This window comes from Somniosus microcephalus, chromosome 31 (assembly GCF_052327205.1).
Source record: "Somniosus microcephalus isolate GS21.2 chromosome 31, FLI_Smic_1.0, whole genome shotgun sequence".
Lineage (NCBI taxonomy): Eukaryota > Metazoa > Chordata > Chondrichthyes > Squaliformes > Somniosidae > Somniosus > Somniosus microcephalus.
In genome coordinates this window covers 30142698-30285630 of record NC_141017.1, presented here as the reverse complement: position 1 = coordinate 30285630, position 142933 = coordinate 30142698, and the positions used below count along the sequence as shown (strand labels likewise).

At 47.3% G+C, this 142933-nt stretch overlaps 4 protein-coding genes across 7 annotated transcripts; 3 read left to right on the top strand and 1 right to left on the bottom strand.

Annotated features, from left to right (window-relative positions):
* The first annotated feature begins 5349 nt into the window (after positions 1-5349).
* Positions 5350-13137, top strand: LOC147097689 (small integral membrane protein 44-like). Its single transcript, XM_085971700.1, has 2 exons — positions 5350-6042; positions 11812-13137. Exons 1-2 carry the CDS (start codon positions 5799-5801, stop codon positions 11958-11960), a joined length of 393 nt encoding a protein of 130 aa, XP_085827826.1. The 5' UTR covers positions 5350-5798; the 3' UTR covers positions 11961-13137.
* A 3785-nt stretch (positions 13138-16922) lies between these two features.
* farsa (phenylalanyl-tRNA synthetase subunit alpha) lies at positions 16923-58431 on the bottom strand. 3 transcript variants are annotated; one of them, XM_085971699.1, is made up of 14 exons: positions 58246-58316; positions 55781-55966; positions 53528-53665; positions 53229-53327; positions 48144-48262; positions 43795-43887; positions 41881-42009; positions 38908-39023; positions 35801-35885; positions 34416-34515; positions 30810-30978; positions 29612-29689; positions 28080-28194; positions 16923-18062 (listed from the first exon to the last, which is right to left on the bottom strand). In XM_085971699.1, exons 3-14 carry the CDS (start codon positions 53546-53548, stop codon positions 17957-17959), a joined length of 1230 nt encoding a protein of 409 aa, XP_085827825.1. In that variant the 5' UTR covers positions 53549-53665; positions 55781-55966; positions 58246-58316; the 3' UTR covers positions 16923-17956. The 3 variants fall into 3 exon arrangements, with proteins under 3 accessions (XP_085827825.1, XP_085827822.1, XP_085827824.1); XM_085971696.1 differs by lacking the exon at positions 55781-55966 and having other exon boundaries at positions 58246-58430; XM_085971698.1 differs by lacking the exons at positions 53229-53327; positions 55781-55966 and having other exon boundaries at positions 58246-58431.
* A 24698-nt stretch (positions 58432-83129) lies between these two features.
* Positions 83130-105700, top strand: LOC147097687 (calreticulin-like). Its single transcript, XM_085971695.1, has 9 exons — positions 83130-83362; positions 91602-91703; positions 95290-95493; positions 97213-97307; positions 98670-98879; positions 98999-99112; positions 100478-100621; positions 102467-102559; positions 103963-105700. The coding sequence occupies exons 1-9, from the start codon at positions 83275-83277 to the stop codon at positions 104170-104172; spliced, it is 1260 nt and encodes a 419-aa protein (XP_085827821.1). The 5' UTR covers positions 83130-83274; the 3' UTR covers positions 104173-105700.
* An 8036-nt stretch (positions 105701-113736) lies between these two features.
* LOC147097686 (lysine-specific demethylase RAD23A-like) lies at positions 113737-142728 on the top strand. 2 transcript variants are annotated; one of them, XM_085971693.1, is made up of 9 exons: positions 113740-114009; positions 120212-120370; positions 122522-122664; positions 125165-125322; positions 127101-127228; positions 129095-129179; positions 132479-132609; positions 136809-136964; positions 141585-142728. In XM_085971693.1, exons 1-9 carry the CDS (start codon positions 113944-113946, stop codon positions 141696-141698), a joined length of 1140 nt encoding a protein of 379 aa, XP_085827819.1. In that variant the 5' UTR covers positions 113740-113943; the 3' UTR covers positions 141699-142728. The 2 variants fall into 2 exon arrangements, with proteins under 2 accessions (XP_085827820.1, XP_085827819.1); XM_085971694.1 differs by lacking the exon at positions 136809-136964 and having other exon boundaries at positions 113737-114009.
* The last annotated feature ends 205 nt before the right edge of the window (positions 142729-142933 follow it).

Below are 142933 nucleotides of genomic sequence, written 5' to 3'. Positions count from 1 at the left end.
TAAACTTGTATAGGATCCTGATCAGGCCACAGATAAGGGTACTGTGCACAGTTCTGGTCTCCATACTATAAAAAGGACATAGAAGCACTGGAGAAAGTGCAAAAATGATTTACAAGAATGGCACCAGAACTAAGAGCTCACAGCTAATCGGGAAAGAATGAACAGGCTGGGACTTTTTTCTTTAGAAAAGAGAAGACCTGATTGAGAATTATAAAATTATGAATGGGTCGGACAGAATGCTTACACTTGTGGGAGAACCAAAACTAGTGGCCATAAATACAAGATAGTTACTAATAAATAGGAAATAAGGAGAAATGTCTTTACTCAGAGAGCGGTTGGAATGTGGAACTCGCTACCACAGGAAGTGGTTGAGGCGAATGGCATAGATTCTTTCAAAAGGAAACTAGACGAGTACATGAGAGAAAAGGGAAGAGAGAGATATGCTGAAAGGCTGAGATGAGGTAGGTGGAATGGGAGGAGACTCACGTGGAGCATAAACACCAGCACAGAATAGTTAGGCCGAATGGCCTGTTTATTCTATGGCCTCCATGATGGAGACAATTTGTGAGATGTCCTGAGCTGGACACCATGCCACACTGGGACTCATTTATCATCAACTTTGATTCCATTAGTCTGAGCTGGGCCAAGTATTGGTTTTGCTAGTATAACGTGCTAACTCACAGTACTACTGTGAGTTACAGTACACAGCCTCATTTATGATATTTGCTCTCAATTGTTCCTTTTGATTTGTGCTTCCTTATTCAGTCTGGCAACAGTAAATAACTTCAAATTGTTCTGGTCTCTATATTACAAAAAGGATAGAGAGGCGCTGGAGAAGGCGCAAAAAAATTATTTACAAGAATGATACCAGAAATGAGAGATTATACGCATCAGGAAAGACTGAACAGGCTGGGGCTCTTTTCTCCAAAAAAAAAGGCTGAGGGGTGACCTAATAGAGGTCTTTAAAATCATGAAGGCGTTCAGTAGGGTAGACGTAGAGATGTTTCCACTTGTGGGGGGAGTCCAAAACTAGGGGCCATAAACAGCTTTCCTTCTAATTTGTTTATTCCGTGCACGGTGCCTTTAAATTTGTTGTGTGGCCGCACAGGCGCGGTATCGCCCAACGACAGCAGCTGGTGAGCGGCCCGCCCGGGACCTCCCGATTGGTGCACCGCCGTGCGCCTTAGGGGGGGGAAATCGCTGGCCGTAAATATAAGATAGTCACTAATAAATCCAATAAGGAATTCAGGAGAAACTTCTTTACCCAGAGTGTTGCTAGGCGTGGAACGCGCTACCACACGGAGTGGTCGAGACGAGTGGCATAGATACGTTTAAGGGGAAGCTAGATGAACACATGAGGGGGAAGGAGATATGCTGATGAGGGTGAGAGTAGGGAGGAGTAGATGAAGTAGAATGGGAGGGGGTTCGTGTGGAGCATAAACACCGCCACAGATCTGTTGAGCCGAAAGGCCAGTTTCTGTGCTGTCAGTTCTGTGTAACATGGAAGACTATGCCCCAGAATGAGAGGAAGGAAGAAAACTCAGGTTAGAACACAGCTTATTTACTTCAGGCTGTCACTTGTTTAAAAAAGAAATCACTTACTCATCCTCCTCTTAAGCATCTAATAAATTTCACAGGGCCTCATTACCTCAGGGATTCTCTGCCAATGATTTCAGTCTCACTTTTTTTTATTTCCACTTATATGTTTCTTCGTTTCACACACCGACTCCTCGCTCTCAGCACTCATTTTCGCCTGAGTGATGGCAACTTCGCACGGCGGGAACTGCGGCGTGCATGCGGGCCCGTTGCCGCGGCAACCTCGTCAGCCAACCAGTCTTCACCGCGCTACCGATGGGAGCGCTTGAGATGCTCGCGTTCGGCGTGTCCCTCCTCTGCTGGGGTGAAGAGGCAGTGATCACCCAAGCAGTGAAGAGGAAGCCCGGTTAAGTCCCGACTCACGCAGAGATCAAGGAAGCATTTATATAGCGCCTTTCACGACCTCCGTTGGTATCACTCCCATCTCGGAGTTCCCACTCCAGTAGGAAGGCAAATGGTATGCTGGCCTTCATTACAAGAGGATTTGAGTACAGGAGTAAAGAGGTCTTACTCCAATTATATAGGGCCTTGGTGAGACCACACCTGGAGTACGGTATACAATTTTGGTCTCCTTACCTAAGGAAGGATATACTTGCCATAGAGGGAGTGCAATTAAGGTTCACGAGATTGATTCCTGGGATGGCGGGACTGTCGTATGAGAAGAGATTGAGTAAACTAGGCCTTATATTCTCTTGAATCAGAAGAATGAGAGGGGATCTCACTGAAGCATACAAAATTATTACAGGGCTTGATAGGGTGGATGCTGGGAGAATGTTTCCCTTGGCTGGGGAGTCTAGAACCAAGGGCCACAGCCTCAGGATAAAGGGTAGGCCATTCAGGACTGAGATGAGAAGAAATTTCTTCACAGAGAAGGTGGTGAATCTTTGGAATTCTCTACCCCAGAGGGCTGTGGAGGCTCAGTCATTGGGTGTATTCAAAACAGAAGTCGATAGATTTCTGACTAGTAAGGGCATCAAGGGATATGGCAACAGGGCCGGTGACTGGAGTTGAGGCAGAAGATCAGCCATGATCTCATTGAATGATGGAGCAGGCTCGAGAGGCCGAATGGCCAACTCCTGCTCCTAGTTCTTATGTTATGTACCCAAGCACATAAGCTAGGCTGATGCTTCAGTGCTGCATTGTCAGAGGTGCCACCTTTCAAGCGAGACGTTAAATTGAGAACCCGTCTACCTGTTTGTTCAGTTGGATGTCAAAAGATACCACAGCACTATTCAAATTAGGGCAGGGAGTTCTCCTGGTGTTCTGGCCAACATTTCTCCCCTCAACTAATTCCGCTGTAAACAGGTTAACCTGTCATTTATCTCATCGGTTGTGGGACCTTGCTGTGTACAAACTGGATGCCGCATTACAACAGTGACTGCAATTCAAAAATAATTAATTGGATGCGAAGTCCCGAGGATGTCATGTTCTGTGTAAATGAGTTTTTTTCTTCAGAATCCTGGATCTAACAGGTTATCAAGAGCAAATCAGCAGAGTTCCCAGTTACCATGGTGATTCCTGTATACACAGGGCCGATTACCCCACCACTGGGTCAGATCTGCAAGTGGATGTCAACATTCTGAAAAGAAAAAAAAATGAATATGCATTTATATAGCGCCTTTCACGACCTCAGGACGTTCCAAAGCGTTTTACAGCCAATGAAGTACTTTTTGAAGTGCAGTCACTGTTGTAATGTAGGAAACACGGCAGCCAATTTGTGCACAGCAAGCTCCCACTAACAGCAATGTAATAATGACCAGACAATCTGTTTGTGTGATGTTGGTTGAGGGATAAATATTGGCCAGAACTCCCCCTGTTCTTCTTCGAAATAGTATCATGGGATCTTTTGCGGGCGCAGACGGGGGGGGGGCCTCGGTTTAACGTCTCATCCGAAAGACGGCACCTCCGACAGTGCAGCGCTCCCTCAGTACTGCACTGGGAATGTCAGTATAGATTATATTCTGCAGATGGCATGTGGCCTGGACAGATGGGGATTTTCAGAACAAGTTAACCGAACAATAATGAGCTACGAGACAGATGGTATTTATTTATTATGTAACAAAGCAGCACCAGATTTGCAAAGTTTCTGTACTTTAACTTAAGAAGGAATTTGCATTTATACAACATTTCATCATATCCCAAAGAGCTTTACAACCAATGAATTATGTTTAAAGTGCTGCCGCTGTTATGTAGCAGGCACTTTGCTTACAGCAAGGATCCACAAACAGCAATCAGCTGCACGTTCAGTTAATCCGTTTTGCTTTTCGGTTGAATGCTAAATGCTGGCCAGGACACCAGTGGAACTCCCTGCTCTTGGAATTGTACTGCGGGACCGGTTACATCCGTCTTGGGCACAGAGCGCCTCGGTTTAACGTCTCATCCGAAAGACGGCACCTCCAACAATGCAGCGCTCCCTCAGCACTGGCGCCGGAGAGAATCAGCTGTAGTGAGGCTTAGAACACACGGCCCCCTTCTGCATCCGAGGCAAGAGCACTGCTGGTTGAGTCAAGCTGACACTTGCAGCTAGTTTAAAGTTGCTTTTAATCTTCAATTTTTTTAAAACGCTATGTCTTAAACACACATTTTAATGGAAGATTGGAAGCCCTGCTGTGTTCCATTAATCTGCTCGAACGACGAAGAGGGTTAATAAAGAGAATCGGTGCGTCAATGAGACTTTGAATTGGATTGCAATTCGAATGGATTTGCTAGATGCATTGGCAGGACACCTTGTGAGGGTAAATAGCTCAATGGGTAGATGCACCATGTAGTGGGGTACTGAGCTGTACCAATCGGGAATGCCCCCAGATGTGATCTCTCCCTGTGGCATTAGATGAACTCAGTCAGAGCAGTGGTAGAAAACACAACTAGCCTCAACTGACATAACAACAACAGATGATCTGGTCATCACATTGCCGTTTGTGGGAGCTTGCTGTGCGCAAATTGGCTGCCGCATTTCCCACATTACAACAGCGACTCCACTTTATTAAAAAAGTACATCATTGGCTGTAAAGCGCTTTGAGACGTCCGGTGGTCATGAAAGGCGCTGTAGAAATGCAAGTCTTTCTTTTAGCGCCCCTGGGGTAGCAAGGGATGTCTCCCCGTCTTCATTATCCAGCGACCAGTACTGGAAGGGTCAGGTGTGTGGACATTAGGTCAGGATTGGATTGGATTGGAGTGGATTGGGTGTGTGCCCTACCCCACCCCACCCCACCCCAGGTCTAGCCCTCCCTGGCCAAATATCCCAATGCCACTCTCCATCAGAGCGCACACATGAAGAATGGACACTTGGGGAAGGCACCACAGGGCAGGAATTACTGACAGACACGAGTCGCAGGAGAAAAACTGGAGAAGGATAGAAGAAACACCTTTCTTGCTTCAAATAAATGTGTTTCATTTACTTTCCTTTATGTAGCTTCTTTCTGATTATTTTGTTCCACCGCCGTCTCCTCTTTCTGTCTCTTTTTCTATTTCACTTTCCCTGCTTTCTCACTATCTCTCTTGCTTTCTGTTTCTTATTACGTGCAATTATCCTCTTTTTTTTCCCCCCCTCTCCACTTAATCCCTCATTTTCTGTTCAATGTTTCTAATTTCTGGTCTTATTTCTTTATCTCCCTTTCTATTTGTCTTTCTTTTTTCTCCCTCCCTCCCTCTTTCCATACAATCCAAAAAGGATAAAAAGGGAACCATCCTTGATCGAGGTGATTAGCTGGTAAACAGCCAATGGCAACCTCAGCAAGGGGGGGGGGGGGGGGGGGCACCTAGCCTTGGCAAGCATTAATAAGCTCCTGAGTTCTTAAATCCCTTTCACTGGGAGGGACCTGGGGAAATCATCAGCTCCAGCTATCAGAGGACAGCCAGTCATTACACAGCCTGCAAGAGTCAGAGGAATGCTCCTGAACAGCAGACCGCTCAGAACACAGACTCGTCATTGAGCATCTGAGAGGACTTGCTTACCCAGTGGCTGAATATGCCCAGGAGGGGGACTTAGCCTTTTCATCTCGCTACCAAAAATATGAAGCAAGGCGGGATCCAAGCAAACCGCGCACAAATCTTCACCTTGTAAAACGAGCTCGGCTGCGCGCTTCGGCATCTGGGATCAGGGATCATTTTACTTCCCACATCCCACTTGCAGCATTTTGAAACCAAAACACCCGCGGCTCTCTGTTGCAAATTCAAATCGACGTCTCGACCAATTTTCAGCCATGGACCAAGAGTCGACGCTGCTGGCAGGCAACGCTACCAACTTTACAGGCGCACTGGGCCATGCGTTTCAGTACTCGCTCTCTTCCGGCAATGTGCTCTACAATGACTATAAACCCCCGCAGAGAGAGCTGATCCCTTTGCCCAAGGCGGTGCTCTACCTACTCATGGCCGCCCTGGTGGTGGTGGCTGTGGCTTATGCCATCGTGGGGCATTTCATTAAAGATCTTGCACACGACGTTGCAGGTGAGTTCCTATCAACCTTCGCCATTTAAGGTTGGGTGGGTGATGTGTTCTTTGCACTTGCAACTTTAAGTTATTAGCGGGGGTGGGGGGGCGGGGAGGAGAGTCAAGGAGACAAATGGTGAAGATGAATTTCCTTTGTAAGTTTGTTTCAGCATAGTGTAGAGTGTCTTTTAACTGAATATTAAGCATTGAATCCCCTAAAATCAACTAAGGGATTGAAGTCAAAGAGTGATCGTCAGTCTGTTTAACTCTCTCCTTTCTAATCGCTCTCCGCCACGGTCTGAGACTCCAGCGCAGGACCGAGGGACTGCTGCAGTGTCAGAGGTGGTGGATGAGGTGTTAAACTGAGGTCCCATCTGTCTGCTCAGGTAGACCTTAAAAAAAGGTCTTGCGGTACTGTTTTGAAGAGCAAGGTGGTCTTCGCTGGTGCCCTGGCTAACACTGTTCCCTCAACCACCACCAAAAACACATATTAACCTGCCCGTTATTTCATTACTGCACAAGATCACTGCCGTGTTTGCCTACAGAGGAAACAGTTCATACACCCCAAAAAAGCGAGTCACTGTATTGACATGAGGAGCTGTAAAAATCCAAGTACTTAACTATTTGTAACCCAGCGTGTGCAAGTTTGATTTCCTTGCTCGAAACCAAATCTGCTTTGTAGACTTAATCAGCCTAGTCGACTGGGGATCCCCGATTTTGCTGATGTGATCAGTAAGCCCCCCGGATTAACGGCTGTATCTGTTACTGATACAGCTCCCTCAATCTGCTGGGCTCAGTAACTCCGAGCTAGGCTCCTCACACCGTCCGGACAAAACCCAATGGACGACAGATTATAAATTAAGATGGGTCTTGTGAGGAGCTGAGAGCAGGGAGACACTTTGGGAGTAACAGGCAGAGAAAGCAAAGGGTGCCTGCTTAAGCACAATGCAGATATCACTTTCAGTTGACGTTTGGTCACTGAGGACAGAGTCAATAGAGAATGTGACTTCAATATTTGGTTCGAATTGTCTCCTGAAGGTGTGACCCTTGCTGAGGTACAGTTGCACGGGGGGGTGGGTGGGGCTAGTCTCATCCAAACTTCTAGACTTTGAATAAATCGGCAGGCTACTTGACCATGGGGACCATCACAGTTGGAGCCCGCTCCTGTTCCAACTTGCTGTCCTGACTCGAACACAACCCACTTCCCTAGCCCCAGGAGGCTGTGGCCAATGGTGCCTTACCTACCACTGCCTCAGCAGAGACCAGGCAATCGAACCAGAGGACCCCTCCCCGGTCCCTACAGCACAGAATCAGACGGGGGAACATGCATGTATCCATCAGTCCCTAAGCTAACCTTTTTTAAGACCAAGTAAATGTAAGTAGGCACATCCTGAACTCAAGTAGAGGCCTACTGCTCTGAGCAGTGCTAGGAGAGATCAGCAATGGTTGCGGTCATCTAACGCAGAAAGGACCATGGATTAACTGAACTCTTGGCGCTCCAGGCCCCTGCACTGCAACACACTGGGGTGGGGGGGGAGCGCATTTACCCAGGGGGAGGGGAGGGGGAATATTACTTTAGAAGGATGATCTGCTGAGCAGGATTATTCAGTCAACAGGCTGCTCGCTTTTAATAGCAGCATACTTATCAAGGAGCTTGGCTGACCAGTACTTAATCCATGTTCAAACTAAAAGCGTCCCAGATCACAGTCCGTTTAATAGAAGTGGGGGCTTAATCACCTCGCCGTTGGGAGCCTGTTATCATTCAGTATTACGTTTGAGCAATAAAATGACGCTCGTTGTGCAAATGTATTGTTTGCACTGCACAGGGACCACACTAAGTGATTACATACATGCACAAACACACACACACAACACTTGCTAATCCCAGTTAGCATTGATCAGAACTCAAGAGCAGTTAGTCGCTAATTGACCTTAGGATGTGCCGGTTTACATTAATCAGATGTTATGGTCTTAAAAAGGGACACCCCAATTACACACAGCGCCACCCGAGCAGCAGAATAATACATCCGTGCGTCACATGGCACAGCGCTCCAGCGGTTATAGGGCGGTGCTGCCTCAGACTTGGCCTGAGCAACTCCACGGGAGATCAGCTGCATTGAATTATTTTATCTTATAAAACCTTCGCTCCTAAATGGCCTGACAGCAGCAAAATGTGATTTATTTCAATGTGATGCGCTATTTCGGATATCTAGCTATCCAACTGCAATGCGATGGGCAAATTCTGAATCTTCAGAATTGAAAAGGAAATATACGCTGTAATTAATGTTATCCGAACTTTTAATTATCGGATGACCAGGCTCAGACTGGTCAATCTGTAAGTAAGGAAGATCCCAGCAAATTGGGATGGGGGCGATGCTGGCAAAGGCCGCATTGATTGTCCATCCTTAGTTGCCCCGAGGTGTTGGTGGGACCTCTTTGTGCACCACTGGCAGCAGAGGAGATTTACAGGAAACTCTCGATTTACTGGCACCTAAATAACCGGAAATCTCTGTTAACTGGCAAAATTCAGGAGTAGGTTCAGGTAAGTTTTACTTCATATTAGTGGCCGTTCCTGGATCTGTGGCTATGTAACTGGGGTTCGTGCACTTGTTGCTAAGCAACAGGGACGCTTGGTCTGCGGCCGGAGTTCCTGCACATGTTGCTAAGCAACAGGGAAGCCTGGATTTGTTGCTGTGTACAGGGCTCTCGTACCTTTTAACTATACCTCTCCGTAATCCGGACTTTTTGATAAACCGGCACCACGCCGGTCCCGTCGGTGCCGGATAATAAAGAGTTTTCTGTACTAGAAATGGTACCAGGGATGAGGGACTTCAGTTATGTGGAGAGACTGAAGAAACTGGGGTTGTTCTCCTTACAGCAGAGAAGGTTAAGGTGTTGAAAATTATGAAGGGTTTTGATAGTAAAAATATTTCCACTGGTAGGAGGGTCAGTAACCAGGGGACACAGGTTTAAGATAATTGGCAAAAGAACCAGAGGTGGGGTAGAAAGGAGATGAGAACATTTTTATGCAGAAAGTTGTTGTGAATACACTGCTTGAAAGGGTGGTGGAAGCAGATTCAATAGCGAATTGGATAAATACTTGAAGAGGAAAAATATGGAGGGATATGGGGAAAGGGCAGGGGAAACAGAAACATAGAAGATGGGAGCAGGAGTAGGCCATTCGGCCCCTCGGGCCTGTTCCGCCATTTAATGAGATCATGACTGATCATCCAAATTCAGTACCCTGTCCCTGCTTTCTCCCCATATCCCTTGATCCCTTTAGCCTTAAGAAATATATCTAACTCCTTCTTGAATATATTTAATGAATTGGCCTCCACTGCCTTCTCTGGTAGAGAATTCCACAGGTTCACCACTCTCTGGGTGAAGAAATTCCTCCTCATCTCAGTCCTAAATGACTTACCCCTTATCCTTAGAATGTGACCCCTGGTTCTGGACTCGCCCGCCATCGGGAACATCCTTCCTGCATCTAGTCCTGTTAGAATTTTATAAGTTTCAATGAGCTCCCCTCTCATTCTTCTAAACTCTAGCGAATATAAGCCTAATCGACCCAATCTCTCCTCATATGTCATTCCTGCCATCCCAGCTATCAGTCTGGTGAATCTTCACTGCACTCTCTCCATGGCAAGAACATCCTTCTTCAGATAAGGTGACCAAAACTGCACACAATACTCAAGGTGTGGTCTCACCAAGGCCCTATACAACTGCAGCAAGACATCCTTGCTCCTGTACTCGAATCCTCTCGCTACGAAGGCCAACATACCATTTGCCTTCTTAACCACCTGCTGCACTTGCATGCTTACCTTCAGCGACTGGTGCACAAGGACACCCAGGTCTCATTGCACTTCCCCTTTTCCCAATCTATTGCCGTTCAGATAATAATCTGTCTTCCTGTTTTTGCCACCGAAGTGGATAACCTCGCATTTATCCACATTATACTGCATTTGCCATGCATCTGCCCAATCACCCAACCTGTCCAAATCATACTGGAGCTTCTCTACATCCTCCTCACGCCCGCCCAGCTTTGTGTCATCTGCAAATTTGGAGATATTACATCTAGTTCCCTCATCTAGATCATTTATATATATTGTGAATAGCTGGGGTCCAAGCACCGATCCCTGCGGTACCCCATTAGTCACTGCCTGCCACTCGGAAAAAAAAACGTTTATTCCAACTCTTTGTTTCCTGTCTGCCAACCAGTTCTCTATCCAAGACAGTACCTTACCCCCAATCCTGTGTGCTTTAACTTTGCATGCTAATCTCTTATGCGGGACCTTATCGAAAGCCTTCTGAAAGTCCAAATACACCACATCCACTGGTTCTCCCTCATCTATTCTACCAGTTACATCCTCAAAAAATTCCAGATTAGTCAAGCATGATTTACCTTTTGTAAATCCATGTTGACTTTGTCTGATCCTGTCACTGTTTTCCAAGTGCTCTGCTATTACATCTTTTATAATGGACTCTAGCATTTTCCCCACTACCGATGTCAGACTTACCGGTCTATAATTCCCCGTTTTCTCTCTACCACCTTGTTTAAATAGTGGGGTTACGTTAGCAATCCTCCAATCCATGGGAACTGTTCCAGAGTCTATAGAATTTGGGAAGATTACCAGCAATGCATCTACTATTTCTCGGAATGGGACTAATTGGATAGTTCTACCAAAGAGCTGTCACAGGCATGATGGGCCAATGGCCTTTATTGCAAGGGGGAGGGAGTATAAAAGCAGGGAAGTCTTGCTACAACTGTACAGGGCATTGGTGAGACCACACCAGGAGTACTGTGTACAGTTTTGGTCTCCTTATTTAAGGAAGGATATACTTGCATTGGAGGCAGTTCAGAGAAGGTTCACTAGGTTGATCCCTGAGTTGAAGGGGTTGTCTTATGAGGAATGGTTGAGCCTATACTCACTGAGTTTAGAAGAATGAGAGGTACAGGAAACTTTCGTTTAACCGGAGGTTAAATGTCCGGAAAGCTCTATCTACCGGCAAAATTCAGGAGCCGTTTCCTATAAGTTTTTTTTACTTCTCGTTGCTTTTTTTTTCCCAGTCAGGCTCTGCAAGGTCTAGCTGAAGCTGTTGCTTAGCTACAGAGACGCTTTTAAAGCTGCGGCCGACTGTTTTGAAGCTGTTGCTAAGCAACAGGGTTTGTTGATTCACACTGAGCTCAAAAGCTCCGTATGTTTTAACATTAGCGCTGGTTTCTACGGCAGTTTTGATGGTACGGCACCAGCTCGGTCCCGTCAGTGCCGGATACCAGAAAGTTTCCTGTAATCTTATTGAAACATAAGATTCTGAGGGGGCTCGACAGGGTAGATGTAGGGAGGATGTTTCACCTTGTGGGGGAATCTAGAACCAGGGGGCATAGTTTCAGAATAAAGGGTCGCCCATTTAAAACGGAGATGAGGAGGAATTTCTTCTCTCAGAGGGTCGTGAATCTTTGGAATTCTCTCCCCCAGAGAGCTGTGGAGGCGGAGTCAGTGAATATATTCAAGGCGGAGCTAGACTTGTGAAAAACAGGGTAATCAAGGGTTACGGGGAGCGAGCGGGCAGGGAAGTGGAGTTGAGGCCAAGATCAGATCAGCCATGATCTTATTGAATGACGGAGCAGGCTCGAGGGGCCGAATGGCCTACTCCTGCTCTTATTTCTTACGTTCTTAGCTATATCATTCTATAATTCCAAGTGATTCATTTGTAGAATACACATCCGCTTTAAGTAAGTTGTATTCATTTCAAATGTTTTTCCCCCCCCTGCCCCCCACCCGATAGATTGCATATTTGGCCCGAAGGAGCAGGAAAGTGGGACTGGCGGTGACCTGAAGTGCATCACACCTGCAACGCCCTTGTACCCGTTCCAGGACCAGCAGGAAGTCCACATCCCAGAAGAGGAGACTCTGCATCTACCGCAGGAGACATGACTTTAGCAACGGGAATACGGGGGATGGATTCACTGAAGGAGACGACGAACAGCAAAGGACTCATCCCATCATTAATACCAACCGAACCTATCAAACTGCAACAGCTGAGCGGTTTTATTGTAGCTGATAATTTGCCAACAAAAATTGGTCAAATTCGCTTGCAACATTTTCACTCCACGGAATATATAAATCCTTAATGCATTTCCCGAGCTAGCAGAAGCCAAATAAATAATTGAATATGTATATATAAATAAAGAGAGAGGCAGGAAATGACAGTAACCATTATACACACAACTTCTGGCCAACACACTTGTGAATAAACTGATAAGAAGTCAAGGATAAAGAAAGGCCGCTCAACAACTTGCATTGATGTCGTACAACGTCCCAAGGTGCTTCACAGGAGCATTATCGGACGAATTTACCCTCCAATACCCGTCAGGCTAGAATCCAACTGTGTTTTGAATGTCCCTACAGTCCGTGTCTCTACTTCCCTGCCTGCCCGACTATTCCAGATATTTATTACCCTTTGTATGAAGCAGTTCTTTCTACATTTATTTTTCACTAGTTTATACTTAAAACCATTGGTTCTAATATTCTGCCTTATTTAAAAGTAATATTCAGAATTTAAATAATATTTTATATACTTCAGCAAGGTTTCCCTTTGATTGCAGCCTCGAGTGAAGACAAGAGATTAGCATTAATCTTTCCTCGCAGGCTCATCCCTTTCACACTTGGGATCATTTCTCGCTGCTACTGTCTGTGCACCTACCCTCAACACTAGCACACCCCCTGAACATCTGAATTACCGGTAAATTCCGTTTGCTTCACGCAAATGTTCTAGGTTTTTGTGTTTGAAATTTGAGCCGTTTCCACGTACAGCGCGGACATTAATCGGGGAGTCTCAATGCAACTCAACCGGCGGCACTCAGTGCAGCGTGAAAAAGGCGATGATTTGTCACTGGATTATGCTGGTAAAGGGAAGCTGTACTTAAAAAACTGCTGAAACCCCTCATAAACTTGGACGCGTGATTTAGTGTGGCACAACATCCTGCGAATTCCTACTTACCGCGAGCTGCCCTTCCCGACTGTTGCGATTATGTATGGACATCCTGGAGACATCTTCCGAGATGCACTTGTTCACATTCCCAGAGATGTCCTTTATTAAACATTCTTGCTCTGCAATACTTATGCTGTATATCAGTCTGTATAGATTCAATGTCATTGAAACTTATAAAATTCAGTTGGGTGATTGGGCAGAAACATGGCAAATGCACTATAATGTGGATAAATGTGAGGTTATCCACTTTGGTGGCAAAAACAGGAAGGCAGAATATTATTTGAATGGCAATAGGTTGGGAGAAGGGGGAGTGCAACAAGACCTGGGTGTTCTTGTGCACCAGTCGCTGAAGGTAAGCATGCAGGTGCAGCAGGCGGTTAAGAAGGCAAATGGTATGTTGGCCTTCGTAGCAAGAGGGTTCGAGTACAGGCGCAAGGACGTCTTGCTGCAGAGAGACTGGGCAGATTGGGTTTGTTTTCCTTGGAGCAGAGGAGGCTGAGGGGGGACATGATTGAGGTGTACAAAATTATGAGGGGCATAGATAGGATGGATGCTGAGGAGCTTTTTCCCTTAGTAGAGGGGTCAATAACTAGGGGGCATAGATTCAAGGTAAAGGGCGGGAGGTTTAGAGGGGATTTGAGAAAGAACTTTTTCACCCAGAGGGTGGTTGGAGTCTGGAACTCACTGCCTGAAAGGGTTGTGGAGGCAGAAACCCTCACAACATTTAAGAAGCATTTGGATGAGCACTTGAAATGCCATAGCATACAAGGCTACGGACCAAATGCTGGAATATGGGATTAGATTAGACAGGGCTTGATGGCCGGCGCGGACACGATGGGCCGAAGGGCCTCTATCCGTGCTGTATTACTCTATGACTCTATGACTAGTTGTACAGGGCCTTGGTGAGACCGCACCTTGAGTATTGTGTGCAGTTTTGGTCACCTATCTGAGGAAGGATGTTCTTGCCATGGAAGGAGTGCAGCGAAGATTCACCAGGCTGATACCTGGGATGGCAGGAATGACATATGAGGAGAGATTGTATCGATTGGGCTTATACTCACTGGAATTTAGAAGATTGAGAGGGGATCTCATCGAACCCTATAAAATTCTGTTAGGCCTGGACAGACTAGATGCAGGAAGGATGTTCCCGATGGTCGGGGAGTCCAGAACCAGGGGTCACAGTCTAAGGATAAGGGGTAAGCCATTTAGGACTGAAATGAGAAATTTCTTCACCCAGAGAGTGGTGAACTTGTGGAATTCTCTACCACAGAAGGCAGTAGAGGCCATGATCGCATTGAATGGCGGAGCAGGCTCGAGGGGCCGAATGGCCTACTCCTGCTCCTATCTTCTATGTTTCTACAAAGAAAAAAACATGTACATCGATGCTCAGTCTTGAACAGTCCCAAGTGTAAAATTTTGCAGCGTGGGAGTCCTCGATTTCAGCCAACCATAGTTATTCGGATTGCAGCGCCTCCTCTTCCTACAGTGCACTCTCACCCCAGCTGGCATGGGTGGATGATTGCCAACTGTCCCAATCAATGGGAGGGTGACCATTCGAGGGCGGCCCCGCAGGTGGCAAGTTTGCTGCTCGGTCCGCTCCCATGCCTAGACCCGTGAAAGCCACACAATTAACGGGGACCTCTGCGGTAAATGGCGTCCCAAGCCGCCTGAATCGCGCCTTTGATCCTGCCCTCCGGGGGTTGGTTCCCTGGAGTGTGGAGCAGGTGGGGAGAGCAATTTCCACCCACCCCCCCCCCCCCCGCCAACAGAGGAGGTGGCCAATAGACAGCACTCTTGCTGTGAACAGAGCATCCACAGCACGTCAACCGTTAGCAAGTGTTTTGAGAACTGGTGCCTCAGCGCGAGGGCAAAGCTTGGTCGAGTGCGATAACCCATGGAATGTACGAGACTGGTCATGTAGGCACTTCACTGCAGAAAGCACATCAAAACGCGCTGGCCATTCTGGGAAACAGCAGACAATATTCACGCAACAACAACTTGTATTTCTATAGAGCCTTTAACTTGGTAAAACATCCCAGGCGCTACACAGGAGTATTTTAAGACAAAAAATTTGACACCGAGCCACATAAGGATAAATTAGGGCAGGTGACCAAAAGCTTGGTCAAAGAGGTAGATTTTAAGGAGCGTCTTAAAAGGAGGAGAGAGAGGTAGCGAGGTGGAGAGGTTTAGGCAGGGAATTCAAGAGCTGAGGGCCCAGGCAACAGAAGGCACGACCACCAATGGTGGAGTGATTATAATCAGGGATCCTCAAGAGGGCAGAATTAGAGGAGCGCAGATATCCCGGGGATTGTGGGGCTGAAGGAGATTACGGAGATAGGGAGGGGCGAGACCATGGAGGGATTTGAAAACAAGGATGAGAATTTTGAAATCGAGGCGCTGCTTAACCGGGAGCCAACGTAGGTCAGCGAGCACAGGGGAGATGGGCGGTCGGAACTTGGTGCGAGTTAGGACACGGGAAGCACAGTTTTGGATGACCTCAAGTTTACGTAGGGTGGAATGTGGGAGGCCAGCCAGGAGTGCGTTGGAATAGTCAAGTCTGGAGGTAACACAGGCATGGATGAGGGTTTCAGCATGATGGTTTCAGGTGATATCGACCCACTAGCCAGATGGAGGGAATCGTGGGGCGCACGCAACATAAAGAACTAACACCTCATCACTGACCCAGCAGCAGAGGTCCCTGGCTTCGAAGACAGTGGGCGGCGCTCAACCCAATCCGCACAGGACACGGACGATGCGGCCACCGGCTCCACCAGTGGAAGATGAGGGACGACCCGAAGTGCGACAGTGGTCAGGGGTCCCAGACCATGGAACACATCGCATCAAACTGCCCACTGAGACCTGTTGCGGGAGGCACCTCATTTCTCCACTTGGCATCTCAGCAGGCTAGCAAATGGAGAGCCAAACTAGACATCCCATTATAAGCTTTTCCCGTCATATGCAACAACAACTGCAGCAATTTCAGGCTCTAGAAGTTGGCACATTCCACCGGCATCACGCATTTGATCCTGCTCATCACTGGTGAGGTGAGCACCCCAATGGCTTAGGCGGCTGTGGTAAACCACTTTTATCGTTACACTATAGTTATCACTGTTGTATTGTTATCACCGTTATCACTGTTGTATCACGATACGAGGTCGCCTCTTGTCGCGCTGTTATACCTGGGCTGACCACCTCCGACTCCGCCCATGGCTCCACCTACCTGCCCAGGTATAAAGGTAGTCGACTGGCTGGTATTCCTCCTTGTTGGACCCGATCACCCACGAGGGTGGGCTCTGTTATTTAGTCAATAAAAACCTTTAGTTACGTTCCTAACTCGTCGCCTTTTATTGGACGAATTGATAGGTATATCAGCGGCCAAATGTGGTGCTGAGCCAGACAGACTAGACTGACGCCCGATCAACGGCGAGTTAGCTCAACTCAGCCAAGGTGACTCAGCGGGATACTATAATCGACTTCAGCAACCCCGGGCTTGGCGGGTAGGTACTGATCCCTTCTGGAAAGTGTATGCGTGGGTACACATGCGTATGCATAGCATCATGTGCAACCTCCATGGTTGGACAGTCTGCCAGCAATGTCTAGGTTTGCATGTGAATGGCCACTCAGGGCTTCCTCCTTCCTTCAGCGCCTCGCACCATTTCCCCCGCCACTCCCAAACAAATTGGCAGAGCGACAAGATTTCTGACAAGCCTGGGATACCAACAATAATCTCCCCGTGGCTATCACAGCCCCTCGAGTGGCATCGAGAGCTAGCAGACGACCAATCTGGACTGATTCCAATCACAAATGTAGATTTTGACCTTTTAAATAAAAACATTTTTTAAAATTAAAAAAAGGGATGATAGGGTGGGCTGACCGACCGAGAGGAGAAACACCATGGAATACACTTCAGTTTTACTTCATTTATTGCCTTAGATTTACAGTTCCCATTTAATTTTCTGAAATAAGACAACGGTTATAAATATACTCCTCAGGAACCAGGAGATTTTAGCATGTGACAATGAGTTGTGTGCTACAGTAACAGCCTTCCAAGATACCACTGTATAAAACACAAGACCAGGGCCATATTAATCATCAAAGAGGGTTTCCACAATGACCCAAACCACCACTTCATTTGCTTCATACTGGGTTTTATTTACTGCTAATTAGGCAGGGAGGAATTGATGGTTCCAGTACAGGAAACTTTCGATTTACCTGCACCTAAATAACCGGAAATCTCAGTTAACCGGCAAAATTCAGGAGTAGGTTCAGGTAAGTTTTACTTCATATTACTTGCCTTCCTCGATCTGTTGCTGTGCAATTGGGTGTGGCTGCAGCTGTTGCTAAGCTACAGAGACGCTTGGAACTTGTGGCCATTGTTCTGCACCTGTTGCTAAGCAACAGGGTTTGTTGCTTTATATGGAGCTCTCAGCTCCGTATCTTTTACTATAGCTCTCGGTTATCCGGATTTTTTGATGAACCGGCACCACGTCGGTCCCGTATAAAAAAAAGTTTCCTGTATTGATCCCTTTATCAGATCAGTTCAAGGAGCACCCAAAACATTACAGGGTAACATTTAGCCCCGATTAACCTGCAGTACAATTCTGGCCTCCACTTCTATTTTAAGTTGATGTCTCACAAATTTCTACAACAGCCACGTGTAAGCTTCCCAGGTTCCTGCAACATCTTAAGACACATCAACTTAAACTGGAAAACGGAATGTGAGAAAGGCTATTTTGCATGAGGAGCTCCGGAGGCAGTGAAAATGGCACGTCTCAATGATGGCAAACTACTGCCCGAGCTACAAAGCCCAAACGCTGTTTTATTCTTCCTTCCCCCAACCCCCAAACTTAAATAAAGCGAAACCTTTTTTTTCAGGCTAAAGAAGTGTCGAGCACACACTTCAGCAAGAGTCCATTTGTGCTGTATCCGTGCCGGAATGCTAGGAGTCCAGGCGGCAGACTGGGCTGTCGTACACCATCTGCAGGTTCACCCGGTGCCCCACCAGCTCGCGGATGTTGTTGATGCCGTACTTGATCATGGTCGGCCTGGGAAGCAATAAATTAAACACACGGCAAAATTAAAACCCATCTTGGATTTTGTGTTTCCTGGTCGTTTTCAATTGAGACTGGGGCAAGGGATGTGGAGGGGGCGAGAGACAAGGCAAGGGACGTGGAGGGGGCGAGAGACAAGGCAAGGGACATGGAGGCGGCGAGAGACAAGGCAAGGGACGTGGAGAGGGCGAGAGACAAAGGCAAGGGATGTGGAGGGGGCGAGAGACAAGGCAAGGGATGTGGAGGGGGCGAGAGACAAGGCAAGGGACGTGGAGGGGGCGAGAGACAAGGCAAGGGACGTGGAGAGGGCGAGAGACAAGGCAAGGGATGTGGAGGGGGCGGGAGACAAGGCAAGGGATGTGGAGGGGGCGGGAGACAAGGCAAGGGATGTGGAGGGGGCGGGAGACAAGGCAAGGGATGTGGAGGGGGCGAGAGACAAGGCAAGGGATGTGGAGGGGGCGAGAGACAAGGCAAGGGACGTGGAGGGGGCGAGAGACAAGGCAAGGGATGTGGAGGGGGCGGGACAAAGGCAAGGGACGTGGAGGGGGCGAGAGACAAGGCAAGGGACGTGGAGGGGGCGAGAGACAAGGCAAGGGACGTGGAGGGGGCGAGAGACAAGGCAAGGGATGTGGAGGGGGCGGGACAAAGGCAAGGGACGTGGAGGGGGCGAGAGACAAGGCAAGGGACGTGGAGGGGGCGAGAGACAAGGCAAGGGACGTGGAGGGGGCGGGAGACAAGGCAAGGGATGTGGAGGGGGCGGGACAAAGGCAAGGGACGTGGAGGGGGGCGAGAGACAAGGCAAGGGATGTGGAGGGGTCGAGAGACAAGGCAAGGGATGTGGAGGGGGCGAGAGACAAGGCAAGGGATGTGGAGGGGGCGAGAGACAAGGCAAGGGATGTGGAGGGGGCAGGAGACAAGGCAAGGGACGTGGAGGGGGTGAGAGACAAGGCAAGGGATGTGGAGGGGGCGAGAGACAAGGCAAGGGATGTGGAGGGGGCGAGAGACAAGGCAAGGGATGTGGAGGGGGCGGGAGACAAGGCAAGGGATGTGGAGGGGGCGAGAGACAAGGCAAGGGACGTGGAGGGGGCGGGAGACAAGGCAAGGGATGTGGAGGGGGCGGGAGACAAGGCAAGGGACGTGGAGGGGGCGAGAGACAAGGCAAGGGATGTGGAGGGGGCGGGAGACAAGGCAAGGGACGTGGAGGGGGCGAGAGACAAGGCAAGGGATGTGGAGGGGGCGGGAGACAAGGCAAGGGACGTGGAGGGGGCGGGAGACAAGGCAAGGGATGTGGAGGGGGCGGGAGACAAGGCAAGGGACGTGGAGGGGGCGAGAGACAAGGCAAGGGATGTGGAGGGGGCGGGACAAAGGCAAGGGACGTGGAGGGGGCGGGACAAAGGCAAGGGACATGGAGGGGGCGAGAGACAAGGCAAGGGATGTGAGGTGGGGGGGGTGGGGAAGGAGACAAAAGCCAGGGATGTGGGGGAGCAGAGAGGGGGTGGGGGGCGGATACAGACAAAGCAAGGGATATGGGGTGGGGGAGACGGAGAAAGGCAAGGGGGCTGGGAATTCTCTAAAGCAGAAATGTAAAATCTTGACTACACATAGCCCTGATGTCAATTGCAGATTAAATGAAACACACAACAAAGACATTCGCGCTGGTGAATCCTTCCATGTGAATACCAAGGAGTTTACCAGCAGATGGTGACCACACCAGAAGCTACCAAACTCAACACAATCTACTTGTGTGCTGTTTATGGAAACTATATTTAAAGTATATTCTGAGTCAGGGGAGCATGGTGTTGATAAAGATTAGTTCAGTGCCGCTGAAGACTGTTCAGTGAACATCATATTGTGCAAGAACAGAATGTGTCTCGAATCATGGAGTCTTGCTGCACAGGAGGGCCTTCAGCCCATCGTACCTGTACCAGCTCTTTGAACGACCTAGTTAGCCCCACTGCCTTGCCAATTCCCTTTTGAAAGTTACTATTGAATCTACTTCCACCACCCTTTCAGGCAGCGCATTCCCGATCATCATAACTTGCCCTGGCAAAAAAAATCTCATCTCCCCTGTGGCTCTTTTGCCAATGACCTCCGCTGGTGCTGTGGGTAATTTAACTCAGAACAGGTGGTGGGGGGGGGGGGGGTGAAATAGAGCTTATTAGCTTCCTGGTTTGCTAAATGCATTCGATGGGAGCATTTGTTGGTTATGCCTGGTTGAACCAAATACAGGAAACTTTCGTTTAACCGGAGGTTAAATATCCAGAATGCTCTATCCACCGGCAAAATTCAGGAGTCGGTTCAGATAAGTTTTTTTTAACTTTTCGTTGCTTTTTGTCTCCAGTCAGGCTCTGCAAGCGTCTAGCTGAAGCTGTTGCTTAGCTACAGAGACGCTTGCAAGCTGCACCGACTGTTTTGAAGCTGTTGCTAAGCAACAGGGTTTGTTGCTTCAGACGGAGCTCAGAAGCTCCGTATGTTTTAACATTCGCGCTCGTTTTTCCGGCAATGTTGATCGACCGGCACCAGCTCGGTCCCGTCAGTGCCGGATACCAGAAAGTTTCCTGTATACACTTGCACCCGAGTCAGGAAGGGGTCGAAAGGCAAGGCGTCCCAAGTGGTATTTATGCATCTTCTGAGGACTGGTTCTTTGGGAACAGCTCGTCTGCCCACCTAACCATCCAGGGGGTGGTGTGGAGATCAAGAAAGCCAGAAGAGATGGGATAGAATACATTTGATTTTAGAATGCTTCATGTGTAACTACACAGCATTTCTGTTGGGTATTCATTTTTGCTTGAAGGAGAGGGACAGTTCAGACAACACTGGCTTGTTGACAACAAGGAGTTAAGGACAAACTGCTTTTAATTCACTGTCCAAGTAAATCCTCCTGATCAGGGGACAGAAGATGATCGATTCTGGCCCATATTTGAAGCTGCTGTCAGCACTTATAAAGTTACAGGACAAAGCTGCGGTTTCTTGCCCTGTAGGAAACACAATCAGGTGAATGTATCTGCGCTATTTATACACGGAATAGAAGGGCCATTGATGTAATGCGCTTGGAGTTGAGCAGAGGACGTTCTTTAGACTTGGACCGGGTGCCCAGTGACCGCTGAAAGTGGCTGCGAGTAGTCCCCAAGGTCCTTCTCGCTCTCGGCCACTTCCTAATGTTCCTCCCTCCCCCCTCTTGGCACCAGCTCTGTTCAGGAACTGCCGATTAGTTAAAGCCAGACGGGCACTGCCTACGTCTTACTGAACAAACGGAATAGCGGCAATGAAGGGGACCTGTTTAAAAATATCTCCCCAGGATTGTCACTTGAGATGCCTCGTCTTGGCCCTTGACTGGAGGTCATTGCTCAAGCAAAAAAAAAGTTCTCGAAAAGAAAATTCCACTGCTGCACAGAGTTTGAACTGATGCGGGATTATGGCCAAGGTTCATCTGCTTGCAGTCATTTTTGATTTTAAAAAACTCTCCCCTCCCCCCAAAATTATGTCTTGCTGGGTTCGGGCACACTAGTATCACATCAAGTGGCCATTCTATGAGCAAAGCTGGGAGGGAAGGCACACTATACAAGACTTCCACCCCACTGTAGTTTTCCTTACTGACGTGAACACATTTGATGTCTCCGCAACGCTACTTTGTTCACCAGACTTCCTAAAAAGCACATCTTTCCTTGGTTTTCTTTCTTATCCTTACACGCAGGTGTCAGCTGTGGCTCAGTGGGTCACACTCTCACCTCTGAGTCAGAAGGTTGTGGGTTCAAGTCCCACTCCAGAGACTTGAGCACATAATCTCGGCCGACACTCCCAGTGGAGTGCTGCACTGTCGGAGGAGCCACCATTCACATGTGACGTTAAACCGAGGCCTCTCGGGTGGATGTAAAAGATCTGCCCTGGCCAATATTGCTCCCTCAATCAACATCACTAAAAACATTATCACATTGCTGTTTGTGGGAGCTTGCTGTGTGCAAAAATTGGCTGCCACGTTTATACATTACAAGGGCGACTACACTTCAAAAAGTACTCGGCCTCTTGCATTGTTCCACGGAAGCTCAGCGTAAGCTCGAGGAACAGCACCTCATCTTTCGATTAGGCACTTTACAGCCCTCTGGACTCAACATAGAGTTCAACAATTTCAGATCATAACCTCAGCCCCTATCACAATATACACACACATTTTTTATTATTTTTTTATCCAGTTTTGTTTGGCCTTTTTTCTTCCCTCCCACGTGGCAGCTGTCTCTCACTCTGCCAGCGCCATTCACACTTCATCCAGAGCCATCCTTTGTTCCTTAACCTGTCCCATTACCATCTCGTCTCGCCTTGACTATCTCTCAATGTCTCCTAATCTCTCCTGCTTTCTATCCTATCACTGACCTTCCCCTTTGTTCTTTCATCCTCTCCCCCTTTTCCCAGCCCCTAAACTTGCTTCACGGTCTATTCCTTTTCCTGCTTTTTCCCAGTTCTGACGAAAGATCATCGACCTGAAACGTTGACTCCGTTTCTCTCTCCACCGATGCTGCCCTGGCCTGCTGAGTTTTTCCAGCGTTTTCTGTTGTTATTTCAAAAAGTACTTCATTGGCTGTAAAACGTTTTGTGATGGCCTGAGATCATGGAAAGCACGGCGTAAATGCAAGTCTTTATAGAAACTGGGAGTTCAAACAGATACCCACCTCATACCGCCTCTCTGAGCCAGTTGCTGATCAATGCAGGCGGGACATCTCTGCTCTGTACTTTGGCAGGTGTTGCGGAACCCTACTGCCCAGAGAGAGCTGGCTGACTGACTGACTGGCTGACTTGGGGCGATTCACTTCCTCTTCCAGCGCCGCCGCCGCCCCCCCACCCCACCCCACCCCCCATAATCTTCCCACTTGGGGGGAGCACATTCACTTTCACAGAGGCTGTGCTCCGCTTGCTTTTGGTGTACTTTTTTTTAAAAGTTACTTTCTGATGACAAAATAATTGGGAAAAAGTACGAGAGGCTCGACTCCTTCGCAGCACAGATGAGATCAGTTTTCAAAGCAGTTTAAGCGTGCCAGAGAGCACCTCATCTGCCCAGGGAAATTTACACATCTCAAAAGAAAACCGGAAATTTGCTGGAGTTCTTTGCGGATGTAACGAGCAGGGTGGATAAGGGTGAGCCAGTGGATGTGGTGTATTTGGGTTTCCAGAAGGCATTCGATAAGGTGCCACATAATAAAGATAAGAGCTCACGGGGTTGGGGGTAGTATATTAGCATGGATAGAGGATTGGCTAACTAACAGAAAACAGAGAGTTGGGATAAATGGGTCATTTTCCGGTTGGTGAACGGTAACTAGTGGGGTGCCACAGGGATCGGTGCTGGGGCCTCAACTATTTACAATCTATATTAATGACTTGGATGAAGGGACCGAGTGTACTGTAGCCAAATTTGCTGATGATACAAAGATAGGTGGGAAAGCAAGTTGTGCAGAGGACACAAAGAACCTGCAAAGGGATATAGACAAGCTAAGTGAGTGGGCAAACATTTGGCAGATGGAGTATAATGTGGGAAAGTGAGAGGCTATCCACTTTGGTAAGAAAAATAAAAAAGCAAATTATTATTTAAACGGAGAGAGATTACAAAATGTTACAGTTCAGAGGGACCTGGGGGTCCTTGTGCACGAACCACAAAAAGTTAGCATGCAGGTAATCAGGAAGGCAAATGGAATGTTGGCCTTTATTGCAAGGGGGTTGGAGTATAAAAGCAGGGAAGTCCCGCTACAACTGTACAGGGTATTGGTGAGACCACACCTTGAGTACTGCGTACAGTTTTGGTCTCCTTATTTAAGGAGGGATATACTTACATTGGAGGCAGTTCAGAGACGATTCACTAGGTTGATTCCGGAGATGAGGGGGTTGACTTATGAAGAAAGGTTGAGCAGGTTGGGCCGATACTCATTGGAGTTTAGAAGAATGAGAGGTGATCTTATTGAAACATAAGATACTGAGGGGGCTCGACAGGGTAGATGCAGAGAGGACGTTTCCCCTCATGGGGGAATCTAGAACACGGGGGGCATTGTTTCGGAATAAGAGGTCGCCCATTTAAAACTGAGATGAGGAGGAATTTCTTCTCTCTGAGGGTCGTGAATCTGTGGAATTCTCTGCCCCAGAGAGCCGTGGAAGCTGGGTCATTGAGTATATTCAAGGTGGAGATACAGATTTTTGAACAATAAGGGAGTGATGGGTTATGGGGAGCGGGCAGGGAAATGGAGCTGAGCCCAAGATCAGATCAACCGTGATCTCATTAAATGGCGGCGCAGGTTCAAGGGGCCAAATGGCCGACTCCTGCTCCTATCTCTTATGTTAAAGGCAAGTGGCCTGGAAGCTTGGCATCACTGAAATGGCAACTTACCAGACACAGGTTCAAAACCAACAACTGGTTTATGTTACCTAATATATACGAATGGATTTGATAGGGTAGACGTAAAGAAGATATTTCTATTTGTGGGCATAGCAAAATTAGGAGCCATAAATATAAGATGAATCACTAATAAATCCAATAGAAAATTCAGGAGAAACTTCTTTACCCAAAGAGTGGTTAGAATGTGGAACTCGCTACAAGGAGGAGTTGAGGCGAATAGCGTAGATGTATTTAAGGGGAAGCTCGATAAACACGAGGGAGAAAGGAGCAGAATATGTTTATAGGGTGAGATGAAGAGGGGTGGGAGGAGGCTCGTGTGGAGCATTAACACCGGCATCGACCAGTTGGCCTGTTTCTGTAATTCTAAAGGCAAACGAGATTACGTGTCCAGGGACTGGTTCTTAATTAGTGCTTTATGCTCCGAAAACGACAGCAGTAAATCGCTGGGATTTAGTTGATAAATAGCCTTTAAGCCTGGTGCTACACAGTGGAATCCAGCCGAGGGCAACGCAGTAAGCGGATTAGCGGAGTGCTGAAGGTTTGCAGTACAGTCATGTGCACGATGATTAGATGCTGACAACCTCATCCAATCGCGTTTTACACAGAGGTGCTGTGTTAAGTGGGTTGTGTGTTCAAGGCGAAGGCCAACTAAATAACATGTCATGCGAAACAAGTAATGATCGGACTGAGGAGTGCAAATGGAAACTGTGTACATCAGCACCTGTGGGAGGATTCTGAGTGCTGGGTGAATGGGAATTGAACAGATCCAAACCATTTTCTGTTGACTGAGTAATAGAAACAGCAGAACAGAAGTACATTCATAAGAACAGAAGAATTGGGAGCAGGAGTCGGCCATTTGGCCCCTCGAGCCTGCTCCACCATTCAATAAGATCATGGCTGAACTTCTACCTCAGCTCCACCTTCCTGCACGATCCCCATATCCCTTGGTTCCCTTAATATCCAAAAATCTATCGATCTCTGTCTTGAATATACTCAACAACTGAGCCTCCACAGCCCTCTGGGGCGGAGAATTCCAAAGATTCACCACCCTCTGAGTGAAGAAATTTCTCCTCATCTTAGTCCTAAATGGCCGACCTCTTATTCAGAGACTGTGACCCCTGGTTCTAGACTCCCCAGCCTCATTTACATGGGGTAATTCAGGTTGTTAAAACGGTTAGAGAATTTTCTTACTGCATTTGGTACTCGAGGAGAGGCTAGCGGTGGGAATGGAACACATCCTTGTTTCAGGCATCCAACGTCAGTAGCAAGCACTCCCTAGTCGGGTGCAGCACGAGTTAGGTGCTTGGGGACCTGGGACTGCCCACACAAACACTTCCCCCCTCAGCATGGGTCACAATCAGGAACTGGAACCCAGCCCAATTTTACCATCCCTGTCCCGGGGGTGGGGGCAGAGACTAACTGTAGTGCCCCCACCACCACCACCACCACCACAATTAGGACTGTTGGACAACTGGAGAGATGCAGGCTGGTCGTCTTGGGGAGTTAAGGGTCAACAGTCAAACCGCTTGGTGTCTTGAAGCAACAGGCTTCCCAATGCAAGCCGGATTACTTTGAAGTGTCATGAGGAGAAAGCGTGGCTGATATGTAAAGTGCGTGTGTAAGGAAATAAGTGTTAGTAATGAAGTGCAACTCTAGGGTAATAAAATATGGGTAGAGAATCCATTAGCCACAGTATGAAAAGCTAACAGTTGGTGAGGCTTTTTCCTCAAAGGGTTTAGGGACTGTTACGTCAGGAAGTCTTGTTTAGAGGAAGTAGCTCTGAAGTAAACAACTGCAAACTGATTACACAAATAGTCTGTTTACATAGAAACATAGAAGATAGGAGCAGGAGTAGGCCATTCGGCCCCTCGAGCCTGTTCTGCCATTTAATGAGATCACGGCTGATCATCCAAACTCAGTACCCTGTCCCTGCTTTCTCCCCATATCCCTTTAACCTTAAGAAATATATCTAACTCCTTCTTGAATATATTTAATGAATTGGCCTCAACTGCCTTGTGGTAGAGAATTCCACAGGTTCACCACTCTCTGGGTGAAGAAATTCCTCCTCATCTCAGTCCTAAATGGCTTACCCCTTATCCTTAGACTGTGACCCCTGGTTCTGGACTCCCCCGCCATCGGGAACATCCTTCCTGCATCTAGTCTGTCTAGTCCTGTTAGAATTTTATAAGTTTCAATGAGATCCCCTCTCATTCTTCTAAACTCCAGCGAATATAAGCCCAATCGACCCAATCTCTCCTCATATGTCATTCCTGCCATCCCAGGTATCAGCCTGGTGAATCTTCGCTGCACCCCCCTCCATGGCAAGAACATCCTTCCTCAGATAAGGCGACCAAAACTGCACACAATACTCAAGGTGTGGTCTCACCAAGGCCCTGTATAACTGCAGCAAGACATCCTTGTTCCTGTACTCAAACCCTCTCGCTATGAAGGCCAACATACCATTTGCCTTCTTAATCGCCTGCTGCACCTGCATGCTTACCTTCAGCGACTGGTGCACAAGGACACCCAGGTCTCATTGCACTTTCAAAGGATTTGGGAATAGATACGTCATACAGTCTTATCTATGACATTTTCCTGTGATGTAGTCAAAATATGATGTATAAAAGGATCATGGTTTTCAACAGGGTTTCAGGGGGGCTCGAGAGATAGAGAAACCAAAAGGCCACTCTCTGTATACAGTTAAGGCTGATCGCCTGTACTGTGCATCAATAAAGTCTGTTCTGTATACTCCACTGCAAGTGTCCCGTGTTTACCGAAACGTGTTGCTGTGAACCAGAGGAGGAAGGAGGTTGACTGCTAACAATAATCGGCTAACCGGATTCCGGGCTGATCTTGTTACTCGCCGTCTTAAACAGATGGACCATCGGGAGAGTGCTGCAGATTAACAGTCAGCCGTGAAAGGCCATCATGCTGGTTCGGCTCCAACAACTTTACTACAAGTGCTAATTTGTGTCTTCAAAACAGTTTTGTGGAGTACGGAAATAAACCTGCTAAATCCCATCAGCTGGTTTCTCTCCCCAGAGTCTTTCAATACCACTTCAAAAAGTATTTCAGTGGCTGTAAACCGCTTTGGGATCATAGAATCATTAGAAAGTTACAGTACGGAAGGAGGCCATTTCAGCCCATCGTGTCCACGCTGGCCAACAAAGAGCTATCCCACCTAATCCAACTTCACAGCTCTTGGTCCGTAGCCCTGCAGGTTACAGCATCCCAAGTGCACATCCAAGTACTTTTTAAATGTGGTTAGGGTTCCTGCCTCTACCACCCCTTCAGGCAGTGAGTTCCAGACCCCCACAACCCTCTGGGTGAAGACATTTCCCCTCTAAACCTTCCTCCAATTACTTTAAATCTGTGCCCCCTGGTTTTTGACCCCTCTGCCAAGGGAAACAGGTCCTTTTCATCCACTTTATCTATGCCCCTCATAATTTTATACACCTCAATAAGGTCCTGAGGTTGTTAAAGGGGCGATAGAAATGCAAGTTCTTCCCCGTTTTCTTTTCATTCTCGGTCACCTGCTGGCTGGATAAATGCAGGAGGTGCGCTGAAAGCGGTGAACACATTCCCATTAGCGTCTACAATCAACCTCCCGGCTGTGCCAGTCCAGGGGCACCACTTACCGCTCGAGAGAGAGGCCCCAGGCGATCACGGTCACTCCTTCCGGCAGGCCCATCGGGAGCAGCATTTCAGGGCGGAAGACGCCCGAATTTCCAACTTCCACCCACTTCTCGAGTCCTGGAGAAAAGCAGAACATTTCTCTTTAAATGCAGCACGAGGATCTTTTGATCAGAGACCAGTCCCTGCGCGCAAACAGCTCAAGAGTGGTCTGCAGCCGACAATAAAAAGGACAAAATAAAAAAATAAAGGACACCACCACTTAAATCATGCTGTTCATGCCAGTTGTGGGATTTAATGCAGCACCCGATGCCGTTTGAAATGTTTCTGCAAATGTCAGTTTTTAGCTTTTAGCACAGGATTTGTGACCAACTAAGAACGTATGGAGCTGGGCAAAAGCTAATTATTAGGCGGACAACATGCCCAATTACTGTATTAGCTTGACAGGAGCTGCTTCATGCTTGACCTGGCCCTACTCAGCTTACGAAGCAGAGACACCCCAAAATCCATTTGTCATAAATTGCACAAAACATATTAGGGGGAAAAATTTGGTTGCTTTGCGCCTCCCGTGCGCTAATGGGGTGCGAAGCAACTAGCGCCCGGGCGCGGCGATGTTTGCGCCGCTCGCGCAATTGACCAGACATTTTGCGGCGGTGCCAAACACTACCGCCACGATCTCCTGCGCCCGCAGATCGTGACGTCGAGTGTGCAGATATTGAGTGGCTCCCCCTGCCTTTCCGCCTGCCGCTAGCAACGACAGGTTGAGGGGAGCGTTTTGCAGTCGGGAAGGGCCTGGGGGGGCGCTATTTAAAGGCGGCCGCTTCCTGCCTTTTTTTGTCGGCGACATTTTTGCACCACGCATTCTGAGAGAGAGAGACTTCTGGAGAGATTCAACGCTGTGTGAAGGAGTTTTGAGTACTGAGCAGCACTTTGCAGGGTCATTTTGATTTGCCCTTCCTTGCATCGATTTAGAAGAGACTGTGGGGGCTGCACTCTGAGCTCTTTCCCTGGGCCTCTCCATTGTTCTTTCCAGCACATTTGATGTACAGGTCTCGCCAGGCCGAGGTTCAAGGCTGCAATGAGCAGGGTGTGGATGGAGAGCAAGATCGACCCTCCCCTTTAAGAACTGGCCGGTGCCATTGTGTCTGTGTTTCATCGCTGACTGACATCACAAACTTCGCCAGCGCTGAGGTAATGCCTCGCTCCTCGGTGTTAGCGCCTCATTTAGCGCTCCAATCACCTCCAGGGGCGATAGAAGCCAAGTTTGCAGTCGGAGGCAATAATTAATGCCAGGCGCTAAACTTTGCGCCCGGTCGATAATTATGCCCAAACAGGGAGATACCAAATTTCTCCCCACAGACTTTGCAGTGATGGATTAGAACATTAAAACAGAGACTCTTGGATGAGACAATAAAAGGGTTATTAAAGAAAACGAGTACACCCAGGTTGGACGAGGCATTACCACCGCATGAACTTTGAACCGCTTGCGATCTACCACATCAGACTGTCAACACTTAATTCTCCATTTCATTCATACCTTCATGATAGCTGAAGATCTCCATACTCGGCTCAGTGTAGGGGTTGAAGGCTGGCTTATAACGCAGTTTGGTTATACCTGTCAACAAGAAAAAGACCCTTAAATGCGTCACTTTTTTAGATTTTAATGGGAAAATTCAAAGCCTAATGCACACTTATTAATTATTAAACCTGGATTTTCAATAGGAGGGAGGGGAAAAGGTAGTAGAGAAGATAAGATATATCGTAGAATAGTGGTTATATTACTGGACCAATAATCCAGAGAATGCGAGTTCAAAATCCCACCCTTGCAGTTTGAGAATTTAAATTCAGCTTAAAAAAAAATTGGAAATAAAAAGCTCGTAAAAGTGGCCATGTGGCACACTGGCTCATCATGTCCTTTAGAGAAGGAAACTTGCCGTCCTTACCCAACACCTCCCAAACCCGCGACCTCTATCACCTAGAAGGACAAGGGCAGCAGGCGCACGGGAACACCACCACCTCCAAGTTCCCCTCCAAGTCACACACCATCCTGACTTGGTAGTATATCGCCATTCCTTCATCGTCGCTGGGTCAAAATCCTGGAACTCCCTCCCTAACAGCACTGTGGGAGCACCTTCACCACACGGACTGCAGCGGCTCAAGGAGGCGGCTCTCCACCACCTTCTCAAGGGCAACTAGGGAATTGTGCAATATATCCCAAACTTGCCAGCGTTGCCCACACCCCAAGAATGAATTTTTTTTTTTTTTTTTTTAAAGAATCAATGATTACACTTGGAATTTAAAAGGCTGTGGATTATAGGAGCGAGGGAGATGAGTTACACAATGCTGACATTATTGAGTTGGATGGCAGGAGAGTTGAAGTAACAAGGCCAGTTGAAGCATCCAACAATGACTTATTTCTACTGATGCTAAAATTCAACGTCCTCATTTTAATCCCCACAGCTCACTGCCCCAAGCCTCATCCCAAACAAGGTCTTTAGCACCAGAACAGCAGTGGAGAATTTTTAAAAACTGGAAGCGCAAAAAAAACCAAAAATTCTTATTAAATGGGTTCATTACCTTCCAAAAAACAATAAAGGGGTTCCAGTGACAATATTATTCCTTCAATGTTTTCAAAAAGAGACACACTTCACAAAATATGGGCAGGAGCGATTATTTTCCCCGACTCTAGACAGTTCAGGAGAGAACAGAGAAGGACCACAGAGATACGGTCTCACCTAGTTTGGTAAAGAACTGCTGAAGAACCCCCATCAGGTCGCCCAGGGTCAGATCGTAGTCTGCGACCACCCCCTCAATCTGGTGAAACTCCGCCAAGTGCGTGGCGTCCAGCGTTTCGTTACGAAAGACTCGATCGATGGAGAAATACTTCACTGGTGTGAACACTTCCTGTACAGTTCGGAGGAGGAGCATTACGGAAAAGGTTAATGTATTGGAGGCAGTGCAGAGAAGGTTCACTAGGTTAATTCCTGGGATGAAGGGATTGACGTATGATGAAAAGGTTGAGCAGGTTGGGCCTATACTCCTTGGAGCTTAGAAGAACAAGAGGTGATCTTATTGAAACATAAAAGATTCTGAGGGGGATTGACAGGGTGGATGCTGAGAGGTTGTTTCCCCTCGTGGGGGAATCTAGAACTAGGGGGCATAGTTTCAGGATAAGGGGTCGCCCACTTAAGACAGAGATGAGGAGGAATTTCTTCTCTCAGAGGGTCGTGAATCTGTGGAATTCTCTACCCCAGAGAGCTGTGGAGGCGGAGTCATTGAATATATTCAAGGCGACGATTGACAGACATTTGAACTACGGGGGAGTCGGGGGTATGTGGAGAGGGCGGGAAAGTGGAGCTGAGGCCAAGATTGGATCAGCCATGATCTTATTGAATGGCGGAGCAGGCTCGAGGGGCCGATTGGCTGACTCCTGCTCCCGTTAATACATTGGGTTGGCTGGACAGGGAAACAAAAAGCAAGAACTACATTGGACATGGTGTAGAAGTTGTACCGTGTAACCTTTTTGTGTACTTATCTTTCTCTTTCGCCCCCCCACCCCCAACCCATTTCAAACTATGGCTGGCCTTCAGACCCATTCAACCAGGTCTTAACATAAGAAATAGGAGCAGGAGTCGGCCATTCGGCCCTTCGAGCCTGCTCCATCATTCAATGAGATCATGGCTGATCTTCTGCCTCAACTCCATTCACCGGCCCTGTCGCCATGTCCCTTGATACCCTCACTAGTCAGAAATCTATCGACTTCTGTTTTGAATATACCCAATGACTGAGCCTCCACAGCCCTCTGGGGTAGAGAATTCCAAAGATTCACCACCCTCTGAGTGAAGAAATTTCTTCTCCTCTCAGTCTTGAATGGTCTACCCTTTATCCTGAGGCTGTGGCCCCTGGTTTTAGACTCCCCAGCCAAGGGAAACATTCCCCACCCCATCAAGCCCTGAAATAATTTTGTAAGCTTCAATGGGAAGGCCTGCCTAAGTACACCTAGCAATTTAACATTAGGCTTGCCAACAGTTGAGAGGAGGAGGCCACAGCACCCCACTGCCCCAGCAGCTGAGAGATCCACATCAGGATCCAGGAACTCCAACACCCCACTAAACCCAGCAGCCATGAGACATCCACGTCAGGGGCCAGTGACTCCAGTACCCCACTACACCCCATATGAAAGCATCTTTATACTCCCATTTTTACTGTTTGCTAAGAGTTCCCTGACCCCACCAAATCTCTCAACACCAAAACCTAACTGGCATTCGGAAGGCAGCGAGTGGAGTGGAGCTCGGCTATACACAGAACGACATATGTGCAGGATGCCACTCTCCTTGGGCAGGGAGCGGCGCAGGAGCAGTATAACTAAGATCTGGCAGTCTCACACCAGACTCTACAGCCCAGTACATGAACATACACTTGAGGTTACAGTACGACAGTAACCCACAGTCCGAACTGCCCTCTTACATTTTTTTTATTAAACACCTGCTGGAGATTATGCAGTTCCGTCTAATTGCCCACTTGACTGAAGGGAGGATTCTCTCTCATCTTTATAGCTAGAGGGTAATAACCAGAAGGTCACTCAACACTTACTGAGCTTGCAATGCTTACAATTTTGTCTTGTATATTGCATTGGGGGGGAAAGGAGAGAAAGGCAAGAAAAAAAAAACAACATCATTTAATGGAAGTGATAATTCAGAATTTGAGTTTAGAAAATGTAATCCATTTTAATAGATTGCACTCAAAACACTATAAAAATGGTATTTCCAAATGATCACTCCTAACAATAAATATCACTCCTCCTCATTTAGAACTTTAAAAAAAAATCTATTTCACATGTGGTAGAAACATTAAGGGGGAAAAATTCCATTGGTTGCGCCTCCTGTTAGCGCCTTAAGAGGGCGCTAACGGGACGCAAACCAACTAGCACCCGGGCGCGGCACTGCCGACGCCTCCCGTCAAATTCAGCGGGAGGTTAGTGGTGGCACTAACCGGTAGTGCCCTGCGGCGCTGGCGATGACGTCATTGGCGTGCGCAGCACCCCACTCATGCCCCGGCCATGATCTTCGGGAGCGCCCCGACTTACCGCCGGACGCTATGTCCGACGGTGTCAGGGGGGCGTACCTGCGGCCGGGGAGGCGCAATTTAAAGGCGAGGTGTGGGGCGGCCATTTTTGTTGCTGGCCGCCTGCCAGCACCTGCCTGTGCTCCTGTCCCAGACCTCCTGAAATGCCCTCCCCGCGGCGTGCTGGCTGCGCTCCAAGAGCCCGGCATTTCTCTTGAGTGCCGGGCTCTTTTGCCTGCACTCCCAATCCCCGGGGGCCCAGCTGGGCCCCATGTTGCACTGCACAAGGCCCCTCCCCTTTAAGAAGGGGAGGAAGGCCTGCAATACCGCGGCGTGACGTGCCGCAGCGCGCCACAATATTGACTCTCAGCGCCCCAAGAGAGATGCAGGGTGCTTCCAGTAGCACCCTGCTTCCCTCTTGGGGCGCAACCACTCAATTTTTCCGGGGCGCTAAGTTAGCGCTACTCAATTTTTAGCCCTAATACTTTGGACACAAGAACTTCCAAGATTAAACATAGAAGCATAGAAGATAGGAGCAGGAGTAGGCCATTCGGCCCTTCGAGCCTGCTCCGCCATTCAACGAGATCATGGCTGATCATCCAAACCCTAGCACCCGGTCCCTACACCGACAGCCATCCCACCCAAGCCCTATCCCCGTAACCCCACGTATTAATCCCCCCTAACACTAAGGGTCAATTTTTTATCATGGCCAATCAACCTAACCCGCACATCTTTGGACTGTGGGAGGAAACCGGAGCACCCGGAGAAAACCCACGCAAACACGGGGAGAATGTGCAAACTCCACACAGTCACCCGAGGCCGGATTTGAACCCGGGTCCCTGGCGCTGTGAGGCAACAGTGCTAACCACTATGCCACCGTAAGGCATAATGTGTGCTGTGCTGTCCTTTGACTGCTACATCCACACACACACGTACCACCATATTAAAGGCTTATGGAGATGCTGTGCTGATGATGGTTAAAGTAGGGAGTAGCTGAACTGCACACACCCTGGGCTTGATCCCTGACCTGTGATGAGTTTGCCGTGAAGAATGTTAACAGTTTAGCAGCCCTGGGGACTGGGAGGGGAAACCAAGTGGACCTACGATTCTCCATCCCAACTATTGCTATATAAATTGCGTTCACGTGGGGCTTGGGGGGGGGGGGGCGGAAAAGGACTCACACGGGAGTAGCTGCTGCTTGGGTGATGCGCTGGAAACTGCCGACACCTGTGAAAGGGACCCAGCAGGGGAAGGGGGGAGAAAAAAAATCAACTCACCTTTTGAGCAAGTTTATACAGCATCCGTGCACTGACAGCTGTTGTGTGCGTTCGCAAGAGAATCTTTTGCGCTTCTTCAATCTTCCAGTCATATTTGTACCTGAATACATAGACAAACTGAACATTACTGACGCCACGAGGAACTGAAAAAAAAAAAGTGCAACTTTTGCACAACTTTGTGTGTGGCACGCTTCTCTAACTTGAACCAGAAACCCTTTTTAAAAAGTCCAGCCATTGGCAATACTCTTCCCCCCCCTCCAGTTTCTCTTCCCCCCCTCGAGCATTGAAACATATGAGGTTCTGAGGGGGATTGACAGGGTAGATGCTGAGAGGTTGTTTCCCCCTGGCCAGAGAGTCTAGAACTAGGGGTACACAGTCTCAGGATAAGGGGTCGGCCATTTAGGACTGAGATGAGGAGGAATTTCTTCACTGAGGGTGGTGAATCTTTGGAATTCTCTACCCCAGAGGACTGTGGAGGCTCAGTCGTTGAGTATATTCAAGGCCGAGATCGACAGATTTTTGGACTCTCAGGGAATCAAGGGATTGGGCGGGAAAGTGAAGTTGAGGTCGAAGATCAGCCATGATCCTATTGAATGGTGGAGCAGGCTCGAGAGGCCGAATGGCCGACTCCTGCTCCTAATTCTTATGGTCGTGTGTTCAACCCGAGCATCATCCAAATGCTGCTTTAAGTTGCATTTGCCAGCAAGAGGTAGAAGCAGATGAACAGTGCCCAAAGTCTAACTTGCTTTGACACCAGTATAATTTGTGCATTCTCCAGGGAATTGTTAAAATTGTATGAGCTGCACTTTTCCCTTGAAGTTAAAAGCAAACTACTGCAGATGTTGGGACTCTGAAACAAATACAGAAAATACTGGAAACACACAACAGGTCAGTCTGCATCTGTGGAGAGAACAGACAAGGTAACGTCCAGTTCCGAAAAAGGGCTGCTCCCGAAATGGAAGACTGCCTTCTCCACAAATGCGGACTGGTCTGCATTTTTCCTCAGGATGTCTCAAAGCGCTTCACAGCCAATGAATTACTTTTTGAAGTGCAGTCACTGTTGTAATGTAGGAAATGCGGCAGCCAATTTGCGCACAGCAAGCTCCCACAAGCAGCGACGTGATCAGGACCAGATCATCTGTTTTTAAGTGGTGTTGGTGGACAACTGCACAAATCCAAATGTAAAAGCTCTTCACAACATTATACAAAAGAGAGAAGTCACACAACACCAGGTTATAGTCCAACAGCTTTATTTGAAATCACAAGCTTTCGGAGCGCTGCTCCTTGTCCACCCCAGTCCAACACCGGCATCTCCACATCATTATACAAAAGACAACTTAAACACGCAACTCCTAACTTAATACAAGTAATTGGTGTAGTCTTACCCCTGCGATCCATATCCTCCCTCTGAATGGACCCTCTTTACTCTTTCCAGATAAGCCATTGGAAATTCTGTCGCAACGGCTGGCTCTGGGAGTGGTTAAAAAGGGAAAGAATGGTGATAATTAAAATCAGTAAAATTCCAAAAGACGGAACATTTCATTATTTCCTAGCCCACAGAACAGAACAGAACATGGCACGATCTAGTGACTCCTGCGCAGATGTAGGTAATATCACTCCTCCAGTAAATCACTGCAGGTTGGTTAACAGGAGTCAGGTCATTCTACAGGAAACTCTGGTATCCGGCACTGACGGGACTGGGATGGTGCCGGTTGATTAAAAATTCCGGATGACGGAGAGGGTTATCTACCGAGGCTATTTTTAACAAACAAAAATAAAAAAAATCAAGAAATGTGCAGTATACAGTAATTGGGTACTCGCCTACAGAATGTTGTGTTAAATGGATGGTGGAAGATGCTTGATTAAGTACAGTACTGCCAGTTGAGGGTAATCCATAACTCTTTAATTACTTAACAGTAAAACAAAACTTATACAGTAAACGACTGCATACAGCGCGGGAGAGTCAGACTCCTGTTATTGAGGTGTTCCGACTTCCGGCAGCGCCAAGAGGCCGAGTAGTGGCAGTTTGGAGAACTACCCCCACTGACTAACTCGGCCACCGCGGGAGACTCGGACTCGGCAACATTGCCGGTTATTGAGGTGTTGTTTTCGGAGTGTGAATTTTGTCGGTTAATGGAGAATTCCGGATTATTTAGGTGCCGTTTAAATGAGAGTTTCCTGTATATGCAGAAGGATGCAATATGGGGTTGGAACCAACAAAAAAAGGAGACTTGCATGCATTGTTCCCTCTAATTTCTTTTTTGGGTGCGCGGCCCCTTTAACGGGCTGTGCAGTCCATTCAATTTTCCGCGCAAGCCAGCAAGCGGCCTGTGCCAAGACCTCCAGGCCGCTGTACGGCCGCGATGCTCGACGGGCACGTTGCTTGCATTTAGCTAGTGCACTGCTGCATGTCTCAGACTTCTCAAAGCACTGCACATGGGTTACTTTTGAAGTGAAGTCGCCGTTAAGAAAGCAAAGGTGCAGCCACTTCCCGCACGCAAAGAGCAGCAAGACGAATCACTCGAAAATCTGTTCGTTAGTTGGAGGAACGGCGACACGCACAAGGTGAGATTGTGGGGTTACAAATTTAGAAGACCTAGGCTGCCACCGAGAGAGATGAGCACACACAGGCACAGCAGCAGAGAAAGAGGTGCTGAGATGTGTCACTCTCGAGCCTCCTAGCTGCGAATTAGAGGAACAAGACCTGGGAGCAGGTTGCCAATCAGCCCCTTGACGGGGGGGGGGGGGGGCGGGTGCATGCATGGGAAGGGGTGAAATAAAAATAATCAACCGATCAAGGCAATACAGGAAACTCTCTTTTTACCGGCACCTAAATAACCGGAAATCTCTCTTAACCGGCAAAATTCAGGAGTAGGTTCAGGTAAAGTTTTACTTCATATTGTTCTTTGTTCTTTGATGTAATGTTTTCCTGACTGACCTGTTTGGACACCATTCACACCTTTGATTGCTGTGATTATCTCTCTGCCGAGGTGTGATAAAGGGCAGTTAGAAAGATTACCTGTAATCATCTGACATTATTCTCTGACTATATAATCTGTGTCTATATGCATCTCTCCACTTCACCTGACGAAGGAGCAGCGCTCCGAAAGCTTGTAATTTCAAATAAAACTGTTGGACTATAACCTGGTGTTGTGTGACTTCTTACATTACTTCATATTGGTGGCCGTGTAACCGGGGTTCCTGGATCTGTGGCCGTGTAACCGGGGTTCCTGGATCTGTGGCCGTGTAACCGGGGTTCCTGCACCTGTTGCCATGCAACAGGGACGCCTGGATCTGTAGCCGTGTACGGGGCTCTCGTACCTTAGTAAGTATACCTCTCTGTAATCAAGACTTTTTGATCAACCAGCACCACGCCGGTCCCATCGGTGCCGGATAAAAAAGTTTCCTGTATTTGGGAACCACAGCTACTACAAGTTCTCTTTTCCCCCTTGAACCCCATACTAATTTTGCTCCCTTTCTCCTCTCACCTGGTTTCACAAGTGCAGATATGTCAAACAAATGCTCATTACCCACACGTGAGCCTAGACAAGGATCGCCAACAGGCTACCTGACCATGCTGGACAACACAACTGAGCCCAACCCCGTCCTCATCCACGCGCACGTACTTTCCAACGGGCAGCAGGCAGGCAGAGAAGCCTGGCTGATCTTTCCCCTCCCTGGCATCCTCTCAGGGATACCAAATGAACCGATCGCAGATCAGAGAACAAATCTGTTTGAGAAGCTTGGCACCATCCAGGACGCAGCAGTCCGCTTGATCGGCACCCCATCCACCACCTTAAACACTCACTCCCTCCACCACCGGCGCACCGTGGCTGCAGTGTGGACCATCTACAAGATGCACTGTGTCATGAATCTCATCATGACTCATGAAGTAACACCGGGCGGCCAGCTGGTGGCGCCATCCAGGGAGTATAAATACTCGGGCGTGGGCCCAGCTTGCTCAGGATGTTTCTGTAACCAGGAACTAGTGATGTAACTAGAATCTCATGGTTGTGAAACAGTTGATTAAAGCCTTGTTTTATACTCAAACCAAGTGCTCAGCAGTCTTTTTACATCACACTGCAGCAACTCGCCAAGGCTCCTTTGGCAGCACCTCCCAAACCCGCGATTTCTACCGCCTAGAAGGACAAGGGCAGCAGGCGCATAGGAACACCACCACCTCCAAGTTCCACTCCAAGTCGCACACCATCCTGACTTGGAAATACATTGGCCGTTCCTTCATCGTCACTGGGCCAAAATCCTGGAACTCCCTCCCTAACAGCACTGTGGGAGCACCATCACTACACGGACTGCAGCGGTTCAAGAAGGCGGCTCACCACCACCTTCTCAAGGGCAATTAGGAATGGGCAATAAATGCTGGCCTTGCCAGCGACGCCCACATCCAGTGAACGAATTTTAAAAAGAGAGATTCGGATGGTGTTTTAACACGCTGTACTACCCCAACCCCATCAAAGCGAGAAAGATTTCCTACCAGACAGGAAGAATGTGTCGTGCTGGTCTCGGGCTGGGTGTTGCTGCGGTTGGAAGAGGGAGTCAAAGTTCCAGAATGAACTCTCAATGAAGTTATTGGTCGGCATTTCTGTGAAACTTAAGATTAAGAAAAAAATTTTACAAACCACTCGAGGGATGGCAGGAATTGTTCCTCCTCATCACTATGTTGTCAAAAGTGACACTAATAAAAACACATGGACAGGGCGTAGCCACAGCCTGTTATAGCGGACTCAAAAATACATTAAAAACTCAGAGACTCACTGACACAATGCACAAAAGGTTATTTTAGTCCTCAACTAATAAGGGTTGCACGTCTTGTCTCGAATTGGCTGGAAATATTTCCAAAATAAAGAGAGAAATTGCGGATATGAAATGGCAGGTTCACCAGATTGATCCCTGGGATGGTTGTCCTATGAGGAGAGATTGAGCAGATTCTCTCTGGCGTTTAGAAGAATGAGAGGGGATCTCATTGAAACGTATAAAATTCTGACAGGACTCAACAGACTAGATGCAGGAAGGATGTTCCTGATGGTCGGGGAGTCCAGAACCAGGGGTCACAGTCTAAGGATAAGGGGTAAGCCATTTAGGACTGAGATGAGGAGGAATTTCTTCACCCAGAGAGTGGTGAACCTGTGGAATTCTCTGCCACAGAAGGCAGTTGAGGCCAATTCATTAAATATATTCAAGAAGGAGTTGGATATATTTCTTAAGGCTAAAGGGATCAAGGGGTATGGGGAGAAGGCAGGGACAGGGTACTGAATTTGGATGATAAGCCATGATCGCATTGAATGGCGGAGCAGGCTCGAGGGGCCGAATGGCCTACTCCTGCTCCTATCTTCTATGTTTCTATGTTTAAGACTGAGGTGAGGAGAAATGTCTTCACTCAGAGTGTTGTGAATCTTTGGAATTCTCTGCCCCAGAGGGCTGTGAATGCTGAGTCTTTGAGTATATTCAAGGCTGAGATCGATAGATTTTTGGACTCTCGGGGAATCAAGGGATATGGAGATCGGGCGGGAAAGTGGAGTTGAGGTGGAAGATCAGCCATGATCTTATTGAATGGCGGAGCAGGCTCGAGGGGCCGAATGGCTGACTCCTGCTCCTAATTCTCATGTTCTTGTATTTCAGTTCTGATCACTTGGGTCCTTAAAACCAGGGGAGTAGTGCACGGTCTTTTGGGTTAGATGTTAATGGGAGGCCCTGTCTGCCTGTTCAGGTGGACCGAAGAGATCCCGAGGCGTTCTCGGAAGAGTAGCAAGGAAGTCGGCCAGAGTAGTTGGAATGTGGAACTTGCTACCACATCTCCGCATTCGGTCTAACAACACCTTCGTACAATGAGTCACTACTTTTCCCCTGTAGGTAGATGGGGGCTTCCTAAAGCAGAATGGCGCCTGTCTGCCAGTCTCCTGGATGACTCAGTGAGTGAGTGTTTGGGTTGGTCCACTGTTGACGTAAATGAAGCCAGTGCTTTGATTGCAGGTGCAGGCGCACAATTCCACGTCGGGGAAGGGAGTGGCGTCGTATACAATAGGGAGTAAGTGCACCAATTACAGAGTGATCTGGACAGGCTGGGACGAGAATGGAGAGATGTAGTTTAAGGTGGAGAAATGCAATGTCAAAAGACGGAGGAGTGAAACAAAACAAAACAAAAGCAAAAAGACACGGAGAGATCGCGGGGAGGGCGGCTGTAACGGAAAACACCCTTAAACAGTCAGCACAATGTGAAACAGGAGAAAAAGGCAAAGGCCCTGGTCTTGGAGTGGATACAGGGAAGGGCAATTAAGTTCACTGTTGAACGGGGTGCAGCAACACCCGGGGGGGTGTACGCACACAAATCTTTGAAGGTGCCAGGACAAGTTGCGAAGGCTGTTTTTAAAAAAAAGCATACGGTATCCTTGGCTTTATAAACAGAGACCGAGAGTACAAAAGCCAGGAAGTTCTTGCTAAACCTTCACAAAAAAATCACTGGTTAGGCCCCAGCTGGAGTATCGTGGCCAATTCCGGGCACCGCACTTTAGGAAAGATGTCGAGGCCTTGGAGAGGGTGCAGAGGAGATTTACCAGAATGGCACCGGGGATGCTGGACTTCAGTTACGTGGCGAGACTGGAGAAGCTGGGGTTGTTCTCCTTAGAGCAGAGAAGGTTAAGGGGAGATTTGATAAAAAGGTCAAATCATGGCAGTGTTTTGATAGAGTAAATAAGGAGAAACTGTTTCCACTGGCAGGAGGGTCGGTAACCAGAGGACACAGGTTTAAGGTAATTGGCAAAAGAACCCGAGGAGATGAGGAATTATTTATTTATTTATTTATTTTTAAAACAGCGAGTTATGATCTGGAATTTACCGCCTGAAAGGGTGGTGGAAGCAGATTCAATGGTAACTTTCAAAAAGAGAAATAGATAAATAACAAAAATTTTGCATTGCTGTGGGGAAGGAGCGAAGGACTGTGACTAATTGGATAGCCCTTTCATTGGAATTTAGAAGAATGAGAGGTGATCTTATTGAAACATATAAGATACTGAGGGGCCTCGACAGGGTAGATGCAGAGAGGATGTTTCCCCTCGTGGGGAAATCTAGAACTCGGGGGCACAGTTTCAGAATAAAGGGTCGCCCTTTTAGAACTGAGATGAGGAGGAATTTCTTCTCTCAGAGGGTCGTAAATCGGTGGAATTCTCTGCCCCAAGAGAGCTGTGGAGGCTGGGTCATTAAATACATTTAAGGTGGAGATAGACAGATTTTTGCAAGATAAGGGAGTGAAGGGTTATGGGGAGCGGGCGGGGAAGTGGCTTTGAGCCCAAGATCAGCCATGATCTTATTGAATGGCGGAGCAGGCTTGAGGGGCCGAGTGGCCTACTCCTGCTCCTATTTCTTAAGTTTCAAAAAGCTGGCACAGGCTCGAGGGGCCAAATGGCCTCCTTCTGCATCACTGTAGAGGTTTAATAAATTAAACTTCACTTACCCCATTTCCAGGAATATCTGTCGGAATTGCGTTCGGACTTTCATCAAGGGGTGAAGGTGGCCACACTCCGGAATAATGCCCAGGGCGTCAAAGTTGTACGGCTTGAACTTTTTACCTTGCCATGAACCACTGTCAACAGATTCCACATCTTAAAAAGGACCTCAGCACTGCTTTCAGCAACAGTAACCCAGAGAGCGCTGATCAGGCGGGGAGACTCAAATTTAATTTAGGGAAGCATAATCAATCGTCACACTGTGTGTTTTATTATGGGTACAAAGATTAATAAATATTCTAGTTTAGAAGAGGAACGAAACTGGGTTAAGACCTGCATTTATATAGTACCTTTCACGACCACCGAACGTCTCAAAGCACTTTACAGCCAATGAAGTACTTTTTGAAGTGCAGTCGCTGTTGTCATGTGGGAAGTGCAGCAGCCAATTTGCGCCAGCAAGCTCCCAGAAACAGCAATGCAATAATGACCAGATACAGGTTGGACCCCGGTAATCCGGCACCCTCGGGACCAGGCCGGTGCTCCACCACTGAAAATTCCGAACCACTGAAGGTGTCGAAAGTCACCACAAACACCGCCGCCACCTGCTGCTCCTCTTCCTGCTACTGCCTTCCCCGTGCCGCCGCTGACCCCGCCGCCCACGGGCTGCTCGGGCTCCATCGCTCCGCCGAGCCGTCGGTGATGCTGCGCAGTCCAGGCGCCGATCCTGACCCGGCGGCGGTCCCGGGACCCGAGCCGGACCCATCCCAGGGAGGGAATGTGACAGCAGGACCTTCCTCGTGCCGGACCACTCAAGGTGCCGGACCGTCGGGTGCCGGATTACCGGGGTTCAACCTGTAATCTGTTTGAGTGATGTTGATTGAGGGATAAATATTGGCCCCAGGACACTGGGGAGAACTCCCCTGCTCTTCGAAATAGTGCCATGGAATTTTTTACGCCCACTTGAGAGAGCAGACGGGGGCCTCGGTTTAACGTCTCATCCGAAAGACGGCACCTCCGGCAGTGCAGCACTCCCTCAGTACTGACACTGGGAGTGTCAGCCTAGCTTTATGTGCTCAAGTCCCTGGGGTGGGACTGTGAACCCACAACCTTCTGACTCAGAGGCGAGTGTGCTGCCCACTGAGCCATGGCTGAGGTGGAACAGCAGTTTATGTCAAGAAAAAAGTGACAAATTCAGTCTGCTGTTTGTAAGTGTACTACGTGGTGTGGTACGGAGCCATGCAGAGCAGGACGGTACCTGCTCCAATGCCCATTTTATGCTGCTGGGCTGAGCGATCTCCCCCCAGAGCATCAGACGGACTATTATAACTGGCTTCAGCACCAAGCAGAGAGGAACAAATAAAAAAATCAACCAAGGTTTCCGCTCCCAATTACTATCCCGTGACTCTGCTACAGAGTGGGCACGAACGGCTTTCGGGCGCAACTGTGCGGCCTTTCTGCGCTTCAACAGCACGCCGCCGCTCGCCACCCAGCGAATAGCCACTTTGACCGTGTACTAAAGGCCGGCTGGCCTCCCGAGGCAGGGTCAGTGCTGCGCTTCTCAGGGGGCGGCTGAAAGAAAAAACTGAAAAAGAAACCTCTCCTATTTAAACTCAAACTAATGCTCCAGTACTGCTCACGAGTGCAAGTTTTAGAACTGCTTAGTTTGCGTCTCCTATTCGGAGGCTGCTGAGGGGGCACTGCTTCGTTGGCGTGTAGTCTGCCACAGCATGATCCCATACTGACCTACCCATTACGGCTGCCAGCTTCACGGTGTGTGCGCGCCTGGGGCACAGGCCCATCACAGAGCCTTGACCACTGCTGACGGTGTTGAATAGAAATAGGTTTCCGTTTAAGCCACAATGCCTTGGACACTTATTTACTGTGAAGTCCTTATGCCTGTTTTGACAGCTCTGAACTCTTACTTGGCTATCATCTCCGGAGTAAGGTCAGTATCCTGTTTAACCACGGTGGTGCTGAACGAGCTTCCTTTGGTGATCCAATAGGTCTTCACAGTCCTACAGAAAAGCAGAGTGCAATGGTTGGCTCACGGAAATATAGGCGACTTTCATTTTTGGACTACAGGAAACTCTCTTTTTACCGGCACCTAAATAACCGGCAATCTCTCTTAACCGGCAAAATTCAGGAGTAGGTTCAGGTAAGTTTTACTTCACATTAGTGGCAGTTCCTGGATCTGTGGCTGTGTAACTGGGGTTCGTGCACTTGTTGCTAAGCAACAGGGACGCCTGGATCTGTGGCCGTGTACGGGGCTCTCGTTCCTTGGTAAGTATAGCTCTCTGTAATCCGGACTTTTTGATCAACCGGCACCACGCCGGACCCGTCGGTGCCGGATAAAAAAAAAGTTTCCTGTACTTTTGAAGTGGTCGCTGCTGTAATGTAGGAAACGTGGCAGCCAATTTGTGCACAGCAAGCTCCCACAAACAGCAACGTGATAATGACCGGATCATCTGTCTTTAGTAATGCTGATTGAGGGATAACTATTGGCCCAGGACACCAGGGATAACTCCCCTGCTCTATTCCAAATAGCACCGTGGGATCTTTTACGTCCACCCGAGAGAGCAGACGGGACCTCGGTTTAACGTATCATCCGAAAGACGGCACCTCCGACAGTGCAGCACTCGGTACTGCACTGGGAGCGTCAGCCTAGATTTTTGTGCTCAAGTCTCTGGAGTGGGGACTTGAACCCAAAACCTTCTGACTCAGAGGCGAGGGTGCGGCCCACTGGGCCAAGGCTGACACGTATCATGTTGAGCATACATTCCCCAAAACCAAGCAGCTCAGACTTGGCAAACATGACTCTTGATGGAGTAACAAATATTAGAGAGAAAAACAGGAAAAAAATTCGGCATTTACAAATCCTGCAGAGAGACAGGACAAGGGGGTCACTGGGATGAATACAAGAAAGTGTAGAAACATGGTAACGGTGTGATCAGAGGGGCAGAGAGATCGAGAAAGAGGGATAGCAGCTTAGGCCAAGTGTAACGGTACAAAATTCTCTCAGTACCATATCGATAAGGGCAGTCAGAAATGAGGTAAAGACCATACAAGATGCAAACAGGCTTGAAACGGAGGATGAGCATAAAACAGTAAATATTCTGAATGAATACCTCCACCAAATATTCATCAACCTACAACCCTCCCAGATCTCTGCGCTCCTCCAATTCTGGCCTCTTGAGCATCCCCCGATTTTAATCGCTCCACCATGGCGGGCATGCCTTCAGCTGCCTGGTCCCCAAGCTCTGGAATTCCCTCCCGAAACCTCTCCACATTTCTCTCAAGCTTCAAGACGCTCCTTAAAACCTACTCCCTTGACCAAGCTTTTGGTCGTCTGTCATAATATCTCATGTGGCCCGGTGTCAAATTTTGTTTGATAATTGCTCCCGTGAAGCGCCTTGGGATGTTTTATTATGTTAAAAGCGTGAAATAAATACAAGTTGTTGAGGCATGAGCAACATGGCCTCTCCACAAAGTTATCCCAAGTAAAATCAGTGACTGTTATAAATAAGACAGAGGTCCTAGGGAGGCTCAGTCTATCCGGCACCAAGAAACAACGACAACAGAGCTCATCACAGGTGTGGGCGGATGTGTGTAGAGCTCCACTCTGCCCGCCCCACCCCAAGCAGGTAGGTGGTAATGTTGGGAGAGAGAGTGTATTCTTTCACAACACCCATATGAAGTTTTAAAAGCTCCCAGGTGCTTCCAACAGACCATTTAAGCATGTTAAAATGCAGCTTTTCACCAGACGAGAGTTATACCGTAGGCAGTGCGGACGCAAGAGCAGCGGGAGATGGCCGCATAGAGGCAGCCTCACACCACTTGGCTTCAGTGCAGTTGGGTCAGTTACAGATGGGAAACTTATAAGATTTTCTCTGGGCCATGGAGTTTTCTAGTTTATTTTAAAAAAAAGAAATGTTAGTTCATGGAAGGCAAGTGACGAGAGGTTGTGTGTGTGCCACCTGCTGGTCAAGCGTTGGTACAACACAGCAAAGCTACACAATACCTACTGCCATCTGCAGGAAAGAACTTGCAATTACAGCTTCCCTCTCTTTTTTCCGAGTCCCTTTATTTTTCTCTGGGGTTCCTCTGGCTTCACAGGAGCAGCAACTACCTGCAACTAACCTACTCCAATACCTCCCCCACCCCCATCAGTGCAGACTGCCTGGCATGCAATAGCATGCCAGGGAAGGACTCTGCTGCCCCTCCTGGGTGGGAGGCTCATGGTGCAGACAGACAGAATTAAGAAAATATACAGTGCCTTTCTCGACCTCAGGGACGTCTCAAAGCCAATTAAGTTATTTTTGAAGTGTAGTCACTGTTGTAATGTAGGAAACGTGGCAGCCAATGTGATAATGACCAGATAATGTTTTTAATGATGGTGATTGAGGGATAAATATTGTCCAAGACATCAGGGAGAATTCCCCTGCTCTTTAAAATAGTGACATGGGTTCTTCAACGTCCACCCGAGAGACCAGACGGGGCCCCGGTTTAACGTCTCATCAGTAAGACGGCACCTCCGACAGTGCAGCGCTCCCTCAGCACCGCACTAGGCGGGTCAGCCTGGATTGTGTGTTCAAGTCCTATTAACGCCGAGTGATGAACAGGCAGCCAGGGCGTACCAGACTGTCGGGAGTCTTGGTGCAAACAGGATTGGGAAAGCTAGAGTGGGTTTACCGTCAAACAGCGCAAGGTTAACAAGTTCGAGCAAATTGCCCATTTTCTCCGGACAATGCTGGCTGATGTTTGGCGAAAGTTTCACGAGCAGCGGCAGGCTTCGGGTACCCTGCCCAGGCGGCCATTTTCCGCGCAGGAGCCGCGGCAAGGAGCTAGTCTGACGGCACACGTACGGACTTCTGGTTAGAACTGACTGGACCCGACTCTGCTGGTTCCAGCCGCCCGTCAAAATCCAAGCGGCACAGATCCGATGTCACCAACAGGGAATTCAGGAGAAACGTCTTTACCCAGAGAGCGGTGAGAATGTGGAACTCGCCACCACAGGGAGTGGTTGGGGCGAACAGCACAGATGCATTTAAGGGGAAGCACATGAGGGAGAAAGGAATAGAGGGATATGTTGATGGGTTTAGGTGAAGTAGGGTGGGAGGAGGCTCGTGTGGAGCATAAACACCGGCACAGTCCAGCTGTGCCGAATGGCCTGTTTCTGTGCTGTAAATTCGATGTAAATTGCACTGAAGCCAAAAAGTGCCTCCTCGTACTGGTCCGAGTCCGCAGTGCCTACAGTATGACTCTCGTCTGGTGAAAAGCCGCATTTTAGAATGCTTAAGTGGTCTATTGAAGCACCTGTGAGCTTTTAAAATGTCATTGTGTGTGTGTGTTCTGAAAGAATACAGCCTCCACGCCCTCCTTCCCAACATTACCACACTTGTGAGGAGCTCTTGTTATTGCTGCTTCGCAGGCTGAGGCGAGTTTGCTCACACCATGGCTCTGATGCTTCCCATAGAAACATAGAAGATAGGAGCAGGAGTAGTCCATTCGGCCCCTTGAGCCTGCTCCGCCATTCAATGCGATCATGGCTGATCATCCAAATTCAGTACCCGGTCCCTGCTTTCTCCCCATACCCCTTGATCCCTTTAGCCTTAAGAAATATATCCAACTCCTTCTTGAATATATTTAATGAATTGGCCTCTACTGCCTTCTGTGGTAGAGAATTCCACAGGTTCACCACTCTCTGGGTAAAGAAATTCCTCCTCATTTCTGTCCTAAATGGCCTACCCCCTTATCCTTAGACTGTGACCCCTGGTTCTGGACTCCCCCGCCATCGGGAACATCCTTCCTGCATCTAGTCTGTCTAGTCCTGTTAGAATTTTATAAGTTTCAATGAGATCCCCTCTCATTCTTCTAAACTCCAGCGAGTACACGCCCAATCAACCCAATCTCTCCTCATATGTCATTCCTGCCATCCCAGGTATCAGCCTGGTGAATCTTCGCTGAACTCCCTCCATGGCAAGAACATCCTTCCTCGGATAAGGCGACCAAAACTGCACACAATACTCAAGGTGTGGTCTCACCAAGGCCCTGTACAACTGCAGCAAGACATCCTTGTTCCTGTACTCAAACCCTCTCGCTACGAAGGCCAACATACCATTTGCCTTCTTAACCGCCTGCTGCACCTGCATGGTCAAATAGCGTGTTGACACTTTGGGCAAAAGTTAAAGGGGAGGGGGTGGGGATCTAAACAACACGGGAAGGACATGAACAGAATAAAGACACAAGGCGGCAAAGCCTTTGGAAGACTTACACCTCACTGAGCAGCTTCCTCTTCTTCAGCTCGTTCTTCTCCTTGTCGCCCAGGCTGCTGTCCTTCCCTCGTTGGACCAGCAGCAACTTGGTTTTGACAGCATCTTCAATGCAATCGGTCTATCGGAGGAAGGCAAGATATACCCGAGCGTTAGATCGTAGGAAAGCAGGCAACAAACAAAGAAGAATCACTTAATTTGGACTCGCTGGACAACGAGCACACGAGAAAATTCATTCGCAGCAATTATTCCACACCGGGTACTCGATATTGGAACAGAGCATCAGAAAAACCCGTAAACGCCAGGTCAATTCACACCTTTGCAAAGGAACTAGATGAACAGCTGTGGTGAAAGGTGATCGGCGGTTATTGGAGCCAATGCTCAGAAATTTATGGCACAGGAGGAGGCCATTCAGCCCATTGTGTCTGCGCCGGCCGAAAGAGAGCCATCCCAGCCGAACCCCACTTTCCAGCTCTTGGTCCGTAGCCTTGTAGCCCACGGCACTTCAAGTAAGTTTTAAATGTGATGAGGATTTCTGCCTCTTTCATCATGGTAGATGCAGAAAAAGGTTCTCCTCAACTCCCCTCTAATCCTTCTACCAATTACTTTAAATCTATGCCCCCTAGTTATTGACCGCCTTCCTATCCGCTATCCAAACCCCTCATTACAGCTTACTGGATTGAATTGATTCACATACGGCTCAGAAAGTAAATATGGAGATCTGTTTGGTTGCAAGGGGAGAAAGACCCTGACTGAGATGATCAGGTATAGACTGCGGGGCTTGACGTCTGAATGGTCTTTTCATTGTTCCAATTTGCAATAAAGAAAAAAAAACAGGTTTGCAGGAGCGAAGCCCCCCCTCGCCTCCCTGTTTTTGAACTTGTTTGCTACCCCTCTGCCCCAACCAAGACGACAGATAAATGACTGGCTGTCAGGCTCACTATTGAGCCACCTGCTGGGAAGTCACAGAGGACCGAGAGTTGGTGCCCACTGACTGTTCCCTCCCAGCCTATGGGGGGAAAAAATGTCTGCCCTTCACTCGATTCCCCTCCAGGAGGACACAGGTAATGAGCAAGACAAGGAATTCACCACCCTGGCAATCACAGGTGCAGCTCTCGCATCTCGCCAGCTTTGCTTCGGGTTCAATCGCTATGTTTACCAAGCTATAAATCACCCAATGTGTTTCTCTACGTTCCATCATGTCTGGAGGATGAAGGAGTTGAAAGGACACTGTGACTATTAGCATCCAAACACTTAACACATTCATGTCCAACTCCTTTTAATGGAAGAGTTAATCAACACATTTTAAACAGGTTATAGTGGACAAAGGAATCGCATAAAGGCTCCTTGTGGTGTTAATATTTGCACATTGCAATGCCACAGTCCAAATTCCGGATGCCGAGATTCTCGCTTTGGAAATATCAAAACAAATACAATTACACGTATTTATATTAATTATCCTGTGAGCTAACACTGTTAAAAATCAGAGAGTGGGTGAATTTGAGCAAGACTGCAGATAACGCAATGGTTAAGTTGTTGTGTGCCCTGGACACAGACAAATAAACCGGTAAGGGCGATAGCAAAATACTGCGGATGCTGGAAATCCGAAATAACAACAGAAAATGCTGGGAAAACTCAGCAGGCCAGGCAACATCCGTGGAGAGAAAATAGAGTCAATGTTTCGGGTCGAAACCTTTTGTCAAGACTGGAAAGGCACAGGAAATGAAATAGATCGAAAGGCCAGGCTGGGAGAGAACAAAAGAGAAGTGAAGAGACATTAAGAGGTATTCAAAACCAGACGAGATGGTGATAGGACTGGTGGAGACAAAAGACGGCTCTAGATTAGGTGTGAAATGCGCTGGCAGAATGAGAGACAGTTGCCATGTGGGAGAGAGAAAAAGGGGGAAAGGCCAAAACAAAGGTGTGGATAAAAAATAAGTAAAAATATAATAGGGGCCGAGGTTATGATCTGAAATTGTTGAACTCGATGTTGAGTCCAGAAGGCTGTAAAGTGCCTAATCTGTGGAACAATGCAAGAGGCCGAGTACAGTGAGGTCTGAGTGGGAGTGGGGCGGAGGGCCCTGGTTCAATCACATATCTGCGCTGATCTTGCTTAAGGTCGCAACAGGGGCACTGCAATTGGACTCCGCACCCCGAGGTTGAGGGAAGAGAAATTAAAGCTATTCAGGGTTCCTGCTCGTGATCGCTTATCCGGTGACTCCTGCAGGCACATGACTATATGTAGACTTCAGGAGAGAGAGGGAGAGAACAAGATTACAGAAGGGGGGAGGAAGAGGGGACAGAATATCAGTATTCAGGAGTACAATGAATTTAGAGCAAAGGAAGAAAAAAAAAGAGAAAACCTATTTCTGGAACATTCACTACTACTTATTTATTATATGCTGCCTGGTGTTACGGATTCAGACTTGTATCGCAAGGTTTATCAAGCTCGGCACTGGTGTAACAAGCTCCTTATCACGGCTCTGCCATCAGGGGAAGGCACTGAGCCATGGCCGAATGCCTCTCCACAGGCAGGTACAGAGTAGTCCGATACGAGGCTCCCAAAACAAGCGCTCTACTCGGAGCTCCGGCACGGCAAGAGAGCCCCAGGTAGGCAGAGGAAACGCTTCAAGGACACCCTCAAAGCCTCCTTGAAAAAGTGCAGCATCCCCACCGACACCTGGGAATCCCTGGCCCAAGACCGCACAAAGTGGAGAAGCTTCCGGGAAGGCGCCGAACACCTCGAGTCTCTTCGCCGGGAGCAAGCGGAAGCCAAGAGCAGGCAGTGCACGTCAACACAAGCACCCCACCCACCCGCCCCCTTCAACCACCATCTGTCCCACCTGTGACAGAGACTGTAGGTCCCCCATTGGACTCATCAGTCACCTGAGAACTCATTTTTAATGTGGAAGCAAATCATCCTCGGCTCTGAGGGACTGCCTAAGGAAGAAAGAACAGAGTACAGGAAACTTTGGTTTATCCGGAGGTTGTATGTCCGGAATACTCGATCTAACGGCAAAAATCAGGAGCCGTTTTTTTTAGTTCTCGTTCTTTTTGTTTTCCCAGTCAGGCACTGCAAGGTCTGTAGCTATAGCAACAGCTTCAGCTAGAGACGCTTGCAGCTGCAGCCAACTCTTTAGAAGCTGTTGCTAAGCAACAGTGTTTGTTGTCAGATACGGAGATGAAAACCTCCGTATGCTTCAACATTAACTTTGTATGTCCGGCAGTTTTGATAGATCGGCAACACGCCGGTGCCGGATATCACAAAGTTTCCTGTAGTACCAGCAAAGGGACTGACCTGCTCAGCAGGACGAGGCGGCGTTGGCAAGAGCCCAGTGGTGCGTGGACACTGACCACAAGAACGTAAGAAACAGGAGCAGGAGGAGGCCATTCGGCCCCTCGAGCCTGCGCCGCCATTCAATAAGATCATGGCTGATCTTCTACCTCATCTCCACTTACCTGCACTATCCCCATATCCCTTGATTCCCTTAATATTCAAAAATCTATCGATCTCTGTCTTGAACATACTCAACGACTGAGCCTCCACAGCCCTCTGGGGTAGAGAATTCCAAAGATTCACCACCCTCTGAGTGAAGAAATTCCTCCTCATCTCAGTCCTAAATGGCCGACCCCTTATTCTGAGACAGTGACCCCTGGTTCTAGACTATCCAGCCAGGGGAAACATCCTCCCAGCATCTACCCTGTCAAGCCCTGTAAGAATTTTGTGTTTCAATGAGATCACCTCTCATTCTTCTAAGCTCTAGAGAGTATAGGCCTAGTCTACTCAATCTCTCCTCATAGGACAATCCCCCCATCCCAGGAACCAGTCTGGTGAACCTTCGTTGCACTCCCGCTAAGGCAAGTATATCCTTCCTTAGGTAAGGAGACCAAAACTGTACACAGTACTCCAGGTGTGGTCTCACCGGGGCCCTATACAACTGTAGCAAGACTTCCCTACTCTTAAACTCCAATCCCTTTTGGGCTTATACTCGCTGGAGTTTAGAAGAGAGGGGATCTCATTGAAACTTATAAAATTCTAACAGGACTAGACAGACTAGATGCAGGAAGGATGTTCCCGATGGCGGGGAGTCCAGAAACAGGGGTCACAGTCTAAGGATAAGGGGTAAGTCATTTAGGACAGAGATGAGGAGGAATTTCTTCACCCAGAGAGTGGTGAACCTGTGGAATTCTCTGCCACAGAAGGCAGTTGAGGCCAATTCATTAAATATATTCAAGAAGGAGTTGGATATATTTCTTAAGGCTAAAGGGATCAAGGGGTATGGGGAGAAAGCAGGGACAGGGTACTGAATTTGGATGATCAGCCATGATCTCATTAAATGCCGGAATAGGCTCGAGAGGCCGAATGGCCTACTCCTGCTCCTATCTTCTATGTTTCTATGCAAGGGTGACCCCGAGCTTCCAGTCGCCTGTCACTTTAATTCTCCGCTCCTCTCCCACGCTGATCTCTCTGTCCTCGGCCTCTTACACTGTTCCAATGAAGCTCAATGTAAGCCCGAGGAACAGCTCCTCGTCTTCCGATTAGGCACTTTACAGCTTTCTGGACTCAACACTGAGTTCAACAATCTCAGACTATAACCCCTGCCCCCATTTTTCAGGCTGTTGATGATTCTGCCACCCCCATTTGCAACATTTAATCCCTCCTGCCTCCTGCCCTCGCACAGACTGTTCCTTCAGCTCCTTCCCCCCCTCCACCCCACTTTCTCTGCCTCTGCACCTGCTTAATATCTGCTACATCTCCAGCTTTTTCCAGTTCTGATGAAGGGTCCTAGACCCGAAACGTTAAGTCTGTTCCTCTCTCCACGGATGCTGCCTGGCCTGCTGAGTGCTGCCAGCATTTCCTGTTGTTATTAACCTGACTGGTCTGTTTTCTGCTGCTGATGGCCCTACTGAGCATAGCTGGCATTTTTTGATTTCATCCCTCAACAAAGATTACAGCCCTGGGGCGGGGGGAGAAAGAGGCACAGAAAGTTGCCATCAGCTGATTAAACCTGGACAGCTGTGCATGCGTTAGAAGAGACTCAAGTTATATAGCCACCAGGGAGTCTGGGGTCAACCCATCTACCTACAGCCTTATAGATCCGAGGTCCCCCTTCAGCGTTCTTGTCTATGCGGATCCACTTGTTAGACATGGCCTTGCTGAACCCCACTTTTCCACTTGGGAGTTTCTGTGCAAAACGTCGGAAAGAAAAAAAAAGGGTTAGTTTTTTGAAAGCAGCACTTAATCCTGTGCAAGAAATGCTGTTAAACTTGGGATCTGTAGCAAATGCAGTTTAACAAGATACACAGCATTAGAGGTTGACTGGATGTCACTGAATACACGTCCAAGACTTCTTAAAATGCACAGTAACCGTTGCAATGTGCTCACCATCAGGTCACTCTGAGTCATTCCGTTTGGCGGAATGGCATCGAAGACTTGGGCTTCGTGGCTGCCTTTCTCCACTATCTCCTTCCCTTCGTCGGTCAGCTCCCAGTGCTTGCTGGAGCGCAGCTCCGCCTCAATTATCTACAGTGGGAATAAACCGCAACGTGAGCTCAGCAGGGAAACATTTATGCATTATCGCTATTCCAACGTCAAGCATCTCTCACTGGCTGCGGTTGGTAAAAGCAGCTGGTTTTGGAGGCACAAGACCAGAAGGTCCCCCCCCCCCCGGTACAAGGCTCAGTCTGTGCCGAGTTAGCCGCGCTCTGGCTGTGCCGAGTTAGCCGAGCTCTGGCTGAGCACCAGATGGGCGACAACAATTCTCCTCGGTGCCATGAGGAGTGGGAGGACAGGAGAACACAAGAAATAGGAGCAGGAGGCGGCCATTCAGCCCCTTTGAGCCTGCTCCGGACGGAGGGGAGGAGGAAATTAGGCCGGGTTCCTGTCCTAACCTATGACCCCCCCCTGTTGTGGAGTGTGCACGTATGGAGTTTGGGCAAGGTCATAGTTGGCTCCGCTGCGATGCCCTCTGCAGCTGAACAACCGGATACGAATTCAGCCGACGATTTGCCCAGAGAGAGTGCCGAGAATGTGGAACTGGCTACCACAAGGAATGGTTGAGGCGAATAGCACAGATGCATTGAAGGGGGAAGCGAGATAAACACAGGAGGGAGAAAGGAATATGCTGATGGGGTTAGATGAAGAGGCTCGTGGGGAGCATAAACACCGGCATAATCCTGTTGGGCTGTACATTCCATGTCATTTAGGAAGTGGAGAAAATCTCCAGTGGTCCACCATAGTGTGTGATGTGGAGGGGAACTTGGGAGTACAACACTTGTAATACCAGTGAGGTGCGATTGCAGCAGGGCAAGTTTACTCTGGCAGTTTTCATTCGGCAGCCTACAAGATATCCACACTGTTACACCGGAAGCTTTGGCCTGGATATCTGACTTCGATACTGACATTTGATTTGCTTTGCTACTACAGGTAGACTATCCTTTATCCGAAAACCTCGGGACCAGACGTGTTTCGGTTTTAGGAAAATTTCGGATTTCGGAAGGTGCGCGAAAACACTTCGGTTTTCAGAGTAATTCGGTTTGCGGGAGTGCTGATAAAGGATGCACTATCCCTTATCCGAAAGGGTGGGGGTCGGCGGGGGGTTGTGGTCGGGGTGGGGGTCGGCGGGGGGGTCGGGAGTCGGTGGGGGTCGGGGTCGGGTTCGGCCGGGGGGTCGGCGGGGGTCGGGGTCGTGCGCACGACTTATGCTGAGCGATTTCGGTTTTCAGAAGTCATGCTTTGCGCCACTTTCGGCTTTCAGAGGTTTTCTGGTTTCGGATGTGCGGATAAAGGCTGGTACACTTACGCTGAGCGATTTCGGTTTTCAGAAGTGTGGAAAAATGCTACACTATCCCTTATCCGGCTAGGCCTGTAAGTCGTGCGCCACTCTGGTCATGTCGTGCGCACGACTTATGCTGACCGAAAAAACCTTCGGTTTTTAGAGGGTTTCGGTTTTCGGAAGTCCGGATAAAGGGTAGTCTACCTGTACCATACAAAAGAAGAAATTACAAGTCAATTTACAACAGAAAAGAGATGACAGTAAATGCATGCAGATATAAAATCTCCAATACATTGTGGACAGAGAATTTCCTGCACCATTGTAATAGAGCACTGACATCATCGGGCCCATTTTACAGCAGAAAAATCCCAGGAAATTATGGAGCAAGTGACTCAGAAACTGTAACGTGTAAAAAGGTTCAAGCTCTACTCCTTGTTCTATTCGCATCTTAGCATTTACTTAGCTAACTGTCTGACGATAGGATCACATTATTGAGAGCCAATACTCTGGTCCAAAGCAGCAGTAGACAGCTTCATCCAGTAAGTAACGAGTAGCAGCACGTACATTGCAATGGCTTTTTGCATTGGCTGCACCGGTTTGGATTTGCTGCAGTTTTGCAGCTAATTTCGACATAAAGTCGATGCGGTTTATTATGGAGTTCGTCGGCAACATCATAGTTGCAGGAGATTCCCACCATATCGTGGCTGCAGTGTGTACCATCTACAAGATGCACTGCAGCAACTCGCCAAGGCTTCTTCGGCAGCACCTCCCAAACCCGCGACCTCTACCACCTAGAAGGACAAGGGCAGCAGGCGCATGGGACCACCACCACCTCCAAGTTCCCCTTCAAGTCACATACCAACCTGACTTGGGAATATATCGGCCGATCCTTCATCGTCGCTGGGTCAAAATCCTGGAACTCCCTCCCTAACAGCACTGTGGGAGTAGCTTCAGCACACGGACTGCAGCGGTTCAAGAAGGTGGCTCACCACCACCGTCTCGAGGTGGGCAACTGCCGACAAGCAATAAATGCCAGGGACGCCCACAACCTGGGAATGAATTAAAGCAAGATCCAATTCCCCGCCTCGTAATTACAGTACAGAATTATACAGTCAGAGGCAGACAGAGGAGGCCCCCATGTGTGTAAGAGTTGGGGGGACACTGTCTGCCCGATTGAACAGTTCGGAACTGGGACTGTTTCTCTCGCTCTCTCTTTCCCCCTCCCTCTCTTTCTCCCCCTCGCTCTGTTTGTTTCTCTTTCTCCCCATCTCTCTTCCCCTCTTTCTCTCCCTCCCCCTCCCTCGAAGACCTCATTGAGCCACCTCCCCCCAACACCCCAGTGTACTCTCTTGTTGGGGTGTTTAAACAAATGGACTGCAAACTTTAAACAAAACTTAACAAATTAAATTAAAATTTGGTTGGCCGGGATGATGATGCACTCCAGTCCCCGCGGCGCCCACCGGTCGCGGAAGGCCTCGCGCGTGCTGGCGGACACCACGTGCTCCATCTCCAGGGCCACCTGGGCGCAAACATGGCCGCAGAACAGAAGCGAGCAATCGGGCCGAACGACCACCCCCTCCCCGACCGCCCGCTGCCTGGACCAGTTGATGGCTTTTTTGGCCAGGCCCAGTCCTATGAGGAGGTCTCCCCCGACCTGCCCACTCCCCTCCGCACCGGGTGACCAAAGATCAGGAGCGTGGGATTGAAGTGCAGCCAAAAATCGAGGAGCAGCCCCTTCAAGTAATGGAAGAGGGGCTGCAACCTCTCACACTCCGTATAAACGTGGAACACAGACTCCTCCAGGCCACAGAAAAGGCAGGCGGCCTGGGAGTCCGTGAACCTGTTTAAAACCATATTGCACGGGACTGCTCCGTGCAACACCCTCCAGACCATGCTCCTGGGCCTGTCGAAGATGCCCATAAACAGGTCCAGGCAGCAGGCAGTCGAGGGGGTCGTTCGGCCCGATTGCCTGCCTCTCGTCCGCGGCCATGTTCGCGCTCGGGTGGCCCTGGAGATGGAGCACGCGGTGTCCGCCGGCACGCTCGAGCCTTCCGCGACCGGTGGGCACCGCGGGGACTGGAGTGCATCATCATCACCCCGGCCAACACAATTTTGATTTGATTTGTTAAGTTTTTATTGATTTACAGTTGATTAGATTAATCAAAAGGTTAAAAAAAGTTGACTAGTGCGATCAAAAGAAGCACCCTCCAGACCCAGTCCCCAATACAGGTGCAGCAGCCGGTTAAGAAGGCAAATGGTATGTTGGCCTTCGTAGCGAGAGGGTTTGAGTTCAGGAACAAGGATGTCTTGCTGCAGTTGTATAGGGCCTTGGTGAGACCGCACCTTGCGTATTGTGTGCAGTTTGGGTCGCCTTATCTGAGGAAGGAAATTCTTGCCATGGAGGGAATGCAGCGAAGATTCACCAGACTGATACCTGGGATGGCAGGAATGACGTATGAGGAGAGATTGGGCTTATACTCGCTGGAGTTTAGAAGAATGAGCGGGGATCTCATTGAAACTTATAAAATTCTAACAGGACTAGACAGACTAGATGCAGGAAGGATGTTCCCGATGGCAGGGGAGTCCAGAACCAGGGGTCACAGTCTAAGGATAAGGGGTAAGCCATTTAGGACTGAGATGAGGAGGAATTTCTTCACCCAGAGTGGTGAACCTGTGGAATTCTCTACCACAGAAGGCAGTTGAGGCCAATTCATTAAATGTATTCAAGGAGGAGTTAGATATATTTCTTAAGGCTAAAGGGATCAAGGGATATGGAGAGAAAGCAGGGACAGGGTACTAAATTTGGATGATCAGCCATGATCGCATTGAATGGCAGAGCAGGCTCGAGGGGCCGAATGGCCTACTCCTGCTCCTATCTTCTATGTTTCTAATAGCCCACCCCAGTGTAAACATAGAAGAAGATAGGAGGTGTAGGCCATTCGGCCCCTCGAGCCTGCTCCGCCATTCAATGCGATCATGGCTGATCATCCAAATTCAGTACCCTGTCCCTGCTTTCTCTCCATATCCCTTGATCCCTTTAGCCTTAAGAAATATGTCCAACTCCTTCTTTAATATATTTAATGAATTGGCCTCCACTGCCTTCTGTGGTAGAGAATTCCACAGGTTCACCACTTTCTGGGTGAAGAAGTTCCTCCTCATCTCAGTCCTAAATGGCTTACCCCTTATCCTTAGACTGTGACCCCTGGTTCTGGACTCCCCCGCCATCGGGAACATCCTTCCTGCATCTAGTCTGTCCAGTCAATGAATGACAAGCCGCCGCCGCCGCCGCTTCTTCCACCCCATCCCCTCTTCCCTTCGAACCACTTACATCGCCCAGCGTCTGCAGGCTCTTGACGGCGCCCACCACCTGCTGGTGGTCGAGGCCCAGGCTGGCGGCCAGCTGCCCACTGTCGGCGCCTCCTCCTCCGTCGCCCTCCGCCTCCTGGAGCCGCAGCAGCAGCGCCTCGAGTAGCGCCCGCTCCGCCATCTTGCTGCAGCCGCCTGACCTCTGACCCCCCCGACCCCTCACACCGCCCTGGGATTCACCCAGCAACAACAGTCAAATCGGCCAAATAATCATTCCTCACAGCCCCTCAATAACCATCGCTCCAACCCTTTGAAATTCTGCCCCGATAAAAGATTTAATTTCTGATTGGTTTAAATCCGATCACGTGTCATCTCTGATCACCTGCCTGGCAATTCAATAGAAGCTCATTTGCTTTATATTTTCTAATATACTTATTTTTTTATTATTTATTAATAATCATACCTTATATTGGTTTTATTCAAAAGAGCTTTCTTCCTGTATTTAATCATTGCAGTAGAATTTTCATCCCCATCAATCAATCATGAGGGGTTGCTATGCCAACCCTCCAGGATTGTCCTGGTAAAAACAACTTTAATTTAACCCCCCCAAAAAGTGTACTTTTCTTTCATTTTTCTCTCTCTCAACACTTTTCATTTATTAGTAGGCTTCTCAGCTCCGGTCGGGTGTATTCCTGGAGGTTTGGTCGCATTTCATCAGGTGTTGTCCCCACTCCATGAGTGCCGCGCTGTCGGAGGCGCTGTCTTTCGGATCAGACGTTAAACCCAGGCCCCAGGGTGTTGCACGGAGCAGTCCCGTGCAATAAAGTTTTATAAACAGGTTCACAGACTCCCAGGCCGCCTGCCTTTTCTGCGGCCTGGAGGAGTCCGTCTTCCACGTATATATAGAACTAGCAGGGGGGGCCCAGCATTGCCAGGGCAGTTTAGAGGGCCGCGCGGTTGACGGCCGGCCGCTGCCGCTCCCCCGCTCTGTGTCTCGGGCCGCGCGGTTGACGGCCGCCCGCTGCCGCTCCCCCGCTCTGTGTCTCGGGCCGAGTGGTTGTGAGGCCCGGCCCAAGTGACCCCAACTCACCTCCCGGAGGACCTCCTCGTAGGACTGCTCCAAAAAAAGCCATCAACTAACTGGTCCTGGCAGCGGGCGGTCGGGGGGGTCGTTCGGCCCGATTGCCTGCCTCTCTTCCGCGGCCATGTTCGCACCCGGGTGGCCCTGGAGATGGAGCAGGCGGTGTGCGCCGGCACGCTTGAGGCCTTCTGCGACCGGTGGGCGCCGCGGAGACTGGAGTGCATCATCACCCCCGGCCAATGAAATTTTAATTTAATTTGTTAAGGTTTATTTAAAGTTTTATCAGTTACAGTCATTTTGTTTAATCACCTACCCAAGAGTACACATATTAGTCAATCTCCCGTGACATTGACTGCCAGTGAGTCCACAGGTGGAGCAGGGTTAAGAGGGCAAGGGATAATTGACCAAGAAAGCACAGAGGTAATTCAGTCCCTATTTTAAAGTCATACATTCTGCCCTTATTTTTATATTTCTATTATATTAAATGCGTGACAATTTTACATAGGCAATCTCCATTATAAATGTGGATGTAGAAATTTATAACGGAAAAAGATGTCAGGAAATGCTGCAGAAGTAAGGATTTTAATTTGCAAATGTGCATTGTTTCAGAGTGAACACAGGAACATAAGAAATAGGAGCAGGAGTCGGCCATACAGCCCCTAGAGCCTGCTCCGCCATCCAATAAGATCATGGCTGATCTTCGACCTCAACTCCACTTTCCTGCCCGATCCCCATATCCCTCGATTCCCCTAGAATCCAAAAATCTATTGATCACAGTCTTGAAAATGCTCAACGATTCAGCGTCCACAGCCCTTTGGGGCAGAGAATTCCAAAGATTCACAAACCTCTGAGTGAAGAAATTCCTCCTCATCTTAGTCTTAAATGGCCGACCCCTTATCCCGAGACTATGCCCCCTAGTTCTAGACTCTCCAGCCAGGGGAAACAACCTCTCAGCATCTGTCAATTCCCTTCAGAATCTTATATGTTTCAATGAGATCACCTCTCATTCTCCTAAACTCCAGAGAGTATAGGCCCAACCTACTCAATCTCCCCTTATAGAACAACCCTCTCATTCCAGGGATCAAGCTAGTGAACCATTGTTGCACCACCTCCAAGACAAGAATATCCTTCCTTAGCTAAGGAGACCAAAACTGTGCACAGTTTGGTCTTTTACAAGTGTCTCTTATCTCTTTTATAATGTCAACTATTTGGGTCTGTCATAAAATATCCGTATTATACGGTTATCCGTCCTTTGTAAGTATCTGTAGGACCTGGTTTCACTGTAGAGATAGTTGATAGAGATATTTTAAAACTGTTTGTATTTAAGGGAGCCACCTATTTAACTTTTAAGCTAATGACTATTCTTTTTGCAGAATCATAGAATGATACACCACAGAAGGAGGCCATACAGCCCATTGTGCCTATACCAACTATTTGAAAGAGCTATCCAATTAGTCCCACTGCCCTGCTCTTCCCCCATAGCCCAGCAATTTTTTTCTTTTTAAGTATTTATTCTATTCCCCTTTCGAAAGTTACTATTGAATCTGCTTCCACCGCCCTTTCAGGCCGCGCATTCCAGATCATAACAACTCGCTGTGTAAACATTTTTCCTCATGGCGCCTCTGGTTGTTGTACTAATTACTTTAAATCTGTGTCCTTTGGTTACAAACCCCTCTGCAACTGAAAACAATTTCTCCTTATTTACTCTATCAAAACCCTTCAAGATTTTGAACACCTCTATCAAATCTCCCCCTAAACTTCTCTGCTCAAAGGAAAACAACCCCAATTTCTCTAGTCTTTCATCTCTGATACCAGTCTAGTAAATCCCTTCTGCACCCTCTCTAGGGCTTTGATATCTTTCCTAAAGTGTGGTGCCCAGAATTGGCCAACAATACTCCAGCTGGGGCCTAATTACTAATCTTACAAACAACCTGCATCCAGTTCCAATCATACAGGTTAAACAGCATTCCATTGGCTGGTGAGTTGTCTAGGTGCTCAATGAGTTTGTTTAATCAATTATATGGCACTCTCAATATGAGGCTCTCAATTATAAGCTTCTCTCCATAGGCTAACAAACTTTGCCATGTTTGCATTCTGGATTTCAAGTTTTGTTAATAGCAATTCAATATAGCATCCAGCTTGTTACCACATGCAAAATCCTCTGTGACGGCATTCCAATAAAAGCAGTTTACAGTTTATTAACATTAATTGTAATAAAGAAGGGTAGTTTAATATTAATGAAATTATTTGCAAATATTAGTATAAAGTGTCGCATATTTAATCACCCGCTTGGATACTGTCTAATTCCACAACCCGACATCTAATTGCCTTCACTCCCTTTTGTACTCCATTCCTCTGCTTATTCTATCTTAACATCCTTTATCCTCATTCTCTTCAGCGTCCTTTCATTATTTTCCTGTGTTCCTCCCAAATAATTGTTACCTAACATAAGAACATAAGAACATAAGAAATAGGAGCAGGAGTAGGCCAATCGGCCCCTCGGGCCTGCTCCACCATTCAATAAGATCATGGCTGATCTGATCCTAACCTCAAATCTTCTATCACTCTCCATCCCACCCGAACCCATGTGATCTCCCGGGAGAGGCGAAAAACCAGATAAAAAACCCAATGGCCAATTTGGGAGAAAAAATCTGGGAAATTCCTCTCCGACCCATCTAGGCGATCGAAACTCGTCCAGGAGATCACTCTGTCCCTATATTTTCTACAGTACTTACCTTCTGTAAAGGCGATCTCCACCCCAGCCAGGAACAGGAATAAAACCATCTCCTGATCACTCCCTCCCTTAAGCCATCCCTCAACCAGACGACGTTGTATCTGAATATTTGAAAAAGTCCCACATAAGAGACTGTTATCGAAGGTAGAAGTCCCCGGAATTGAGGGCAAATTATTTACCTGGTTCGGAAATTTGCTGAGCGGCTGGAGACAGAGTAGGGATAATGGGTAGGTATTCAAATTGGCAGGATGTGACTAGTGGTGTCCCACATGGATCTGTGTTGGGGCCTCAGCTATTCACAATGGGCCGTAATTTTGCGGCCCCTATGGGTGCGTACGAGGTGCGCATGCAGCCACAAGTTCTGGGTTTAGGCCTGTGCAGCGCACGCGCTAAAACCCAGAGCTTGCGATCTATCAAGAATTCTCCCGACAGATGATCCACATCCCTGGGAAAAGGGCATCCGCGGGCGGAGAGTTGTGCTTCTGCCCAACGAATGCCCGGTGAAATTCTTATGCCCGGTAAAAGCAGGCGTAGGGCCTGCTTTTTCCAGCGTAAGAGTTTTAAAAAACAGAAAAATAAAATGTTATCAATAATTTATACATTTAAAAACTTGTTAAATAAGGTAGGTTTATTTTTAGCCCCTTTTTAGACCCTGTTCCTGGGACTAGGGACAGGGTCACTGGCAAGGCTTGGAAGCTAAGCTTAGAGCCAGGCCTGGTTAGTACCTGGAGGGGTGACCATCAGGGTAAGACCAGGTGCAGAAGGTCACAGAAGGAGCCCTGAGGAGGGGCAGTTGGTGAGGAGGTCACAGAAGGAGCCCCGGGAGGGGTGGCTGGTGAGCAGGCCCAGGCGTTGGGCTGAAGATTGTCAGACAGGAGGAGTGGTGGAAATGGAATGGCGGCGCGCACAGACGCAGCGGCTTTGCTTCTCCCAGGACGGTGCTATTTACGTTTAATGTTAATGTTATTTGTACTGGACTCATGGGAGCTTGCAAGATCACATTTTGTTGTTCATGTACTTGTGCAATGACAATAAAAGTTGAATTATTATTATTATTATTATTTAAAACATGTAAATTTATTTTTCAAAAAATTACATTTTTGTTTTAAATATTTAATTAAATGCAATTTTAAATACGTGATTTTTTTTTAATTCATTTGATGTCTAGGTGTATTTTTTGGGGGTTATTCCCATTCATACTTATGGGGATTCTGTACACACGTGGGCCTCTACCCTGTGCGTTCCCGAGAGGCCCCAGACTGCGAGTCTCCGTGGATCCCGAGGCCCCAGGTACGCGGACATTTTATTTGCGGATTGGAGGTGTTTCCCAGTGGGAAGCCTCCAACCGCAAATTCAGGGCCTATATTTATTAACGATTTAGGTGATGCCATAGAAAGTCATATTCCAAATTTGCCGATGACACAAAGATAGGCGGCATCGTAGGCAGTGTAGATGAAAGCATAAAATTACAAAGGGATATTGATAGATTAAGTGAATGTGTAAAACTGTGGCCAATGAATTTCAATGTAAGCAAATGTGAGGTCATCCACTTTGGACCTAAAAAGGATAGAACAGGGTACTTTCTAAATGGTGAAAGGCTAAAAACAGTGGAGGTCCAAAGAGACTTGGGGGCCCAGGTACATCGATCATTAAAATGTCATGAACAGGTACATAATCAAAAAGACTAATGGGATGCTGATCTTTATATCTAGAGGACTAGAATACAAGGGGGTAGAAGTTATGCTGCAGCTGTACAAAACCCTGGTTAAACCACACCTGGAGCACTGTGAGCAGTTCTGGGCATCACACCATGTTGGCCATGGAGGGAGTGCAGCGTAGGTTTACCAGAATGATACCCAGACTCCAAGGGTTAAGTTACGAGGAGATATTACACAAATTAAGGTTATATTCCCTGGAATTTAGAAGGTTAAGGGGTGATCTGATGTAAGTTTTCAAGATATTAAGGTGAACTGATAGGGTAGATAGAGAGAAACTATTTCCGCTGGCTGGGGAGTCTAGGACTAGGGGGTAGAGTCTAAAAACCAGAGCCAGACCTTTCAGGAGTGAAATTAGGAAACACTTCTACACACAAAGGGTGGTAGAAGTCTGGAACTCACTTCCGCAAACGGCAATTGGTGCTGGATCAATTGTTCATTTTAAATCTGAGATTGATAGATTTTTTTTTTACCAAAGGTATTAAGGGATATGGGCCAAAGGCGGGTATATGGAGTTAGGTTACAGATCAGCCACGATCTCACTGAATGGTGGAACAGGCTCGAGGGGCTGAATGGCCTCCTCCTGTTCCTATGTTCCTGGTCTATTTATTACCTCTTAACAACAACAACTTGCAATTATATAGTGCCTTTAACGTAGTAAAGCGTCCCAAGCAATGTTCCCTGTAATTTTTTTTGCTGCGCGCGGGCCCTTTAACTGGCTGCGCGGCCCATTCAAATCTTCGCGCATGCGTGGTTATTCCCGTTGAAAAGCTGGTGAGCGGCCTGTGCCGGACCTCTAGACTGGCCGCACAGCTTCACGGGAACGTTGGTCCCAAGGCGCTTGGCAGGAGCGCAATCAGACCAAAAAAATTTGCCACCGAGATAAAGAAGGGGGACATTAGGACAGCTGGCCAAAAGCTTGGTCAAGCCGCATCTTAAAGCAGGAGAGAGATAGAGGCGGAGAGGCGGAAAGGTTTAGGGAGGGGATTCCAGAGATCAGGGCCTCGACGGCTGAAGACACAGCCAGGAATGGTGACGGCGAAGGACGTCGGGATGCACAAGAGACCAGAATTGGAGGAACCCAGAGTTCTCCGAGGGTTGTAGCCTTGGAGGAGGTTACAGAGATAGGGAGGAGCGAGGACCGTGGAGGGATTTGAATACACGAATGAGAATTTTACATTTGTGGTGCTGCCGGGCCAGAAACCAATGTGGGTCAGTGAGCACAGGGGCGATGGGTGAACAGAACTTCATTAAACTCACCAAGAGCAGATTTGCATCTCTGCTGGATTGACTATGGAGCGGAAAGAGAGTCTCATCGGATGAGTGCATCTCTAACTATTTTTATTTATGTTTATTAGGTGGCATAATTCCCGCCATCTCATCGGTGCTGTGAGCACAGAAAGGCTTGAAGGATTCTGGTGGAGCACCGATGGATAAGTCACAGATTTCCCACAGCCCGGTGGTGCTGGTAATATGGTCTGCGGGCCACTTAACGCTGCCCGCTCATTACCTGTGACACTCAGCAGACCTGCTGCTCAGTATGCCTCTGGTCCGGTACAGCACAGAAACAGGCCATTCGGCCCATCTGGTCTAGGCCAGTGTTTATGCTCCACACGAGCCTCCTCCCACCCGACCTCATCTCACCCCATCAGCATACCCTTCTATTCCTTTCTCCCTCATGCGCTTATCTAGCTTCCCCTTAAATGCATCTATGCTATTTGCCTCAGCTACTCCACAGGGTAGCAAGTTCCACATTCTCACCATTCTCTGTGTAATGAAGTTTTTCCTGAACTCCTTATTGGATTTATTGGTCCCTAGTTTTGAACTCCCCACAAGTGCAAACATCTTCTCTACGCCTACCCTATCAAAGCCCTTCATAATTTTAAATAACAACAGATAATGCTGGAAATACTCAGCAGGCCAGGCAGCATCCATGGAGAGAGAAACAGGGTTAATGTTTCAGGTCTGGGACCCTTCATCAGAACTGGAAAAAGCTGGAGATGTAACATATTAAGCAGGTGCAGAGACGGGGGGGGGGGGGGGGGGGGGGAGTGGTTTAGGAGGGGAGGAAGGAGTTGAAAGAACATACTGTGAAAATGTTGCAAATGGGAATGGCAAAATCATACTGCATGAAAAATGGGGGCAGGGATTATTTTCTGAAATTGTTGAACTACCCTGGTCCACTCCTCAATCACCCCCAACAGCCCTGCTCCTTCACCTGGCACCTTCCCGTGCAAGCGCAGGAGATGCAACACATGCCCTTTTACCTCCCCCCTTCCCACTGTCCAGGGCCCCAAACACCCCTTCCAGGTGAAACAGCGATTTACTTGTACTTCTTGCAATTTAATATACTGTATTCGCTGCTCACGATGCGGTCTCCTCTACATTGGGGAGACCAAACGCAGATTGGGCGACCGCTTTGCGGAACACCTCCGCTCAATCCGTAAGGGTGACCCCGAGCTTCCGGTCGCCTGTCATTTTAATTCTCCGCTCCATTCCCACTCTGATCTCTCTGTCCTCGGCCTATTACACTGTTCCACTGAAGCTCAACGTAAGCTCAAGGAACAGCACCTCATCTTTCGATTAGGCACTTTACAGCCTGCCGGACTCAACATTGAGTTCAATAATTTCAGATAATAATCCCTGCCCCCATTTTTCATGCTGTATGATTTTGCCATTCCCATTTGCAACATTTTATCTTTCCTGCCTCTTACATAAGCACAGGGTGTTCTTTCAATTCCTTCCTCCCCTCCACCCCACACCCCCCCAAGCCCCGCCCCGCCCCCCCCATGTCTCTGCACCTGCTTAATATCTGTTACATCTCCAGCTTTTTCCAGTTCTGATGAAGGGTCCCAGACCTGAAACGTTAACTCTGTTTCTCTCTCCACTGATGCTGCCTGGCCTGCTGAGTATTTCCAGCATTTTCTGTTGTTATTTCAGATTTCCAGCCTCCGCAGTATTTTGCTATCATAATTTTAAAGACCTTGTAGTGTATGTACCTTGAAGAAGGAACTATATTCTGCAGCCCCTGTATACTGCAGTACCAGTAGTGACCACCCCTGTATATAAGCCTGTGCAGTAACTTTGTATAGTAGTTCCAGTTTTGTCTCCATTCAGTAAACACCTGTTATAACCAACTTCTGCAGTCCCTGTCTCAATTACACACGGACATTACATTGGCGACGAACAGATCTGAACTTACCTACAGTTCTGCACCACCTCACGGGGATCCATCCCTGAAGCGAAGTTGTTAGAGGTCGAGGCCAGAAGGAAGAAATCCAAAAAGGAAAAAAAACAAACAGAAGAAACGGGCGTCGACCATGGGCAACCGCCCTCTGATTCATCGAATTCGAAGATTGCAGGAGAGGCTGTCGAGAGCTGGGCTTGGTTCTCCAGTCTATGGTGTTCCAGCTAATCGGGCTGGTGGCAGGTAGTACACTGATCCTTCCTGGGCTGCGGCGGGCTAGAGCTCGATCGGGTGGCTTTTCAACGGGGTCGAGCAGCGTTGTCGGGAAGAGGAGAGAGAGAGAGAGGGTGGAGCACACAGGGCGCGGCCGGTGCTACGAAGCCGGGCAGCGTACAGACCCGAGAAGAGGGAGGAAAGTGTCCCATAGGGTCTGCTCTGACGACGGGAACAGTAATTAAAATAAAAGAAATTAGAAGCGCAGAAAGCCGTGAGGAGCTGCAGTTTGCCACGGGGACCGCGGAGAGCGGCGTTGGCAGCAGCACGGGGGGAAGCGCGCGAAGACCATAGGGCATCGCCATCAAGGCATAAAAACGCCAGCAATAGCACTGGCAGCAGCGGAAAAGACAGAAAGCTCGGGAGGCGCCATCTTAATCCAGCGGGGATGAAGGCAAAGCGCGGGAGGCGCCATTTTGTTCAATCGGGGAAGAAGGCAAAGATGCCGAAGACTGGCAATATCACTGCCTTCGATAATGCAATAGAAGACTGGACCACGTATGTGGAAAGAGTCGAATTATATTGCAAGGCAAATGAAGTAGCCGATGAGAAAAAGGCATCGGTACTACTAAACTTAATGGGCGCAAGAACGTACGGCCTATTGCGGAACCTGATCACTCCAGTCAAACCGATGGAGAAGAGTTTTAACGAAATTGTTGATATCCTACAGGAACACCTAAATCCTACACCGCTGCTGATAGCAGAAAGATTTAAATTCCACAAGAGAAATCAGCATAAAGATGAGAGCAATGCTGATTACCTTACGGAACTACGCAAGCTATCAAAGCACTGCCAGTTCGGAGCAGGACTGGCAGATACCCTACGGGACAAATTTGTCTGTGGACTCCTGAGTGAAGGAACCCAGAAGAGGTTACTCTCAGAGAAAGAGCTGACGCTAGATAAGGCTTTCAGCAAGGCAGTATCGTACGAAGCAGCAGCAAGGGGAGCTGCGGAAATACAGCAAAAGCCACAGGAATACAGCACCCATCAAATGACACGGGGATTTGAAAAATGTTATCGCTGCGGCAGAACAACCCATGACCAGAAGGACTGCTGGTCCAAGGACAAAACATGCAGGCAATGCGGAAAGATGGGACACATTGCACGAGTTTGCAGGTCCGGGAAGAAGACTAACGACAACAAAAAGACTACTAAGGAAAAGTACAGGAAAGTACAAAAGATGACGGACAGTAGTTCCGAAGACCAGAAGAGCGATAGTGAATCAGGGAACAAGAGACTAAGCTGTCTCAAACTACACAACATAATCACAAAAGAGGATCACCGAACCATTTGGGTCACCCTCACGATAGCAGGGTCCCAAGTCAAAATGGAATTGAATACAGGATCAGCCCTGACCGTCCTGAATCGACGAGACTACGAGCGGCTATTCTCACACATACCCTTGAAAGACACATCCATTGTCTTGAAGACATATACGGGGCAGAAAGTATACCCCAGAGGGAAAATAAGGGTGCCTGTCGAATACAACGGCAAGGAAATACAGAAATTGTATCTGTACATACTGCAAGATGGTGGACCACCATTATTGGGACGTGAATGGATCAGAAAGATAAGTTTAGACTGGCACTCCATTCAGGCACTGACTGTGGCTGGTAAAAAGGATGACGACGTCACACCTGGACGATTGTCAAAAATCTTAGCTAACACTAAAGAGGTATTTCAACAAGAACTGGGAACTCTTAAAGGCGTAACCGCCTCGATAAAAATAGAAGAGAATGCAATTCCCAAGTTTTTCAAAGCAAGACCGGTACCGTATGCAATTCGCCCAGCCGTCGAGGCAGAGCTGGAGAATCTGGAGAATGCAGGCGTGTTAACTAAGGTAGATTGAAGCGAGTGGGCGACACCCATCGTTCCTGTCATGAAGAAAACGTTAAACAATAAGTCTGAGGAGCCAAGGAAGGTTCGCATCTGTGGGGACTTCAAGGTGACTGTGAACCCAGTCCTTCACACAGTACAGTATCCTCTTCTGAGGATAGAAGATATTTTCGCCTCACTATCTGGAGGTTGAAGAATCCTCTAGGAAATATCTGACGATAAACACTCACAAAGATCTTTACCAGTATAATCGACTGGTATTCGGAGTTGCATCAGCTCCGGCTATATGGCAAAGAGCGATGGAACAAGTCCTGCAAGGGATTCCGGGGACTCAGTGTTACTTGGACGACATCCTAGTGACAGGTGAAAATGACAGTGAACACCTTGCCAACCTAGAGCAGGTGCTCACTAGACTAAGAGAACATGGGCTACGAGCCAATCGCCCCAAGTGCGAGTTTTTTAAGAAACAAATATCGTATTGTGGCCACGTGATTGATGATGAGGGGTTACATAAGTCCCCTGACAAAATTGAAGCGGTAGTTAAGGCTCCAGCGCCTGAAAATGTGTCGCAACTGAGGTCATTCCTCGGATTGGTGAATTACTACCATAAGTTTTTGCCGAATTTGTCCACAATTCTGCACCCACTGAACGCCCTACTACAAACTGGAGTAGCATGGAAATGGAGCGATGAATGTAAGCGGGCCTTTCAGAAGTGTAAAGGCCTGATCACTTCAAGAGAAGTATTGGCTCACTACAACCCATCACTACCGATAAGGCTGGCGTGTGATGCGTCTCCCTACGGCGTTGGAGCGGTACTGTCACATAAATCCCTTGATGGTTCAGAGAGGCCGATAGCTTTTGCGTCACGCTTGTTAACTGCAACCGAGCGTAACTACGCCCAGATTGACAGAGAGGCCCTCAGCCTGGTGTGGGGGGTGAAGAAGTTCAATCACTACCTGCACGGACAGAAATTTACTCTACTAACTGATCATCAAACTCTTGTCTCCATTTTCAACCCTAAGAAGGGCGTCCCGATAATGACAGCACAACGGCTACAGAGGTGGTCCCTTTTCCTAGGGGCACACCAATATGACATTGAGTACAAAGGAACTAAACAGCATGGGAATGCTGATGGATTGTCGCGCCTACCGTTGCCGACGGTGGAAGAAGCACCTGCAGTGGATCCTGTGGAGATATTCCACTCGACCATAGTCGAATGTCTACCTGTGACGAATGCAAACATAGAAAAGGAAACACAAAATGACCCAACACTTTCCAGGGTCTATGATTTAACGGTGAAGTGATGGCCAGCACATGGCGAACCACTGTTGCCAGCATTCTCGCCGAGAAGAGAACAGCTGTCAGTGTGCCGAGGAACCTTGATGTGTGGATCCAGAGTAGTAATTCCACCCAAATTGAAGGATGGAGTGCTCAATGAGCTTCATGAGGGTCATCTGGGAGGGGTAAAAATGAAGAACTTAGCCAGAGCGTTTGTGTGGTGGCCGGGAATCGATAGAGAAATCGAAGAGATGACCAAGAGCTGTACAGGATGCCAGAAGGTCCAAAACGCCCCACCACAAGCCCCTCTACATCCATGGGAGTGGCCCTCATCTCCATGGCAAAGGGTACACATTGATTTTGCTGGTCCATTTATGGACTCGATGTTTTTAATTGCGGTGGATGCACATTCAAAGTGGCCAGAGGTAATAAAAATGTCCTCAACCACAACAGAAAAAACTATCACAGTCTTACGAACCATATTCGCCAGAAATGGGCTGCCTGAACAGATTTGCTCCGACAATGGACCACAGTTTGTGTCTGAAGAGTTCCGGAGGTTCTTAAAGAACAATGGTGTTAAGCATTACACATCCGCCCCATATCATCCAGCCACCAATGGATTGGCTGAGAGGTTCGTTCAAACATTCAAGAAGGCTATCAAGGCAATGTGTAATGAAGACATACCCCTACAACACAAGGTGGATAACTTCTTGTTTGCCTACCGGAATGCGACACATGCGGTTACCAACCAAACTCCAGCCATGATGTTCTTCAATCGAAGACTAAGATGCCGCTTGGATTTGGTTAAGCCAAACATCAGAAGAGATGTGGAGAACAGGCAGTTTCAGAATATGAATGAAAGGCCAACCAGGAGTTTCAAGATAGGTCAACCAGTTTTGGCCCGGGACTACCGCACAGAGAAATGGCAGCCAGGAACGATCTGCACACAGAAAGGACCTCTAATGTATACCGTGGACGTTGGAGAGAGCATTGTAAGACGCCATGCTGACCAGATTCTAGAGTCACTGGAAAACGTCAAATCTACACCACGATCCTATACACCTGGTGATGAAACCGAAGTACCAATTGCATCTACCTCAGAATCGGTGATATTGGAAGCAGACGAACCAAACAACGACGTTGATCCCGAATCAACTTTGCCAGAAGAACCTGATACCCCAAAGAGGCGTTATCCGGACAGAATCAGGAAGCCTCCTCAAAGACTGAATTTATAATTGATTAACTTCAGCTAATGTATATAGCAACAACTGTAATTGTAAATATGTTATTTAATTATTAATCGAATGTTATGTACTGTTTAGCTAAAAGGGGAGGAATTGTAGTGTATGTACCTTGAAGAAGGAACTATATTCTGCAGCCCCTGTATACTGCAGTACCAGTAGTGACCACCCCTGTATATAAGCCTGTGCAGTAACTTTGTATAGTAGTTCCAGTTTTGTCTCCATTCAGTAAACACCTGTTATAACCAACTTCTGCAGTCCGTGTCTCAATTACACACGGACATTACAGACCTCTATTAGGGCCTTCCCATTTCTAGAGAAAAGAGCCCCAGCCTGTTTAGTCTTTCCTGATAGTTATAACCTCTCAGTTCTGGTATCATAGAAATATAGAAAAATAGGAGCAGGAGTAGGCCGTTCGGCCCTTCGAGCCTGCTCCACCATTCAATATGATCATGGCTGATCCTCTATCTCAATACCATATTCCCGCTCTCTCCCCATACCCCTTGATGCCTTTTGTGTCTAGAAATCTATCTATCTCCTTCTTAAATATATTCAGTGACTTGGCCTCCACAGCCTTCTGTGGTAGAGAATTCCACAGGTTCACCACCCTCTGAGTGAAGAGATTCCTCCTCATCTCAGTCCTAAATGTCCTACCCCGTATCCTGAGACTGTGACCCCTCGTTCTAGGCCCCCCAGCCAGGGGAAACATCCTCCCTGTATCATTCTTGTAAATCTTTGTTTGCACCTTCTCCAGTGTCTCTAAATCCTTTTTGTTATATGGAGACCAGAAAGGTGCACCGTACTCTAAATGTGGTCTAACTGGGGTTCTATAACCTCTCTGTTTTTTCAATTCTATTCCTCTCATAATGAACTTCAGTGCTCTCTTTGCATTTTTTTATGGCAGTACTGAGCCAGCATCTCGTGAAGTGGTGCGCCGACAACAACCTGGCCCTTAACACCAAGAAAACAAAGGAAATAATCGTGGACTTCAGGAAGTCCAAAGGCGGAAGTCACACCCCCATCCACATCAATGGGGCGGAGGTGGAAAGGGTGGCCAGCTTTAAGTTCCTCGGAGTCCACATCACGGAAGACCTCTCCTGGTCCCTCAACACCTCCTCTCTGGTGAAGAAGGCCCAGCAGCGCCTATATTTCTTGAGGAGGCTGAAGGGATGTAATCTGTCACCCCTGATCCTCTCTAACTTCTACCGCTGCACTATAGAGAGCATCCTGACAAACTGTATCACGGTATGGTACGGCAGCTGTAGCTCCCATGACCGGAAAGCCCTGCAGCGGGTAGTCAAAACTGCCCAACGCATTACCGGCACCCGGCTACCGACCATAGAACATATATATCAGAAACGCTGCCTACGGAGGGCACGGTCCATCATCAAAGACCCTACCCACCCCAGCCACAGTCTGTTCGCCCTCCTACCATCTGGAAGACGCTACAGATGCATTCGCACCCGTACGACCAGATTTAGGAACAGCCTCTTTCCCAGGGCTGTCATCCTACTGAACTCCACAAATAAACACTAAAGCCTGCACATCTGCCGATGCACTTTATTATGGTCATATTTATGCTAATATATATGTACAAATGTATGTTGAAATGTTTAAGTGTCCTAATCCAAATTGTACACTCTCGGGAGCCGCAAGCCTACATTTCGTTGTACTGCACTTGTGCACTAACAATGACAATAAAAGTTGATTTGATTTGATTTGAGCCTGTGAGAGGCCTCCTGAAACAAGAAAGCTACGATTACCTTTCCAGAACCCACTGAAAAAATAGGGAAACGTTTCAATACAATGGCTTGCTCATTTACATTGTGGTCAGTAAAGTGCGATGCAAAGTGGGCTAAATGGCCTACCTTGTGAAATTTGCAAGTTGATAGGATACGCTTGACCTCTTTTCTTTTGCCTGTTTTTCTGTAGAGAGAATTTTCATCCTTGTTTTCAAATCCCTCCATGGCCTCGTCCCTCCCTATCTCTGTAATCTCCTCCAGCCCTACAATCCCCCCGAGATATCTGCGCTCCTCTAATTCTGCCCTCTTGAGCATCCCTGATTATAAATCGCTCAACCATTGGCGGCCGTGCCTTCAGCTGCCGAGGCCCGAAGCTCTGGAATTCCCTCCCTAAACCTCTCTGCCTCTCTACCCCTCTCTCCTCCTTTAAGACGCTCCTTAAAACAGTGGCATAGTGGTTAGCACTGTTGCCTCACAGCGCCAGGGACCCGGGTTCGAATCCGGCCTCGGGTGACTGTCTGTGTGGAGTTTGCACATTCTCCCCGCGTTTGTGTGGGTTTTCTCCGGGTGCTCCGGTTTCCTCCCACAGTCCAAAGATGTGCGGGTTAGGTTGATTGGCTATGATAAATTGACCATTAGTGTTAGGGGGATTAAATACGTGGGGTTACGGGGATAGGGTGGGATATGTGTCAGTGCAGGCTCGATGGGCCGAAATGGCCTCTATCTGCACTGTGGGGTTTCTGTGATTCTGTGATACCTCTTTGACCAAGCTTTTGGTCACCTGCCCTAATTTCTCCTTATGTGGCTCGGTGTCAAATTTTTGTTTGATAATCGCTCCTGTGCAGCACCTTGGGACGTGTTACTATGTTAAAGGTGCTGTACAGGAAACTCTTTTTTATCCGGGACCGGCGTGGTGCCGGTTGATCAAAAAGTCCAGATTACAGAGAGATATACTTACAAAGGTACGAGAGCCCCGTACACGGCCACAGGTGCAGGAGCCCCGGTTACACGGCACTTGTGCAGGAACCCTGGTTACACGGCCACAGATCCAGGAGTCCCTGTTGCACGGCCACTAATATATAGTAAAACTTACCTGAACCTACTCCTGAATTTTGCCGGTTAAGAGAGAGTTTCCTGTATAAATACAAGGTGTTGTTGTTGAGTTTAAATGCTGGTCAGGATATCATCACTAGAGACCCTGCTTTGCATTGCGTAACAAATAAAGTACATACAATATTTCAGCAAAGTTGTAATATCACAGGTAAGGTTATTTCTAAGTTGAAACACACACACACACACACACACACACGTGTATATCTATATTAATATATTGAAATTCTTACATATAGCTGGACTTCCAGTTTCTGTTACACATACTTCCTCACCCGGTGCGGAGGGGAGTGGGCAGGTCGGGGGGATCTCCTCGTAGGACTGCTCCTGGGCCTGGCCAAAGTGGCCATCAACTGGTCCAGGCAGCGGGCGGTCGAGGTGGGGTCGTTCGGCCCGACTGCCCGTCTCTCTTCTGCGGCCACGTTTGCACCCGGGTGGCCCTGGAGATGGAGCACGCGGTGTCCGCCGGCACGCTCGAGGCCTTCCGCGACCGGTGGGCACCGCAGGGACTGGAGTGCACCATCACCCCCAGTAACCAAATTTTAATTTAAGTTGTTAAGTTTTCTTTCATGGTTTTTTTAGTTACCGTTTATTTGTTTATAGTGTGCACCAAATTAGCACACATACTTCCTGTCACATTTGAACTATCACATTTCCGATGTCACACTTTAGTCTAGCCACTGTGAGCAACATGAGAGATCTGCTAGTAATATACGAAAAGTTTTATGTACAAAATGCATTTTCTGTAGGTTGCCACACTTACTTCCTGTAACAGTCCCAAAGCCGCGACCTCTACCACCTAGAAGGACAAGGGCAGCAGGCGCATGGGAACACCACCACCTCCAAGTCACCCACCATCCTGGCTTGGAAGTATATCGGCCGATCCTTCATCGTCGCTGGGCCAAAATCCTGGAACTCCCTCCCTAACAGCACTGTGGGAGCACCTTCACCACACGGACTGCAGCGGTTCAAGAAGGCAGCTCACCACCACCTTCTCGAAGGTAATTAGGAATGGGCAATAAATGCTGGCCTTACCAGCGACACCCACGTCCATGAATGAATAAAAAAAAAGTCAAACTTTGATGGTAACACCCCATCATATCCTCCAGATCACCAGGCTACATATATGTTATATCTGCATTCAAGTTGCAGTGAGATGTTTATTCCATTTGTGAAGAAGCTCTCTTGGTTTCAATCCATGATTAAAGGAATTGATAGCGTAGATAGAAAAATAGAGCGAAACCACTTCCTCTGCCACGCTTCCTACATTACACAGTGACTAAACTTTAAAAAAGTACTTCATCGGCTGTAAAGTGCGTCGGGACGTCCTGAGGTCATGAAAGGTGCTATGGAAATCCTTCCTTCCTCCCTCCCTCCCTCCCTCCCTCCCTTCCTCCTTCCCTCCCTCCCTCCCTTCCTCCCTCCCTCCCTCCCTTCCTTCCTTCCTCCCTCCCTCCCTCCCTTCCTTCCTTCCTCCCTCCCTCCCTCCCTCCCTTCCTCCCTCCCTCCCTCCCTTCCTCCCTCCCTTCCTTCCTTCCTTCCTTTCTTCTTCCTCCCTTCCTCCCTCCCTTCCTTCCTCCCTCCCTTCCTTCCTTCCCTCCTTCCTTCCTTCCTTCCTTCCTTCCTCCCTCCCTTCCTCCCTTCCTCCCTTCCTTCCTTCCCTCCTTCCTTCCTTCCTCCCTTCCTTCCTTCCCTCCTTCCCTCCTTCCTTCCTTCCTTCCTCCCTCCCTCCCTCCCTTCCTCCCTCCCTTCCTCCCTTCCTCCCTTCCTTCCTTCCCTCCTTCCTTCCTTCCTCCCTTCCTTCCTTCCCTCCTTCCCTCCTTCCTTCCTTCCTTCCTTCCTTCCTCCCTCCCTCCCTCCCTCCCTCCCTTCCTCCCTCCCTTCCTCCCTTCCTTCCTTCCTTCCTTCCCTCCTTCCCTCCTTCCTTCCTTCCTTCCTTCCTTCCTTCCTCCCTCCCTCCCTTCCTCCCTCCCTTCCTTCCTTCCTTCCCTCCTTCCTTCCTTCCTCCCTCCCTTCCTTCCTTCCTTCCCTCCTTCCTTCCTTTCCTCCCTTCCTTCCCCCTCTCATCCTTCCCTCCTTCCTTCCTTCCTTCTTCCTCCCTTCCTCCCTCCCTTCCCCCCTTCCTCCCTCCCATTCTCCCTTCCTTTCCTCCCTTCCTTCCCCCCTCCCTTCCTTCCCCCTTCTTCCTTCCTTTGGATCCTTCCCTCCCTTGGGATCCTTTATATCCATCCTTTGGGCTGCTTCCAGCACTTCCCTGGTGTTTGTCCCCTGATGGGAAATCAATGAGTGCTTTGGAACAACCTGCCATTTTGGGATCATTCCTTCCCTGCTTTCCCATGACACACACATCGAACTGTGAATAATCACACTCTCATCAGCCCTGATGCAAGCTTAAACATCAATGAATCGCACAATACAAATAAACTTCCGCCCTAGGCCTGTTAGCTCATTCTGGTCCCCAGTCTGTGCTTGTGGGTACACTGCCTGTGAAAGGAGTCAATATACAAAGTTATGGAGGAGCTTCAAACAGTCAAAAAGTGGAAACGGTCAATAGAGAGATCAAAATATGCCTATATCTGTTAACGCTCCTGTGAAGCGCCTTAGGACGTTTTACTATGTTAAGGGCGCTATATAATTGCAAGTTGTTGTTGTATCCGAACAGGCAGAGACACCTCATCCGAAAGACAGCACCTCTAACCTTTAAATGGTGAAAAGCTAGGAACAGCAGAGGCCCAAAGCGGTTTATGGGTCCAATGTACACAGATCACTAAAAGGTAGCAGTTTGGGACAAAAAAAAATCAATAAGGCTAATGGAACAGTAGCCTTTATAACTAGAGGGTTAGAATGTAAAAGGGAGGAAGATTTGCTACAGCTATACAAAGCCCTGGGTCGACCACATCTGGAGTACTGTATACAGTTCTGGGCACCGCACCTTACAAAGGATATACTTGGAAGGAGTACAGCGCCGATTCACCAAAATGTTACCAGGGCTCCAAGGGTTAGATTATGAGGAGAGATTGCAAAAACTAGGCTTGTCTCCCCTTGGAATATAAAAGATTAAGGGGTGATTTGATTGAGGTTTTTCGGATTTTGAAAGGAATTAATAGTGCAGATACAGAGAAACTTTTTTCACTGATAGGGGAGTCTAGGACAAGGGGACATAACCTTAAAACGAGAGCCAGTCCACTCAGGAGAGAAGTTAGGAAACACTTCTTCATACAGAGGTTGGTAGAAGTGTGGAACACTCTTCCACAAAAAGCGGTAGATGCTAGATCAATTAATAATTTTAAATCTTGCCTTAGAGGCAGTGCAACAACGGTTCACTAGATTGGTTCCAGGGATGAGAGGGTTGACCTATGTGGAGAGATTGAGTAGATTGGGCTTCTATTCTCTGGAGTTTGAAACATAGAAACATAGAAGATAGGAGCAGGAGTCGGCCATTCGGCCCCTCGAGCCTGCTCCGCCATTCAATGAGATCATGGCTGATCATCCAAATTCAGTACCCTGTCCCTGCCTCCTCCCCATATCCCTTGATCCCCTTAACCTTAAGAAACATATCCAACTCCTTCTTGAATATATTTAATGAATTGGCCTCCACTGCCTTCTGTGGTAGAGAATTCCACAGGTTCACCACTCTCTGGGTGAAGAAATTCCTCCTCATCTCTGCCCTAAATGGCTTACCCCTTATCCTTAGACTGTGACCCCTGGTTCTGGACTCCCCTGCCATCGGGAACATCCTTCCTGCATCTAGTCTGTCCAGTCCTGTTAGAATTTTATAAGTTTCAATGAGATCCCCTCTCATTCTTCTAAACTCCCAACGAGTATAAGCCCAATCGACCCAATCTCTCCTCATACGTCATTCCTGCCATCCCAGGTATCAGCCTGGTGAATCTTCGCTGCACTCCTTCCATGGCAAGAACATCCTTCCTCAGATAAGGCGACCAAAACTGCACACAATACTCAAGGTGTGGTCTCACCAAGGCCCTGTACAACTGCAGCAAGACATCCTTGTTCCTGTACTCAAACCCTCTCGCTATGAAGGCCAACATACCATTTGCCTTCTTAACCGCCTGCTGCACCTGCATGCTTACCTTCAGCGACTGGTGCACAAGGACACCCAGGTCTCGTTGCACTTCCCCTTTTCCCAATCTATTGCCATTCAGATAATAATCTGCCTTCCTGTTTTTGGGAGAATGAGATATAAAATACTTAGAGGGCTTGACAGGGTAGATGCTGAGAGGCTGTTTCCCCTGGCTGGATAGTCTAGAACTGGGGGTTACAGTCTAAGGATAAGAGGTCGGCTAGTTAGGACTGAGATGAGGAGAAATTTCTTCACTCAGATGGTTGTAAATCTTTGGAATTCTCTACCCTAAAGGGCTGTGGAGGCTCAGTCATTGCGTATATTCAAGACTGAGATTGATACATTTTTAGACAGTAAGGAAATCAAGGAATATGGGGATAGGGCTGGAAAGTGGAGTTGCTTTAGAAGATCAGCCATAAGACATAGACATAAGACGTAGGAGCAGGAGTCGGTCATTTGTCCCCTCGAGCCTGCTCCGCCATTCAATAAGATCATGGCTGATCTGATCTTGGCCTCAACTCCACTTCCCTGCCCGCTCCCCATAACCTTTGATTCCCTTATTGTTCAAATATCTGTCTATCTCCACCTTAAATATATTCAATGACCCAGCCTCCACGGCTCTCTGGGGAAGAGAATTCCAAAGATTCACGACCCTCTGAGAGAAAAAATTCCTCCTCATCTCCGATTTAAATGGGTGCCCCCTTATTCTGAAACTATGCCCCCTAGTTCTAGATTCCCCCACAAGGGGAAACATCCTCTCTGCATCCACCGTGTCAAGCCCCTTCAGAATCTTATATGTTTCAATAAGATCCCCTCTCATGCTTCTAAACTCCAGTGAGTATAGGCCCAACCTGCTCAACCTTTCCTCATAAGACAACCCCTTCATCTCCGGAATCAACCTCGTGAACCTTCTCTGAACTGCCTCCAATGCAAGTACAGGTAGACTATCCTTTATCCGAACTTCCGAAAACCTCTAAAAACTGAAAGTTTTTTCGTTCAGCGTAAGTCGTGCGCACAACATGACAGAGTGGCGCACGACTTACGCTGAGCAGGGCAGAGGGTCACAGAGTTCCCTCCTGGGTAGGAGATTGCAGGCCGAGCCGGGCAGTATGAAGGAGGTAACGGGAGAGTGAACCCAACAATACAGCGGCCCGTCCGATAGCTGCAGCGGCCCGTCCGATATTCTTTTCTTCCCCCGACCCGACCTGAAGCGAACCGCGGCCCGTCCGATATTCTTTTCTCCCCCCACCGACCCGTGGCCCCCCCCCGACCCGAACCGCGGCCCATCCGATATTCTTTTCGACCCCCCCCACCCGACCCCCGACCTGATTTGCGGGCCAGCTTAGTAGGAGTCAGCCGATATCCGGCTTTCCAGAGAAGCAGGAAGGGGAATGAGACACGGAACAGTCGCAAGAGGTAGCCTGAACTTTTAAAATTTATATTAAATACAAATTTCCCAGTCTTATAATAATACCTGCTGAAATCCGAAAAATTCCGAAAACCAAAACTCAGCTGGTCCCAAGGCTTTCGGATAAGGGATACCTGTATATCCTTCCTTAAATAAGGAGACCAAAACTGTACGCAGTACTCCAGGTGTGGTCTCACCAAGCCATGTACAATTGTAGCAAGACTTCCTTACTTTTATACTCCATTCCCTTTGCAATAAAGGCCAACATTCCATTTGCTGAACATTAATTACTTGCTGTACCTGCATGCTAACTTTTTGTGATTCATGTACAAGGACCCCCCAGATCCCTCTGTACCTCAGCATTTTGTAATCTTATTGAATGGCGGAGCAGGCTCGAGGGGCCATATGACCTACTTCTGCTCCTAATACTTATGAGATTGATAGATTTTTGCTAGACAAGAGCATAAAAGTATATGGAGCCAAGGCAGGTGGCTGGAGTTAAGATACAGATCAGCCATGATCTAATTGAATGGCGGAACAGGCTCGAGAGGCTGGATGGCCTACTCCTGTTTCTATCTAACAATGCAGTACTCCTTCAGTACTGCACTGAAGTGTCAGCCTAGCATTCACTGCTACCATTTACTGTCTAGGCTGAAACTTTGAGAATGACTGCTATGAAGAGGTAGCGGATGGTGGTCACTGCCCACTGAATTTTTCAATTTCAATTTCAATTTTATTTGTCACATAACCAAATACAACAAGTGAAATCCAGTCAGTGAAATGCTTTTTCCTTAATGAGCCGAGCGCACCAAGCAGCAAAGGACACTTAGCTGCTGGTACGCACGGAGCCCGCAAGGACGGCAGCCATCTTCATCGGCGCCATCACAATAGGGTCCGCTCTCGCCTCGCTCTGCCTTTCCCGCAATCTGCCCGACAATCATCGGACGCCGTGGTACGGACGCCATCTACTGGGCCGACAGCGACTCTTTAATGTCCTCTCCATGGCGCTGGTGACTCTAGTAGCCTGCGTGTCTCCTCCACACACCTGGCCTGCACATTACCCCTGGCTGTCCCACTTGGCGTCCTGGTAACCGGGTTCCTCTCCGGCTCCCGCTCCTTTCAAACTGCTCTCCTCTCCGGATTGTACCCTAGCTTGAATCAGCACCTTTAGGAAAATTGGGGGAGAAAGCAGTGTCCTGTTAAAATACCATGTTAATATATCAGGAAAGGATGAACAGGCTGGGTCTTGTTTCTCTTGAAAAGATAAGGCTGAGGGGTGACCTAATAGAGGTCTTTAAAATTATGAAAGGTTTTGATAGAGTAGACAGAGAGAGAGAGAGCGTTTCCAACTGTGGGGAAGAGCAAACTAGAGGTCATCAATACAAGATAGTCACCAAGAAATCCAATAGGGAATTCAGAAGAAACTTCTTTACCCAGAGAGTGGTGAGAATGTGGAACTCGCTACCACAGGGAGTGGTTGAAGCGAATAGTATAGGTACATTTAAGGGGAGGCTAGACAAGCACATGAGGGAGAAGGGAATCGAGGGTTATGCTGATGAGGAAAGATGGGAGGAGGCTGGAGTGGAGCATAAACGCCGGCATGGACTAGTTTAAAAAAAAGTATTTCATACTCTTATTTGCAGCTGTTTGTTGAGAACATTTTTTAATTTGTGCATTTTGAAATTGCAATTTGTGATTCAGCATTTCTGGATCAATCCCAATTAAATGGCCTGTTTCTGTACCATATGTTCTGTATAATATGCTGGAAAATGTAAAAAAAAATTACTTTGGTGGGTTTTCCAGCACGACACGGTGCAAAATATATATTACTACGATAGCAAAATACTGCAGATGCTGGAAATCCGAAATAACAACAGAAAATGCTGGAAAAATTCAGCAGGCCAGGCAACATCCGTGGAGAGAAATTACAGTCGACGTTTCGGGTCTAACCCTTTTTCAAAACTGGAAGGGAAATGAAATAGATCGAAAGGCAGGGCTGGGAGGGAACAAAAGAAGTGGAGAGACATTAAGAGGTATTCAAAACGAGACGAGATGGTGATAGGACTAGTGGAGACAAAAGATGGCTCTAGATTAGGTGTGAAATGGTCTGGCAGAATGGGAGACAGCTGCCATGTGGGAGAGAGAAAAAAAAGGGAAGGGGGTGGGGGGGGGAGGGAAAAACCAAAACAAAGGGGTGGATAAAAAGTATAAGTAAAAATGTAATAGGGGCCAAGGTTATGATCTGAAATTGTTGAACTCGATATTGAGTCCGGAAGACTGCAAAGTGTCTAATCGGAAGATGAGGTGCTGTTCTTCGAGTTTACGCTGAGCTTCCGTGGAACAATGCAAGAGGCCAAGGACGGTGAGGTCTGAGTGGGAATGGGGCGGTGAATTAAAATGACAGGCGACCGGAAGCTCGGGGTCACCCTTACGGACTGAACGGAGGTGTTCCGCAAAGCGGTCACCCAATCTACGTTTGGTCTCCCCAATGTAGAGGAGACCGCATAGTGAGCAGCGAATACAGTAATACGAGATTGCAAGAAGTACAAGTAAATCGCTGTTTCACCTGGAAGGGGTGTTTGGGGCCCTGGACAGTGGGAAGGGGGGAGGTATAGGGGCAGGTGTAACATCTCCTGCGCTTGCACGGGAAGGTGCCAGGCGAAGGGGAAGGGGTGCTGAGGGTGATAGAGGAGTGGACTAGGGTGTCTCGGAGGGAGCGGTCCCTACAGAATGCTGAAAGGGGAGGGGAAGATGCGTTTGGTGGTGGGATCACTTTGGAAAATATATATTGCTGTGCATCTTGCATTTGAGGTGTTTTGCAAATTCTAGCATTGCAAGGTGAAAAAAAATGCTCCTTTGTGACTTAACCTGATTGACAGGCGCAGCGACCAATCAGGCGCGAACGCCCGGGGTTGGGGGGGGGCAAAGGGGGGCGGGCCTCCGAGCCGCGCCAGCGTCTGAACATGTGGTCGTCACCCATTGGCCGGAGCCCGGTCGCCATGACGTTGCGCCCAGCCAATAAGCTGCAGCCATCTGGGCAGCCGCGCAACCTAGCGTGGCGGGAGCGAGCGGGCCTGGGAGCGACAGCGGCGCCGACCAATCGGCAGGGAGAAAATCACCCGCAGTGTGAGGCGCCGGCCAATCAGCGCGGCGAGCTGGGTGTGAGGGGGGAGGAAGGCGGGACTTAAGATGCGCAAGTTTGAGTGACGCGAGCGGTATAAAGCCTGAGCAGGAGCAGTTTCATTCCTGCTGCTCGCATTTGTGTCAAAGGTGCTTCCAGTCGATGCATTTTCCCCCACCATTAAACAAACAAAAAGTAAAATAATCTATAAAAGGCAAAAATTAAATATATACCCAAGGACAAGATGAAGACTAGGTTGCTGCTTTGCCTGCTGGTTGCCCTGGCAGCTGCAGATCCAACAGTTCATTTTAAGGAGGAATTTTCTGATGGAGGTGAGTTGAGGCTGAGAGGAGCAGGAGGCCATCTCTCTGGCTTTTTTTTAAAGAAAGTATTTCATGCTCTCTTTTTTTCAGTTGTAGCTTTTTGTTGAAAAATACTATTTTTTAAAATAATGTGTGTATTTTGAAATTGCAATTTGTGAACTAGCATTTTTTTGGGATCCATCCCAATTAAATTCAGGTTGGGATAAAGAAAAAGAAAGTATTTCCTCTTTCTCAGTTGTAGCTTTTTGTTGGAAAAATACTATTTTTTTTAAATGTGTGTGTATGTATTTTGAAATTGCAATTTAGGAGCTAGCATGTTTTTTTTGGATCCATCCCAATTAAATTCAGGTTGGGGAAAATTGTGAAACTTATAGGGGGGGGTGGGGGGGTAAAAGTGGGATTTAAAAAAAAAACTAAAATTGTACTTTGTATAAAGGATGCTTCCTTTGAAACGAGCTTGCATTAAAATGGTGGTGGTAAGTAAACTTTTTTGTTTCACTTTCTGTTTTTTAAAAAATTTTTGAAAGCGCCAATAAATTTTGGAAATTAATCTTTTTTTTTTGAATTCTTCATTTTAGTAACCTGCAGCAAGTGACACTACTGCTTTCCCCCCCCCCTGCCCACCATGTCTTGTATTTTATGCGAGGGTGCATAGTTGCATTAATAAGTACTCTTTAATTTTTTAAACCGTGTTTGAATCTCAACGGGCCGTTAGCTTTCTATGAAAGGTAAAACTGAGAGCTTGGAACTGGAGTTTGGGGGGGGGAAATCCCCCCCCCCCCCCCATTTGTTAAATCTTAATTATTTAACTCCATCCATGGAGTGGGATTACTTCCTTGAGTTCTTCAGTACTTGAGGTTCTTGGTTCTCCCCCCACCACAGGTGTGTCTGTCTATTTATCCATCCAAATAAAGTTTTAATGGGTAAGTTTTGGACCTAATAGAAGTGTTTTTTTTTTAAAGTCAATGTTAAAGTTGGAATTTTTTTCCCCCTAACAAATTTACTTGTGCTTCTTCTTTGCAGTAAATGCTGCCACTAAATCTGCTGGCTTGCATGCTCTGTGACCGTTGTAATGGTTTTCAGGCTAGTAAGAAGGCATTGTGAAGTGGTAAATCTATATATCCAAGACTTATTTTATTGTCTTCATCTTGACATGTATTTTACATCAACTTCAATGACTAATAAAGCAAATTTCTTTTGGGGGAGGGATTTCCCCAAGATGGTTGTCATGTTACAAGCGATGAGATACCATATGAATGGGTGAGTATTGAAGACCCTTCACAACTCTCAGCCCCAGTGTATTAAACAGTTGTCAATGGAGTTAAGGCAGAGTAACTCACTTGTTACTATTGTTCGCTAGAGTTTAGAAGAATGAGCGGGGATCTCATTGAAACTTATAAAATTCTAACAGGACTAGACAGACTAGATGCAGGAAGGATGTTCCTGATGGCGGGGGAGTCTAGAACCAGGGGTCACAGTCTAAGGATAAGGGGTAAGCCATTTAGGACTGAGATGAGGAGGAATTTCTTCACCCAGAGAGTGGTGAACCTGTAGAATTCTCTACCACACAAGGCAGTTGAGGCCAACTTATTAAATAATACGGTGGCATAGTGGTTAGCACTGTTGCCTCACAGCACCAGGGACCCGGGTTCAAATCTGGCCTCGGGCGACTGTCTGTGTGGAGTTTGCACATTCTCCCTGTGTCTGCGTGGGTTTCCTCCGGGTGCTCTGGTTTCCTCCCACAGTCCAAAGATGTGCAGGTTAGGTTGATTTGGCTATGATAAATTGACCCTTAGTGTTAGGGGATTAAATACGTGGGGTTACGGGGATAGGGTGGGATATGTGTCGGTGCAGGCTCGATGGACCGAAATGGCCTCTATCTGCACTGTAGATTCTGTGATTCTGTGAATTTGTGATTCTGTGATATATTCAAGAAGGAGTTAGATATAATTCTTAAGGCTAAAGGGATATGGGGAGAAAGCAGGGACAGGGTACTGAATTTGGATGATCAGCCATGATCTCATTGAATGGCAGAGCAGGCTCGAGGGGCCGAATGGCCTACTCCTGCTCCTATCTTCTGTGTTTCAGCCAGGTCCAAGCCTGTTCTTTGCTGAATTAGTTTAAAGTGGCTGGGTGACCGAGGGAATGCTGCAATTGGTTTTGCTTTCCTTGGGCGGGGGGGGGGGGGGGGGCGGAGAATTGGCCAGTGTCTGGCTTCTAATCGCTATTCGGCGACTCCTGCAAAACGGATCAAATTCAGTTAGGTTGCCCCCTCTTCCTCCCTTGTCCCAAGGCCAGAAGACATGTAATAGATAAGGTTGCAAAAGCAAACTGCCAAGTTGTGCAATACAGGATGGCTACTGGCACTTGTAGAATAAAGTGGGGAACTGATTGCCTTTGGGAGGAATGGGAATCATGTTTTTAATGGATGGCTATAACCGATTTCAATTTTTTGTTTTGAGTTTTGCCTCCAGTTTGTTTGTGTAACCTACAAATCCCTTTTTGGGAATGTTGTGGCATTGGTATTCCTTTGTGTTCATGCCCAAGTCCTGCTTGCCTGCCTTGTTTTGGAGGATGAGCTTGTCCACCATTGGCTCAGTTGTCAAGTGGGAGGATAGGGCTGACCTCTGGGTTGAGGGGGTATCCATCTCTTCACTGCTAACAACAGCGTGCATTTATGTAACGCCTTTAACGTAGTGCAACGTCCCAGAGCACTTCACAGAAGCGTAATCAGACAGAAATTGACACCGAGCGAAAGAAGGTGGGTTTGGGTCAGGTGCTCGAACTCTTGTCAAGGTCGTTTTTCTTTTTTGAGGCATCTTTAAAGGAGGAGAGAGGTGAAGGGGGAATTCCAGAGCTTAAGGCTAAGTCCCACTCCTGAGGGATTCATTCAGAAGTAACATGGGTTGGGTGTGATCTATGAACTGCACTAAGATAGCATGGCTGAAAGGAGATTACTCTGAAAAATATAATTGGTCTGGAATAACTTGCTGATATGAATGTGAACCCATTGGATTTGGAGCCAAAAATCTCAACTCAATCAGACTATAAAACATGTAGTCATAATCAGTTATTTTACGTGCGCTAACTAAAGCAAGGTGTAGTTAGTTGTGGCGAGTGACTGGTATGTTGGATTGAGTTGATTGTACGTAGGCGAGCGGATGGCCAGGTTTCTTGAACAGCGTGAAGGATGTTCGAGGTAAGTCAGGACTTTCTGAAGTAACAAGGTGCTGTTTACAAGGATATAAACTAGTTCAGGAAATGAGTGATTCAAATTCCTGTTTTTCCCCCAGTAAGCTATCTTCTCTCTCTCTCAACCCTGCATTCCAGAAAGGACAGGTGACCAGCTCCCCAAACTCGACTAGCACTAGAACTCTCCTGGTGCTGAAACTATCCTAGTGCTGGGACCATCTCCTGTGTCTGGAGGAGCGAACTTTGTGTTCCCCATCTCTCTAGGCAGGAATGCCCGACCTGAGTACTTGCTTCTGTGGCAAACATTTAATTGTTATGGGGTGGAGGGGGTGGGGGGGGGGGGGAGAAAGAGAGGGGGGGGGGGGAGAGAGGAGGTGGTAACAAAGATTGCTGAAGCGCCAATGCTGGGCCAGAACAAATGCTGGGACTCCTCCTTCCACTTACAGATAAGATCTTAATCTATGGGTTGGTAAAGAGCAGTCATTTCCAGATAGATAGGTTTCTTCCACGGCAGCAGTTAGCGCTGACATTGCTAGATGTCCTAATGTGGTTCCAAGGCTAACTAATAAATGGGCAGGCTATGGGTGCAGTTAATCAATGAATACGGTAGTGTCTCACAGTTGTGCATCTTTGTCATGAGTGCAAGGAGCAGTCTTGTGCTTAATTGCACAACAGCGCATTTAAAAAGATGGCTTTAACTTGAAATGTATTGATTCAACCAGCTCTTGAGCATTCTTGTACTCTTGGGAAGATGCGATTAAAGGTGAGCTTGTGTGCATTTCAGTGGCTGGATGCTAATGTAATATATAGGAGGTGCTCTTGAATATAGGAGGTGCTTCATTTAGCCCTCCAAGCTTGCAGCTTCCAGTCTTTTCATAGTTGCTGGAATACTTGAAGCCTGCTAGCTTTGAACAAAATTTTCGCGCATACGTAGATTCCTCCATGCAAAAGCCGGTGAGCGGCCCGCGTGGGACAAAAGCCAAGTACTGTCGATGTTGGGAAATCTGAAATAAAACCAGAAAATGCAGGAAAACACTCGGCAGCTCCAGCAGCGTCTATGTAGAGCGAGAGAGAGACACAGAGTTAACGTTTCAGGTCAGTGACCTTTCGCCCAGTTCTGATGAAAGGTCATCTTAACTGAAACGTTCACTCTCTCCATGGATGCTGCCTGAGCGACTGTTTCCAGCATTTTTTGGTTTTATTATTAAACACCAGCAACTGCTTTTGGACTGTCCTTCCCTTTTACTTTGTAATTTGGAGTCTTGGCAGCCCAGTGTCTTTGAGCCGGCTCCTGATGCTTGTTTAAAACCAGTTTTCACTGTATGGGCGGCAGTCTTGTAGACCCAGTTTTACTTTAACCTGGTAAACTGGGCTCTTGGAATCTGAGCTGAAAGAACAGTATAAAAGCAGCTTTAAGGTTTTTTTTTTTGCGTGGCAGATGCTAGCTCCAAGAGTATATGGCCCAGAAATTCGGGGCGGGTGCAAGCCCCCGACCTGCACTTACCTAGCGTGCCGGCCGTTGAGCTGTGGGCCCGCGTGGGATTCCAATCCTGGGCCTGCTCCAACTGCCGGCGTGCAGTGCTTGCGTATCCCAGGGGCGCAGTTAGTTCGAAGCATCCCCTGGGATCACGTGGGCCATGGAGAGCCAATGGTAGCAGGGAATGCTTCATTCATAGGTCTGACAGGAAGAGCTGTCAAACCTATAAATACTATGCCCCAAAACATCACTAAAACTTCAAATAAATTTTTAAAAAATCACATTTTTAAAATAACAATAAATTACATGAAATAACTATTTTAAACAATTTATATTTTTGAAAAAATTAATTATATTTTCTAACGGGGCTAAAAGTAAACTTACCTTTCTTTAAAGTATTTAAAAATAATAAACCTGTGGGGAAAAATGTTTTAATTAATTCACCACTTACCTTGTTAAAAGCAGGCCTTGTGACTGCTTTTTACATGTCTAACTTCTGGAGACTTACCTTCCCGGAGAAACCTGGGGAAAAAAACGTAAGTTCCAGGTGTACACGCTGCCTCTCCGGCGCACGCGTTCCACCTCTCAACCCCTTCCTTTAAGGGAACGGAAGTGCCGGTTTCCCACGCATCCGCAGTGCATGCACGAAACCGGCACTTTCGTTGGGCCTACACGTTCTGGCTCTTGTAGATTTTCTGGGAATATAACCACAAGCAAGGCGTGAAGGTCAGTGATCCAAATGCATGGACCACTTGCTCCGTAATGGTCACGGCAGACAGGTTGTCCTTTTCAAAGGACTGGAATCCCTCAATTGCGTCTCTAATTTTAAGCTGTGGTTTGTTGTACTCCAGCAGGCAAAAACTGCAATCTCTTCCACTTAAGTACATGCAAGGTTTACAGCAGGGCTAGTTTATATAGCACCAGCTCCCTGCCGTGTGTGGGTCTTTGAAGTGTTGCCAGTTCCAAGTAGCCGCTTACCATGTGTGCGCTGGTCCTGGCGAATTTACCAGCCCCTTCAGGGTCTTCCCAGCTACTTCAATCTCCCAGTAAACCAACAGGACCAATGTAGCAAAGAACATATCCTATTGTGTATTTTCCCCCTTCTTTACATTTTTGGTTGTGCTTTCTATTGTGAACTTTTTGCTTGTGGGGAGTTGGGGGAACATGAGACTATATATAAAAAATAATAATAAAACCGGTAAGTGGCTTTCTATTTCGATCCTAAGCTACACAATCTCCACCTTAACAGGTTCTGATGAAAGATCATTGACCGGAAACGTTTACTCTGGTTTTTGTCTCCCCAGATGCTGCTTGTCCTGCATATTTCCAGCACTTTGTTTTTTTTATTTCAGATTTCCAGCATCTGCAGTATTTTGCTTTTTTAAACGGGTTATTGGTTTAGGTTTATTATATAGGGGTGGGGGAATAAATGGATGAGTGGGCTAATATTCGCCTGGACCTCATAACCAGCTAACTGGGCTGCTAGAACATCTCAAAGATCCCACATGTTAATCTTTCTCTTTCAGATGCTGCCAGCACTTGCCGATACACGTTTTTAAAAAGAATTTCACTTCCAGTTCTTAGGATTTTGTCCCTCCACTAGAACAATGATGTGGCCTATTACCACTACCCCCCCCCCCCCCCCCACCCCAACCAATGTATTTTACCCACCTCTGCTGCTTCCCTCTGCCCCTGAGGGTGTTGAATCCTTATTGTTTGAGTTCCACAGGTGCTGGCCACCCTTTTTGGACCTCGCTCCAAGCAGCCACTGTTCACCGGGGAGCCCCAGCAAGCTACCCACATGGTGCATCACCCCTGTTCTGGCATGAGATCCACACAGGAGCTCCTTCAGTAGAAGTAATTGGGTAATGATTTTTTTAAAGTCGTTCCTGGGATGTGGGCATCGCTAGCAAGGCTGGCATTTATTGCCCATCCCTAATTGCCCTGGAGAAGGTGGCAGTGAGCTGCCTCCTTGAACTGCTGCAGTCTGTGTGGTGAAGGTGCTCCCACAGTGCTGTTGAGGAGGGAGTTCCAGGATTTTGACCCAGAAACAATGAAGGAATGGTGATATTTTTCCAAGTCCGGATGATGTGTGACTTGGTGATGGAGTTCCCATGCACCTGCTGCCCTTGTTCTCCTAGGCGGCAGAGGTCGCGGTGTTGGGAAGGTGCTGCTGAAGAAATGGGAGCTCACGTGGATTTTTAGCCTCTAGCCCAGGGACATGAGACCCACTGTCATAACTCTACCAGCACCAAGTGATTCAGCATCATGCCTTGACCCATACAGACAATGAAGGGCCAAGTATTCAGTGGATCAACTTGGTCTGCAATTGGGGAATCTCTTGGCTATTTTTAAATTTTAAGAATCCACACAATCAGCAGATAATTTCACGCTTCAAGCTAATGAATTGAGATTATACCGTTTAGTTAATTCACATTTATATTACATAGTAATTAGAGCTGTGTAATTTGATTACAATCTTTCTAATCTGGTCTAAATGTTGGCTCGCAGATATTTTGAGTGCATCTTTAAAATTCTGGTCACACCCCCATCCACATCAATGGGGCTGTGGTGGAAAGGGTGGACAGCTTTAAGTTCCTCGGAGTCCACATCACGGAAGACCTCTCCTGGTCCCTCAATACCTCCTCTTTGGTGAAGAAGGCCCAGCAGCGCCTATATTTCCTAAGGAGGCTGAAGGGATGTAACCTGTCACCCCTGATCCTCTCTAACTTTTACCGCTGCACAATAGAGAGCATCCTGACAAACTGTATCACAGTATGGTATGGCAGCTGTAGCTACTATGACCGGAAAGCCCTGCAGCGGGTAGTCAAAACTGCCCAACGCATTACCGGCACCCGGCTACCGACCATAGAGCACATATACCAGAAACGCTGTTTACGGAGGTCACGGACCATCATCAAAGACCCTACCCACCCCAGCCACAGCCTGTTCGCCCTCCTGCCATCTGGGAGACGCTACAGATGCATTCGCACCCGCACGACCAGATTTAGGAACAGCTTCTTTCCCAGGACTGTCATCCTACTGAACTCCACAAATAAACTCTAAAGCCTGCACATCTGCCGATGCACTTTTTATTATGGTTATGTTTATGTTAATGTATTACAAGCCAAATGAATGTTGAATGTTTAAATGTCTTAATCTAAATGTACACTCGGGAGCCGCAAGCCTACATTTCGTTGTACTGCACTTGTGCACTAACGATGACAATAAAGTTGATTATGATTAGGTAAATTTTAATTTGAATAGTTGCGGTAAAATCCAGGTTGGGTATGTTGGGCATTAATGTCTCATTCCAGTTTTTAGTGGTATAAATGTACAGCTGTAGGCATGACTTAACTGATGGCTCGATAATGGGAAAATCCTATTGAGTGCCACCTAGAGGCCTGACCAAATGGTGCAGATGTGCATGTACTGAATCTATTGCCTATCAACCTTTGTACTTGGTTTTACTACAGTGAGAAGGTTTCAGAAATTCTTGTGAAGTAATATTCTTTTTGGGTCTATATTTTTTATTTACATTTTTATAGTGTAGCTGTATTTTCTGTTCTTGTGCAACAGATGCTTGGACACAGAGATGGGCTGAATCGAAGCACAAATCCGATTACGGAAAGTTCAAGCTGACTGCTGGCAAATTTTACGGTGATGCCGAGAAAGACAAAGGTAGGAGAATTCCCCCCCCCCCTTGGTTTAATAGATGGTGAATGGTATGTGCTCTTTCCCATTTCTTGCCTCCAGTAAATAAGGAGCTCCTGTGCATTATCACTGCGTTGCTGTCATAGGTATGGTTGGATATTTCCAGCTAATCTTTCCCTGTCGGGAGCCTCTTTGTCTCTTCCAGCAGCCAAGCTTCCTTTCCTGGCTCTGTGGGTAGGATGACTCTGGCATGTTGACTTCTGGTCGCTGTCGATGACTAAATGCCCATGAGTAAGATTGGTCCTCCACATTCTGGATGAATCATAGAACGGTTACAGCACAGAAGGAGGCCATTCGGCCCGTCGAGCCCAGCCTGTGCCGGCTCTCCAAGAGCACTTCAGCCAGTCCCACTCCCCCTGCCCTTTCCCTGTAGCCCTGCAAAAAAATTTTCCTTCAGGTACTTATCCAATTCCCTATTTGAAAGCCACGATTGAATCTGCCTCCACCACCCTCTCAGGCAGTGCATTCCAGATCCTAACCACTCGCTGCGTGAAAAAGTTTTCCCTCATGTCGCCTTTGGTTCTTCTGCCAATCACCTTGAATCTGTGTCCTCTGGTTCTCGACCCTTCCGCCAATGGGTACAGTTTCTCTCTACTCATGATTTTGAACACTTCTATCAAATCTCCTCTCCCGCCTTCTCTGCTCCAAGGAGAACAACCCCAGCTTCCCTAGTCTATCCGCATAACTGAAGTCCCTCATCCCTGGAACCATTCTCGTAAATCTTTTCTGCACCCAGTCTATGGCCTTCACATTCTTCCTAAAGTCCGGTGCCCAGAATTGGACACAATACTCCAGTTGAGGCCAAACCAGTGTTTTATAAAGGTTCATCATAACTTCCTTGCTTTTGTACTCTATGCCTCTATTTATGAAGCCCAGTATGTGAGATCTTAATTTCTTTTTTAAGTGTTTAAAATCACAAAGGGTTTAGATAGAGTAAATAAAGAGAAACTGTTTCCAATGGCTGAAGGGTCGGTAACCAGAGGACACAGATTTAAGGTGATTGGCAAAAGAACCAGAGGCGACATGAGGAAAAACCTTACTACACAACGAGTGGTTAGGATTTGCCTGATCGGGTGGTGGATACACATTCAATAGTATCCTTCAAAAGGGAATTGCCTAAATACTTGAAGGAGAAACAAATTGCAGAGATGTGGGGAAAGAGCGGGGGGAGTGGGGCTAACTGGATTGGTCTTCGAAAGAGCCGGCGCAGACTCAATGGGCTGATTGGCCTCCTTCTGTGTTGTACTATTCTGTGTATTCGAGAATACCATACCTGAGAAGTATTAAGGGGGGGCGCAGAGGGAATCCAACCCCAACAAACACCCTACCTAGTGTTGTAATTGTCTGACTTCTAGTATTGGTGTGGGACTGAACCCTTACTCAGTTATGCTGAGTAGACTAAAAGGACGGTTCTGTTGCTTTGGAAAAGGTAACTCAATGGAAAAGTTATGCATTAAATGCAAGGTCTGGGGTGCATTTCAAGGCAGTAATGCCATCAAAAGATTGAGATGGACGCACGCTACGGGACTGAATCTCGTGGCTTTGCCACCTGGAGATGTTGCTGCCTTGCAATGTGCTCTTGCTCACGATGTGTAGCAGTATAATGACATGCCTATTTTTACAGCTATGATGTATGCACTGTTTCAGAACAGTGCGTGCCTGGGCTGAATCTCCAGACTTCAGGTTTCTAATTAAGTGCCATATGACTCGGCTGCCAGGAAGATTTGGATGTGGTTCCTTTTTTGCTGCTAGTTTCTATAGAACTTCTTCCCCCACACCTCTTTTCCCCCCCCCCCCCCCCCCCCCCCCCCCAAACTCTGGCCAAGATTTTTTCCCTGCCTCAAGTTCTTTTTTTCAACTAGAAAGGCACTCTGAGCCCAAGTCTTCACTTATCAGCTTCTCCCTGACTAGCTGAGTGAACAGTTGAGTTGCTGTGGGGTGAGGCAACCTCTTGTCTGTGTGTGGTTGTCTTTTTTGGTCGTCTTGTACATTAGAAGGGATACCTCTTCCCAAAAGGTTTCCCATCAGCTGAGAACTGATGATGGTTCGCCACCACGGGGTTGCTGGCAGATGAGTTGCTGGGCAGCCTGCTGCATGACTTGAACTCCCGACAGCAGTGCTGTGGCACATTGCAAGCCAGTTGCCAATCCAGACCACACTAACACACTTTTTGGGGAATCTGGAATGTCAATGCGAATTTCGAGTTAGTTGGTCTAAACCAAATCCAATATCTTCCTTTCTCGTGCACTGAAACGAGGAGAATTGACTTACTTTTGGGTTTGTGAATGCTGTGCTCTCAGTAAAGCTTTTAAGTGCCTACAATACAGGAAACTTTTGATTTACTGGCACCTAAATAACCAGAAATCTTGGTTAACCGGCAAAATTCAGGAGTAGGTTCAGGTAAGTTTTTTATTACTTGCCTTCCTCGATCTGTTGCTGTGCAAGGGTGTGGCTGCAGCTGTTGCTAAGCTACAGAGACGCTTGGAACTTGTGGCCATTGTTCTGAACCTGTTGCTAAGCAACAGGGTTTGTTGCTTTTACTCCTGTAGATTACAAAACAAAAATAAAGATGACTGGAAGCCATTTGCCATTTTTTAGGTGCTTTATGCAACTGATGCCAAACATGGTTCTCTGGGCATTGTTACAAATATAAACTGCTTGAATTTTGTTGTTCATAGTAGAGCAGGCCCTTTTTATTCGTTCATGGGATGTGGGCGTTGCTGGCAAGGCCAGCGTTTATTGCCCATCCCTAGTTGCCCTTGAGATGGTGGTGGTGAGCCGCCTGCTTGAACCGCTGCAGTCTGTGTGGTGAAGGTACTCCCACAGTGCTTTTAGCGAGGGAGTTCCAGGATTTTGACCCAGCGACGATGAAGGAACGTCGATATACTTAAGTCAGGATGGTGTGAGACTTGGAGGGGAACTTTGAGGTGGTAGTGTTTCCCATGCGCCTGCTGCCCTTGTCCTTCTCTGTGGAAGAGGTCGTGGGTTTGGGAGGTGCTGTTGAAGAAGCCCCAACAATGGTACACACTGCAGCCACGGTGCGCCGGTGGTGGAGGGAGTGAATGTTTAAGGTGGTGGATGGGGTGCCAATCAAGCGGGCTGCTTTGTCCTGGATGGTGTCGAGCTTCTGAGTGTTGTTGGAGCTGCACTCATCCAGGCAAGTGGAGAGTATTCCATCACACTCCTGACTTGTGCCTTGTAGATGATGGAAAGGCTTTGGGGAGTCGGGGTGAGACACTCGCCTGGTATGTCGAATGTGTGCCTGGTAGGTCGAATGTGTTTCTGCTAGATGTGTTGGTTCCACTATGTCTGGTACCTGAAGAATGGTGCTGGGTGGAAATGGAAATGTTGGGAGAGAAGGGTCGAGAGGTTGGTATGTCCTGAAACCAGCACTGCAATGTAAACTCACCGTGTCCTGTGACTGGCATTTATTGGCTGGTCACTGTTTGGGAGTGTTAAAATCTCCAGTCTTGCAGAAAGATTGTGCAAACTACTTGATTTATTTAACCTCTTGTGCTCATTATCTTTTCTTCCCACCACTTCCCAATTCTAGGACTCCAGACGAGCGAGGATGCCAGATTCTACGCGATGTCTGCAAGGTTTGAACCCTTCAGCAATGAAGGGAAGACCTTTGTTGTTCAATTCACAGTCAAGCACGAGCAGACCATCGACTGCGGAGGTGGCTACGTGAAGATCTTCCCATCTGACGTTGATCAGTCTGATATGCACGGAGACTCCAGCTACAATATTATGTTTGGTAAGTGTTTCCATTTTTTTAAGGTAGGACCCTATCTTTTTTCCCCCTCCACCTCCACCCTAGCCTCTGAGCACTGAGTGCCTGTGTGAGGAAGCAGTGGTCTCCCCTCTGTCCCCAGGAGCTGGGATGAGACTGGAAACCCTGCACATTGGAAGACTGAAGGTTCCACCTCGCCTTCCATTGTTCCATGGTGCAGTCGTTGCTCTGTGTCTCTCCTCTCCATTGCATCGATTCCCAGTTTCAAAGAAAAAGAAAGACTTGCCTTTCACGACTTCAGGGTGTCCCAAAATGCTTTACAGCCAATGAAGTACTTTTTTTTTTTTAATATATAAAGTGTCACTGCTGTAATGTAGGAAACGCGGCAGCCAAATTGCAAACAGCAATGTGATAATGACCAGTTAATCTGTTTTAGTGATGTTGGTTGAGTGATAAATATTGGCCACAACACGGGGTAACTCCCCTGCTCCTCTTTGAAATAGTGCCGTGGGATCTTTTACATCCACCTGAGAGCAGATGGGGGCCCCAGTTTAACATCTCATCCGAAAGACGGCACCTCCGACAGTGCAGCTCTCCCTCAGTACTGCACTGGAGTGTCTGGCTAGAGTTTTGTGCTCAAGTATCTGGAGTGGGGACTTGAACCCATAACCTGCTGACCTGAGGCGAGAGTGCTACCCACTGAGCCACAGCTGACACTGTGTACAAAAAGAGCCCAAGAACGCCAACCCAATGGAGTTCTTATTGATGAGAGGGAGAGTGGTAATAGGATGGTACCCATCCACCACTGTCGCTCGTAAGTGTTTGCACTTTTTGCCTCAGTTTGCTTTCGCTGCTACTTGTAGTGCATTCTATGGGAGTTATAGTTTGTACCTTGATGGTCTATGTAATTTCTTAATTGTATGCTCATTTAAACTGCACAGTTTTGGTCTCCTTATCTAAGGAAGGATATACTTGCCTTGGAGGCGGTGCAACGGAAGTTCACTAGATTGATTCCTGGGATGAGAGGGTTGTCCTATGATGAGAGATTGAGTAGAATGGGCCGATACTCTCTGGAGTTTAGAAGAATGAGAGGTGATCTCATTGAAACATACAAGATTCTGAGGGGGATTGACCAGGTAGATGCTGTTTCCCCTGGCTGGAGTCCAGAACTAGGGCATATCTCAGGATAAGGGGTCGGCCATTTAAGACTGAGATGAGGAGCAATTTCTTCACTCAAAGGATTGTGAATCTTTGGAATTCTCTGCCCCAGAGGGCTGTGGATGCTGAGTCTTTGAGTATATTCAAGGCTGAGATCGATAGATTTTTGGACTCTAGGGGAATCGAGGGATATGGAGATCGGGCGGGAAAGTGGAGTTTAGGTCGATGATCTTATTGAATGGCTGCTCAGGCTTGAGGGGCCGTATGGCCGACTCCTCCTAACTCATGTTCTGTTTTTAAAAGGATAAGGGATTTCAGTGATACATCGTGTATCCTGTTTATAATTGGTTTCATGGGCTTGTACGAGGTAAAGTTCCAATTATATCCCTATACTGTGCTACCTGTCTAAAAAATTTTAGGAACTGTGTTTATTTAAAAAAAAAAAAATTTAAAAAAAAAATGACTGTGAACCGACTCCCAATGCTGAGGGAGCCATAACGTGACTCCGCATCGTCCAACATTGTAGGATATTGGAAAATGCCACCGTGAGCGAGGGACGGTTATTTACTGTTCTTGTAATTCCAGGTCCTGACATTTGTGGCCCAGGAACCAAGAAAGTCCACGTCATTTTTAGTTACAAAGGAAAGAATCATTTGATTTCCAAGGATGTTCGTTGCAAAGTGAGTAATTGCCTCTCCTTTCTGTATTGGGAGCTGCAGCAGCCATTTTGACTAAATGTGAAATAAAAGCAGAGGCTAGAAAAATGCACAACAGTGCCAGCATCTGTGGGGGTGGGGGGATTACTTGGGTTAATGTTGAGGTGTAAGTTCCTTGTCAGAACGGGGGGGGGGCGGGAGTGAAGCTGAGGTTCATTGTTACATTAACATTGAATGTGTTAATGTATGAATATTGTACAATTCATTGGTCATATTGTCTGGTATGTAAAGCTACAAAGTCCCATTCCTGTGCTCTAATATCCATGCTTCTGCTTCAGCATTGTTTTTTTTGTTGCTTCTTGCATGGATCTGTCTTCAAGAGCTGGTAGTGAGTAGAGCTCCTTTTTTCAGGGGCTATATCTGATTTTGTATAATGACCTTTTTTTGATGGAATAGTCTATGCTAATTGATCTCCTGTGGCATCCCCTGCGGCCAAAATAATTGGTTTCGAACTCTTTGCAGTAATGGACAGAAAATTAAATTGTACAGGAAATGGCCACGTTGCAGTGGTGTTGGTGGGACGGAAGCAAAGTTAATCAAGTGCTTTGTGGTATACCTTTTTGTTTTTTTGGTGTGCACTCCATTCCCTGGTTGTAGTGATGCCCACCCAGCACCATTGACCAGATAGCTAGTCTGTCTCTCGTGAAGCTACAGTCTAGTAATGCTGCGTCGTCGTCTCCCTGTCATATCAGGGTGGTGTGGCTTGTCAGAAGAACTGATCTCCTTCAGCTCCACAACTCTCTCCTCTTCTTCCCCAGCCCCGCCCCCCCCCCCCCCCCTCCCAGATATCTGCGCTCCCCTAATTCTGCCCTCTTGATCCCTGATAATCACTCAACCTTTGGTGGCCGTGCCTTCTGTTGCCTGGGCTCCAAGCTCTGGAATTCCCTCCCTAAACCTCTCTGCCTTGCTACCTCTCTTTCCTCCTTTTTAAGACGCTCCTTAAAACCTACCTCTTTGACCAGGCTTTTGGTCACCTGCCCTAATTTATCTGTGTGGATCAGTGTCAAATTTTTTGTCTTAAAATACTCCTGTGCAGCGCCTTGGGACATTTTACTATGTTAAAGGTGCTATATAAATAGTAGTTGTTGTTAAAGGGAGTATATGTGCACAAGGCAGACCCAGGGCTTTTGGAAAACCAGCAGCACTAACTGTTCAGCCAAGTTGGTTAATGCAGCTCTTAAAGTCTGGAGGTCCCACGCAGGCCGATTGCTGGCTTTCCAATGGAAAAACCGTGCACACGTGGAAATTTGAATGGGCCGTGCGTCCAAAAAAAATTTACAGGGAACATTGGCTCTAAACCCATTTTATTTTTAAAAAAAAATCTAGGATGATGAATTTACACATCTCTACACCCTCATCGTTCGTCCAGACAACACTTACGAAGTGAAAATTGACAACCAGAAAGTTGAATCGGGCAGTTTGGAAGAAGACTGGGACTTCCTCCCAGCAAAGAAAATCAAAGATCCGGAAGCCAAGAAACCCGAAGACTGGGATGAGCGTGCAAAGATCGATGATCCCGAGGATAAAAAACCTGAGGTAAGTCCAGCTTTTACAGTAATGGGAATGCTGCAAATTTAGATGGGGAGAGGGGGGTGGCTTCCTTGCTTGCCTCCTTTTGTTCAACTGGGATGCTTAACTGTTTACTTTTCCATCAGGACTGGGAGAAACCCGAGCACATTCCTGACCCTGATGCCAAGAAACCCGAAGACTGGGATGAGGAGATGGATGGCGAATGGGAGCCACCTATGATTCAGAACTCTGAATACAAGGTAACGGCGGAGACTTTTTAAATGTATAAAGAGCTCACCTATTTGTGTTCTGCATTGATTTTATTGAATTGAGTTGTTCTGCATGGTGAGACTCAAAATACCTGACTCGGGGCATTGTTACCCAGATTACATTGTTACTTGGATACCAGACTTTCAATGAACCTGACAATGAACAGATCCATTGATCTGTTTAAAGTTGCAGGCTGTAGTCTAATCCATTGCTGCATGGTATTTTCATAAGGGATACCTTAGATTACAGCCTGCAACAGATTCAAATTTTGGAGGGGAGGTGGGGGGTATTTAGAAGACTATAGGGCCAATTTTTAATTTTGGCGCAGGTGGAAACTGGCAGTAGCAAATCGTCCGCCTGTTGTACACTCCGCCCGATTTGCCTTACCATTGGATCAATGTCCCCATTACTTTTTGGGGGGTATGCAGTCCCTTTAAGGGGCTGGGCAGCCCATTCAAAATACTGCACATGCGTGGTTTATTGCATTGTAGAGCCAGCTGCACTGGAGGTACAGGAGAGCTGTGCAGTTTAATGGGAACGTTGCATTGGATCAGTGCTGAGTGTGTGAATGAATGGGTGTGTTACTGCTGTCCAACCCTCGATTGCCAGTTTTTCGAGCGTGCCAATAGTGTAAATGACGCCATGTTCGACAGTCTTCCAAAACCTGAGTTTGGGTAGGAGCTTTGCAATCCCTGCGGTTGTCTTTATTGCGTAGGGACTACTTTTGAGATGACTTAATTTTATTCTGTCTTGTGCAGTGGCAAGTGCCAGACATTCACACTGTGGTGTGACAACTACCTGTTTATCGAGTGTGGTTTTGTAATTGATTGCCACGAAATGCTGTAAGACACTGAAGTTGTGAAGCTCCGTGGTATCTCCTATATATTCAAAAGTACAATCTACTAATGTTTTGGATTGGCCTTGGTCCTTAAGATCAACTTTGATAAGTAATTTTGTGACTTCACTAATCTGCAGTTGCTTGATCTTCCTCGATTTACCAGTTAGCACAGACTGAACCCTAGCGACTGCGACGCTTGCTTTAAATGACATGGTAGCCCTTCCAGACCCATTCTTCTGTCCCTCCGCACGAGACTGGGAATCACAACCGTCGGTGATTTTTATGTCATTGGCCTTCTCGATTTGAATGGTGGCAGATCCAGTATCTGGTTTGTTAATCGCTGTTTGGCTAACCTTGTTCTATGTCTATATTTGGATTTTAAAACATTTTTTTGCCTCGTTTAGACGTGTTGTACCTCCGTCCCTAGTATAAGGTTCAGGAAAAAATACAAAGCAAATAGGTAGAACAATTATTAATCCTGTGGTCTGAATGTAATGTGTTTTTTTTGTCACACTAGGGTGAATGGAAACCACGTCAGATCGATAATCCAGATTACAAGGGGAAATGGATTCACCCTGAAATTGATAACCCGGAGTACACGGCAGATCCCAACCTTTACAGTTTCAAGGATATTAGTGTGATTGGTCTAGATTTGTGGCAGGTTAGTGCAACATCTTTCCCCCCCCCCCCCCCCCCCACCCCGGTCTGGCAGACAGTCTAAACGGGGAGGTTTGTAGTAACGTTTCCTGTTCAAAGCCTCTGTTCTGTAGGCGCTCAAACCATTGTAACTGGGTAACAACAGAAAACGCTGGAAAAACTCAGCAGGCCAGGCAACATCTGTAGAAACAGAGTCAATGTTTCAGGTCAAAACCCTTAAGAACTGAGGGGGGGGAAAAAAGGCAGGAAATGAAACAGATTAAAAGGCAGTTTGGGGGCTAGGAAACGGGGGAGGGGATGAAAGAAGAGACATTGAGATATTCAAGGGGAGACAAGATGGTAATAGGACCTGAAACATTGACTCTGTTTCTCTCTCCACGGATGTTGCCTGGCCTGCTGAGTTTTTCCAGCGTTTTCTATTATTTCGGATTTCCAGCATCCGCAGTATTTTGCTATCGCTGGGTGTCTGAATCACTGCTTGCAAGACTTTTTTTGTGGCTGGCAAAGCCTTGGAAAGGTCTTTGTTTATTTCTTGCTTTTGTTCCTCTTGTCCTGTTTTTGACATTGGTGACCCAGAGGCATGGAAATTTCCATTCTTAGTCATTCTGATTTGGTGAGTTTTTTTTTAAATGTAACCATCTTGAGACCTACTAATTAATGGAAATGTTAATTAACTATGGCCTGCGGTGCTTCACGGTAAGCACCTAAGTGGCCCGTAAAGGCACACTTTGGACTGTCCTGCGCTACCGTGAACTATTGATGAGGCCAACTGTGTCCATAAGATGCATAACCACTTGACGGTGTGCGCACATGTGCTTTTAATAGTTTTCAACAAAAAAAAATTAAATGCTGTTTTAATTCCTGTTTACTCTGCAAGTGTCATTGGGGAGGGATCAGCACAAACCTGGGATAGATTCCCTGAAAGGACTAGGATGGCCTGTCCTCGTGCATTTGTCCAAAATATTTCTTCCATTAGTCCATTCAAGGCATGAACAATATAAGTAGTACAGGAATCGATTTACCGGCACCTAAATAACCGGAAATCTCGGTTAACCGGCAAAATTCAGGAGTAGGTTCAGGTAACTTTTATTACTTGCCTTCCTCCATCTGTTGCTGTGCAAGGGTGTGGCTGCAGCTGTTGCTAAGCTACAGAGACACTTGGAACTTGTGGCCATTGTACCTGTTGCTAAGCAACAGGGTTTGTTGCTTTATACGGAGCTCTCAGCTCCATATCTTTTACTATAGCTTTCGGTTATCTGGAATTTTTGATGAACCGGCACCACGTCTGTGCCGGATTTAAAAAAAAGTTTCCTGTAAATTGTGTTGAACTAGGTGTTCAAAATCATGACGTAAATAACAGAAACTGTTTACACTGGCCGTACAGCCAATGTGAGCCGGCATCATTTTATTTTCCATTTTGTTTTTTTTTGGTAATGGTTTTTCCCCCACTCCCTTTTTTTTGGAAACCAGCATTGTAGGGGCTAGATGCACATAACATTTTAATGTCCAGTTCCAAAGACCTGGGAGTAAGTTATCTACCTTGCACCCAATTGCCCCTCTGTTTTTTTGGGGCGAGCAGCCCCTTTTTTTAAGGGGGTGCGCGGCCAATTCAAATTTCCACACATGCGCGGTTTTTCCATTTAAAAGCCCGGTGAGTGGCCTGTGCGGGACCTCCAGACCGCCGCACAGCTCAACAGGAACATTGCTTGCACCACACCCTTCCTTTCTGTTCTCCTCTTTCCCCACCATCTCAAACCAGTTATCTCCCCATCTCCATGGAGGGGAGTGTCTTCTGTAGAATTTTTGTCTGTGACCAAGTTTTTAAAAATGTGTTAAATTTATTTTTCAGGTCAAATCTGGGACAATATTCGATAACTTCCTAATCGCAGATGATGAAAAATATGCCGAAGAAGTTGGAAAGGAAACCTGGGGAGCAACTAAAGTAAGAGTGTAACAGATCTCTGCAGGAAGGCAAAGGATTGGCTGCAGGAGGCAGTATGGGAGCGAGATTATAAAAATTGAAGCCTGATTTGTAATGTGTTTCCCAGCCCTCGATTCCCTGTCCTTTCCCTTCTGGGACTTGTGTCCCATCTAACTGGGACTGGAATGAAAGCTCCCTCTAAAGGTGTAACGGCTGTATGAAGTTGTTCCGGCTGTTGCTGCCTGGTTCTTGGTAAATGCCAGTTCACAGCACACAACTGCCAATAATTCAGTGTGAATAAGCACTGAATTGGCAGTCAGTAAGAATAGCTATGTGCATGAAGTTGGGGATTTGGGACAAGCTCGTTTTTTTTCCCCCAATGCTGACATCTCAAATTTTAGTACACGAGTTCTAAACTAACAAATTGAAAAGATTTCCCTCCCATTCGTGTACCATTTACAGTGGGATTTGCCGATCTAATAATGCCTGCAGGTAGGGCTGATGTCCCTAAAAATTGGGCATTTGTAATTCAGTAACTATATCCTGCAGCAAATTCTCTGCAACACTTCAAAGACACCCTCAAAGCTTCCTTGGAAAAAGTGTAACATCCCCACCGACACCTGGAATCCCTGGCCCAAGACCGCACAAAGAAGCATCCGGGAAGGCGCCGAACACCTCTAGTCTCTTCGCCGGGAGCAAGCAGAAGCCAAGCACCCCACCCACCCGCCCCACCTGTGACAGAGACTGTCAGTCCCGCATTGGACTCATCAGTCACCTGAGAACTCATTTTTAGTGTGGCAGCAAGTCATCCTTGGTTCCTGAGGGACTGCCCAAGAGAAGAGGAGTGTGGGTTCTAACACGACACAATCAATGTTCCCTTTGGCTCCCGCGCAGCCGACTCACTGGTTTTTTAAATGGGAAAAACTGCGTATGCATGGCATTTTAGGGAACATTAAAGGGAACATTGGACGCGGTATAGGAAAATTAGGCTTCAGTGTTGTGCCAATATGTGTAATTTCACTGTACCACCATGACTAGTGATGCGCTTGCCAGTAAACACCAGTACTTCACCCTTGTGTTGTGTAGATCAAAATGGTCTCTTTAGATGAATCTCCAGTCTTGACAAAGGGTTTCGACCTGAAATGTTGACTTTTTTTCTCTCTCCACGGATGTTGCCTGGCCTGCTGAGTTTTTGCAGCATTTTCTATTGTTATTCCAGTATTATAGTGACGGAATCTGTAATTGGAATGCTTTGTGTTTTCTGCGATATGAAATATTTCAAATGGCTGTGATTTATCCTTCACTGAAATTCCAGTGCTTACGTTGAATATGTCTGTGGCAGTCTTTATTTATTCTATTTCTCTGTATATTTCCCCCCCCCCCCCCCCCCAATTGATTGTTTACTGTTGTTGTCCTTTGTTCAGGATCCAGAAAAGAAAATGAAGGAGCAACAAGATGAAGAGGAGCGAAAGAAGCGAGAGGAGGAAGAGAAGAAGGATAAGGAGGATGATGCTGAGGGTGACGATGATGAAGAGGAGGAGGAGAAAGAAGAAAAAGAGGAGGAGGAGGAGGAGGAGGATGAGGAGGAAGATGATGATGATGAAACAGAAACTGCTCCAAAGGATGAGTTATAAAGATTGTAATATAATACATGTTGGGAGAATGAATGGCAACAGGGCAACGTGCAGACAAGAACCTTTACACCGAGCAATTGGGACCCCTTATTGGAATGTGCTCTTGTTTACGAACAAGATTAGAAAAATATGGCTTAGTGTCTTTAGTTTGGGGAAATGAAGAAAGGGAATGAGATTTAATTCCCACTGAAAATACATTCACCGAGGAAGGGACTACTGAGATTTCTCAACCCTGAGTGGCAAAATATATTCAGCTCACCTATATATATCACAATAATTGGGGGAGGGGGGGGAATCTAATCTGATAGTGGAACTCAGACTGTTGTGTGTTGCACTCTGAACACCAACCTGACTGGATGCAATGAACTAGCCAGTTTGAGCCTGGAAAATCATCATTCACACACAAACTGGCTTGCATCGATTTCCTTTTTCTTTTTTCTGCTGTTTTTTTAACAGAGGCGTTCACTCTCTTTTATTTTAAATGGGTCAACCCCTCAGTTAAAATTCAGTACAAGCCCCTTCACACCGGCTGCCAGCACTTTCCAGGCTTGGGTCCCCATGCTGTTAGGTTAGCTCGTTGCAAAGTATCTACAGGAAACTTTCTTTTATCCGGCACCAACGGGACCGGCGTGGTGCCGGTTGATCAAAAAGTCCGGATTACAGAGAGGTAGAGTTACCAAGTTAAGAGAGCCCTGTACACGGCCACAGGTGCAGGAGCCCCGGTTACACGGCCACAGATTCAGGAGTCCCTGTTGCACGGCCACAGGTGCAGGAACCCCAGTTACACGGCCACTAATATATAGTAAAACATACCTGAATCTACTCCTGAATTTTGCTGGTTAAGAGATTTCTGGATATTTAGGTGCCGGTTAAAAGACAGTTTCCTGTACTTGGCTAGGTCAATGTAATACACTGAACAGTGTACTTGAGTGTGTCTGGGACTTTACAGTTGATGCCAGTTAGTTTCCAGGGAGCACTGCTTGATAAGGGTTTTTTTATTTTGAGAACCACTCTATTCCCAAGTGTAATTAAAAAATCTGGTGATGGGATTTTACATAATGGGGATGATCTGAATTAAATTGGAACAATTTCACTTCCATCAGGGTTTTTTCCCCCACTTAACCGGCTTCAACTGTAAGAGTAATTGTACAACTGCCTTTATTCATTCGAAGAGAACAATTGGATCTAGCAGAACTGCACTGGTTATACACATGGCTGTTTTATTGGCTCTTTCCAAATCCAGGGTCAACTTTGCCTTTGTATTTTACATATTCTTTATATAGGGGTTTCAAGAGGAGGGGAGGGACAAAAAACAAACCAATCTTTATTTCCAACAAAATTCAAAAAGGAAACTTAAAATTTCTGTACAGACCAAGGCTAAAGTTTTGTCATTTTAATCAGTTATTTAAATGTTGTAAATTGGTGATTTAATCAATAACCGTGTTTTTGGAAAACTTAAGTTCTCTGTGTGCAATACAGAAATACGTTTGATCACATTTCTACAATAAATATACCAATGGAAGTGAAATGAGTATTGAAGATTTTTGTTTCCTTTTTCTCCGGGTCTAGTTTGGCTTGTAACTGCTCGTAGGCCGCACAGCAATCCCGAGCTCCCGCGCAGGCTGCTCACCAGAGATGCCGTGCGTGCGGAGCAAATTTAAAGGGCCCACACAGGAGGAAAAAGTTAGAGGGAACATTGCTCCTAGTCCCTTGTTTCTACAGCGTGAGGCATTCTCGCGAGTGCAGAGTTGGGGTCACTGAGCTCACCTGAAGGGTTCATGGCCAAGGTCTGTCCTATACTCTCTATTGTGCTCCACTTTGGGTTTTTATCTTTTACCCCAGGTTGGCCCTATTGGGTATCCTCTGCTGATCGATGATTCCCCCCACTCCCCCCTCTCTCACCTGTCTTGAAGCTGCTGAATCATTGAAGCAGAATATTAACAGCACATTGGGAGGCCAATTGGCCCATTATGCCTGTGCTGGCTCTCTGAAATAGTTAATCCACTTAGTCCCACTCCCCATACTGTCCCTTTCAAATATTTATCTACTTCCCTATTAAAAGCTATTCTAGATTCTGCTTCCACCACTGTTTCTGGTGGGGCATTCCATGGCCCAACAACCCTCTGCTGTTTTTATATAAAAAAAAAATACAACAAACTCCAAACCCCCTCTTTGTTGTTTATGGTGATTTTCAATTTATGCCCTCCAGTCACTGACATGCCAGACCTGTGTGGGTTTCTTTGGTGTGAATTTTCTGAATATATTGAAATGCGGTGAGAAATGCACTTCTGACTATGATTTTTGGAACATTGTGTCTTAATTACCAGAAGTTGGTGGCTTTTTCTACTATAAGATTTCTATTACACAAATTATGGATGCTCCTGTACGGTTTAAGCCATTTTCTAAGCACTGGAGAATGCTGATGCAGTCGCTTGCTTCCTAAAAGAAGAGGCCCTCCTGGGGTAAGGAGCTTGGAGGGTGGTTGGCTGCAGTGCTTGTCAAACCCCAGTACATGTCCTGAGGGGGCCTGACACATTGTGTAGCCTCAAAATGGATCGGGGGGGGGAAGCCTCAACAGGGAAACTATAAAATTGTGGATGAACGAGCGGATATAACTGGACTTTGCATTGCTCGAGGATGATTGCACAACACAAAGTCAACATGCTCCGAATTGCAGTATATTGACGCAGTAAGATGGCTCTGCTCCCGTCTGTCTGTTGGGTCAATGGTTGTTGGAACCTTTTTTGAAGTGGAGAAGTTGTGCACGTGGTAATGCTGGCGGTCGATTAAGAACAATGTCCCATTCGGTCGTTGTGCTAGTCTATTCTGACACAGCTGCTTTAGTTGTGGACACTGCATATAAATATATTTTTTTTCTTTGGTAGATTGAGATGCAAAAGCAATGGAGAAAACCCAAGTGTTGCTCATTAACAGTTACTCGAGCTTGGTAATGTAGCTTATTGTGACACCGGTCATTCTTTTAAAATAAATAAATAAATAAATAAAATAAATGCACGGTCAAATGAGTTTGCAAAATGTCACTCCTGGTCATGACTGTCACTCCTAATACCTCGGCAACTTTTGGCTCTAATTTTGATAGGAAAATGTTGCTGGATAGGCAAATTTTCCTAGCGTAAGAACATGAGATAGGAATAGGACATTTGACTCTTTGCGCCTTCTCTGTTGTTCAATAAGATTACGGCTGATCATCTACCTCGACTCCACTTTCCCCCCCTGATTCCCATAATATTCAAAAATTTATTGATCTCTGGAAATATACTCAACGACTGAGCATCCACTGCCCTCTGGGGGTAGAGAATTCCAAAGATTCACAACCCCTTTGAGTGAAGAAATTTCTCCTCATCTCAGTCCTAAATGGCTGACCCCTTATTCTGAGACTGTGACCCCTAGTTCTAGACTCCCCAGCCTGGGGAAAACATCCTCCCAGTATCTACCCTGTCGAGCCCTAAAAGAATTTTATGTTTCAATGAGATTACCTTTCATCTGAATTTTAGGGAATATAGGCCTAGTCTGCTCAATCTCTCCTCAAAGGACAACCCCCCTCAGTCTGGTGAACCTTCATTGCACTCCCACTGAGGCAAGTATTTCCTTCCTTAGGTAAGGAGGCTAAAACTGCGCACACTACTCCAGTGCGGTCTCACCAAGGCCCTATATAATTGCAGTAAGGCTTATTTCCCTGTTCCTGGGACTAGGAACAGGGTCACTGGCAAGGCTTGGAAGCTAAGCAGAGCCAGGCCTGGTTAGTACCTGGAGGGGTGACCATCAGGGAAGACCAGGTGCAGAAGGTCACGGAAGGAGCCCCCGAGGAGGGGCGGTTGGTGAGAAGGTCACGGAAGGAGCCCCAGGAGGGGCGGCTGGTGAGCAGGCCCGGGCGTTGGGCTGAAGATTGTCGGACAGGAGGAATGGAATGGCGGCGCGCACAGACGCAGTGGCTTTGCTTCTCCCAGGATGGTGCTATTTACGTTTAATGTTATTTGTACTGGACTCATGGGAGCTTGCAAGATCACATTTTGTTGTTCATGCTGTTGAATTATTAATTATTATTTTACTCTTGTACTCCAATCCTTTTGTAATAAAGACTAACACCATTTGCTTTCCTAATTGCTTGCTGTACCTGCATGTTAACTTTTAGCGATTTGTGTACAAGGACACCAGGTCCCTTTGAGCACCAACATTTCCCAATCTCTCACTAAGTGGATAGCTTCACATTTCTCCACATTATATTCCATCTGCCATGTTCTTGTCCACTCACTTAACCTGTCTATATCCTTTACAGCCTCTAGCATAATGGGCTCAAGTCCCTGATGCTGCTTTTGAAATACGGAAGATTTCAATGTGGGGCAGTCATTTATGAGTCATTAACCCGAATTTCCCTTTGATAAAGAGAGGGGGTGGAGTCCATCAATTCAAATGTAATTCATCGTGAAATACTTTGGGATGTTCTGAGAATGTGGTCAGGCACAACTTAAATGCAAATACTTAGTGGCACTGGGCAAAACTGAGCATATTCCACATTCAAAACTGGGGGAACTTTATAGGAATATGTCACCATAAAAGATGGAGAAAAATTATGAGTGACTTAAATGGCACAGACTCCCAGCTTGAGCCTTGTTTCACAGATGAACTAATACTCCAATGACCGATTGGTACAAGGAGCTTGGAAAGCAATGGACAGTAGTTTAGCAGAGCAACTGGGGTGTTAAGAATTTTATGTTAACAAAAATAGTTTTGAGCAGTAAGAGTAAAAAAAAAGAGGGATGATCTTAAATCCAATAAAACCGAACATGCATAAAGCTGGGTGTAGAGGGCAAATCAGATGACCACCTCGTGGGCCTGGTCAAGGTAGCCATCTATCGGTCCACGTTGGATGTGGCCCGTGGGGGTGGTCGCTCTCTGCCGCGGTCTTGTCCGTGCACGGGTGGCCCTGGAGCAGAAGCAAGCCGTGTCTGCCAGTACGCTCGAGACCCTCTGTGACCGCTGGACCCTGGAGGGCATAGTGGACACTGGGCATAACATTATTATTTAATTTTAATGTTTCTTTTGCTTTAATAAGGTTCAGTTCCTTATTAGTTGTGCCCCTCTGAAAAGGGGGCATTTTTGTTTGATGACACTGGGGCAATTCAGTTTCTCCTTATTTAGCTTTACTTAGAAAACGTATGAAGCTGTGTGCAAGTAAACTATGTTGAAAGTTTGAGATAAATTATTACTCAAGAGTGTACCATTACTGTGTTGGATATCTCCTCACTAAAATAATGATTTAAGAATACACCACTCGGTCCATTGTCAGCCTTAATTCAGTTTGAGTCAGAAGGTTCTGGGTTCAAGTCCTACTCGAGACTTGAGCACAGAAATCCAGGCTGACACTCCCAGTGCAGTACTGAGGGAGCGCTGCACTGTCGGAGGTGCCGTCTTTCAGCTGAGATGTTAAACCGAGGCCCCGTCTGCTCTCTCAGGTGGATGTATAAGATCCCACGGCCACTATTTCGAAGAGGCGCAGATGGGTTATCCCTGGTGTCCTGGCCAACATTTATCTTTCAATCAACATCATTAAAATAGATTATCCGGTCATTATCACATTGCTGTTTTGTGGGAGCTTGCTGTGCGCAAATTGGCTGCCACGTTTCCTACATTACAACAATGACTACACTTCAGAAATACTTCATTAGCTGTGAAGTGCTTTGGGATGTCCTGAGGTTGTGAAAGTTGCTATATAAATGTAAGTCTTTCTTTGAATTAATTCCACTCTGTCCATGCACCATACACATTCTCTAATAAAAACAGAAAATGCTGGGAAATACTCGGCAGGTCAGGCAGCATCTGTGGGGAGATAGAAACAGACTTAACGTTTCAGCTCGATGATCTTTTGCCAGAACTGGAAAAAGTTAGAGGTGTAACCGATTTTAAACAGGTGCAGGGAAAGGGGCGGGGGTGGAGTTAGGGGAGGAAAGAACAAAAGGGAAGGTCTGCGATAGGGTGGAAGGCAGGAGAGATTAAATGACAAAAGGGATGATGGTGCGAGGCAAAAGGAGAACACATTCTCTGACAAAAGGTCATCGCTCTGAAACGCTGACTCTGTTTCTCTCTCTGCAGATGCTGCCTGACCCACTGGGTGTTTCCCAGCATTTTCTGTTTCTATAACATGCTCACTCTTCATCGTGGGCAATTGCCTATTAAAAGTCAACCATGCGCCCTGGGCACATCCAATAAAAACTAACTTAACAAAAAAGTTTAAAGGAACTGTAACAAATCAAATTAAAATGTTGTTCCTGGTTGGGGGAGGGGGGTGTGGGGGGTGATGATGCTCTCCGGTGCCTAACATATGCTCTAACCCATTTAAAGATAACGTTAATTAATTCCAGTGTCAGCCATGGCTTAGTTGGTGGCACACTCGCCTTTGAGTCAGAAGGTTGTGCGTTTAAATCCCACTCCAGGCACGGTGGCATAGTGGTTAGCACTGTTGCCTCACAGCGCCAGGGACCCAGGTTTGAATCTGGCCTCGGGTGACTGTCTGTGTGGAGTTTGCACATTCTCCCCGTGTTTGCGTGGGTTTTCTCCGGGTGCTCCGGTTTCCTCCCACAGTCCAAAGATGTGCGGGTTAGGTTGATTGGCTATGATAAATTGACCCTTAGTGTTCGGGGGATTAAATACGCAGGGATAGGGTGGGATATGTGTTGGTGCAGGCTCGATGGGCCGAAATGGCCTCTATCTGCACTGTGGGGTTTCTGTGATTCTGTGAAAGCTAGACTGACACTCCAGTGTGGTGCTGAGGGATCAGAGGTGCTGTCTTTCGGATGAGACGTTAAACCGAGGCCCCGTCTGCTCTCGCAGGTGGACGCAAAGGATCCCGTGGCACTATTTCGAAAAAGAGCAGGGGAGTTCTCCCCAGTGTCCAGGCACAATACTTAACCCCTCAACCAACATAACAAAAAACAGATTAAATGGTCATTATCATGTTGCTGTTTGTGGGAGCTTGCTGTGTGCAAATTGGCTGCCGCGTTTCCCACATTATACACTTCATAAAGTACTTAATTGGCTGTAAAGCGCTTTGAGAAATCCGGTGGTCGTGAAAGGTGCTGTCGAAATGCAAGTCTTTCTTTTCTTTCAACACATTTTCTACCTGCTCCACCCCATTTAAAATACACATATTAATTGGCTACAATTTAAAACTCAAAGGTAAGTGGCTATTGTTAAAGGAGTGAATGAAAGATTTGCACAAAGCTCTCTCTATGTGTGTGAGTAGGGCAGTGACTTTATTTCTTAAGGCTAAAGGGATCAAGGGATACGGGGAGAAGATTCACCAGACTGATACCTGGGATGGCAGGAATGACGTATGAGGAGAGATTGGGTCGATTGGGCTTATATTCGCTGGAGTTTAGAAGAATGAGAGGGGATCTCATTGAAACTTATAAAATTCTAACAGGACTAGACAGACTAGATGCAGGAAGGATGTTCCCGATGGCGGGGGAGTCCAGAACCAGGGGTCACAGTCTAAAGATAAGGGGTAAGCGATTTAGGACAGAGATGAGGAATTTCTTCACCCAGAGAGTGGTGAACCTGTGGAATTCTCTACCACAGAAGGCAGTGGAGGCCAATTCATTAAATATATTCAAGAAGGAGTTAGATATATTTCTTAAGGCTGAAGGGATATGAGGAGAAGGCAGGGACAGGGTACTGAGTTTGGATGATCAGCTATGATCTCATTGAATGGCGGAGCAGGCTCGAGGGGCCAGATGGCCTACTCCTGCTCCTATCTTCTATGTAACCAACCAACATAACAAAAAACAGATTAAATGGTCATTATCACGTTGCTGTTTGTGGGAGCTTGCTGTGTGCAAATTGGCTGCCGCGTTTCCCACATTACACAGACTTCAAAAAGTACTTCATTGGCTGCAAAGCGCTTTGAGACATCCGGTGGTCGTGAAAGGTGCTGTAGAAATGCAAGTCTTGCTTTTCTTCTTTCAACACATTTTCTATCTGCTCCACCCCATTTAAAATACACATATTAATTGGCTACAGTTTTAAAACTAAAAGGCAAGAACATTCTTGATCACTGGACTGTGTGCACATAGGACTCTTGTACTTCAACCTTAATTTATAGCTTATATAACTTATAACTCATTTGTACATTGCACACTGCATTTTAACTTAAACTTATTTATATATAAATATATAGATATTATACTTATACTACCATATACTTATATTACATTACTATTACTTCCAGTGGTAATAGAGGCTTTTTGCACTATTCATCATATCCTGCAACTTGGACTGTCATTGCTATACTTTCTGCTTATTGTTTCTATATTTATACTTGTTTTTACTTTTGCTATTTATACTTATATTGTGGGAGTGAGTGGGGAGTAAGCATTCCATTGTACTAGTTACATATGGCAATAAAATAATCTTGAATCTTGAAGTGGCTATTGTTAAAGGAGTGAATGAAAGACAGGCTGATACCTGGGATGGCAGGAATGACGTATGAGGAGAGATTGGGTCGATTGGGCTTGTACTCGCTGGAGTTTAGAAGAATGAGAGGGGATCTCATCGAAACTTATCAAATTCTAACAGGACTAGACAGACTAGATGCTGGAAGGATATTCCCGATGGTCGGGGAGTCTAGAACCAGGGGTCACAGTCTAAGGATAAGGGGTAAGCCATTTAGGACAGAGATGAGGAGGAACTTCTTCACCCAGAGAGTGGTGAACCTGTGGAATTCTCTACCACAGAAGGCAGTAGAGGCCAATTCATCTTAAATATATTCAAGAAGGAGTTGGATATATTTCTTAAGGCAAAAGGGATCAAGGGATATGGGGAGAAAGCAGGGACAGGGTACTGAATGTGGATGATCAGCCATGATCTCATTGAATGGCGGAGCAGGCTCAAGGGGCCGAATGGCCTACTCTTGCTCCTATCTTCTATGTTTCTATTTGCACCAAGCTCTCTCTATGTGTGTGAGATTTGCACCAAGCTCTCCCTATGTGTGTGAAATTTGCACCAAGCTCTCTCTATGTGTGTGAGATTTTTTTTTTCGCCCCTTAATTAAGTTTATTTTTTCTTTTATGCCGCCTCATAGCTGGGGGGGACCATCACCACCCCATTACTGGGGTGTGATACTACACTTCATCTTTAGTGTGTGAGATTTGCACCAAGCTCTCTCTATGTGTGTGAAATTTGCACCAAGCTCTCCCTATATGTGTGAGATTTGCACCAAGCTCTCCCTATATGTGTGAGATTTGCACCAAGCTCTCCCTATGTGTGTGAGATTTGCACCAAGCTCTCCCTATGTGTGTGAGATTTGCACCAAGCTCTCCCTATGTGTGTGAGATTTGCACCAAGCTTTCCCTATATGTGTGAGATTTGCACCAAGCTCTCCCTAGGTGTGAGATTTGCACCAAGCTCTCTCTATGTGTGGGAGTGGGGCAGTAACTTTCCTGTCACTCTGAGTCTTGCCTTTAAAAAAAAAGCTGGCGGCCATTTTGATGGCCGCACGTGACCCCCGGTCAGTCAGATGATGGCCGGTCTTCGGCATGGCGACGTCGTTGCGCGCTGACGTATGCCCGGCACGCCGCCTCAAGATGGCGGCGGTGTGAGGCGCGGACACCTGTCGGGTTTGTATTGACGGCTGAAGTTCCCGAAGAAGAAAGCAGGAGAGAAGGAGAGCGAGAAAAGGAAAAAAAAAAGCAGGATCGCCGGCTAGATTTCCCTTCTTCTCTGTCCCCCCGGCCGGGGGGGAGGAGGGACTCCACCATGCTCATCACCGTGAAGACGCTGCAGCAGCAGACGTTCAAAATCGAGATTGACCCCGAGCAGACGGTGAGGAGCGGCCGGGGAAAGCTTGCTGCGCGCAAAATAAATCATCAGCCGCTTTACAACAGTGGTTGCACTTCAAAGGTCGACCGAAAAATATCCCATCGAAGAAGAGCCAGGGCTGTTCTCTTTCCCCCCCACCTCAGTGGGTCGTACTCTCGCCTCTAGAGTCAAAATGGTTGTGTGTGGGTTCCAAGTCCCCACTCCAGAGACTTGTGCACAAAAAATCCAGGTCCACGCTCCCGGTGCAGCGCCGCACTGTCAGAGGTGCCCTCTTTCGGATCAGACGTATGAGGAGAGATTGGGTCGATTGGGCTTATACTTGTTGGAGTTTACAAGAGTGAGAGGCGGGATCTCATTGTAACTTATAAAATTCTAACAGGACTAGACAGACTAGATGCAGGAAGGATGTTCCCGATGGCCGGGGGAGTCCAGAACCAGGGGGGTCACAGTCTAAGGATAAGGGGTAAGTCATTTAGGACTGAGATGAGGAGGAATTTCTTCACCCAGAGAGTGGTGAACCTGTGGAATTCTCTACCACAGAAGGCAGTGGAGGCCAATTCATTAAATATATTCAAGGAGTTGGATATATTTCTTAAGGCTAAAGGGATCAAGGGATATGGGGAGAAAGCAGGGACAGGGTACTGAATTTGGATGATCAGCCATGATCGCATTGAATGGCGGAGCAGGCTCGAGGGGCCGAATGGCCTACTCCTGCTCCTATCTTCTATGTTTTAAACCCAGGCCCCCCCGTCCCTGTCTGCCCTCTCGGGTGGACGTAAAAGATCCCACGGCCACTATTTCGAAGTGTTATCCCCCGGTGTCCCGGGGCCAATATTTATCCCTCAACCAACATCACTTTTATAAAAAAAAAACAGATTATCTAGTCATTAGCACGTTGCTGTTTGTGGGAGCTTGCTGTGCGCGAATTGGTTGCCGCGTTTCCCCCATTATAACAGTGACTACACTTCAAAAAGTACTTCATTGGCTGTAAAGCGCTTTGAGACGTCCGGTGGTCGTGAAAGGTGCTATATAAATGCAAATAATATGTGACTCCAGACCCACAGCAATGTGGTTGACTCTTAACTGTCCTCTGGAATGGCCCAGCAAGCCACTCAGTTGTACCAAACTGCTACAAAGAAGTATCACGGACTGCAGCGGTTCAAGAAGGCGGCTCACCATCACCTTTTAAAGGGCAATTAGGGATGGGTAATAAATGCCGACCTTGCCAGCGACGCCTGTATCCCGTGAACGAATAACGTTTTAAAAAAAAAAAATAAATAAAAAAAATAACACTGTTTAAGGTGACTAGTGCCTATATATAATTCACTTCTATTATTAACCACTATATATTAGAACTGGTGATACAACACAAGCAACGATCTTGCTGGCAAGTGAAAGATAATGAATACTCCTGCACATCGTGAAAAAAAGAAAGACGTGCATTTATGTAGCGCCTTTCACGTTCTCAGGACGTCCCAAAGTGCTTTACAGTCAATGAAGTACTTTTTTTGGCGTGTAGTCATTGTTGTAATGTAGGGAATGCGGTAGCCAATTTGTGCACAGCGAGCTCCCACATATAGCAATCTGATAATGACCAGATAATCTGTTTTAGTGATGTTGGTTGAGGGATAAATGTTGGCCAGGACACCGGGGAGAACTCCCCTGCTCTTCTTTTGAAATAGTACCGTGAGCTCTTTTATGTCCACTTGAGAGGGCAGTAGGGATCTTGGTTTAACATTTTATCCGAAAGACGGCACCTCTGACAGTGCAGTGCTCCCTCAGTACCGCACTGAGAGTGTCAGCCTGGATTTTTGTGCTCAAGTCTCTGGAGTGGGACTGGAACCCACAACCTTCTGGCTCGGAGACGAGGGTGCTACTAAGAGACACCTGAGACACTGGGACTGTTTCCACTGGGGCAGATGCTTTTAAAATCATGGAAGGTTTTTGACAGGGATTTTTTTCTTTCTTCTGAGGTTGAAGAGTCTGCTGTGAAGTCAAGGACTCGTCGATTTAAAACTGCCCTGAGAGGGGTTAGGAGAAAGCTCTTTTCCCTGAGGGTCGCTGGAACATGGAATGCTTTGCCACAGGGATAGTTGAGGCAGAGACCATTGCATCTTCAGGGACAGTTGGATAAGTAGTTGTAGTAGAGGAAGATATCGGACTACAGGAGAGAGATTAGTTTTGGATTGCTCTAACAGCACCTGCTGCAAAGTTATGTATGGGGTTGTCTTGTGCTCGTCAAGCTGAGTAACACTTGAGAGTAATTCACTCGGAGTGAATAGATGTTTCTGACAGATGTGATGGAGCTTCAATAAAATGACTCCTTTTGTTGTGGAAAGGTTGGGTTGTCGAGTAACCCCGCCTGCATTTAACAAGTAGGGTGGCCCAAGTTGGACAAACAAAGGAAAGCTTGCCAGATCTCTCTGCTCGTACGCAGCCTGGTTTTAGTTGGATAAACTCCAGAAGTACCCTTGTGAATATCTAGAAGTCTAAAACTTGGCTGTTACTAACCTGGGTCTCTGGAAAGAATGTGTGCACTCCATGTCAGGCAGACAGAACCTCTACTTATGTGGATTTCTCAGTACGGTCCATTGATAATTTGAAGTTTTTTCTGTACTAAAAATTCAAATTATCTAATTAAGAGAAGTAGACTGTAAGTTGGTTTGAAGATTCTTCAGTATGAGGATTAATGGGACCTGGATAGGTAGGTGTGTCACTGGGGGCTGGGCTACTTCCCACTTGGCTCCAGATAATTCTGCAGTGTATTGTCTTAATGGATAGCCGTCATCCTAGCTGGGCAGTGGGAAGCTTACTAGTGCCCAGGTGCTGGTAAGATACCTGGTTTTACTTGGATAAACTCCAGCAGTACCCATATGCACCCTTACGAATCCTTATGTTTCGCCCTTGTCAACCTCTTGCCTTGAGTTTTTAGATAAATGGGGTATGCCCCAATTGGGAAAGAGTGTGCGCTCCATATCGGGCCAATAGAAGCTCTACTTGTGTCCTGCTTCCCAGTAGTTTGGTATTGAGGCTCTTAAGCAAATGTGATGGGGTTCCGCACCACCAGTCAGGTCAGGCAAAAGACCAAGATGAGGAAAGTCCGTGCTGGGGAATGGAACACTTTCCCCACTGCTGGCATCTAACACTCCGAGGTCAGGTATATGATAAATCTGCCTCTACTCTGCCCCAGCCTCAAAAGAATGCCACTTACTGCTCCAGCTGTGAGTGTCAGCTGTGGCTCAGTTGGTAGTACCTTTGCCTCTGAGTCAGAAGGTTGTGGGCTCAAGTCCCACTCCAGAGACTTGAGCACAAAATAATCCAGGCTGACACTCCCAGTGCAGTACTGAGGGAGCGCTGCACTGTCGGAGGGGCAGTACTGAGGGAGCGCCGCACTGTCAGAGGGACGGTACTGAGGGAGTGCCGCACTGTCGGAGGGGCAGTACTGAGGGAGCACTGCACTGTCGGAGGGGCAGTACTGAGGGAGCGCTGCACCGTCGGAGGGGCAGTACTGAGGGAGCGCCGCACTGTCGGAGGGGCAGTACTGAGGGAGTGCTGCACTGTCGGAGGGGCAGTCTTGCGGATGACCTGACTGGTGATGCGGAACCCCATCACATTTGCTTAAGAGCCTCAATACCAAACTACTGGGAAGGAGGACACAAGTAGAGTATATTGAGTGTTAATAGAAGTGAGTTTTTATCGTATGGCGGGTTCCTGGCGCGTGCCATCCTACAGTTGAGTGTCGAGTGACTCGACGATTGACCAATCCTACGCTTCGGTGACCTGACCGGTCGACCAATCGGTGCGTGTGTGGGCGGGCCTTATCCTTCTGAACTGAGGTGAGTGGCCGCCATCTTGATTTTTCATGATTTTTTCCCCCACACTTTCTGTGTGTTAGGGAACTAAGGTAAATATTTTAATGATGTGTTAGGGAATTAAATAACAATTTATTTGTGTTTTAAATTGTGTTTAGCAAATGCGCACGCGGTGGGCGGGGCAGTTGGCTCCTCGTTCGAGACCAGGCCTGCGTCCGACCCGAGGGGCCACTTAGTTAACCGGCAGCCGAGCCCTGCCTCCTATTCACATCTACCGTCCTTCTTGCATGGGCCTACCGAGCGACTCCTACTCCCTCCTCCTCTTTTGCTGCTCTCTATTTATTTAATCTCCTCTTACTCGGTGAAAGATGAGTTTAAAAAAAAAAAAGAGGCCGCCAGTTGCGCGGCCGCCTTGACGACGGCACGCATTCGCACGGCCCCCGTTACCCCGGCAACGGGGCACGCCGGCGGTCTTGAAACCACGCATGCGCACGGCCCGCCACCCCGTGACGCCAGCACGCATGAGTTTAAAAAAAATGAAGAGGCCGCCAGTTGCGCAGCCGCCTTGACGCCGGCACGCATGCGCACGGCCCCCGTGACGCCAGCACACAGCCTCGGGAGATCGCGGAGGGGGCGAGCCTCGGGAAATCGCGGGGGGGGGGGGGAGAGCCTCGGGAAATCGCGGGGGGGGGAGAGCCTCGGGAAATCGCAGGGGGGGGGCGAGCCTCGGGAAATCGCGGGGGGGGGGGGAGATCCTCGGGAAATCGCGGGGGGGGGGCGAGCCTCGGGAAATCGCGGGGGGGGGTGCGAGCCTCGGGAAATCGCTGGGGGCTCGCGCCGACCGCGCATGCGCCGCCCGCCCGCCCACAGCGGCCGTCCATCAGCCGCGCGATACGCGGGGGACCTCAGCTCCGGACCTCGGGCGCTAGGCAGGGGGAGGGGCCGGAGAGAGGGAGTGGGGGAGGGGAGAGGAGGGAGGGAGGGAGAGGGGAGAGGAGGGGAGGGAGGGAGGGAGGGAGAGGAGGAGGGGGGGAGGGGAGGGAAAGGGAAGGAGGGGAGGGAAAGGAGGGGAGGGGAGGGAGAGGAGGAGGGAGGGATAGGACAGGGAGAGGACATGACAGGGAGAGGGGGGACACACGGGCAGGGAGACCAAGCGCCCCAAAATTGCCCTCGCAACGCGGGGCTCCCCAGCTAGTATATATATATGTGCCCCTTAACCAGTGTTAATAACTGTTATATGCCAACATTAAAAAAAATTTCCTTAAATTGCCATTCGTAGAATTACCAATAGAATGATTTGAACTCCGATTGTTGGCAGCAAATATAATGTAATTAAAATTATATTTTAGATTATTTATATTATAATTTTGGCCAATTGTGTCTTTTTCCCCTTACTCGCTTGAAGCCACTGATTCTTGTGGCACGGTTCCAGTGGCACCACCAACCCTGCCCTACTTGCCCATGGGTAAACAGTCAGCACTGGAAACCCGAGCTGGGTGTTTTGGTTCCCTAGCCCATGGGCACAGGGGGCTATCTGTAGAGCTCCCAACTGTTTCCCTGGCTGGTATCATCTAACTCCCAAACCCGTGACCTCTACCGCCTAGGAGGACAAGGGCAGCAGGCGCACGGGAACACCACCACCTCCCCACAAGTTCCCCTCCAAGTCACACACCACCCTGACTTGGATGTATATCGGCCGATCCTTCATCGTCGCTGGGTCAAAATCCCGGAACTCCCTCCCTAACAGCACTGTGGGAGCACCTTCACCACACGGACTGCAGCGGTTCAAGAAGGCGGCTCACCACCACTTTTTCAAGGGCAATTAGGGATGGGCAATAAATGCCGGCCTTGCCAGCGACGCCCACATCCCAGGAACGAATAAAAAGAACTCGGTACAGACCAGGAATTGAAGCTGGGAGCTTTTGGTCTGTGTGCCTCAGTAAAACATTATGCAGTGTGATGTAAGAAAACTACTAGGCACTTGGTCTAAGTATTAAACAAAGCTTTAATCAACTGTTTTTCAACATGGAGATCTAGTGTCCTTTACTAGTTCCTGTTAAAGAATGTCCTGCGCAAGCTGGGCCCATGCCTGAGTATTTATACTCTCCCTGGACAGCGCCACCAGCAGGCCGCCCAGTATCATTTCATAAGTCATTTCCACATGAATGACCAGATTCATGTCACAGTGCTTAAAACCTGAAAATTAGGAGAGAAATGCTAAAAATGCATTAAAAAAAAAAAAGACCATCAAGGGGACATTCAGGAGGTGTTAAGCACAACATTTAAGGTGATAAACTCTTGGGTTCAGCTCTTGACTGGAAGGGTCACTGTTCTGATTATTCTCAATGATATGTTGTCAGTGCCTGACTGTTTATTAATGTTTTATTTGACAGGTGCAAGCATTGAAAGAATGTATTGAAGCAGAGAAGGGCACCAGTTTCCCTGTTGCTGGTCAGAAACTCATATACGCTGGAAAGATTCTAAACAATGACATGCAACTCAAGGAATACAAGATTGATGAGAAGAATTTTGTTGTTGTTATGGTAACAAAGGTGTGCAATACTTTTGGGGTTTCTAGCAGTGGAGCCCTTTTCTGTACTGATTCCTCGTGGGTTACAACATCTGGGGGTCTTGTGCTAATGTACAATTATTCCCCACTTTAAGGATTCACAACATGGATGACAGCATTGCCTTTCACATGAGCTGTTTAAAATGAGATAATACCTGCTTCAGCTGGACAATAAAGATCCCATGGAGGGGAGGTTACGCTGGTGTCCTGGCCAATGTTCCCCTAATTTAAGAACATAACATAAGAAATAGGAGCAGGAGTAGGCCAATCGGCCCCTCGAGCCTGCTCCACCATTCAATAAGATCATGGCTGATCTGATCCTAACCTCAAATCTTCTATCACTCTCCATCCACCCGAACCCATGTGATTTCCCGGGAGAGGCGAAAAACCAGATAAAAAAAACCAATGGCCAATTTGGGAGAAAAAATCTGGGAAATTCCTCTCCGACCCATCTAGGCGATCAAAACTCGTCCAGGAGATCACTCTGTCCCTATATTTTCTACAGTACTTACCTTCTGTAAAGGCGATCTCCACCCCAGCCAGGAACAGGAATAAAACCATCTCCTGAAATCTAACACAGAATTAGAACACAGTAGGAGCAGAACCAGGCAACACGGCCCCTGGGCCCACTCCACTACCCACAGGGCCATGACCATTCCGAACCTAGACTCATGTCCAATTTCCTGCCTGCTCCCCGTAACCCTTAATTCCCTTTACTTCTAGGAAACTATCTATTTCTGTTTTAAATTTATTTAATGATGTAGCTTCCACAGCTTTCTGGGGCAGCAAATTCCACAAACCTACCACCCTCTGAGTGAAGAAGTTTCTCCTCATCTCAGTTTTGAAAGAGCAGCCCCTTATTCTAAGATTATGCCCCCTAGTTCTAGTTTCACCCATCATTGGGAACATCCTCACCGCATCCACCCGATCAAGCCCCTTCACAATCTTATATGTTTCAATAAGATCGCCTCTCATTCTTCTGAACTCCAATGAGTAGAGTCCCAATCTACTCAACCTCTCCTCATATGTCCATCCCCTCATCCCCGGGATTAACCGAGTGAACCTTCTTTGTACTGACTCGAGAGCAAGTATGTCTTTTCTTAAGTATGGACACCAAAACTGTATGCAGTATTCCAGGTGCGGTCTCACCAATACCTTGTACAACTGCAGCAATACCTCCCTATTTTTATATTCTATCCCCCTAGCAATAAAAGCCAACATTCCATTGGCCTTCTTGATCACTTGCTGCACCTGCATACTAACTTTTTGAGTTTCGTGCACCAGGACCCCCAGATCCCTTTGTACTTCAGTACTTTCCAGTTTCTTGCCATTAAGATAATAACTTGCTCTATGATTTTTCCTGCCAAAGTGCATAACCTCACACTTTCCAGTATTGTATTCCATTTGCTAAATCTCTGCCCACTTACTTAGCCTGTCTATGTCCCTTTGCAGGTTTTTTATGTCCTCCTCACTACTTTTTTGGGGGGGTGCGCGGTCCCTTTAATGGGCTGCATGGCCCATTCAAAATTTCGTGCCTGCGCGAAGTGTCGCATTTGGAATGCTGGTCCCGGGCTGCATGGGACCTCCAGACAGCCGCATGGCTGCACAGCTTAGCGGGGATGTTGTTCCTGGCTAGTTACCCCAGCACCCCCCCTAGTCACCTGTTATTCCCAGAACCTCTTCCCCCATTTCACCCCCCCCTCCCCCAAATGCAAGATGCTTGGATCTGTATTCTAGTGTGGGTGATGTGTTAAGTTGTTTGGATATCAGTAACGTACAAAGTAGTTGAGATGTTGCTGTAAAATTTGAGCTGTTTCCCAATGTGCTCTCACCCCTGGTTGTGTTACTGCTCTGGAACCCACTTTAATTTCTGTTCTTTGTATTGTATATGTGCAGGTAGAGTTTGTCAGTGGGGGCTGCGAGTTTTCCCTCTTCAGCAAGATTTGTGTTGTTTATTTTTCATCCAATTTCCACTCTCCTCTCATCATGAACTCCTTCTTCATCTCATTTCACCATGTTACAGGGGGATGATGCATTCTTTGTACGTTATAACAGGACACCTAATTGTTAATTAACTCAATGACTTTGGACCGCGACTCAATTAAGAATGCTTTTTTTCCCCAAAAATCTGCAGCCTAAAAGTACCCCCACAGAAACGGGATCTGTTTCTACAGTTGGGCCGTCAGCCACCCAGTCACAGCTAGAAGGAGAAGAGAAACAGAATGCGGATGATGAAAGCCAGGCCCAGACTATTACCAGCTCTGTTTCAATATCCAGGTACGAGGTGATCACACAAGATCAAACCAGCGGCTCTCTGCTTTCCGAGAGGAGCAAAGAAAAATGCCCTGATGTGTTTTATTCCCCCAAGGTTTAGAAAAGCCTCTTTGACTTGCTGAAAAATGCAGGGGCACTTGTGAGTTTACTGTTGTGCCTCCAGGGGAAGCTCCCCTTCTTGCTCAGTGGCTGTGCACACCCTGGTCCATTGCCGAGCCATACAGACTAGGAGGCTCCTCGGTTAAATCTCCAGCAGTGCTGTCTTAGTTGATCTCAGACTGTGGCAGTGGTGAGGACTCTATAGTTGGCCCCAGTGCCCTGGACCTTTTTTAAAAAAAATTCGTTCATGGGACGTGGGCGTCGCTGGCAAGGGAGGGAGTTCCAGGATTTTGACCCAGCGCCGATGAAGGAACGGCCGATATATTTCCAAGTCAGGATGGTGTGTGTGACTTGGTGTTCCCATGCGCCTGCTGCCCTTGTCCTTCTAGGTGGAAGAGGTTGCGGGTTTGGGAGGTGCTGCCGAAGACGCCTTGCCGAGTTGCTGCAGTGCATCTTGTAGATGGTCCACACTGCAGCCACGGTGCGCCGGTGGTGGAGGGAGTGAGTGGACTAGGGAGGCGAACAACGCCAAGCTTCCAGTTCTTGATCACTATTCTACAACCGCCACCAGAAAGTGCGTGATTGTCAAATGAGGATCAAATCAACCTGGGCTGTGTGATGACTTCCAATGAAGAATAGCTCATTGGTGCTCTCAGTCCAGTCTTGAATGTAAGGATGCCAGATTGAAACTGTGCTCCATCGTCAGTGACCGCTGACGTAATAAAACTCACTACGCACTTGGTTTGAGTATAAAGCAAGGCTTTAATCAACTTGTTTCAGAACATGGAGGTCTAGTTGTACTTCACTAGTTCCTTGTCTTACAAAATGTCCCTGGAAAGCTGGGGCCCACGCCCGAGTATTTATACTCCTTGGACGGCGCCACCAGCTGACTGTCCAGTGTTATTTCATAAGTAGTTTCTTGATGATGAGATTTATAACATCCGCCTTTTAGAAGAGGAGGGCAGAAACCAGGAATAGAAGGAGGGTGGGCAAACCTGTCTCTGGAACAAGTAATTCAGGGCTTTGCTCCTTTTCAGCTGTTTCTAGGTGGAATTCAGTTAAAACTGGCACATGGGACAGCGCCTTGGTGGTGTGTCAGAGCTCCAGCGCACTCTGCTACGGGTAGTGGGATTTGAGTACACAGAAATATATGCTACATAAACGGCATCAGTTTTTCCCTGCTGCCTGACCTGCTGAGTATTTCCAGCATTTTCTGTTTTTATTTCAGATTTCCGGCATCCGCAGTATTTTGCTTCTGTGTCAATTTTTCTCTCTCTTTAAAATCGTGAAGGGTTTAGAATAGAGTCAATAAAGAGAAACTGTTTCCAATGGCTGAAGGGTCGATGACCAGAGGGCACAGATTTAAGGTGATTGGCAAAAGAACCAGAGGCGACTTGAGGAAAAACTTTTTTACGCAACGACACAGATTCAATAGCAGCCTTCAAAAGGGAATTGGAGAAATAATTGCAGGAGAAAAAAATTGCAGGGATGTGGGGAAAGAGCGGGGGAGTGGGACTAACTGGATTGCTCTTCGAAAGAGCCGGCGCAGACTCGATGGGCCGAATGGGCTCCTTCTGTGCTGTCCTATTTCTATGATTCTAAGGCATTGACTCCTTGCTGGGGTACGGTTCAACAAGCACTTTCCAGTAGCTCGTCGATATGGCCATTCTTTACCTGTGAGCCTGGACTGTGATTGTGAACAGGCTGTTTGACCGTGATGTCAGCTGACAGCTGAGGCTCCTCTTGTCTTCACTAGTAATCCAGAAGCCTGGAGTATAATCCTTGAATTTGAGTTCAAATCCTACCGTGGCAGTTTGCGAATTTAGATTCCGTTTATAAAAAAAAAACAAATCTGGAAATGAAAAGGTATCGGTAAAATAAAAAGTGACTATGAAGCTGTTGGATTTTCGTAAAAACTTTAGGGAAGGAAACATGCCACCCTTGCCCGGTCTGGCCTGTATGTGACTCCAGTACCACTCAAATATGGTTGACTCTTAGCTGCCCTCTGAAGTGGCCTAGCAAGCCACTCAGTTGTCTCAAAACGGCCCACAACAGGGCATCTAGGGATGGGCAATAAATGCCAGCTTTGCCCACATCCTGTGAATTAATTTTTTTTTAATTCCGACTCTGGGAGACAGGGGGTCGGTGAGCCAGCTCTCCACTTCCACTACTTAAATCTGCCTCCCTTGTCCCAGCAGCAAAATCGTAGACCCACAAATAACCTGGGTCTGCGATTCTGCCACCTGGATAAGAGATGCAGGAGCGCCAGTGCAGGGAGCCAACTGGCGGACATTGATATCCTGGACTCTGAACTAAACAGGCGCCAGTGTCATAGAGGCTTTCGAACGATTTGATGCAGTTTTAAACTATTGGGTAAAGATGCCTCTTAAATTTGTGTTCACAGTTCAATGCCCTCTTCAGGGAGTGACATACTCTCTGCCCCATTGTCAGACAGTGATCTGCTCCCTACACCAGTATCGATGATCGATTTACTCTCGGAGCCCGGTTTGCAGAGTGACGCACCTGAGGAGCTGCCCCATGATGGTGCTAATACGACACCAGGTCAGTAAACCCATCATTTTCTCTTTTTTTTTATATAAACGCAAGGCGTAGGACCAAGACAAAACAGTAAGCCTGCAAATATCTATTATTTAAAAACCTTCTGTATTGTCAATTATGATTTACTACTGCCATGAAATGTCCTCCACAGTTGGAATAAATATAAACCAGTGGTGGACAGTGACAGCAGGATTCTACAATCATAAACTGCAGGAGGGAACCGTAGATATTCAAACTGTCGTCTGATCGCCTGATTATTATAAGTGCCAGGCAATTGATCCTACATTTAAAAAAAAAAAAGAAATGTATTTATAAAATGTCAAATGCAGGAAACTTTCGATTAACCGGTTCAGGTAACTTTTATTACTTGCCTTCCTCCATGTGTTGCTGTGCAAGGGTGTGGCTGCAGCTGTTGCTAAGCTACAGAGACGCTTGCAACTTGTGGCCATTGTTTTGAACCTGTTGCTAAGCAACAGGGTTTGTTGCTTTATACGGAGCTCTCAGCTCCGTACCTTTTACTATAGCGTTCGGTTATCCGGAATTTTGGATGAACCGGCACCACGTCGGTCCCGTCCGTGCCGGATAAAAAAAAGTTTCCTGTATATTGAAAGTCCTGTGCTGTAGTTTGCACTTCCTGTAAGTGTCGCATCTACTCCTGGTAAGACTTTCTCTGAAGTGTTCCCTTTAAGCTGCATGGCCACGCAGCGCCCTTGAGCTCCCGCGCAGCCGGTGAGCCGGCTTTTAAATTGGGAAAAACAAACAACGCGTGCACGGAATTTTGAATGGGCTGTGCAACCTGTTAAAGGGGCCGTGCGGCCAAAAAAATAAATTACAGGGGACAGTGGGCCGTATTTTCCGATCGGAGGCTTCCTGCGTGCGGAGGCCTCCGATCTGGAAAAAAATCTACGGACTTACCTGAGGGCTCCCGAGGTGCGGACACTTGCGCTCCTGGGCCTCTCCAACTCGGAATGCGCAGGGCCCAGGTATCTCAGAGGGGCGCAGGTGGTTTGCAAGCATCCCTGGGATCACGTGGGCCATGGGGAGCCAATCAAAGAAGGGAATCTCCCTTCATACACTTGACAGATAGACCCATCAAATATATGAATGGAGATCATCCCAAAAACACAATAAAACATTTTTTTTTAAATTACATTTTTAAAATGAGTTGAAATTACAATAAATTAAATATTTTAAGCAAAAATGTAATTTTTTGAAAAAATAATAATTTTTTTACAGGGCTAAAAATAAACTTTTTTAAAAGTATTTTTTAAATGATAAATGAGTGAAAACATTATTTTTAAACTTTTTTTCAAATCTTATGCTGATAAAAGCAGGCCTATCCGCCCTTCTCCAGGGCAGGCGTCCGATCTGTCGAGAGCATTCTTGATGGATCGGAAATGCCGGTTTTCAGCGCATGCGCTTGGCATGCCTGAAACCGACATTTCCGATGTCCATGCGGGTGTGTACACCGCTCGTACCCACCCGTCGGGATCAGAATATACGGCCCATTGTTTCTTTGTCGCACTTTGGTAACACCCCTATTATAAAACAGTGTATCCTCCATGGAAGTTCTGTTAGTGCGTGTGTTTATTTATTATATATGTAACCTGAAAGTTGGCGAGTGTCCTGTTCAGCATTGATCGCTGTGTTGCCCTCGGTAATTACTGGATGTTGACGGCTGTACTGAAGGATGTCATTTTGCAAGTGACTACCGGCACACCACAAGTGTATTTATGTTCTAACACATTTAATTGCTTTATTGCTTCTGTTTCCCTTTCCAGTGACGAACCAGGCTTACGAGACCATGCTTTCAGAAATCATATCGATGGGCTACGAGCGTGAGCAGGTGGTGGCAGCACTAAGGGCAAGCTTCAACAACCCACACAGGGCTGTGGAGTACCTGCTGACGGTAAGGTGTGTGTGTGGCGGGGCTGGGGGCAGCGTTCCCTCTAATTTTCTTTTTGGGCTGCGCGGCCCCTTCACACTTCCGCGCATGCGCGGTTTTTTCCGTTGAGAAACCGGCAGGCGGCCTGCACGGGAGCTTCAGGCGGCCGCGCAGCTAAACGGGAACGTTGGTTGGGTGCTGCTCACACCATTGAGGGCAAATTTCTCTTGACTGTTCCAAGCCAAGTACAGGAAACTCTCGTTTAAACGACACCTAAATATCCAGACTTCTCTATTAACCGGCAAAATTCTCGCTCCGAAAACAACACCTCAATAATGTTGCCGAGTCCGAGTCTCCCGCGGTGGCCAAGTTAGTCAGTGGGGGTAGTTCTCCAAACTGCCGCTACTTGGCTTCTTGGTGCTGTCAGGAGTCGGAACACCTCAGTAACAGGAGTCTCTTCCAATCCACCATTTTACAGGGGCACTGTGTGTCTCCCACGCTGCTGGTATTCATTACATTGCATTATGGAAATCCCAAAAGTTGGTCCAAGCAACAGTCGTTTAGAAGTTTTGTTTTACTGTTAAGTAATTAAAGAGTTATGGATTACCCTCAACTGGCATTACTGTACTTAATCAAGCATCTTCCACCATCCATTTAACACAACATTCTGCAGGTGAGTACCTAATTACTGTATACTGCACATTTCTTGATTTTTTTATTTTTCTTTGTTAAAAATACCTTTGTTAAAAATAGCCTCGGTAGATAACCCTCTCCATCATCCGGAATTTTTGATCAACCGGCAACACGGCGGCCCCGTCGGTGCCGGATAAGAGTTTCCTGTAATGAGGAAGCTTGTCCTCAGTCTTCTTTCTTTCGTACGGTAGTAGCAAAGCAAGTCAGATATTCAGGCCAAAGCTTCCGGTGTGGACATCCTGTAGGCTGCCTGTGAATTTCCTCTGAGGGCAGTGCTCCATGCTGTGCTCCAGGGTCTGATCAGGAGCTCCACAGTCGTATGATGGGGATGCTTTAATCTTCCATCTTATGGAGAAGGTGGCAGCATCTACCATGACCGGTTCTGAGGCGGTTGATGGTTGTCCACTGTTTGCAAGGAAGGTTTGATCTTCGGTAAAGGATGCTGCAGGAAACTTTTTTTTATCCAGCACCGACGGGACCGGCGTGGTGCCGGTTTATCAAAAAGTCCGGATTACAGAGAGGTATAGTTAAAAGGTACGGGAGCTCCGTACACAGCAACAAATCCAGGCTTCCCTGTTGCTTAGCAACAGGTGCAGGAACTCCGGCCACAGACCAAGTGTCCCTGTTGCTTAGCAACAAGTGCAGGAACCCCGGTTACACAGCCACAGATCCAGGAACGGCCACTAATATGAAGTAAAACTTAACCTGAACCTACTCCTGAATTTTGCCGGTTAACAGAGATTTCCGGTTATTTAGGTGCTGGTAAATCGAGAGTTCCCTGTAGTTAAACTGCGATCTCCTGAAAAAAGATGTGCACCATTAGTCTATGCACCCAAGGTACCAAATAAGGGACAAGATGAAATGCAGAATACCAACAGCAAGTGTTTTTTCTTTGGGTGAGAGTCATGTTGACCTTGTCTAAGCTGTAGTGTTGTGCATGGTAATAAGGGAGTGTAGCAAGTGCAGCCTTTCCTGTATTTACAGTGCATTTTATTAAACAATAATAACCAGTATTTTGTACAGACTTTTTAGTGATGGTGTGTGGGCTGGTGCAGTGAAATAAATAAATGAAGGAGGGAGAGTGAGCTGTGGAGCATGCAGCATTTATGCCAGATCTCACTGTTGTAAAATTACTTATTTGATTTTGCTGGCAGAGCCACATTGAACCTCTGTTGCCCTCTTTCCTTTTGTTTACAGGGTATGCCTGATACTTCAGTGCAGGAGAGTGCAGTGCCCCAGGACAATCCTGTGTCTGGTCAAGTAACTAACCCAGAACCACTAGGTAAGGGACACTCTGCACTGTCTTTTTTGCAAATAACTTGACAAAGCTTCTGTGTGTTTATCTGGGTTACATATACGGAAATATTTAGCAGAATTTTTTTTTTAACTTTGACAATTTCCCCCCCCCCCCCCCCCCCCCCCCCATCTTTCTTGATGCTGTGTCTCCTTGCTGGGGTAGAGTGCCACAGGTGCTGTGGGCCCTCCTGTATGGTCATTATTTATGCGTGTGTCGAGGCAGTGAGTGTGGCGGGCTATGTGACCGTCGGCGCTGTTACCTGAACCTGATATCCAGACGTGTACTCCCAGCAGGGTTCACTGGATAGCGATTATTCGGGAGCCCTGGACAAGTTCCTGCCCCGAACTGATTCCACTTGTGCCCTGGCTGAGATTGTTTATTTGCTGCCGGTTTTCTTTGCCTTCCTTTCTCTCGTGATTCTGTGCCGGTATCTTGACGGTGAATGTCGAGAGACTATTCGGCCTTGGGGAAGCATCACTGCTGAGTAGGATCCTGTTGCCACCTGACTTCCACTGGGGTCACCGTGGATAGTGATCAGGAGTGGGAACCCTAGCTTCTTTTCCCCCCGCCCCCTAACTCGAGGACACCAAAGCCGGTCTTGCTGCCCTCTTCTGAGAGCGCTCATTCACTGAGGACCAGGGAGTCAATGTGGGACAGTTGGGTTTGTATAGTGCTTCGCCAGGCAATGTACTTGCGCTCTAGGCTATCCGAGGTGCTATTTTTGCCTTTTGTTATCAGGGTTTTAATTGTTTTTATGCACAAGTAACATAACACTAGAGCACAAACAACTTCTATCAAACATTGCAATGCAGATTGCGCGTCCTGAATCCGGCAACCTCAGGACAGAGGCCGAGCCGGTTTTCGTGTTTTTCCGGACTTCGGAGCATGTTTCTGATGTCCGAAGTCCGGAAATATCGCAACCTGGGCTCGGGCGTTTCCGGACTTCGGACATCAGAAACACGTTCCGAGTCCGGAAATGCCTGGGCCGCTGACGCGTTTCTCCGCCCCTCCCCTCCTGTTAAAGGGGAGGGACGCTGTGAGCGCTGCAGAGCATCCGATGGCCCACACTAGGCCACCAGGGCGGCGTGGTGCCGTGGCCGCAGTCTGGCGGAAACACTTAGTGGAGCTGTGCAGATTAAGGAGGATAAAACACGACACTAAAGTTTTATTGCATCACTCGCATTTATCATAGGATTTTTCAAAAAAAGACAACAAAAGCTAATGGCTTTTTGAAGTACAGGTTGAGTGTCCAAAATCCGGAGTTCCGGATTCCGGAACATTTTACGGATTCCGAACGGCCCTGCCACCAATCGTCCCGGATTCCGGAACTCCGGATTTTGGATGCTCAACCTATACAAGGAGTTAGTAATTGCTATCACAGCTATGAAATTTCAGTCCTATTTGCTTCCTACTCCTGCTACATGGAGCACCTCATTAGAATTGCAAATGTAGCTGCTCATCATCTTGTGGTTAAAACCTTTTAAGATATAATTTGTTTACCACGCCATGGCTTAGTGATGGCGCTCTTGCCTGATTCAGAAGGTTACGGGTTCAAGCCCCACTCTAGCGGCGAGCATGTACTGAGGGAGTGCTGCACCATGGGCGGTGCCGTCTTTCGGATGAGGCGTCAAACCGAGGCGCCTCGGGTCGACGTAGAAGTTCCCATGGCACTATTTGAAGAAGACTAGGGGAGTTCTCCTGATGTCCTGACCAACATTTATCCCTCAACCAACATCATTAAAACAGATTATCTGGTCATTTGATTGCTGTTAGTGGCTCCTTATTGTGTGCAAATTGGCTGCCATGTTCTCTTCTATTACAATAGTGACTACACTTGAAAAGTACTTCATTGGCTGTAAAGCACTTTTAGATGTCCTGAGATCATGAAAGGCGCTATATAAATGCAAGTTATTTCATCCTATGTGGGCATTATTCTTGGTTTTATACGTACAGCTGAGGGCAATTTACTAAGTTGATCAAGCAGCTCTGACGGTAAAATATTTGTCAGTACACCTCCTCCAGTGGTCCTGTTGGTAAATGCACTGCCCGCTATGGATGAGCTACACTGATCAGAAGAGTGCTCGGTTCAGTCTTTCATCTGTATTGAATTAGCTAATCTCAGTGGAGAAAGAAAGACTTGCATTTCTGTAGCGCCTTTCACGACCTCGGGACGTCCCAAAATGCTTTACAGCCAATGAAGTACTTTTTGAAGTGTAGTCACTGTTGTAATGTAGGAAACGCGGCAGCCAATTTGTGCAGAGCAAGCTCCCACAAACAGGAATGTGATAATGACCCAGGTAATCTGTTTTAGAGATGTTGATTGAAGGATAAATTTTGGCCCAGGACAGCAGGGAGAACTCCCCCTGCTCTTCTTCAAAATAGTGCCCATGGGATCTTTGACATCCACCCGAGAGAGCAGACAGGGCCTCGGTTTAACGTCTCATCCGACAGACGGTGTCGCCGGCAGTGCCGCACTCCCTCAGCACTGCACTGGAGGGTCAGCCTGGATTTTTGTGCTCAAGTCTCTGGAGTGGGACTCGAACCCACAACCTTCTGACTCGGGCGCGAGAGTGCTGCCCACTGAGCCATGGCTGCCTTGGGTTAAGGAGAGCAAAGCTCAGCCAGTGTTCCCACTCCGTTGTTCTTCAAGTGACTGGCTCGGCGTGACACCTGCGCATTTCTGCATTAACCATGTGATTTGCTGCCCCAGTACCGCAATATTGCAACAGCACATTTCCTGCTGTAGCAGGTCACCTCCCCTCATCGTCTAATGTACCTCACTTACAACTTTACTGCAGGGCTGGGGGCAGAATGGGAGTAAAATAAAATTTGCATTCAAAGCAAGAGCTCTTTCGAGGATATTAAAATGACAGTTGAAATAACTCAATTTCTTTTTTTTTTAACTCTGTATTTTCTCTCCAAGTACTCGTCATCATCCGAGATTGTGCTTGACCAGATTTGAGATTGTGCTTGACCAGATTCGAGATTGTGCTTGACCAGATTGCCAGCCTCTGCCAACACTGCATGGAGAGCAGCCACTAGGAGGAGGCGAACTCTGTTTTCTTCTCTTCCGTCCCGCCCTATAGTACTTAGTCTGTGCTTGGCAGCTCCCTGCAGTCGCACGAGTTCAGGAGCTTAGCAGTTTGGTGCAGGCAATACGTCCACCGTTCTATGGACCAGCAGGCCGGTTCTCCTGTTTGCTGCTCCAGTTATGCTGCCTGACTTAAACATATTTTTTTTTAAATTCCCGTTCTTCTCTTTTCCCCCCCCCACCCTCCGTTTAGGTGAGAGTCCTCTGGAGTTCCTCCGAGATCTGCCCCAGTTCCAGAACATGAGGCAAGTACTTCAGCAGAACCCGTCAATGTTACCAGCCCTACTTCAGCAGCTGGGCAGAGAAAACCCACAGCTACTGCAGGTAAGGGTGAAAATCTAACGGGAGCTTTAGGAAAAGTGCATTGTTTACAACAACCTAACGTTCGAAACAGAATATGGAGCGAAAGATAGCTTTGACTAAGCTTGACACAGCCGTGGCTCAGTGGGTAGCATCATCGCCTCTGAGTCAGAAGGTTGTGGGTTCAAGTCCCACTCCAGGGACTTGAGCACATAAATCTAGGCTGACACTCCAGTGCAGTACTGAGGGAGTGCTGCACTATCGGAGGTGCTGTCTTTTGGATGTGATGTTAAATCGAGGCCCCGTCTGCCCTCTCAGGTGGAAGTAAAAAGATTCCATGGCACTATTTTGAAGAAGAGCAGGGGTGTTGTCCTGGGCCAATATTTATTCCTCAATCAATATCACTAAAGCAGATTTTTGGTCATTATCACATTGCTGTGTGCAAATTGGCTGCCACGTTTCCTACATTACAGCAGAACTTCATTGGCCTTGAAAGCACTTTGGGACGTCCTGAGGTTGTGAAAGAGGCTATAGAAATGCAAGTCTGTCTTTTTTTTTAGTCGCGATTGCGAGAGTGTGACACCATTTAGGATTGAGATATGTTGGCTCTTATTTCTACATCTAATCCATGCTTTATCCCACCTCAGCGTGTTTGATGATGACACTGAATGTGGTGGTGGGGGGAAAGTGGAGAAATAACCCATTCCCCAGGATAGAGGTACTCAAGATAGTTAATGGTGCAGAAAAGGTAGATCTACTTCAAGTTAAACTATGACAGTAGGACAAACGTGTGACCAGCAAAAGGACTGAAGTGAGGGAATTTGTCACGCACAGAGTGATCAGTTTGCAGAATGGATAGTGGAGGCACAAAATGTAACAATTTAAGAAGCACTCGGATGCTGTGACTGGGGCGGGGAGGGAAGTGTAGGGTTTTTAATCAAGCTAAACTAAAGTAGAGGAGTGGCCTTCCTCAATATATTTTACCTAGTGACCTTAGTGTGCACAAAAAACAATAAATAAGGAATATGTACTCGGCTGTGCTGTGGTCTCAAAGTGTCATTGCTGTGGGGATATAATATTCCTTCCAGTGGTTACTGCCACACACACACACACTGAGGTGGGGGAATTGTCTATCTGAAATTACAGGAAAGAGGCTCAATAATATTCCAACGTCCGTCACCATTGCTTCTGTGTTTCCGTGTATTTTGCTTATCTTTGATCAATGATTACTTCTGACCAGCTTCTTGTCTGAAGTGATCATTTGTTTGATCTGAGTAAAGTCTAATTGACTGGTTCACCGGCCCAAAAACTTTCATTTTAAGCAAGTTTTCTTTCCATAGTGGCTGTGCGTGTGCTTTTTAATTTAGTCTTTTGAGATGTGAGCAACATTAGCAAGGCCATAATGACAACAGAAAATGCTGGAAAAACTCAGCAGGCCAGGCAACATCCGTGGAGAGAGAAAATAGAGTCAACGTTTCAGGTCGAAACCCTTCGTCAAGACTGAAGAAGCACAGGAAATGAAACAGATTAAAAGGCCAGTTTGGGGGCTGGGAAATGGGGATGAAAGAACAAAAGAGAAGTGAAGAGACATTAAGAGGTATTCAAAACGAGACGAGGTGGTGATGGGACTAGTAGAGACAAAAGATGGCTCTAGATTAGGTGCGAAATGCGCTGACAGAGTGAGAGACAGCTGCCATGTGGGAGAGAGAAAAAAAGGGGGGGCGGGGGGGAAGGGCCAAAACAAAGGTGTGGATTAGCAAGGCCATCATTTAATGTCCTCAGGGCGACTAGGGATGGACATTAAGAGTCGACCATTAAGGTCATTCACTCTTGTCCACAAATGGCCACGTTTATTTAATTCAGTTTCACAACATGGTGGGACTTGATCTCGGCACCCTAGGTTCTTAATCCATTGTCGTAACCACGAGGCTACCGTGCCCTCTGGTAGGCATAAGTTTTGTAATGAATGTTGCTTTGACATCATGTGAAAAGAGGCGGGCCTACAGAGCAAGGTCTTGTACCACTAAGGAATGAGTTGGAGACATGGAAGAAAATAATTTGAAAACATTTTATTTCCTTCCCACTCTACCAAAAAAAAATTGATTCCCGCATTAATCCAACAAATCATTTATAATGGGGGTAGCCTGCATGTTGCATTGCAGTTGTTCTTGCCTTTAATGGTACCAGCTTGGCTTAGTTGGTAGCACTCTCGCCTGAGTCCGGTAGGCTTCAGCACATTATGCAGGCTGGCACTTCAGTGTCACTGGGGCAGTGCTGCCTTGCCGGAGGTGCTGTCTTTCAGGTGAGTTATTAAGCTGAGGCCCCCATCTGCCTTATTAAGTGGATGTTAAAGATCCCACGGCACTGTTTGAAGAAGAGCAGGGGCATTCTCCCTGGTGTCCCCGCCAACGTTTCACCCTCGGCCAACACCAACACAAACCGGTCAGTGAATCATTTGCTGTCTGTGGGACCTTTGTGAGCAAAATGGCTGCTGTGTTTGTCTACACAACAACAGTGACTACACTTCAAAAGTGATGCATTGGCTGTGAAATGCCTGGGAATGTTCTGAGGAGATAAATGGTGCTATGTAAATTCACAAGCTTCATTTCCTTTCTTTGTTAATTGATAGAGGGTAGCCTTGAATGGTGCATTTCTGCCGTTAATCAGGTATTCTCCCAGTCTCTTTCGTCTTATAACACTCCTGTGAAGCGCCTTGGGGACATTTTACTACATTAAAGGTGCTATACAAATACAAGTTACTTGTAGTATGCAGGTACAGCAAGTAATTAGGAAAGCTAATAGAATGTTATCGTTTATTGCGAGGAGAATTGAGTGCAAAAGTAGGGAGGTTATGCTTCAGTTATACTTCTTCTTAGGCAGTCCCTCGGAACCGAGGATGACTTGCTTCCACACTAAAAATGAGTTCTCAGGTGACTGATGAGTCCAATGCGGGACCTACAGTCTCTGTCACAGGTGGGACAGACGGTGGTTGAAGGGGGCGGGTGGGTGGTGTGCTTGGGTTGACGTGCGCTCTTTCCACTGTTTGCGCTTGGCTTCCGCTTGCTCCCGGCGAAGAGACTCGAGGTGTTCGGCACCTTCCCGGATGCTTCTCCTCCACTTTGTGCGATCTTGGGCCAGGGATTCCCAGGTGTCGGTGGGGGATGTTGCACTTTTTCAGGGAGGCTTTGAGGGTGTCCTTGAAGCGTTTCCTCTGCCCACCTGGGGCTCTCTTGCCATGTCGGAGCTCGGAGTAAAGCGCTTGTTTTGGGAGTCTCGTATCGGGCATGCGGACGATGTGACCCGTCCATCGGAGCTGATCGAGCGTGGTCAAAGCTTCGATGCTGGGGATGTTGGCCTGAGTGAGGACACTGACGTTGGTGCACCTATCCTGCCAGTGGATTTGCAGGATCTTGCGGAGGCAGCTATTCAGTTATACAGGGCATTGGTGAGACCACATCTGGAGCACTGTGTACAGTATTGGTCTCCTTATTTAAGGAAGGATGTAAATGCGTTGGAAGCAGTTCAGAGAAGGTTTACTAGACTAAACCTGGAATGGGCGGGTTGTCTTATGAGGAAAGGTTGGACAGGCTAGGCTTGTATCCACTGGAGTTTAGAAGAATAAGAGGTGACTTGATTGAAACATATACGATCCTGAGGGGTCTGGACAGGGTGGATGTGGAGAGGATGTTTCCTCTTGTGGGAGAATCTAGAACTGGGGTCACTGTTTAAAAATAAGGGGTCGTCCATTTAAGACAGATGAGAATTTTTTTCTCAGAGGGTCGTGAGTCTTTGGAACTCTCTTCCTCAGAGGGCAGTGGAAGCAGAATCTTTGAATATTTTTAAGGCAGAGGTAGATAGATTCTTGATGAGCAAGGGGGCGAAAGATTATCGGGGGTAGGCGGGAATGTGGAATAATCGGATCAGCCATGATCTTACTGAATGGCGGAGCAGGCTCGAGGGGCCGAGTGGCCTACTCCTGCTCCTATTTCATATGTAAGTTGTTGTCTTCAGGCCAATATTTCTCTTCAGCAATGCCACCAAGAACACAAAAAACCTGTTTGCGGAATGTTTCCAGCACAGATTGTCCACCAAGTTTACCTGCATCAAAACAAGTCATTGCATTTCAAAATGAATTCATTGTATATGAAGTGCTTGTAGATGTTTTGATGCAATAGGGTGCTATATAACTGCAAATATAATCATCATTAATGACTTGCCTGCAGCAAATCAGCCAGCACCAAGAACACTTCATCCAGATGTTGAACGAGCCGATGGAGGATGTTGTTGAGATCGAAGGGGAGATGGGAGCGGTCGGAGAGGATACATCGCAGGCGAACTACATTCAGGTTACACCCCAAGAGAAAGAAGCCATAGAGCGGGTCAGTGAAAACCAGTAAAGAAACATAGCTAAACTAGAAGAGAGCTTTTCATAGAATTGAAAACAGACCCTTCCTACGTCCTGTGGAGTCCTGACTCTCTCCAATCAGTCGGTGGGGTTTTCAGTAGCGGGCTATTTAAAACAAAGATAGGGTAGATAGAGAGAAACTATTTCCGCTGGTTGGGGAGTCTAGGACTAGGGGGCAGAGTCTAAAAATTAGAGCCAGACCTTTCAGGAGTGAAATTAGGAAGCACTTCTACACACAAAGGGTGGTAGATGTTTGGAACTCACTTCTGCAAACGGCAGTTGATGTGAGATCAATTATTCATTTTAATTCTGAGATTGATAGATTTTTGTTAACCAAAGCTATTAAGGAATGTGGGGCAAAGGCGGGTATATGGAGTTAGGTCACAGGTCAGCCATGATCTCATTGAATGGTGGAACAGGCTCGAGGGGCTAAATGGCCTCCTCCTGTTCCTATAAAGACACCCAACGTCTCACGTCGACTCTTCAAACATTTTCATGGTGGAAATTTTTCAAAAGTGATGTTTTTTGTGCCTTATCTTTTCTCCCCTCCTTTCAGGAAGGTATTGACACGTGTTGGGTCTGGTTACATAGGGTGCCAGACATTCTCCAGTACCTTGTCCCAGGGGCCATTAGAAACATAGAAGATAGGAGCAGGAGTAGGCCATTCGGCCCCTCGACCCTGCTCCGCCATTCAATGCGATCGTGGCTGATCATCCAATTTCAGTACCCGGTCCCTGCTTTCTCCCCATACCCCTGGATCCCATTGTAGGTTAGGAGCAATTCTTTACCGATGTCCGACTCTGCTCTACATTGTGTGCCCTGATCCCTAGCCCTGCACCACCCTAAAGCTGGGGGCTCACTCTTCATGAGTGTCAGCAGGCTGCTCGACTGTCGGAGCCAACCCCGATCCTAACCCCACCCAGTAATAAATGGCACACGTACATCCCCAGCAGAGTCATGGGGAAAGGAGCAGGAAAAGGAACCCTGGCTGATCCTTATACCTTGACTTGTCACTTCAGCCATGGCTCAGTGAGTAGCACTCTCACCTCTGAGTCAGAAGTCCCACTCCAGATACTTGAGCACAAAATCCTAGGCTGACACTCCAGTGCAGCGCTGAGGGAGCGCTGCACTGTCGGAGGTGCCGTCTTTCAGCTGAGATGTTAAACCGAGGCCCCGTCTGCCGCCTTAAGGTGGATGTAAAAGATCCCATTGGAAGAAGAGCAGGGGAGTTCTCCCCGGTGTCCTGGCCAATGTTTATCCCTCAATCAACATCACTAAAACAGATGATCTGGTCATTATCACATTGCTGTTTGTGGGAGCTTGCTGTGCGCAAATTGGCTGCCGCGTTTCCTACATTACAACAGTGACTCCACTTCAAAAGTACTTCATTGGCTGTAAAACGCTTTGGGACGCCCTGAGATCATGAAAGGTGCTGTAGAAATGCAAGTCTGTCTTTCTGTGTTTCTGTCAGTCACTCGGGGGCTGCAATTCACAGTGGCCACGTAGCTTTTAATCAAATCTCAAACTCGGTTCTCTTAATCCCATGAAGGTAGAAATGGTCCTTGCAGATACTTTTAAAAATTCAGTTTTTTTTTAGTGTGTGTGTTTCTCGACTGAAGATTAGAACAGATGATTTTTTTTTGTGGCTATTATCCAATATTACTGCAGTAACCCTTCAGTGAGAGTGGTTACGCTGCAGAAATACAGCTGCGGAAAGGCAACATATGGGCCCACTCTGGTGGCTCGGGTGACTCGGACTAGAGCAAGGGTAAAGGGCAGATGCCAGTATATTATGAGGCTGCAGTCTAATCAGCTGATACAAGTCACAAGAGTGAAGCCCCGGGTGGCATGTTTGTTTTTTTTTTCCTCATTTTGTTCCTGGACAAAACAAAGCAGAGGGCACCGAGACTCAAGCACATGATGGTTACATATAGACCAGATCAGGTAAAGATGGCAGGTTCCCTGAATGATATTTGTGAAGCACAGCGGATTTTTACAACTATGCAGCAGCCTTCATGGTCATGCTCTGGTGCCAGCCCACAATTTACTGAATTCAGTCTCGCCACTGGCCACAGTGGGATTTGAATTCGCAACCTCTGGATTGGTAGCTTAGTACCATAAGCTACCATACCCGTCTGACCCCCGAGAATAAGAACATAACAAGAATTAGGAGCAGGAGTAGGCCACACGGCTCCTTGAGCCTGCTCCGCCATTCAATAAGATCCTGGCTGATCTTCCACCTCAACTCCACTCTCCCGCCCGATCCCCATATCCCTTGAATCCCTTAGTGTCTAAAAATCTATCGATCTTGGCCTTCAATATACTCAACGATTCAGCATCCACAGCCCTCTGGGGTAGAGAATTCCAAAGATTCACAACCCTCTGAGTGAAGAGATTCCTCCTCATCTCAGTCTTAAATGGCCGACCCCTTATCCTGAGACTATGCCCCCTGGTTCTAGACACTCCAGCCAAGGGGAAACAGCCTCTCAGCATCTACCCTGTCAATCCCCCTCAGAATCTTACATGTTTCAATGAGATCACCTCTCATTCTTCTAAACTCCAGAGAGTATCGGCCCAATCTACTCAATCTCTCCTCATAGGACAGCCCTCTCATCCCAGGGATCAATCTAGTGAACCTTTGTTGCACTTGCCTCTAAGGCAAGTATGTCCTCCCTCAGATAAGGAGACCAAAACTGTGCACAGTACTCCAGGTGTGGTCTCACCAAACCCCTGTACAATTGTGGTAAGACTTCCTCACTCTTGTGCTCCCAACGCTCTTGCAATAAAGGCCAATGGATTGCTGACTGCAATGCTCTTTCAGATGTCCAGTGATGGAAGGAACTTTACTTGATGCCTTCATAAAGGTGGACTCCAATAACACTGATGGCAGCCACTGCTTTAGATAGTGTGTGCCAACTACAGTCAAGCCATTCTGAGGGTACGGTCGACCTAGGAAACTTTAGTAATTTTGATAAAGTAGGGTGTGACCTGTGCCCGATGGATGCAGACGTTTGTTTCTGGCCCTGCACAGTCCTTTGTTCCTTAGGAAATTCAGACGCAAGAGGAGGTTTACTTAAGTACCGCTAATGATGGTAATCATGGCCGTCTGGAGCTTATTTGATTTCTTTCAGGACTCGGGCAGGAGTTTCCCAATCTTTTTTTCTGAAATTGGCCAGTTTTTTTGCCTCCCTTCCCCCCCCCCCCCCCCCCCCCAAAACCAGGCGTTGCCATACTAATGGTCGGGAGGCTGGTGTCAGCAGTGGCGAGCATGATGAGAGCCTTGGGGCACTTTACTACGTTAAAGGTGCTATATAAATAGCTGTTGTTGATGGTTCCGATGGTCTTTTCTTGTCCGTGAACTCCAGAGGAATTTACCGTCTGTATCACACGGGCACTTCTGGCTGGCTGTCAAATTTGATGAACTGGTTACTAACAAGAGTGTAAAACTTTTGCCTGATTCCTTTTTCTTCCCTCCTGTCTCAAAGGCGCTGGCTTGTGCTGCCTATTATACTACAGGCGTATTTTACTATAGCCCTGCGGATCTTAAGTGACCATCCTGCCCGGTTGTAGGCAGACTGCTTGACTGCCCTCACCTGATGTCCATACACACGCACTTTCTCTGGCTGATCACTATATAGCAATTCGGAAAGGGAAGCCTGCATTTTTTCCTCCTCTGCCCTGCTGTCCCCACCCCGGGGTACTGAGGACCATTGCAATGCCCTCTCCCACCACCTCAGATGAGAGAGAGCAGCAGACCAGTGATCGACAAGTGCCCGTACAATATTTCTATTAAATTGTTACCATTGGGATCTAGATATAGTCAGTAGATCATTACAAGAAGCTAGTTGCTCATTCATAACTGAACATAATTCATTTTTAAAATCTCTATATATAATTATAAAATGACAGGGAGAGATATAGAGACAATTGAAGGGAAACGGTTTAATTAAAATGTAATATTTTAATGCAGCTTATATTTTAAAAAATTTGCACCTCAGCATATGGAAAAAATGGGTTAAATTTCAAGTAGAAACCCTAATTCAGAACTGATGAAAGGTCCACACTCGAAGCCTGCCTGATGGGCCTGTTTTTGCGCTTAAAACATTTCTTGCTTTTTTATTTCCGGTTTCCTGCGTTTGCAGTTTGGTGGTCCTTTTCCTTTCCATCTTTGTTCAAATTCTCATCCTCATTTTCAAATCCCTCCATGGCCTCGCCCCCTCCCTATCTCTGCAACCTCCTCCAGCGCTAAAACCCTCAGAGATCTCTGCGTTCCTCCAATCCTGGCCTCCATTGGCGGCCGTGCTTTCAATTACCTGGGGCCCTGAGCTCTGGAATTCCCTCCCTAAACCACCTCCGCCTCTCTCTCCTCCTTTAAGACGCTCCTTAAAATTTACCTCGTCGACCAAGCTTTTGGTCACCCTGTCCTAATTTCTCCTTACGTGGCTCGGCGTCAAATTTTGTTTGATAAAAGCCCGTGAAGCGCCTTGGGAACGTTTTTAATCCGTTAAAGGCACAATATAAATGCAAATTGTAGTTTGTACCCGTTTGTCATGTTGCTGTTCCCCTTCTCTCTCTCTCTCTCTCTCTCGCACAGTTGAAAGCCTTGGGATTCCCCGAAGGCCTAGTCATTCAGGCTTATTTTGCCTGTGAGAAGAATGAAAATCTGGCTGCAAACTTCTTGCTACAGCAGAACTTTGATGACGAATGAAGAACAGAAAAGAAGCTTTTATCAGCGCCTCTTCAACGTCCGATAATCTGCTCTCCCAACGCGTAAACCAACTTTAATTGATAGAAAAGCTGTCATTTGGCTCTGTACGTGAATAATGAGGTAGAAATGACTATTAGAGACTGTACATTACAGTTTATTGGGGGGGGGGGGTGTCTAGAAACACAATTAATTTTAACCTGGAAGGCTGCAAATTGAAGAGGGTGGGGGTGTTCCTCAATATTAAAGCAAAAGGAAAGTATAAATATAACTTGTTTACTGGGTTTAAAGAGATCTATTTGTTTTCACGTGATACAATTCAAAATTAAACCCCAAAAAAGAGGGAGCAAGGCGGTGTAGGAGCAGTGTTCCCGCTAAGCTGCGCGCAGCGATCTTGAAGGTACCGCGCAGTACGCTCAGAAGCTCTCCAATACCGCGCATGCGACAGCGCAAAAAAAAATGTAAAGATGCCGCACGTTTGGGGGGGGAAAACTGGCCACGCGCAACAGCGAAATTTTAAGAGGGAACGTTGTGTTGGAGGATCTGCACTGACCTGCCTGAATGGTAAGATCATTCCCCATATGTTTGTGAATCCTGGAGCACCAGTGCACTAACCGCCTGCTTCGATAGGGGGGTGGGGGGGGGGGGCGGCGCTTCTTAGCCGGTGAGTACAGGACAAATCGGTACTTGACTGGACCTTGGTACTGATTTTTCTTCCACTCCTTAATTACCACATTCACTTTTTTTTGTGTGTGCGTGTACATGTTTAGTGGAATATCTCGCGTCAGGACCATGGCGCCACAACAGTATGTAACGAAGTCATCGCAATTACCTTGTAAAGTGGTTCATTTCTTACACAACGGCTATGGTCCTGTGGGCCTGTGGGATATGTTTTTTGTTATCCCACTAAAATGGATTGAGACTGATGGGATAGAACTTTGATTTCTTCATGGTGTCATTATCGCTTTCTCATGACAGAGACACCTAACTGTCTTCAAGTGTTTCCATGTAATTAAAAGTTATATTTAATTAATATGGCATTGCGTGTTAATTTTTTGCCTGTGGTATGAAAGGATTACATAGTGCGCTATTGCTGGGTGCCTGGGATGCGGTACTGAACTGCAAAAGCCAAGGTTCGCTCACTATTTTAAGCGGAGTTAGGTGATCTCAACTGGGGCGGTTGTTGGGGTGCTGCAGTTAGCCTCAGTAGCCACTAGACATGGTCCGCCCTTGTGCTG

Coding starts and splice junctions, on each gene's coding strand:
- LOC147097687 (XM_085971695.1), top strand. CDS start 83,275: ATGAAGACTAGGTTGCTGCTTTGCCTGCTGGTTGCCCTGGCAGCTGCA. Junction 83,363..91,601: donor GGAGGAATTTTCTGATGGAG/GTGAGTTGAGGC, acceptor CTTGTGCAACAG/ATGCTTGGACACAGAGATGG. Junction 98,880..98,998: donor CCGAGGATAAAAAACCTGAG/GTAAGTCCAGCT, acceptor CTTTTCCATCAG/GACTGGGAGAAACCCGAGCA.
- LOC147097689 (XM_085971700.1), top strand. CDS start 5,799: ATGGACCAAGAGTCGACGCTGCTGGCAGGCAACGCTACCAACTTTACA. Junction 6,043..11,811: donor TCTTGCACACGACGTTGCAG/GTGAGTTCCTAT, acceptor CCCACCCGATAG/ATTGCATATTTGGCCCGAAG.
- LOC147097686 (XM_085971693.1), top strand. CDS start 113,944: ATGCTCATCACCGTGAAGACGCTGCAGCAGCAGACGTTCAAAATCGAG. Junction 114,010..120,211: donor AGATTGACCCCGAGCAGACG/GTGAGGAGCGGC, acceptor TTTATTTGACAG/GTGCAAGCATTGAAAGAATG. Junction 120,371..122,521: donor TTGTTGTTATGGTAACAAAG/GTGTGCAATACT, acceptor AAAAATCTGCAG/CCTAAAAGTACCCCCACAGA.
- farsa (XM_085971696.1), bottom strand. CDS start 58,404: ATGGCGGAGCGGGCGCTACTCGAGGCGCTGCTGCTGCGGCTCCAGGAG. Junction 53,328..53,527: donor TGACTCAGAGTGACCTGATG/GTGAGCACATTG, acceptor CGTTTTGCACAG/AAACTCCCAAGTGGAAAAGT. Junction 34,516..35,800: donor GGAGGATATGGATCGCAGGG/GTAAGACTACAC, acceptor CTATGTATTCAG/GTACAAATATGACTGGAAGA.